This window comes from Mixophyes fleayi, chromosome 3, assembly GCF_038048845.1.
Source record: "Mixophyes fleayi isolate aMixFle1 chromosome 3, aMixFle1.hap1, whole genome shotgun sequence".
NCBI lineage: Eukaryota > Metazoa > Chordata > Amphibia > Anura > Limnodynastidae > Mixophyes > Mixophyes fleayi.
Genome location: NC_134404.1, coordinates 10,222,490 through 10,366,668, shown reverse-complemented (window position 1 = coordinate 10,366,668; position 144,179 = coordinate 10,222,490). Strand labels below are relative to the sequence as shown.

The 144,179-nt window shown below is 41.5% G+C and overlaps 2 protein-coding genes across 2 annotated transcripts; both read left to right on the top strand.

The window, feature by feature from the left end:
• Window positions 1–32,347: 32,347 nt before the first annotated feature.
• LOC142142555 (vomeronasal type-2 receptor 26-like) lies at window positions 32,348–96,052 on the top strand. The gene is made up of 5 exons (XM_075200435.1): window positions 32,348–32,373; window positions 52,404–52,695; window positions 53,415–54,236; window positions 90,044–90,167; window positions 95,154–96,052. Exons 1-5 carry the CDS (start codon window positions 32,348–32,350, stop codon window positions 96,050–96,052), a joined length of 2,163 nt encoding a protein of 720 aa, XP_075056536.1.
• Window positions 96,053–105,634: 9,582 nt separating this feature from the next.
• On the top strand, window positions 105,635–139,438 carry LOC142143336 (BOLA class I histocompatibility antigen, alpha chain BL3-6-like). Its single transcript, XM_075201098.1, has 8 exons — window positions 105,635–105,730; window positions 116,439–116,699; window positions 122,052–122,330; window positions 122,865–123,137; window positions 127,039–127,131; window positions 131,244–131,273; window positions 136,941–136,989; window positions 139,325–139,438. Exons 1-7 carry the CDS (start codon window positions 105,682–105,684, stop codon window positions 136,985–136,987), a joined length of 1,032 nt encoding a protein of 343 aa, XP_075057199.1. The 5' UTR covers window positions 105,635–105,681; the 3' UTR covers window positions 136,988–136,989; window positions 139,325–139,438.
• The last annotated feature ends 4,741 nt before the right edge of the window (window positions 139,439–144,179 follow it).

Sequence of the window (144,179 nt, the reverse complement as noted above, 5' to 3'; positions counted from 1 at the left end):
TGTTTAAATATTTTAGACTTCTTCCACCTATTGTACAAATGTGTAACTCTGCAGCCTTGCTCTGCAGATTGTGAGTTAAATACCAAACTCCTCTCTTAGAAGCCTGTTGCATTGTCACAATATATTATAAATGAAGATAGAATGAAGAAATTCTTAAAAGAGGTTTTTTGGTGATACAATTACAGTTTGACTAGAATTATTCCCAAAATTCTAGATGATGCAAGAGAACACTATTATGGCAACTATATTAGCACCAAGGACTCATACACATAAACATTAAAATCTGCATACAATGCAGGCTCTTAGGCCTAGGGGCCTAAGTCATTAAGGAACACATACTGACCGCAACGTGCGAGCGATCACGTGACTCTTTTTTTTTTTAAATCTGTTTGGACTGACCAAGGAGAAGCAGCGTGCCGGAGAAGAAAGGCAATAGAAAGGTAAGTAAAACAACGGAGGGACAGAGGTGGTGATGGTGATGGGCACAGAGGTGGTGATGGGCACAGAGGTGGTGATGGTGAAGGGGGGGTGCCGCGAGTCGGGGGAGGGGCCGAATTTTTTTTTATATATTTTTTTTTAAAAAAAAATTGCTCCTGTCTCCCCCAGCTGTGCCCCCCGAGAGCCGCTAGGCCCTAGGCAGGTGCCTAGGTTGCCTAGCGGTAAATCCGGCCCTGATTTTTACCCTCACTTTCACTCATTGTCATGTTACCTGTGTGTGTGTGTGTATATATTTTTGCTCATTTTTTGTTCTTTCTGTATCATGTTTTGTCATGGCTCACTGTTTTCTGTATATGTCATGTACGGCGCTGCGGACCCTTTATGGCACCTTATAAATTAAAGATAATAATAATAATAACTGTAGGAACACCCTTTCTCATAAAACTATACATGCTCACAGATTCTCTGCTGCCCCAAGGACTTAAGCACATAGTAGTAGTATCTTATCTACAGTGCAGTCACATGACACAACAGAAGTATAGACGTATGGAGACACAATAAACTTGGTAATAATAAGTAATTCACAATTAGTAATCCAGATGTCCAGAAAGTGATGGTCTTTACAGGAGTTGAAGTCTTGGAGGGAGTTAAAGTAGCATGATCAGGTACAAATATCATGGTCAGTGAAATGGTAGCCATGTGTCACTTGCCGGACACTACAGCTGTGTTGTCTGAGTCCAATATGAAGGCCTGGCCTCCTCCAGCGGGCTCCTACCCGCCCCACTCTTCCGATGGTGGCCACCATCTTGGACTTCCAGAGTGTGCATGTTGTAGGGTAAAAGCGAGAGGAGTATTAACACCCTATCATCATCATCAACAACAACATTTATTTATATAGAGTCTACAGATTCCATAGTGCTTTGCAATTGAGAACAAACAGTATTAAAACAATACTGGATAATACATACAGAGAGGCAAGAGCGATTTACACATTTATTCAGGTAGAATTACAAAGTATTTAGTGGGCTGTGTGATCAATCACACAACTATGTTGGTCAGAGAGTTGTTGTCTTGTGTTAGCTGTGTAGAGGGTGGTAAAAGGGTAACCTAGGGAGATTGAGTGGGTGGTATTATCCTTAGTCATGGTAGAAAAAGAACTTGGGGTGTACAGAGAAGTGGATTAGATGGTGATTCTGGATTGATGGATGTGGGAAAGGAATTTTCTTAATGGATAGTGTTGATTTTGCCTTTTAAAGTGATGGTGATGTTAAAAGCAGTTTGGAAAGAATGATGAGATGGTTTTGGAGAGCAGAAAGGCAATTTAAAAATAACAAAGAGAAAACAAGGATTGAGAGACTGGGTAGATTTTAAACATTTAAAAAGTAGGTTTTACATGATATTAGAGAGGGCACAGGAATAAGAAGAAAAGGTAAATTTGCAGCTTTATGGAACTCAGCATTGGAGCAAGATTTTCTCCACTGTTTGATTCAAGAGAACGTTTGCTTGTGATGGGTCTAAAGATTAGTGTTTGGATCACAGTAGAAAAGGTGAGGTGGCTGGAGATGTCTCTGTTATGACTGCTGTTAATGTAATGTTGTAGAAAGAGACTGCTGCATCAAAGCAGCACAGCATAGTAAAAGGAGAGAGAAGTTGACAAATAAGGCTGAGTGTCACTAGCAGATAAAGTGGATTCACTTTCACCCACCTGGATTAGCGCTGTCAGTAACAGGGGAGAGGAGTTTAATAAACCATCAGTTTTCACCAGGGACACCCGCAAGGAGGTTTGGGCTTTGCTGCAGGTAAGTTTGCAGGTTGCGTCCCTCTGTGCTCTCTCCAGGCGAGACAAGTTGTTATCAAAATACGAGATTGGTCAACGTAGCCGGAACTGTTACACAACGGACTGCAGAATGTCATATCAGGAAACCAAAGAATTGTCAGAACAGGTCAGCAACAATCAGGAATACACAGTACCAAACTACAGGAAGAAGAAAAATCAGGAACAGTCCGCGTCAGGTTACACAGAAATCAGCCACAATATGCACAAACGCTGGAGTAAAGGTATGGAGCCTAATACTCTGGCAAATGCCTGTGCACTAAGCAGGTTTAAATAGCTGAACTGATGAGCAGGGCGGGTGTCTTGACAGAACACATGATCACAGAATAAGAGATCTTAAAGGGCCATGCACCCTCTGTTGTACAATTATTATTATGGCACAAGGTTCTGCACATGGAGCCGAGGGACGAATAGAGGGAACCTGCCAGACAGCTAGTTTGAAAAGTAACTGTTGGACTTCGATGTGTGACACTGAGAAGAGGATCAAGAACATATAGGTGTTACCGTGAACATGTGGATTGCGGTGCGTGTGGTGCAGTAGGCAACGTGAGGCAGTATCTAATTAATTCCTCAATGTTAAAGAACATAGCAATAGCAAAAACAGATATATTTAGTATGGTGCAGACTGTAAACAATGAAAGTAGCCATTTTGGATAATACAAATATTTATTAAAGGATGGCAAACTTGGTAAGGAGGATTTCTCAAAGAATTAGAATAGTAATGTACCCAGAGACATCTGAGATCACCAACAGGCATCTGGAAATATAGATTCTTCCCAAAACAGCTGTCACGTATCGGACCCTCTGGTACACAGTTTAGGTCCCACAAGTTAGCCCGCTAGTCGGACAGAACATCAGTGTCCCCAAGTGACTGCTGGGCACCATCTTGGATTCTCAGGCACATGAGCTCAAAAGATTCGGTCTGCATCAATGACATCTCTTCTTCCCCTCAATTACTGGGCACAATTTAAACCAGCTGGCACAAAAGTATTGTGCCATATCTTACTCAGGCCATTTGTGTCTTGCTCCAGTGTATTCCTGGTATCTTCACCTTCAGTATACCCAGACATTTCTATCTTCTCAGGTATCCTACCGACCAGCTATGTTTGGTACCTATATGGAGTCGATGCGCTAGCAGTAAAGACCATACTTACTTGCTTGGGTCCCTAACAAAGACCTTCTCCATATGAAACTCCACTCTATTTCAGGTAGTATCAAACCAGACAGGTCTCATTGAATACACAGTTCCAGTTCCTTTTCCTAACAATTTCAGAAAGAAAAAGTGAACAACTACATCCATTACTATCCCAGAATGTGTCTATCTGAGGGAGAGAAGAACCTCACAGATGACCATAAAACAATTAACTCAGCAATCAGGTTGTCATTGGGAAAAAATCCTGCATTTAGGGAAAAAATAGAACAAGATAGTAGATATATTATTTGCAAATAACACAAACTATGAGCTATAAGTAAATAAATATATTTCTGTCTTAAATATTTTACTTTTTTCAAGTTTGATGTGCTTGTTAGTTTATCCTGAAAATTCATATAGTTTAATCTTTTAAGTTAATATAAGTACATGTTAGTAATCTCAGTAACCTACAGCTGTTCTGTGTGTTGTTTTCTTCTTCCAGACAGTGAAAACTGCCTAAAATGTGGAGACCATGAATGGGCCAATGAGAAGAAGGATCAGTGTGTTCCAAAAGTGCTGAAATTTCTCTCCTACACAAATGACACAATAGTTGTCCTTATTTTAATAGCATCTATTGTGTTTTGTTTTTTAACTTTTCTGATACTTATAACTTTTATTTTGCACCAAGACACACCTATTGTGAAAGCCAATAACAAGAACCTAAACTTCCTCCTCCTGGTCTCCATCATGCTGAGCTTCCTCTCTGTGTTCTTGTTCCTTGGACGTCCTGTGGATGTCACCTGCATGCTGCGTCAGGTTTCTTTTGGAGTCCTCTTCACAGTAGCCATCTCTTGTGTCTTGGGCAAAACTATCATGGTTTACATTGTTCTTAAAGCCACCAAACCCGGAAGTTCATGGAACCGCTGGGTCAGCACCAAACTGTCTAATTATGTAGTGTTGTTGTGTTCATCAGTACAAGTGTTAATCTGTATGAGTTGGTTGACTATCTCTCCACCCTTCCAGGAGATGGACACTCATTCTTATCAGGGAAAGATCATTGTTCAGTGTAATGAAGGTTCAGTTGCTGGGTTCTACTCTGTTCTGGGTTATATGGGATTTCTGGCAGCTATTAGTTTTATTACAGCGTTTTTGGCCAGGACATTACCTGATAGTTTTAATGAGGCCAAATACATCACCTTCAGCATGTTGGTTTTCTGCAGTGTCTGGATTACAATGATCCCGGGTTATCTGAGCACCAAAGGGAAATACATGGTGGCTGTGGAGATCTTTGCAATACTAACTTCAAGTGCTGGACTTTTAAGCTGTATATTTTTCCCAAAATGTTATATTATCTTATGGAGACCGGAAGTAAACACAAAAAAACATCTTCTTGAGAAATAAAATAATTTTTCTGAACAATAACTCTATAATATTTTCCCAATAACTTTATAATATACCCATGTACTATAAAACATTAAAATAATCCTTTAAAAAACGTACATTGTATAATTCTAATGGTATATTCAGTGAATCTGTACATAAAGGGGCCTGATGCAGAGAGGGGTGTACACCTGTTTGCACAGTGAGAAACACACAAAATTGCACTGTGCATGCCAACATAGAGAACACATGTACATGCGCACATCAGACTTTGTTGCATCTAAATTTTTCACCGCCCTATAATTGGAAAGACAAAATGGGTGAGGGAAGAGACAGTGTAACAAAGGCCAAGCACAGTAAGGGCATGTACTCGGAATTGTTAGTAAGCCAGACCAGCACGGATACACATACATGTCTGTCAGGAGCTGTATCTTTTACGACTGTTTGAGGGTAGGGGCAAATACATGATAATGATGATGACAACTGGCACCATTAGCTAGTGGCTTCTGATTGGATGATTACTGATTCAACTCTCCAGTTAATGACACTTTCTTAATTGCTTAAGGCTAAATTACAGGATTTAGTGGACCTTTGTGTGAAAATTTATATGAAGGGAGAACCCTCTGAGGGTGCTGCTTGCCAAATCATAACAAAAGACTAAACAATTACAAAGTTGGAATAGCTTAAAGTTGAACATTTAGCCATTTTTCTCCATTGCCTGGTTTTCAAAGTGACTCAGTTTCTCTGAGGGAAGGGGGGTTTGAAAATGATAATTGAATGTACAGGGCAATTTACGACTACCATAATTTTCTTAAGAATGTTATTTCTTTAATGATTTATTTTTGGAGAATGAGGTTTTTTTGAGTAATGTTCTGATTTTTTAAAATTTGGTAAAACTTTTGCCCCATTTTGAAGGTCGGGGATTTCATAACATTGTGCATGTCAAGTAGAGGTCTGTGCTGGGTGTACAGTTAGTGGCTTCACAGGAGAAGCACAATATGGCTGACTTTTCTCCGCTTATAGATTTTCTTGGAGATGAATTAGCCATATTTGTGGAATACACGGAGGCTGGTTAGTGTTTTGGAGCTGTGGGGGGCTCACACTAACATTAACACTAGCACTACATTTATTAAAAAGTTCAATCCATCAGTGTGGTCCCAGAGGTGGATGTATTTTAAATTTCCCGTGCTCTCCATGACCTAATTTATTTACTGCTGCTGAGCGTAAGGAATTTAAAAAGTGGTTAGTGACAGGCTCACACACACATCTTTAAATCAGCATTACATTATACTAACAATCATCAGATAGGGAGAGCAGACAATCGCCGACAAATGACTGGCATTACTCGCTCTGCTCATCAAACATCCCACAATAGACACCAATCGGCACCACAATTATTGCCTTTCGAAACCCCATCAGGATAGATCCATTTATGAAAGCAGTACTATTATCCCAGGTTAAGACATGAAATTAACCCCAAACATGCTGTTCTGAGAAGATAACCCCTAAAAAGCTCTGACATCCCTGAGCCTTTCACTGCAGACATCCTTCAGTTCATCTGACATCTCTAGGGCCTACCACTAATCTGTCATCCGTTTGACTTACTGACAACCCTGAGGCCTTCCTCTTAACCATTGTCCCTGTGGCCTAATTGGTACGGACATCCTGAGGTCTACTGCTGTGGCCTACTTACTCCTGATGACCCTAAAGCCTCCTCCATCAATTGACCAGGGACAACCAAGCCTCCCTCCATACTCTGTCTCTGCAGCTTCCTAAAATATTCCAGGAGCTGTCTCCATTGGCCTTAGGACTAGGCTCTACTTCTGCCAAAGCCTGCCCACATCCATCAACGGGTATCAGATGCCTTCTTACAATGGACCTCTTTTTACTCCCATTAATCCCTCTGCACTTGAGTACCACTACAAGATTCAGCGGTCAAGGTCTGTGCGACCTACCCCATGGCAGATGGCGGAAATTCTTGATCATTCCAGTACATCATCTAAATGCAAGGGGTCAGATTACGCTCAGTCTCAGTCTTACTCTTTTACTGCACTCTCACAGCTTGCACTCTGCCTATAATACATTTATCAGTGGCATATATTCTTCCGCTGCACTCTCTCTCCATCTCCACGCTCCCCACACACTACTATCTGGTTCTTCATCTGCCGCCTCCGAATTATCCTGGTAAGCTCCATCAAATTCCCCCTGTCTGTCTAGTAACTGTACCCATGAATGCACAGCACAATCTATTATTGTACCCTGTCTATAGTTCTATTTCATTTTGCAGTATGCTCATTCTGTTATTCTTCTGTATTACCAAGTATAACCACGTACATTACCCACACTACACTGACTGCTTTGATGTCTCTCCGCACTCCCCCAACATCCTTACCTCCCTCCTATCCAACCTTACCTTTCCTGTTCCAATTCTTTCCCATCCTCCTTGCCCAATATCCTTACCCTATTCAATCTGCCCAAACACCTTTTTAACCCAGCCTCCTGCCAATTATATTTTTTAGCCTCCATCTTCTCTGCTGCAAAATAGATTCTTGAATCTAAGTTCATGATTAAAATATGTTGTTATAATATCCTTATATTCAAGTGTAAAGTAGACATGATGAACTTATGTTTGACAGTGTCCCTTTAACAAGTTAAATGTTGGAAATGGTAAGACATATGTTTTTCCTGTTATATATGTATTGTATTGTATTGTATTGTATTGTATGTATTGTATTGTTATATATGTATTGTGATTAACAAATTTACCCTGTTGATGTTGTTCATGTCAAAATAAGTCATAAAAAGGTTTTCACAATATACTGTTATTAGTATCTCCAGATGTTTCATACATTAATGTCTTAATGTAATTAATTTTAGGATTATATAAAACTCACTGTTATATGTATGTATCTTTATGGACAATTGATGAGATAGTGCTCAAGATATGATATTCAAAAATGGTCAACATATTTCCTGCATCCTATGAGAAGGGTTTCTGAATATGCATTAAAAGTCAATTATCTTGTAATGATAGAATTTATATGTTCCTGGTTACATGGTCGCTGTCATGTAGTAATGCATGCTTTGTTCTTTATAGAACTTGCATCTGTTTATTATTAAATCTGGATAAGTGCCAGCACGTGGTCTATATAAACTGTATGTATATTCATTAGAGATGCTCACTGACCCCCGTGTTTTGGTTTTGGATCTGGATTACTGTCGTGTTTTGGTTTCGCCAAACCGCCATTGCGTGTTTTAGTTTTCTTTGGTTTTGTTTTGCTATTTTGTTGAAAAATCAATGTTTTTGGGCATAAAATAACCAAATTTAGTGCTCCAACTGTGTCTTGGATAAGTAATGTAATTATAAAGCTAATAAATTATCCAAAAAACAGTTTAATTCCTGGTAGGCGTTCATTAATTCTACACACAAACCAGATTGTCTCCCTCTCCATCTATGCATATTGGCAATGCAGCCATCGTCTTTGGGTGTATATTACACCCTACACTTATAGTTAAATATGTAAAGAAATGGACAAAGGCAGTTTGGTTTCTATCTCTAGGCCCCCCTCCACTTGTAGAAAATATTTAAAAATTCAGCTGTTGTAGACTGTACAATATTAATTGAAATGGACAAAGCCAGTTTGGGCTCAGTGTGTGTATGACACCCTACCCATAATGAGAAATTGCCAAAACAGCAGCCTTTCAAGACGTTACGTTATATAGAAATGCCCCAAGTCCCTTTCCTCTTTGGGGGTAGATTGCACCCTACACTTAAATAGAAAGTTTTAAAAACATGTTATCATCATCATCTGGAGCTTCATCCTCACCCTCATCAGTGTGTACGTCATCATCACAGACAATCAATTCATCGCCGCTTGAATCCGCCATTAGAGAACAGTCAGTGCTTGGATGTCTTGGATGGTGAAGGCCTTCCTCGTGGAAGATGTAGTTCATTTTTATAAGCATCATTTTCTCCACATTTTTGAGAAGTAACCTTCTACGGCGATCACTGACTAAGTTCCCAGCTGTGCTGAACACTCGTTCAGAGTATACACTGGAGGGTGGGCAGCTTAGGTATTGCAAAGCAAGTTTGTACATGGGTATCCAAATGGCTTGATTTTTCTCCCAGTAAGGAAAGGGACTGTCTGACATTTCCATATTAATTACCTCTTGAAAATAATCCTCCACCATCCTTTGCATGTTAATACTCATATTAGATGGAGTAATGGGCAAGGTCACACATTTTTTTGAAAAATCCTTCAAACCAGCCCAGATGTTAAACTGTTCTGGTCTGCCCTCTGCGTCTTCCCTGCTTCTTTTTGGAAAATTTAATATTTTACGAGCAGCAGCTGCTTGAGAAACTGAAGGCCCAGTTCAGCGGACAACTTGCTGAGCAATAGCTCCTTGCAAAAGTTGACATCTCGTTCATTTTGAAGCAAAGACTCAATGTAGGTTTTAAACCTTGGATCAAGCACAGTGGCCAAAACGTAGTGACTCGAGTTCAAGATCTTATTAACTCGAGGATCATTGTGAAGCGAATTAAGTACTTGATCGACAACTCCAACATACTTTGCGGAATTGCTTGCTTTCATCTCCTCCCTCAGTTTCTCAAGCTGCTTTTCCAATAGTCTAATTAAAGGAATGACTTGGCTCAAAGTAGCAGAATCTGCACTCACTTCACACATCACAACTTCAAATGGTTTCAGCACCTTGCACAGCACTGAAAGGATTCCCCACTGTGCAAAAGTGAAATACATCCCCCCTCCTTTTCCAATGTCATGGCTTGTGCAATATGCTTGGATGGCTTTGCGCTGTTCCTCCATCCTCTGCAGCATGTACAGGGTGGAATTCCACCTAGTTACCACCTCTTGCTTAAGTTGGTGGCAGGGCAAGTTAAACTGCTCTTGGAGCTTCTGCAATCTCCTACATGCTGTAGCAGAATGCCTGCAATGGCCTGAAATTTTACGGTCCACCGAAAGCACCTCCTGCACCTCACGGTTATTTCGTAGGAAGCTCTGCACCACCAAGTTTATGGTGTAAGCAAAACAGGGAATGTGCTGGAAATCACCCAGCTGTAATGCTCGCACTATATTGTTGGCGTTATCAGAAATGACATATCCTGGGGAGAGTCCAAGTGGTATAAGCCATGTATCAATCACATCTTAGTTTGCGTAACAAATTGTCAGCCGTATGCCTGTTAGTGAAGCCGGTGATACAAAGAGTGGCCTGCCTGTGACAAATGTTATGTAGTGGTGTACATGCTGCTGCTGTTCCTGCTGGTGAAGGTGAATGATCAACCCAGTGGCCTGTCACAGTCATATTGTCTTTGGTTTGCCCACTTCCACTTGTCCACATATATGTGGTTAAGTGGACAGTGGGCAGAATGGCATTTTTCAGCGCAATCTCTACTTTGTACACACTTTTTGGTATAGTTGTGGAATAGCTTTACGGGAAAAATGGTGTCGCAATGGAATTCTGTAACACGGACACAACCTCAATTAACTGTGAAAAACCAGCTGCGTTTATTGTGGAGATTGGACGCAGATCTAACACTAACATGGCAGCCATGGCGTCAGTGATTCGCTTGGCGACTGGATGACTGCTGTCATATTTGCTTCCCCTAGCAAATGATTGTTTCACAGTTAATTGTTGAAATGTAGGACTGGTCTTTTTCTTGGCCTTCCTCTGGGCTGACGATTCACCCCCAGCAGCAGCAACAGCAGCAGCAGTAGGACTAACGCTTTCTTCTGTGTGTATTTTGTAGCCGTCGAGATGTCGGTGACCAGAGGGTCTTAGCTGATGATGGAGTGTTTGTATTGTTTTTGGAAGAACTTTCAGCTTTTTCCAACACTTTGCCATGAACTCTCGTTAAATGCCGTAACATAGAAGAGGTTCCAAGATGGTTAAGGTCCCTCCATCGACTGACTGTGGCTTGACATACACTACAAATGGCTATACAATTGTTGTCTGGATTTGGGTAGAAATAATTCCACACATAAGAAGTGGATTTCTTTGTTTTATGCCCAGGCATGGCAATGGCCTTTTTCTAGTCACGTGCCAGAACTGCTGCCACTGGTGCAGGACTTACACAAACAACCTAATCATTATCAACATCCTCATTAGCGCCCTTGTCGCCTACACAAATCTCCCACTCATCCTCTTCTAATTCCAAAGTGGCATCCTCAATTTGTGTATCACCGGCTACACTCGGACTGTTCAGGCACACATCAGCAGAATGCTCACGATTAGACATCCCACTGTTGGATGGACTCTCCACAGGGATTGTCATTGTTGTAATTTCTGAATCAGAGCATGCATTATCCTCTAATGCCTTACTGTTTTCTTGCAGCTCGGCTTTGAGGCGTAACAGTAGTTGTGCACCACTTTTAGACTCTAAATTACTTGGTCATGCTTGGTCACGAGTGACCGTACAAGAAGAAGGCTCGGTAACATTTTTGGATCTGCCACTAATAGAGAAAGGCGAAGGTCTCATTCTTTCTTTACCACTGCGTGTGTAGAATGGCATGTTGGCAATTTTTTTTTTATCGGCATTTAACTTTTCCTCAGTTACACTTCTTTTTCTCTTCAACACGGTAAACTTTTTTTTGGTGTGTGTTTTTTACCTGATTTTACAAGACTATGTACTTTTACATCGCCTTTCCCAGATGACGTACTGGGAACACTACCATCAGGACTGGTGACAGAACCTGGTTGCTGATTCTGCTCATATGTGGACTGCTTTGAATCCAATTTAATGAGCCCAAAGCACTTGTAGTGCCAAAAATTGTCTTATATAGATACTGCTGACAAAGATGACTTTTTTTGACAGCCAGAAAAATTAGTGTAAATTACTGGGGAATATTGGACACCCCAAAAGCACATGGAGTGCAAAATATTGTTTGAGATACTGCTGACAAATATGAGTTTTTTTGACAGCCAGAAAAATTTAGTGTAAAACACTGGGGAATATTGGACACCCCAAAAGCACTTGTAGTGCAAAATATTGTATTAGATAGATATTGCTGACAAAGATTACTTTTTTCGACAGCCAGAAAAATGAGTGTAAAACACTGGGGAATATTGGACACCCCAAATGACTTGTAGTGCAAAATATTGTATTAGATAGATATATTGCTGACAAAGATGACTTTTTTTGACAGCCAGAAAAATTAGTGTAAAACACTGGGGAATATTGGACACCCCAAAAGCACTTGGGGGTAAATGTATCAATGTCCGGATTCTTCAACTCCGGCGAGATCGGCGTCTTCAGCGCTTAAATTTAAAGCGGTGCTGCCTTGTAAAGGGAAGTTTCCCTTTACAAGGCAGCGCCGCTTTAAATTTAAGCGCTGAAGACGCCGATCTCGCCGGAGTTGAAGAATCCGGACATTGATACATTTACCCCTTGGAGTGCAAAATGTTGCTGAAAAATATGAGTTTTTTTGACAGCCAGAAAAATTTAGTGTAAAACACTGGGGAATATAAGACACCCCAAAAGCACTTGGAGTGCCAAAAAAAGAAAAAAAACCCTCCTCTATCCTCCTCTATTACTGCTCTAACAATTGCAAATGGTATTAATATTAGAATTGTATAGATTAGTATAGAAACAGTTATGTGTACAATAATTGCTCTGTCCCTGCGCTAATATAGCCTGTGACCTAACCCTGCTCTCTCCCTCTGTCAAATGGCGATGGATTGCTGTGGAGGCGGGTATTTATGCTTTTCAAATCTCGCGAGAACCGAGTGCAGAAATACGAATACGTCACAATGATGTTTTGCCTCGATATCGATTCTGAATGGGCGGGAGAGCAGGCTCGGTACTCGGATAGGCTAAATTCGGATGGATTCGGATCTCGGGGAACCGAGCCCGCCCATCTCTAATATTCATATGGGTATGTCTAGTCTTGTATAAACTATGTGATGATAAAATATTTTTGTGTCAAAAAAGACAAATGTATTATAGGGTTGATACCCAGAGCACAGAGGCCCCTTCATCAGGCAAGTTTACAAATGAATGACTGAGGAAAGGCACAATGTTTAAGAGCTGTTACATTAAGAAATTTGTACAGGGGAGGGGGGGATACATCATTAGGATAAGCTAAACTAATAATACAAAGCTTTTTGTTTTATTACTTATGGAGCAGCTTTCATCCAGGACACAAAAAGAAGTCCATCATTTGTAGCCAAGCTCTGAGATACATTCTGATTTGTTCAGACAGTGAAGACAGAAAACAACACCTGTTATCACTGAGAAATACATTCCTAGTACAAGGATACCATCCAATAGTTATAGATGAACAGATCCACAGAACCACAAGGATCCCAAAGAGTAGCCTCCTGGATTACAAACAGAAGGAGGTTAACAGCAGGGTGCCCCTAGTGGTCACTTTCAATCCCCACATGATCAGCTTGGCAAAAATTGCTGTTGACCTTCAACCCATATTTTAGAAAGACAATAGACTAAAGGAAATACCCCCAGATTTACCTGTCCTTTCATGCAAACAGCCTTCAAATTTAAGAAATCTCCTTATTAGAAGTGCCCTCTTATCACCATTAGAGACTGGCAACTAGAGATGCTTACTGACCCCTGTGTTTTGGTTTTGGATCTGGATTACCTTCAGGTTTTGGTTTTGGTTTTGCCAAAACCTCCCTTGCGTGTTTTGGTTTTGGTTTTATTTTGCTTTTTTTGACAAAATGCCACTTGTTGGCCGAAAATAACATAATTTAGCTATTACTTTGAACCTACATATTATTAACCTCGAAAACACAAATTTCTAGTCATTTCCAGTCAATTTTTAGCAGCTCACATGTCACAATATGATTTTCATATACTTTTGCCCAAAAGACTGTGCCATTGCTCACCCCCAAATAGTTGCCAGTGTTCAGTGCTTCAACAGAAGTAATCGGGCTTGAATTTATTTTTCAAAGTCTCCACTCACATTGTATTGTGCCATACTATTATTAATAGGCCTGGCAGTGTTCTTTAAAGTGTACTGACATTGTACTGTGCCATCGATATGGATTCACATCGGTCGAGAACAGACCAGGAGCACCAAGCAGCTGCTGGCACCAGTCACGATTATAGGAAGGCCTGTACGTCATCTGCTAAAGTCTATCTTAAAGACTAAGGTGCATAGTGTTTTTAAAGTGAGGGAAACCAAAATATAAAAATACACAATTTTCCTTGGTAAATTAAAAAACACCTGTAATCAAGGCAAAGTTTAATACGGTAAGGACTGATGTGAGCTAACATAACTTATAACTATATGTTGTAACTATCTACATAACTAACATAACTTATAACTATGTCTTGTAACTATCTACATAACTAACATAACGTATAATGGTTTCTGCTTAGTTCTCACCTGCTCTGTACAGCGCAGCACAATTACTTGTGCTATATAATTAGCTGCTGCTGATGAGGATGATGACAGGGAGGTGCGGGAGATGCTGTCTGTGGCTGGAAAATTCTCTGGACTTCACCACCATTCTCCTACAGCAGGTAGGAGATTGCAGCAGCATGTAGCCAAGTACGTCACATTTTTCAGAAATAGGCTACTTTGTGTATCAGCGGCTTCACTAAGAGGCATACAGGTGACAACGTGTTACAAAAAGTAAGGGATGTCATTGCAACATAGCTAATCCTGCTTGGACTCTCCCGAGGATATGTGATTTCTGATAACGACACCACTATTGTTAGAGAATTGCAGCAGGAGGGGGGGGGGGGATTCCATCACATTTCTTGTTTTGCTCACACAATCAACTTGGTGTTACAGAACTTTTAAAAAATTACAATGATATGCATGAGATGCTGTTTGTGTCCTGAAAAATTTAGGGTCATTTTCGGGATTCTGCAAAAGCATGTAGGAGAATGCAGCAGCTGCAAGAAGACTAGCATCTGAGGGGGATGTACTTTAGTCCAGCGAAGTAGTCACCTGTGAAGAGAGTGCAGACACGGTTAGCTTGAGTCAAGTGATTGCCTTAATTATACTTCTGAGAAGCAGCTAGAAAAAGTTTATGGATGAAATAAAAAAAAGTAAATCTGCTAACTGTATTGTAATTGTAGATCTAGGACTTAATTTGCTCCACCAGGATCCAAGAGCTATCAACATCTTGTAATGAAGTCTACTCCTTCAGTTTCTCTGGCAACTGCTTCTCGTAAAAACCTTAGATTTCCCAAGACACCCAGTGGTGATGCAGATGAGTCAGCACAACATTTTGACATTTGCTCTGCTGTAAAAGAATTGCCATAAAATCGTGACAGTTCTGCCATAAAATGAAGTACAAATTCCATGAGGAAGGCCATTATCAGCAATTACATTAAAGCAGAGCCGTAACTAGGGTGGTGCGGGCGGTGCCCTCGCCCAGGGCGCAGGAGCCGCCCGCTACCTAGCTCTGTTGCCAGTGATAAGAACGGCAGACCTGGAGGAGAGTGCAGACACGACGCAGCGGTGCACGGCAGCAGAGCCTTTCATTCAAGATGTGCCTTTGACTTCCGCAGTGGAACGCATGTGCTTTCCACAGACAGGAAGTTAGGTATTTGGAACGCAAATGCCGAACTGTCTGTGGAACGCACATGCGTTCCACTGCGGAAGTCAAAGGCACATCTTGAATGAAAGGCTCCGCTGCCGTGCACCGCTGCGTCGTGTCTGCACTCTCCTCCAGGTCTGCCGTTTGTCCCCTCCCGTCCCTGCAGGTCCTCACATGTAGGAGTATTTACAGTGTGTGAATCCAGCTTCCCTGGTGTAAAAATGCCTTTCTCTACCACACACCAAGGGGAAGAGGTTTATCTGTACTCTGCTTTCGATAAAGATTTAATGTGATGCTAATTATTCATGACAGAAGTAGACATAGTGTCTCTCTTGCTGTTGAACTGATTTGCAAATATAGAATAATAATACATGCTGGGATTTGTAGTTCCATAATAGCATGAGAGCCACAGTGGGCTGCCTCTGTTTTGCAGACTTGCCATTGTGTGTGATAACACCATTAAAATGTTCTTTAGCTACCATAGTACTTGGTCAATTATTAGCCTTAGTATTTAATATTTATTTCCATGTATAATGTTGTTGCAGTAAAATACTTTTCTTGGTGTTCAATTCCCATTGATTAGGTTTTCAAAATTACTTGAAGAAGTGGTGGCAATTTACATATAAATTCATAAGCTCTTATATACAAGACAATTTTGTAAAAAATTTTACACACACAATACCACTGCATAATGCCTATCACTATATATTTTTAGCATGCTTTAAATAGTCATTAGGGCAGAGAACCGGTTGTTAATTTATTGGAATCCCACCACTGTGTGTGTGTATATATATATATATATATATATATATATATATATATATATATATATACAAATTCTTTCAGTAAAGTGCTGGACACACCCACATTAGGTTGGCCACACCCACTTGTCAAATGCCATTCCCACTTAGATGGGGGGCACCGGTGCATTAAAGTACACAGACTTCAATGATGGTGGATTCCAGCGGGGATTAATTAGTATTGTTTGTGGAAGATCTACACAATGATGAGGGTGATTATGATGACAGTGTAGATTGCAGTAGGGGCAAAAATCTAGCTAAGAGAAGGGAGCTACCTGATGCTGGTATGCCTGGTAATATTTTGGGTAGAATGGCATGTTGGCAAATTTATGTTTTTCTACAGTAAACTTTCAACTTTTTTAGAGATTTTTTTTTCTTTAAAAAGGTACAAGATTTTTATTTACATTTTTGTTTCCCTGACTTAAAAACAGTATGCACTTGAACATAGACTTTAGTACATGTGGTAGAAGGATTAGTATCATCATGACTGAGACTGGAGAGTGACAAGAACAATGCCACCCCTACTGTTTCTGTATGAGCTATGGCACAGTACAATGTCACTGGAGACTTTGAAGAACACTGACAGCCCTATTATTACAATTTCTGTTTCAGCACTGAACTCTGCCACCTATCCTGTTTCTCAGTGAGCTATGGTACAATAAAATGTACCTGCAGATTTAGACCAAGCCAGGCAGGCCTATAATTTCTATTTCAGCAATTACAACTAGCAATGGAGCAATGGAGCTCTTCTCTTTGGGTGTTACCTATATAACGCAGTAGAATTGGCCTGAAAATTCTACAAACAAGCCTGCTTGTCTTCCTCTTCATCCATGACTCTTAGCAATTGAGCACTCGTCTTTGGGTGTATATCAGACCCTATACTTATTAGTACAAATTAAGAAAAAAAGCCTGCAAGGACTTGTATTTTAATAAAAATGACCAGGGCACCTCTTCTCTTAGGGTGTATATTAGACCCTACACTTTGTAGTGCAAATTCAGAAAAAAACAGTGCAATGACTGGTATATTTACTATATTAGGATTTCAGCAATGAGCAATGCAGCTCTTCTATAAGGGTGTATATCAGACTCTACACTTTGTAGTGCAAATTCCGAAAAAAACAGTGCAATGACTGGTATATTTACTATTTTAGAATTTCAGCAATGGAGCTTTCTCTAACACTGCTACCACCCTCCTATCTCTATTCTATCACTTTGCCTGCTCTATACTCTGACCTAATCCTTCTCTGTCCCTCTCTCAAATGGTGCTAGATCGCAATCTCGTTTTGGAATCCGACTCGGCTCGGTACTCGGAACCCCTAAGTTCGGATGGGTTCGGTTTTCACGAAACCGAGCCGCCCATCTCTACTGGCACCTTCCCTTGCGAAAACAAAAAATTCAAAACATGCAGCCATGTCCTACCAACAAACACAGTCCACATACCCAACACACAACCGGACTATAAAATAACTCAAACATTCTCATGTACCTCCTCCAATGCGGTGTACATGATACAGTGTACAAGGTGCCCTGAGGGAATATACATTGGAGAGACTATGCAGAAACTGCAATCCAGGATGAATCTACACAGACACACAATAAGGAAGTCTCTGGACACCCCTGTGGGTAAACACTTCTCTGAACCAGAATACAATATCACAGATTTAAAAGTCTTAATACTAAAAGGTCTTTTTAAAAATGACAGGTAGAGAAAAATATGGGAATTCAAACTGATAAGAACATTCCAGTCATTAACTCAAGGACTGGATTTATGACCCACTACATGGACTCACTTCACACCCCACAGCAGAGTAACTCCAGATCTCTGAAGGACTCTTAGGACTTTTACTCTTTGATCCGTAACGAAAACCTTCATATTATTATTTTAGCTTATCTTAATGATGTATTCCCCTAATACAAATTTCTTGAAGTAACAGCTATTAAATGTTGTGCCTTTTCCTCAGTCATTCATTTGTAAACTTGCCTGATGAAGGGGCCTCTGAAAGCTAGCAAATCTAATCATTTTTTGGGGGGTTTGCCAATAAAGGTATCACTCCTATAATGCTTTTGTCTTTTTTTGACACAAAAGTATTTAACATCACATTGATTTTTCTGGCTAACACTGTACTGCAATAATAATAATAAAAAAAATCTTGTATGAACTAGACATCCATGCTTTAGTTGCTTAATATGAGCATGATGACCATGTGAGACATGAAATGAATGTTTGCATAAGACCTCTGTGTGTTACGGCAAATGAGTGTGAAAGATGAGAGTGACAGTAAACTCCAATGTATGACACCAGGAGGAGTTTTGCCTTCACTATTTCAGTGACTGAATCGGAAATAGCTCTCTTGCAGCTCTGTATCTTGGGTGACCAGCACAGCTAGGCGATAGAGTAGGGTCAATCACCATCCCTTATTGATCTTTTAATAGACTATATTAAGCAGAAGTGTGTCTGTTGTGATATTTTTGCGAGACCTTCCAATCAGATTGTGACGCGATGGGTCTGACAGCCATCATTTTCCCCATCTGTCATTTTAAACACTTAGAATGAAAGTTGCTTGTGCTTAGTTGAACATTAGGTTGCTTTAATTTATTAACCTAATTGGTTACATAATCTAAGTGTGTATAAAAACCTTTGAAATGGACTTAAGTTAACCATATTATTCTTAAATAAAGCCAGGTGGGTTACATGTATTCATATGAACATTATATCGGATTACTACATGGTGGATGTACTGTTTCCTGACCAAGGCATCACCCCCCTCTTACAGACAGGAAGCTAAAGGCAGCTGGAGACCCTCTGACATCACAAATGACTGGAAGGGGATAAAACAGGGAGGCTTTCTTACGTAACCAGGATTAAGTCAATCAGCAACTGGTTGGAGCAGCTATTGTTCCCCCTGGAACTGTGTCAGTTTCCTAGGGCTAGATTTACTATCAGGCGGGATGCGCGGCGGCTTCAAGCCGCCATGCATCGCCGCGGTTTTCCGGCGGGCTTGCATTGGAAACAGCCGGATTTACTAATGGGCGCTTTTCATCTTCAATTTGAAGCCGCCGGCGATGTCACGGCGGGATGTAATGCTCAAAGCCACCGGCGGCTTTGAATTGAACATGGCACTTTTGCTTTAAATGACGGCGCTTTCGTGTGATGGCGGTTTTTTAAAAAATTACACCTGTCTCATGGCCTGTTACTATTGGCTATTTTCAAAGTAAGGAGATTTGACATCACAAGCCCTATATAAATCACTGGCCTGCCACTTTTTCTTTGATAGGGTTTTGAGGAGTTTTGAGAGAGGAGTTTGGTGGTTTGTGCTTTGGAGAGAGTTGGTGATAGTTGGAGTATAGTGGTTTGGTGGTGCGATTTCTGCTTGAAGTGTGAGTAGTCCTGAGGTATTTTTCAGTTTTGTGCATTTATTTTCTTTTTTTTTTCGGTCTTGTATTTATTGTATTTGTCTTGTCCTTTGTCTCTGTTACTTGTGTGTGAGTGTTGTGAGTGTTTCTGTAGTTAGTCTAGTTTGTCCTTTGTGTTTGTCAGTCTTTCAGTGTTTAGTGTTTTTCTGATTTGTCTCTGAATATGTCTAGAGATAGGAGGGGAGCAGAGGCTGAGGAGAGGGAGATGGAGGTGGAGGGGGCAGAGGAGGGTGAGGAAGGGTTAGAGGAGTCAGAACAGGGCAAGAAGACCAAGACAGGGAGGAATGTCCGTTTCTCCCATGATGAGAATTGTGTTGGTGCACAATAACATTCCATGCTATGAGGTCATCTTAGGCAACCTGGCAGCCCGGACTCCGCTAAGGCGGCGCCACCAATTGTGGGCGAGAGTGTGTGATGCAGTGAACACGTTGGGCCACTAAATAGTATTAGCTTACCCCAAAGCACGGTCTTGCAGCATTTGGCTGCCTAGCTCATCATATTTGTTTGTAAAAAGATTTTGCTTTTCTATCCCCATCACCCAAACATAGCCCCATTGAGAATGTTTATTCCAAAGATAAAAAGTGCATCCTTAAGCAGGTTGCATATGAGAAGAAATCAAGAATGCAAACATTGTGAAACAATCTGTATTGGAAAAAGATTAATCTTTCCTATCCAGTGTTCAGATTGCAATCTACAAACATATTAGATCATATATACTTACCGTGATATTTCATCCACAGGCACCTCAGCGGGAATCCTTGTCCATGTCACCTGAGCCAGAGGATGAGGCAGTCATCACCCTCTAAACTGTGGATGCCCCTGTGTCTGGCCTCCAACAGCATGCACCTGGCCCTGCAGAACCGACAACACAGCAGGAAGCTGCGCCTGCAACTTTGGACCCAGCCAGAGAAATGGCCCAGTCAATAGGGCAATTTCAACAGCTGCAAACCACATTTATGGACACACAGACGAGGCACATGTCTCACATTGTGGGCCATTTGAGACGGGCACATCACAGCAACAGTCAGATCCCTGCTGCATTAAACCGCATAGCAACTGCTATGGAACAATCCAATGTTTATATGGCCCAAATGACTGGGGCTGTGGAGGCCTTACATTCCACAGTTCGTGAGGTGAATGCTAATGTGAACCGGCTGGCAGGGCAAGTACATTCAGAAATTGTGGCCTGTTTCCCGGCACCTATTTCTTCAGCCACCACCAGTACCGCTAGTACGCCTAGCAGATCTGTGCAGAGTACTCCTCCAAGGAGAGGTGCTCGCACCAGGGGTGGCCGAGGGAGAGGAGAGAGTGGCTTCAGAGGTGGTGATGTGCCTGCAAAAAGGCAGCGCTAGTGTATTTTTTTTTTCTTTATTCTTATGTTTTTTCATGCATGTGTATGCATTCTAATTTATCCTTCATTGTGTTCAACTGCAATAAATGCTGTTTAATTTCAATGCTATCAGTCTTTCTTTTCAACAAATTAAACAAGAGTATACTGGTTTGAAAAAAAATACACTAATTTGTTTTGTTTCTGTTAATGGAAGGAGACAGAAGCCAGACCAGAGAGGGTCAAGAAGAGAGTGGGAAGAGAGAAAGTGGGTCAGACAATTGAAGACAAGTCATTCACGTACATTAGAAGCAAAATAGACCAGAGATATAGGGAGGTAGTTAGAGAGAGAGGATAGGTCAAGGGTGGTGAGAAGATACTGGGTTTATCTGGCCCAACTATACCCACTTTGCACTAGCCGGCTAACTATAGCAGGAAAGTTTATCTAGTATCTCCTAGGTTTCACCAATCAATTAGTCAGTGCTGTTATAGAGTACAATGTTACTTGTATTATTATACAATACACCAGATTAAAAATCCACTTTAAACAAATGCCAGCGAGGTTTAACACACACCTTGTCACCTACCCCTTTCTAGTCCAGAGTACTGTATTCAACATTTCTTCTGCATCCTTGAGTCCCAGTCACTTGGCCCAATTTTCTTCCCCTTTATCAGTATGGAATGAATCTGATACAAAGTCCCCTTGCTCCAGCAGGCACACCAAGCTTCAGAGTCATTGTTACAAATGGATGCTGGATGGTGGCCACTTCCTGATATTTATGCGATTGAACTTGGAGGTGCAGAGTCTAACGGGCCCCTGGTATTCACAAAGGGCCCCTGCAAGGATGTACGTCCTTAGTTTCAAGGGATGTGCAGGTCACAGTTCTCGTGCTTCTGTCAGAGATGATGTCATGTGGACAGCCATCGAAATGGAAGATGTTCTTAATGAATAGCAGAAAGAGTTCAGAGGCAGATGGCAAATCTTTGAGTGGAACGAAGTGGGCTATCTTGGAAAGCGATCCACCATGACCCAGATGGTCTTATAACCATGACTGACGGACAATTCCAAAATAAAGTCCATGGTGATACTACTCCAAAGAGAATCAGGCACAGAAAGATAAATAAGTAACCCAGCAGGAGATTGCCTAGGAACCTTGTTCCAAGCACAAGAGAAGGCCAAAAGTAGTAAGGAGAAAACTAGCCTATGGTTTTCTTTGTACCAGCGTCTCCAGTGAATTTAAATTGTGGACTCATGTCAACATTTTATGGCAGAGAAGTGGGTCAAAAAAAGAGCTGCTAACCGGTGGACTTTGGCAGACGACCAAGTGAGTGCAATGATACTGGCCAGATTAAGGATGAGTTTGGGTTGGGGCAGATAGTGATTCAATCAGAATCTTCGAAAGATCTGGAGAGTGAGTCAGCTCTGAAGTTCTTTGTGTCTGGGGAGTAGGTAAGATTTAATTGAAGTCGGGAGTAGAATGGAGATCATCAGGCTGGTAGGGGATTGAGGCACTGTGCGGATTGCAAACATGCAAGATTGTTATGATCTGTAAAGACCATGATAGGGTGTCCAGTTTTCTGCAAAAGGTGACGCCATTACTCTAAGGCAGTGGTTCCCAAACTTTTGCAGTTCGCGGCACCCTTAGAGTCTCCAAATTTTTTCAAGGCACCCCTCCAAAATAATTACTGAACAGTCCCGTTTTAGAGGTAGTTGGGTCAAAAAGTTGTAATAAGTATTTAGGTCACGACAGAAATACTTAGTTAGTTGTATGCAAAAATGCCCCTCTGCATCCAGGCACACTGCCCCCTCTGCATCCAGGCACACTGCCCCCTCTGCAACCAGGCACACTGCCCCCTCTGCAACCAGGCACACTGCCCCCTCTGCAACCAGGCACACTGCCCTCTCACGTTGCCCCCTCTTCCCTCTGTCACGCTGGCCCCCTCTTCTGCCCTCTGTCATGCTGGCCCCCTCCTCTGCCCTCTGTCCCCCTCCACTGTCCTCCTGATCTGCCCTCTGTCCTCCTCCTCTACCCTCTGTCCTCCTGGTCTGCTCTCTATCCTCCTGGTCTGCCATCTGTCTCCCTCCTCCTCTGCCCTCTGTCCCCCTCCTCCTCTGCCCTCGGTCTGCAATCTGTCCCCCTCCTCCTCTGCCCCCCTCCTCCTCTGCCCTCTGTCCCCCTCCTCCTCTGCCCTCTGTCCCCCCTCCTCTGCCTGCCATCTGTCCCCCTCCTCCTCTGCCCTCTCTCCCCCTCCTCTGCCCTCTGTCCCCCTCTGCCTGCCATCTGTCCCCCTCCTCCTCTGCCCTCGGTCTGCCATCTGTCCCCCTCCTCCTCTGCCCTCTGTCCCCCTCTGCCTGCCATCTGTTCCCCTCCTCCTCTGCCCTCGGTCTGCCATCTGTCCCCCTCCTCCTCTGCCCTCTGTCCCCCTCTGCCTGCCACCTGTCCCCCTCCTCCTCTGCCACCCTCTGCCCTCGGTCTGCCATCTGTCCCCCTCCTCCTCTTCCCTCTGTCCCTCTCTGCCCTCGGTCTGCCATCTGTCCCCCTCCTCTGCCCTCTGTCACCCTTTGCCCTCGGTCTGCCATCTGTCCCCCTCCTCCTCTGCCCTCCGTCCCCCTCTGCCTGCCATCTGTCCCCCTCCTCCTCTGCCCTCGGTCTGCCATCTGTCCCCCTCCTCCTCTGCCCTCTGTCCCCCTCTGCCTGCCATCTGTCCCCCTCCTCCTCTGCCCTCGGTCTGCCATCTGTCCCCCTCCTCCTCTGCCCTCTGTCCCCCTCTGCCTGCCATCTGTCCCCCTCCTCCTCTGCCCTCGGTCTGCCATCTGTCCCCCTCCTCCTCTGCCCCACGCCAGGCAAAAAAGAAAAAAGAAAGAAAACAGAAACTTACCAATCCGCGCGGCGCCAGGACCCAGCAGCCTCCTCTCTCCCGCAGCTGTCACTGAATGACGTCAGTGACAGCTGCGGGAGAGAGGAGTCTGCTGGGTCCCGGCGCCGCGTGGATTGGTAAGTTTTTGTTTTCTTTCTTTTTTTTTTTGGCTGGCCCGCGGCACCCCAGTGACAGCGCCGCGGCACACTTTGGGAACCGCCGCTCTAAGGCCATTTTTTTGCCAGAAGCTCCTTATCACCGATGCAGTAGTTTCTCTCACAGGGGTGAGAATTTTTAGAAAGGAATCCACAAGATTGGAACATATGAGAGGCAGATTTCTGAATACCAACGGAAGAGTCATCAACCTCCAAGAAGAAAGGTTTGCATTGGTCTGTTTGCTGAAGTACTGGGACGACAGAGAAGGCTTTTTTCAAGGTATTAAAAGCAGAGATGCGAGCGGAGGCCAGAGTTTGGGTTGACCCCCAGCACGGGTGAGGGTGGTAATGGGAACGATGAGAGTGAAAACATTTTTAAAAAATTGGTGGTAATAGCAAAGCCAATGAAACGCTGAGTAGCCTTCAATCCAGATGGTTGGGTCCAATTAAGAATTGCCTCCACCTTCTTAGGATCCATCTGAAGATCAAAACCACATACAAGATATCCCAGGAAGGGCATTTGGGGAAGCTCAAAGAGACATTTCTATAATCTGCAAAATAGATGATTTTGCTACAAAAGAGAGATAACCTCTTTGACATGATTTTGATGAGAGGATAGGTCTAGCAAAGATGAGTTTATTGTCAAGAAAAATTACTATAGAGCAGTATGAGCAAGTCTGGGAAGATTTCATTGACAAAATCCTGAAAGACCACTGGGGATAGTGCCCATCCCGTGTATTAAAAGCAGTTTTCCATTTGTTACCCTGGTGAATGCAAATTAGATGCAGATTAGATTGTAGGCTCCCCTAATATAGGGAATTACAGTGCTAGAGGCCCACCAGAGTGGGTGCCAGAGGGGGTGTGGCCAGCCAATAGAGAGGCGTAACCAAATCACCAGAGGGGAAATAGTAAGCCCATGATGGACAGCTAGCACCATAGTGTAATATATAAAGAATGCAGATTACAGTGTGCTTATAAGAGTACACAGTGTTTACCTGCTCCTTAGAATGGACAGTCACCAAAAATCGGGATTGTCCCACAAGAAACCGAACATTTGACAGACTGTTCTGCTCTCTCCTATCTGTTGTTGTCACTTTCACCACTTGTGGCTGCTGGTGTCTTTAGTTGCGGCTTGCCTGGGTCCTGGAATGTTGGGGGCCCTATCTGGAAAAAAAAATGGGTACATTTAGAAAATTCCAACCAGCCCCAGCATTAAATTAATAGCACTGACGATTATTAGTTATGCCTTCCTCGAGCCCCAACATTAAAATAATAGTATTCCCATTTGATAAATAGATCTATATCCCTCCAACCAACCCCAACATTAAAGTATAGTATTCCAATTTAATAAATAAACCTATTTCCCCTGCCTCCAAACAGCCCCAGTAATAAATGAATAGTAATTACATTTCATAAATATACCTATTTCCTACAACCATCACTGCCATTAAATAATTCAGATCTGCATTTATTAAATCGACCTTATTCTCCCCGAACTCACCCCCACATTCAATTAATAGCCCCAAAATGACCCCATCTTAAATTAATAGTCCCCACTATTAAATTGCCCCACAATCACCCAACAAACAAAATAGCACCCATTAATTAGCCACCACCTACCTCACACTACATTGCTACAAGCCCCCTGTGCCATCACACACACTACATTGCCACAAGCCCCCTGTAGCATCATACACATACTACATTGCCACAAGCTTCCTGTGCCATCATATACTTACACACACACACACATTACCACAAGCCCACTCTGCCACCACATACACACATTACCAATAGCCCCCTGTGCCTATGCCATCACACAAAAATTACCACAAGCCCCCTGTGCCATCATACACACACTACCATAAGCCCCCTGTGCTATCAGACACACATTACTGTGCCCCTTCATCATCACCATGCTGTGCCTCCTTATGATCACGCTGTGCCCCTTCAACATCACACTGTGCCCCTTCATCATAATTACGCTGTGCCCCCTTATGATTACACTGCGCCCTCTATGCTGCTTATCCCCCATTTACCTGGCCCTCCTTCATCACACTGTGCGATGCTGCTTCCCCCACCTTCATCACTCAGTGCCATGCTGCTTCCCCCTCCTTCATCACTCAGTGTCATGCTGCTTCCCCCTCCTTCATCACTCTGTGCCATGCTGCTTCCCTCCCACATCACTGTGCCATGCAGCTTCCCCCTTCATCACTCTTTGCCATGCTGCTTCCCTCCTTCATCACTCTGTGCCATGCTGCTTCCCCCCTCTATCACTCTGTGTTATGCTGCTTTCCCCTTCATCACTCAGTGCCATGCTGCTTCCCCTTATCTTTTTACCATTCTGCTCCCTCCCTCTCATCACTCTTTGCCATGCTGCTTCCCTCCTCTATCACTCTGTGCTATGCTGCTTCTCCTCCTTCATCACTGTGCCATGCTGCTTCCCCCCTTCATCATTCTGTGTCATGCTGCTTCCCCCCTTCATCACTCAGTGCCATGCTGCCCCCTCCCTCTCATCACTCTTTGCCATGCTGCTTCCCTCCTTCATCACTCTGTGCTATGCTGCTTCCCCCCTTCATCACTCTGTGCCATGCTGCTTGCCCCCTTCATCACTCTGTGCCATGCTGCTTCCCCCCTTCATCACTGTGCCATGCTGCTTCCCTTTCTTCATCATTCTGTGCCATGCTACTTCCCCACCTTCATCACTCTGTGCCATGCTGCTCCCCCCCCCCTCTTCAGCACTCGGTGCCTTTCTGCCCCCCCCCTCCTTCATCCCTCTGTGACTCTCCGTTGTCTTCAGTACGAACGGAGCAGGGAGGAGGTGGGGTGCCAATGCCCTGATGAGATAAGGTTTTTTTTATTTATTTTTTTAGTATCCTGCTTCTCCCACCAATGAAAAGGGCGAAGCCAGTCTGACCCTATCATCGAGGGACCAACCCCACCCCCCCTCGGAGGCCCTACATATTTGCCCGCAGTTAGATACCCTTGGCAAAGGACCAACAGATTTGAAACTGCTCAGGACACTCAACCAGGCTCATCAAAAACCCTTTTGGAAGTTCTCAATGAAGGAAGTAGCATTATACATAATGACATTTTCCCTCTACCATAGGGGAGAAGCCCATGCAAGAGCTTGGCCAGAGAGGAGGAAGATAATATGTGCTACTTTAGATCTTTCAGATAAAACATTCTCAGGAGCCAGTTCAAACTGAATAGAGCATTGGTTGAGAAACCCACAACATTTCTTAGGGCCGCAATCATACTTCTCAGGGCTTGGAAAACGAAGCCCCCTGGAACTTGAGGTACTGACGGTAGCAGCAGAGGACAACAGGGGGTTGTAGTTACTTGAGTGGCCTGAGAGGGAAATGACCCCTGAAGAGAATCAAGCCAGGAGAAGACTCCCTGAATGAACTGCATTAACTGTGCCTGATTAGTCTCCTGATGGTCAAGTCGGTCCAAATCCAGCAAAAGGTCATGGGCTGATAGTTCCTCTTTCCCATCCATGTAAGTTCAGAGTATACTTTCACAAATGGATGCCGGATGGTGGCCACCTTCCGGTATCTATGCATCTGAATTTGGAGGCGCAGAGTCTAACCCGCCCCTCGTATTCACCAGGGATCCCTGCAAGGGGGTATACTCTTAATTTCAAGGGACGTGTAGTTCGCAGGTCTCCAAGACAGTCACTAGTGAAGCAGAGGTGAACATAGAGTAGTCAGACGTCTAAAATCAACACCTCCCGAGCAATGAAGTACAGAATCGGAATCCAAAAGGGTGGTCTGGTGAGCCAAAGATCTGATACCCGGAAGAAGCGTGGAGGCAAAATCAGAATACTGAGAGGGAGAGGTCAAAGTTGAAGCCGGGTCAGAACCAAGTAGTATGGTCAGAAAGAGAGAAGCGCTGGAGTAGCAGAATGGTCTGATACTCTGGCACTCTAATGGTGCCAGAGTTAGCTTTAAATAGATGTAGGGCAGTCCCGATTGGGTCCCCCCCCCTCCCTGGTGGTCAGTAACATAACAGACCCTCAACAGCTGAGAGAAACATCAGCGCATAGATATATCACCCTCCAGGATTTGGCATCTGCGATCAGAGGCTGTAGCTAGCTTCTAGCTGGTCAGGGCTTCCTTTAGAGAAAGTAGAGGGAAGGACTGCAGCTACAGCCCCCATGTCTGATTCAAGAACCAGACCACCCCTAATCCTTACACATGACTTATCTGGCCACCTTTCCTTTAACAAAAACATATATACATTTAAAAATTGTACCAATGCTATTGCATTATCATAAACAATCACACATTGCAACACATATATTACCACATGATAAACTTGGTGGTAAGGTTACCTCTAAGTAATGGAAGACTGCACTTGCATTCTGCGGATCTGGGAAATACTAAAAGGGCCATAATAGTACATGTTGTTTTAGTCCACATTTTGTGAGAAACGCGGTGCAGGCTGGTTAAGGTGACATCAACACTTTGCTTTGTCACAGGTGGGTTTTTTGAGAATAGAGAAGATGAGAGAATGCTTATAGACAGAGGGAGAGACACCTGTGAAGAGAGGTTAAAGAGGTGAGCAAGGTGATGACAGGCATTGGGTGAGAAGGAGCCAAAAACCTTGGAGAGAGCTGGGTCAAGCGGTCAGAATGTACAAGAAGGGGAATAGAGAACAGTGAGGATTTCAGACACGGTAACGGGAGATTAGCATAGGGAAGGTTAGGGAGGGGGAGGCGAGTAGTTTGGGAACATAACTCGTGGATAGAAACAATTTTGTATTTAAAGTAGGTGACAAAGTCAAGAGCGGTGATAAATAAGGGCAGAGAAGTAGATGGAAGACACAGAAGAGAATTAACATTAGCAAAGGGATTGTTGGACAGGGAGGAGATGAGGAATGTGAATTAGGTATGTTTGGCAAGAGAGAGGGCATAATAGTAGGCGGAAAGTTTGAATTCAAAGTAGATGAAGTTGGAGTCCGAGCATCATTTTCTTCATTGGTGTTCAGAAGTGAGGGAGCACTTATTGAGGTAGAGAATAAGAGGGGAGTGCCAAAGTTGAGGTTCGGATAGACAGAGATGAAGTGAGATTGCTGCGGCTGTAGTATCAATGGCATCAGAGAGTGTAGAGTTGTAAAGTGACATCACAACATTAGGGTAGGGAGGTCGTGAAGAGGATGAGATCAATGCTTTTGGGGGAATGATGTGTACACAAATTTTGGTGGGTGTGGGGGCAGTGGGTAAAAAGGAGGTAAAGAAAAGGACATTATGGCCAGAAAGGTGAAGACATAATTGGAGAAGATGGAGATATCACAAAGATATTAGTCCTTCTACTCCCAGATAATAATAGTGATGGTGGTTGCTCTAGAGTCCTCCTACTCCTAAATAGTGAGGAATAGTGTGGAATCGGGTAAGTGGAGCTCTAGTCTTCGTACTCCCAGATAGTAATTGGGTAGGTGGAGCTCTAGAGTCCTTCTACTCAGAGATACTAATCGGGTAGGTGGAGCTCTAAAGTCTTCGTACTCCCAGATAGTAATTGGGTAGATGGAGCTCTAGAGTCCTTCTACTCAGAGATACTAATCGGGTAGGTGGAGCTCTAAAGTCTTCGTACTCCCAGATAGTAATTGGGTAGGTGGAGCTCTAGAGTCCTTCTACTCAGAGATAATAATCGGGTAGGTGGAGCTCTAAAGTCTTCGTACTCCCAGATAGTAATTGGGTAGATGGAGCTCTAGAGTCCTTCTACTCAGAGATAATAATTGGGTAGGGGGAGCTCCTCATTCTACTCCCTGATAATTATAGCGCAAGTTGCAGTATGTAATTTCTCCAGTAGAGAATAATCTATATTGGGCCCTGTTATCCATGCCCTGTTTACAATTAAATTGATTTCAAATTAACTACAATGAAACAGTATGGAAAATGGTGACAATCAGTTATTGAGAGACATTATGAGGCCTGAATCATCCTACAGCCTCCTTGTCATTGTGTGACATTTGGGGAAACATCTTGGACAACATGAATTTTATTTGCAATTCAGTTTATTTGGCTTCTAGTTAGAAACATGTTTGTGCTGTTCTTTATAGAATGAGACAGTTCTGAAATAGTGACATATTATTATTCTCATCATCCTGTTTGTCTGTCAGGGAAACTAGTGATTAACCTGCTGAAGATATATTATATTTTAAGCACAGAACAGAATAGTCACCGGCACAAACACCTGTAGCTAAGTCCAGAACACAGAAACTTGTATCACATTGTACTGTATAAAAGGAGGGAAGATGATCACTTCTATTACACTGTCATTCAGATACAGCAGATTGCAGGGTCTATGTGATGCTTCATGACACTGACACTGAGCTCTTCAGACACCAGGTGATGTTCTGCGTTATATTGGGGTGCATAGCGCTATCTGGGGGAGCCATGTCCAGACGTACAGTCTCATCTCACTTATGTACAATGCTGTTATGTGTGTTATCCCTGTGTGTGATACCTGTGACCCAGACTCTGTTACCAGCCTGTAATCTGCAACTAACAGGATCATTTGAGGATTATGAATATTTTAAAGATGGCGACATCGTTATCGGAGGAGTTCTCAGTGTCAACTATTTTATGAATTACATAAAGACATATAGAAGTGTCAATCAACACATTTGTTTAAGGTAATTTTATTTTTTTCACAAACAATACAATGTTTAAAAATGTCTCTGTTTATGTGTCAGATATTTTCTCTTCCATGTGTGGTCAGTTAGATGGAGGAAGTCTCAGCTCTTATATCAGACTATTAGAAGGGACGGCAGGAATCAGATTACAGTCACTGACACAATGATCAATGTATGTGCACAGTGTGAGCATAAGATACAATACAAGCTGCTTATCTGACAGATGTGTTATTCTAGTTACTATTACGGTGCTTGTTGATTATCACAGAACAGATATGGTGATGTATATTTTTGTGGTAATCAACAGAAAAAATAGTGATCATCAATCCCTCTACTGCGACCATATCAATGTACCAGTAATACAAGGAATCAGTATTCTTACAGCTATAAACAGCAGATTTGAGTAAAAAGTCTAATAATGTGTTGTAATAGACAAACTGTATAGAATCAAGACCCTCTAAAGTTGAGTCAATGTTACATAGGGAATGTTATATGATGGAAAGTGCAAATGTTTATTAACCCATGTAAACAATCTATTATTTGGTTCTTACGGGCTTGTCAATATTGTAATGTGCTATTTTCAAATTATGTGTGTATTTCTCTATATAAGAAACATCACACTAATGACACATTATGCAACGAGATTTTCTGGAAATCTGTACATTCTAAGCTATTCCTGGCTGTCCTGGCTTTGTTATAAGTTTGTAACTATACATGTAAGAGATGTGGGGTAGGTGGGGTTTCTGGCAGAAGGGAGATGGAGTTGGGCAGATGGGGTGTGTTGAAGCAGGCAGTGAGAGGTTGGCAGAAAGGGTGCTTGGCAGCAGGTTGGGGAGTGTGGCAGATAGGGTGACTGGCAGCATGGAGGGCATATAGTAGGAAGGAGAAAATCCTCTGCAATAGATGTGAATCTCCAATATTATGTGTTGGATATTATATATTTCCTCTATGTCATAGGGCGCTCCCTCAGTAGTATACTTACATTAAGGAAAGGAAAATGAAAAAGAACTACTATTATTGTGGGGCCCTCCTGGGGCACTAATCTCCTGGGTACAATAACATTTACTAATAGGTCCTTGTAAACCAATAAGATGTCCACCCTGGACAAAAGTGTAGTGTAAATAAAATGTAACTTTTATTATATATCCACAAAATCTAAAGTTTAAAAAGCACAATATAAATAAATTTAATTTAAAATAAGTGGGCCGTCTGTGGGTAGATTAAAATCATGGAGGGCATGGCTCCAAACTGTCCCGATTTTGTCAGGACTCCGGAGTTGTGGGCTGAAAAACGGGTGTGGCTTAATAAACGTTGGTGGGGTTTTCACAAATGCTCACATTTGTAAGGCAAAAAGGGTGGGGCTTATTTTGTTCCAATTTTGTTATTCTAAATGTTTGTGGGAGGTGTGATGGAGGGGAAGCGTGGCACATATGGTAACTGGCAGCATGTAGGGGTAATATGGAAGATTAAGTGTTTGGAAGCAGGGTGGAGAAATTAGGCAGGTAGGGTGTCTGGCAGTAGGGTGGGGGCTAGTGACATCACCGGGTGACTGACAGTGGTGAACAGTGCAGTAGCAGGGTGGTGAAGTTTTGGTAAATGGCATGTCTGGACACAGGGAAGGAAAGTGTGAGAGATGGAGTGTCTGGCAGATGGGGTGCTTTGAGCCAGGAAGAGATGCACCAATCCCCACAATATAGTTACCCCATTACATAGAACACACACACACACCAATCCCTACCAGGGGCAGATCAATACATTTCCTTAGGTGAGAGCACCATCACTTTGATGGGCAACTGTCCCCCCTTCCCTCCTAGTAGAGCGAGCTGCCTGCGGCTGCACACCATGTACGGGTGCCTGGCGGTCGAGAGGTAGGTAGAGGATGCTGCCCAGCTACTGCAAGTCCCAATCACCTCCCACCACCTCTGGATCCGCTAGTGGTCCCTACAACATGGTATCCCTTTACATACATACATACACACACACACACACACACACACAGACACCAGTCCCTACAGCATGTTATCCCTTTACATACATACATACATACATACATACACACAGCAGTCCCTACAGCATTATTAACCATTTATATACACATTAGAGATGGGCGGGTCCGGTTCTCCGAGAACCGAACCCACCCGAACTTTGGGTATCCGAGTACCGAGCTGAGCAGCTCGGTACTCTCCCGCCCATTCCGAATCCAAATCGAGGCCGAACGTCATTGTGACGTCGTCGGATCTCGGGGCTCGGTTCTCGCGATACTTCAACTTTATAAATACACGCCTCCACAGCAATCCATCGCCATTTGACAGAGGGAGAGAGCAGGGTGTAGTCATAGGCTAATTAGAGCAGGGACAGAGAATACAATATTGTTCTTGCAATTGCTCTAACCAAAATCGCTAGTGCAGAGAGGAGGATAGAGGTTTATTATTTTGTCTTCATATTTGGCACTCCCCAGCGCTTTTGGGGTGTCCTCCATAATTGTGCATAAATATTTCTGGCTGTCAAAAGTCATATCTGTCAGCAGTATCTACTAAATAATTTTTACCACTCCTCAGTGCTTTTGGGGTGTCCTCCCTAATTGTGCATTAATATTTCTGGCTGTCAAAAGTCATATCTGTCAGCAGTATCTACTAAATAATTTGTAGCACTCCTCAGTGCTTTTGGGGTGTCCTCCCTAATTGTGCATTAATATTTCTGGCTGTCAAAAGTCATTTCTGTCAGCAGTATCTACTAAATAATTTTTAGCACTCCTCAGTGCTTTTGGGGTGTCCTCCCTAATTGTGCATTAATATTTCTGGCTGTCAAAAGTCATAACTGTCAGCAGAATCTACTAAATAATTTCTAGCACTCCTCAGTGCTTTTGGGGTGTCCTCCCTAATTGTGCATTAATATTTCTGGCTGTCAAAAGTCATATCTGTCAGCAGTATCTACTAAATAATTTGTAGCACTCCTCAGTGCTTTTGGGGTGTCCTCCCTAATTGTACATTAATATTTCTGGCTGTCAAAAGTCATAACTGTCAGCAGAATCTACTAAATAATTTTTAGCACTCCTCAGTGCTTTTGGGGTGTCCTCCCTAATTGTGCATTAATATTTCTGGCTGTCAAAAGTCATATCTGTCAGCAGTATCTACTAAATAATTTGTAGCACTCCTCAGTGCTTTTGGGGTGTCCTCCCTAATTGTGCATTAATATTTCTGGCTGTCAAAAGTCATTTCTGTCAGCAGTATCTACTAAATAATTTTTAGCACTCCTCAGTGCTTTTGGGGTGTCCTCCCTAATTGTGCATTAATATTTCTGGCTGTCAAAAGTCATATCTGTCAGCAGTATCTACTAAATAATTTTTAGCACTCCTCAGTGCTTTTGGGGTGTCCTCCCTAATTGTGCATTAATATTTCTGGCTGTCAAAAGTCATAACTGTCAGCAGAATCTACTAAATAATTTTTAGCACTCCTCAGTGCTTTTGGGGTGTCCTCCCTAATTGTGCATTAATATTTCTGGCTGTCAAAAGTCATAACTGTCAGCAGAATCTACTAAATAATTTCTAGCACTCCTCAGTGCTTTTGGGGTGTCCTCCCTAATTGTGCATTAATATTTCTGGCTGTCAAAAGTCATTTCTGTCAGCAGTATCTACTAAATAATTTTTAGCACTCCTCAGTGCTTTTGGGGTGTCCTCCCTAATTGTGCATTAATATTTCTGGCTGTCAAAAGTCATAACTGTCAGCAGAATCTACTAAATAATTTTTAGCACTCCTCAGTGCTTTTGGGGTGTCCTCCCTAATTGTGCATTAATATTTCTGGCTGTCAAAAGTCATAACTGTCAGCAGAATCTACTAAATAATTTCTAGCACTCCTCAGTGCTTTTGGGGTGTCCTCCCTAATTGTGCATTAATATTTCTGGCTGTCAAAAGTCATTTCTGTCAGCAGTATCTACTAAATAATTTCTAGCACTCCTCAGTGCTTTTGGGGTGTCCTCCCTAATTGTGCATTAATATTTCTGGCTGTCAAAAGTCATTTCTATCAGCAGTATCTACTAAATAATTTGTAGCACTCCTCAGTGCTTTTGGGGTGTCCTCCCTAATTGTGCATTAATATTTCTGGCTGTCAAAAGTCATAACTGTCAGCAGAATCTACTAAATAATTTTTAGCACTCCCCAGTGGTTTGCGCTCAGAATGGATTCAAAGCAGTCCACATATGATCTGAATGAGCAACCAGGTTCTGTCAACAGTCCTGATGTTAGTGTTCCCAGTACGTCATCTGGCGAAGGCGATGTCAAACAACAGAGTGTTTTCAAATTAGTGCAAAAAACAAAAACCAAAAAAAAATTTACTGTATTGAAGCGAAAAAGAAGTGTAACTGAGCAAAAGTTAAGTGACGATAAAAAAAAAATTGCAAGCATGCCATTCTACACACGCAGTGGCAAAGAGAGAATGAGGCCTTCACCTTTGGCTATTAGTGGCAGATCCCAAAAAGTTACCCAGCCTACAATTGGTGCACAACTACTGTTACGCGTCAAAGCCGAGCTGCAAGATAACAGTGAGGCATTAAAGGAGAATATTTGCTCTGATTCACAAATGACAACAATCCCTGTGGAGAGTCCATCCAACAGTGGGATGTCTAATCGTGAGCATTCTGCTGATGTGTGCCTTAATAGCCCGAGTGTAGCCGGTGATACCCAAATTGAGGATGCCACTTTGGAATTAGAAGAGGATGAGGGGGAGATTTGTGTAGGCGACGAGGGCGCTAATGAGGATGTTGATGAGGATGAGGTTGTTTGTGTAAGTCCTGCACCAGTGGCAGCAGTTCTGGCACGTGACAAGAAAAAGGCCATTGTCATGCCTGGGCATAAAACAAAAAAATCCACTTCTTATGTGTGGAATTATTTCTACCCAAATCCAGACAACAATTGTATAGCCATTTGTAGTGTATGTGAAGCCACAGTCAGTCGAGGGAGGGACCTTAACCATCTTGGAACCTCGTCTATGTTACGCCATTTAACGAGAGTTCATGGCAAAGTGTTGGGAAAAGCTGAAAGTTCTTCCCAAAAGAATACAAGCACTCCCTCATCAACTAAGACCCACCGCTCACCGACATACCGACAGCTACAAAATACACCCACCACACCATCCTCATCAATATCCTCAGTAGCGCTCGGAGTTAGCCCGGCATCCCACTTAAGGCTGGATGACTCCGGCACTATTATTGATTCCTCTGAAGAAAGCGTTAGTCCTGCTGCTGCTGTTGCTGCTGCTGGGGGTGAATCGTCATCCCAGAGGCAGGTTAATAAAATGAGCAGTCCTACATTTCAGCAATTAACTGTGAAACAATCATTTGCGAGGGGAAGCAAATATGATAGCAGTCACCCAGTCGCCAAGCGAATCACAGACGCCATGGCTGCAATGTTAGTGTTAGATCTGCGTCCAATCTCCACAATAAACGCAGCTGGTTTTTCACAGTTAATTGAGGTTTTGTGTCCGCGTTACAGAATTCCATCGCGACACCATTTCTCCCGTAAAGCTATTCCACAACTATACCAAAAAGTGTGTAAAAATGTAGAGATTGCGCTGAAAAATGCCATTCTGCCCACTGTTCACTTAACCACAGATATGTGGACAAGTGGAAGTGGCCAAACCAAAGACTATATGACTGTGACAGCCCACTGGGTTGGTCATTCACCTTCACCAGCAGGAACAGCAGCAGCATGTACACCACTACGTAACATTTGTCACAGGCAGGCCACTCTTTGTATCACCGGCTTCACTAACAGGCATACGGCTGACAATTTGTTACGCAAACTGAGAGATGTGATTGATGCATGGCTTATACCACTCGGACTCTCCCCAGGGTATGTCATTTCAGATAACGCCAACAATATAGTGCGAGCATTACAGCTAGGTGATTTTCCATATTCCCTGTTTTGCTCACACCATCAACTTGGTGGTGCAGAGCTTCCTACGAAATAACCGTGAGGTGCAGGAGATGCTTTCGGTGGCCCGTAAAATTTCAGGCCATTTCAGGCATTCAGCCACAGCATGTAGGAGATTACAGCAGCTCCAAGAGCAGTTTAACTTGCCCTGCCACCAACTTAAGCAAGAGGTGGTAACTCGGTGGAATTCCACCCTGTACATGCTTCAGAGGATGGAGGAACAGCGCAAAGCCATCCAAGCATATTGCACAAGTCATGACATTGGGAAAGGAGGGGGGATGTATTTCACTCTTGCACCGTGGGGAATCCTTTCAGTGCTGTGCAAGGTGCTGAAACCATTTGAAGTTGTGACATGTGAGGTCAGTGCAGACTCTGCTAGTTTGAGCCAAGTCATTCCTTTAATTAGACTATTGGAAAAGCAGCTTGAGAAAATGAAGGAGGAGCTGAAAGCAAGCAATTCAGCAAAGTATGTTGGCCTTGTCGATCAAGTACTTAATTTGCTTCACAATGATCCTCGAGTTATTAAGATCTTGAACTCGGATCAGTACGTTTTGGCCACTGTGCTTGATCCAAGGTTTAAAACCTACATTGAGTCTTTACTTGTAAATGAGCGAGATGTGAACTTTTGCAAGGAGCTATTGCTCAGCAAGTTGGCCGCTGAACTGGGCCTCGGCTTGACGACGTGTCCTCCTTCACTTTCTCAAGCTGTTGCTCGTAAAAAATTAAATTTCCAAAAAAGAAGCAGGGAAGACACAGGGGGCAGACGAGAACAATTTAACATCTGGGCTGGTTTGAAGGATTTTTCAAAAAAATGTGTCACTTTGCCCATAACTCCATCCAATATGAGTATAAACATGCAAAGGATGGTGGAGGATTACTTTCAAGAGGTAGTTGATATGGAAATGTCAGACAGTCCCTTTCCTTACTGGGAAGAAAAGCAGGCCATTTGGAAACCCATGTACAAACTTGCTTTGCAATACCTAAGCTGCCCACCCTCCAGTGTGTACTCTGAACGAGTGTTCAGCACAGCAGGGAACTTAGTCAGTGATCGCCGTAGAAGGTTACTTCCCAAAAATGTGGAGAAAATGATGTTTATAAAAATGAATTACATCTTCCACGAGGAAGGCCTTCACCATCCAAGACATCCAAGCACTGACTGTTCTCTAATGGCGGATTCAAGCGGCAATGAATTGATAGTCTGTGATGATGACGTACACACTGATGAGGGTGAGGATTAAGCTGAAGATGATGCCGATAACATCTTTTTAAAACTTTCTATGTAAGTGTAGGGTGCAATCTACCCCCAAAGAGGAAAGGGACTTGTGGCATTTCAATATCACATACCATCTTGAAAGGCTGCTGTTAGGGCAATTTATCCTTAAGGGTAGGGTGTCATAGACAGAGTGACCCTAAACTGGCTTTGTCCATTTTTCATAATATTGTACAGTCTATAATGGCTGAATTTTTGGGTATTTTATACAAGTGGAGGGGGGCCTAGAGAGACAGAAACCAAACTGGCTTTTTCCATGTCAATTAATATTGTACAGTCTATAATGGCTGAATTTTTTGGTATTTTATACAAGTGGAGGGGGGCCTAGAGAGACAGAGTGACCCCAAACTGTCTTTCTCCATGTCAATTAATATTGTACAGTCTATAATGGCTGAATTTTTTAGTATTTTATACAAGTGGAGGGGGGCCTAGAGAGACAGAAACCAAACTGGCTTTCTCCATGTCAATTAATATTGTACAGTCTATAATGGCTGAATTTTTTGGTATTTTATACAAGTGGAGGGGGGCCTTGAGAGACAGAAACCAAACTGGCTTTTTCCATTTCTTTACATATTTAACTATAAGTGTAGGGTGTAATATACATTCAAAGACGATGGCTGCATTGCCAATATGCATAGATGGAGAGGAAGACAATCTGTTTTGTGTGTAGAATAGGCCTACCAACGAAGAATTAAACTGTTTTTTTGGATGATTTATTACCTCAACAATTAGATTACTTGTCTCTAAAACAGTTGGAGCACTAAATTGGGTTAATTTAGGCCCAAAAACATGGATTTTCCCAAAAAATAGCAAAACAAAACCAAACAAAACCAAAACCAAAACACGCAATGGCGGTTTTGCAAAACCAAAACCAAAACCAAAACACAACGGTAATCCAGATCCAAAACCGAATCCAAAACCAAAACACGGGGGTCAGTGACCATCTCTAATACACATGCACATATACACACCAGTCTATACAGCATTATAAAAACATACACACAAATATACATACATACACACACACACCAGTATATACAGCATTTTAAACACATACAGGCATACATACATACATACATACATACATACATACATACATATATACATACATACATACATACATACATACATACATACATACATACATACATTAGAGATGCTCACTGAAGTGGTTTTGGTTTTGGATCTGTATTAGCTTCGTGTTTTGGTTTTGGTTTTGGCAAAAACCCCCTCATGTGTTTTAGTTTTGTTTTTGGATCTGTATTTTTTTAGAAACATTGCTAAAATATGCTAAAATCACATAATTTTGCTCTTTTTTTGATCTTACATTATTACTAATCTCACTAACACTAATTTCAAGTCATGTGCAGTCAATTTTGACCACCTCACAGGTCGCATTATTATTTTCATACACTTTCGGGCCCTCTCTCCTCTGAGGCTACCAGCAATGTAGTGGTCCTGAGTCACTGTCACTCCGCTTTTGGTGGACACACAGCTCCCCAAGACCTGGAGAGGTAGATCAGGGCCAAATCAGTACCCCAGGGACCAATTGTCCCTTTCCTGTCAGAGACAAAGATCTATATCTCAACACCAGCCTGACTTCAACTGTCCTCATCAGCTCTCTTTTAAGCCCAAACATTACCTCATCAGCAATTTCAGGAACTGCCTGATTGGTCATTTTCTGTGTTTACCTTTCCACAGGTAAACATACAGACAAAAGGATAGCAGACGAGCCACTCTTGATATAATTAAGGATAGGTATTGTTCTGTCGCTATAGAGCAGAGTTTGTTTAACAGAAGAGATCACAATCCAGACACATTACATTTAAATACATAGTGCAGTCCTCTGTAATTAAACATAGAGCTCTGTCTGTGGACCTTTCCCCTATCTTAATACATGAGACCTCCTGGTGTGATGTACATTCTTACAGGACTGGTGAAAAATAATTATAAATATTTTTCCTAGGCTGAAACAATGGACTAATCTGCAAGATAAGGAAAATATACTGGCAGACATTTTAACTACTTTCAAATAGAATATATAGAAGTTTAAATATGACTGACAAATATGGGGAACCAGAGGACTAGAAAAAGTATATGTTTTTATAGTCCACAGTTTGTGAGAAACGAGGTGCAGACTGGTTGAGGTGATATTACTACCTCGTTTCACCACATCCCCCAACAGCCTCTTCTGTAGGAGCTTTGGGAAGCAACCGTTTCACTTCTGGCGTTTCATCATCCTTGGTAGGATCATGCGATTTCCTTCATAAAAGACCCTCAGGGTCAAATCGTCTATGACCCAGATATGACAATCAAAGAATTTCAAAGCTTTTACTCATCGCTTACCCTAACTTTAATTCTATACTCGATGGGGCCTCCTTGGACCCAGCTACAACCCGTGCCCAGATCACAACTGAAAGAGGGTAAGGACCCCTCTCTCTGTAGTAGTTACCACCCCATTTCATTATTGAATTTCGACCTAAAGATATACGCTAGAGTGCTAGCAAATCACCTTAACACCGTCCTTCTGAAGCTAGTACAGGCCATCAGGCCGCAGACAACACTAGACGAACCATTGATCTAATCCACTATATTATTAAATACAGGTTGCACTCCTTTCTCCTGTCTGTAGATGCTGAGAAAGCTTTTGACTGCATTGGTTGTCCCTTCATGATAAGGACTCTTGCTTCCTATGGATTTCAGGACCACTTTTTCTCCGGGGTCTCAGCCCTATATTACAATCCCACTGCCTCGGTCCAGGTGAACACCTGCCGGTCCCCCTCTTTTCACATCCACAATGGGTCCTCTGCCCTCCCTCCTCTTCGCCTTAGTTATAGAGCCACCAGCCACAAAGATCTGCCCCAACCCGGATATCACTGGTATACAACTGCTCTCTAACACTCATAAATTTGTACTCTATGCGGATGATATTCTGCTCTCCATTACTAACCCCTTAATTTCGCACCCTACCTATTGTAATAACTCGATACCTTTTCTGCCCTCTCGAACTTCAAAATTAATATGGCTAAAGCAGACATTCTAGACTTCCATATCCTTCTTAAACAAAAGCAACTTTTAGAACTAAATTTTCCTTTTCATTGGAACTCAATTAGCGTCAGATATTTAGGTATAGCGCTCACTAGAAAAGTGGACCACCTCAATCATGCTAATTACCCTCCCCTTATATCCTGCATTAAAAACGAACTGGCATCTTGGGATAAACTCATGATATCTTGGTGGGTCGGATCTCCTCAGTAAAAATGAACATGCTCCCCAGATTAATATACCTCTTACAAACATTCCATATTAGGATCCCCCCTCCAACCCTCAAAATGTTACAGGCCTCCCTGATGCACTTCCTTTGGTCCAAAAAGCGACCCAGGGTCCGGGCTCACATTCTCCAATGCTCCCCCATGGCATGTGGTCTCGGCATCCCCAAAGTCCAAAATTATTATTATGCAACTGTCTAGCCCAAAGTGTTCAATGGCTCTCTCCACTTGCGAACAGAGTTTGGGTTGACATAGAATCGTACCTCCTAGGGGGATCACTGATCTGCTCCACCCTCTGGCTCTCTACTACCCTACGCCCGGCCACTGTCCGCACTCACCCCGTGGTGGCCCTCTCCCTTTCTATCTAGTCCCGCTGTAATAAAATGGCCTCTCTCTCCACCACTCCCCCGATAATGATTGCAATCTGTTCCAACCCTGCCTTCAAACCTGACTTCTCCCAGCCAATGTACTCTATATGGGCAGACAGAAAAATACTACTCCTCAACCACATTACCAGGACCGCATCTTTTCTTTAGTTTTCTGAACCGGCAAAGCTCCATAGATTTTCAAAGAGATAGTTCCACCAATAATTGCAGGTCAGACATTTTCATCAAACAGTTAAAAAACAAATATTGGCTACATCACCCACTGAGTTTGAAACCCTGTGTCTACCTCGAAAGGCCTCATATCCACATTGTACAGTGCAGACACACAGACTAGGGTCAATTTGTTAGCAGCCAATTAACCTGCCAGTATGTTTTGGAGTGTGGGAGGAAACCGGAGCACCCAGAGGAAACCCACACAAACACGGGGAGAACATACAAACTCCTCACAGATAAGGCCATAGTCAGGAATTAATTTCATGACCCCAGTGCTGTAAGGCAGAAGTGCTAACCACTTAGCCACCGTGCTGCCCACTTTCATGCATATATGGTGGGACTGTCCAAAACTATGCCCGTTCTGGATCACAGTTCTTTCCTTTGGCTCAACAATCCTTTGTGCCCCTCTACCCCCTGATCCCAAACACGTTCTCCTACCCTTACCTGTCCCAGACCTCCCCTCCCATAACCATCAGTTATTAAGATACATTATCAGTGCGGCGACCTGCCAAATTGCTGCCTCCTGGAAGAATCCCTGACCACCGACGCTTCAAATAGTCTGCAACCGGATTTGGCACACCTCCGTATCCTTCCACAAAATATGGACCCCATGGGCCTCATATCATAAACAACCTCTACTCTGGTTTTGAACCAGTTCTGACCTTGTGTCTGGCTTTCCAATCTAGATTACCTTTACACTCCTGCAATGTTTCCCTTTGCATGAAACTTCCCTTTCTCTTTCCTCCTAATCCTCGTCAGATTCTAGACTAAACTCCTGTCCCTTCCTTTCTCCAACATCCCTTTACTGCAACTTTTTCTCCCCCTTTCCCATACATTCTTTTCTGCTTTCCGTTTGAAATAATGTATGCATTACATCATTGCAGTACACATCCAGCATACAGCGAACATCTCCATGTAAGAGCATCCCTGGGGCATAATCATTGTTGGCTTCACACGTTGCTCTCCGGAACGCTATATGCCACTTATCTACCTCTTTCTATTTCATTGTTGCCGGATCTGTATTGCATTTCTATTTTCATTTCTAAATTATGTTACTAATAAACAGTATTTAAAAAAAAAAACAGTGATTAGTGCACGTGCCATACTCTTTACAGTGAGTGCTGCAGGTCCCCCATCACCTGTGAATTTTCAGGCACCCCTGGCCTCTCTCTAACTGGGGCAAGTCAGCACTTTAGGCTCCAAACACCACCTGCCTTTTGGCCAGAGGATCAGGTGATGGCCCAACGCCTACAGGGGGAGCCTACTGCTTACATGCATTTATAGCTGATCTTTGCCAAAAGGCTCCAATAGTGCTCTTGTACAAGTCCACTACCATTCCAATTCTGAATGCTGCACTAAGGGATAGCAGAGATAGGAGCCATCCTTAAGCCTATATCTATTGCTACAAGAGCTTTTCTTTGACACATCATATGCAGTCTTGGTTCTATAATGAGTGAAGAGGTGAGCAGAGCAACTGATGGAGAGTTGCAAGCAAGTAGGCCCAGATCATATTTCCTAATTTTGGTTGAGCTTATCTGCAAGGCATCCAAATTCCTAGGGATGTGGCTTTGGATGCAGGGTTTACTAGGACTAGGATTTAAACCTTGGCAGTCTCACCATGCTGTGTCCTCTGGCTTAGAGCCTGGAAGGCAGACACAAAGTCTAAAATGACTTATGAGTTCCTATCCTTCTCTGGGAATGTCTATTTTGGTCCAGAATTGTGAGGAAACTAAGAGTCTGGATAATGGATTTTTATTGCCCTGGTCCTGCTCCACCACTAACTTTGCACTTTGATTAAAGAAGTGCCTCTAAGCACAGGACAATTAGCACTACTAGTATCCAAGCCACGTTATCCAACTATTTTTATGTAGTTTAATACTGTACATGTTTTTAAAGTTGTATTGTGAATGTTGCTATATACTGTGAATATAGGATAAGCCAATGTTGTGATATAGTTCTAAGGTAAACTTATGGTATTACTAACTGTGGCTAGATAACATAGAAATAATTTATTGTAGAATTTTTTTGAATTAGTGGTGCAGGCAGCAAGTTATATCATTGCAAATGTACGGAATTTCATACTGTGTAAAATTTCTGTATTAGCAATGTACTGATTTCTGAGGCCATAGGCATATGCCAGGGGAGGAAATGTGTTTTCTGTGATTGAAGGCAGGTAATCTCATGTTAATTAGACCTTTTCATCTCAGTGTCCAACACATCCATTAGCCTAAAGGCACGGGTGGGTAATTAAACTTGTTAGGTCTCGTATGTCTCTAAGAGAGGATGCAGGAAATCAAAAGATTGATGTAAATTTTGTTAAAGCTTAAATCGCTTTAACTCCTAGTCTGAAGGATTTTACATCCTGAGAACTGATGTAATATTTCAGACATTGCAGAGCCATCTAGGATCAGGGGACTGTGTTACCCCCTGCCAGGCTGTGTCCAAAACAGTATAAAAAGCACTGTTTGATCATGAAATGTATTATTCAATCTGTACCTTTCTGGATAGCACTAGTACCTTAAACTAGTGAATGTAACTGTCCTTTTCAGGACTTCCTGAGCTAATAAACATCAACTGCTTAAGGACACTGCTTTGACATCTACTTAACTTCTGCAGTTCCTGTGATCACAGATTAGACCAGTCTAATCCGTTATCCGGCTGTTCTGAGGTTGGGACCCAGCATTTCAGTACCAATACTTTGCTCGCTACCTGCAGCTCTGGTCAGTGTGATAGGCCAAAGGGGAACCATCCACAGCAACCATGATGTGAAGGCCAGAGGTCAGGGGTACCAGTCTAGGTGTACCAGCAAGGGGGTACACTAGCAGCGAGAGTTACCCAGAGATTCTGGATGCCTTAAAGGAGTCAAGTAGTGGAAGCAGCTTAAGCCCCTCCTACTGCGGTTAGATGGCGCAACTTGGATAAAGAAGAGGGGACCGTGGCAAGGCAAGCCCAACTGGTCCCCAGCAACTAAACAGACAGGGTGGTATAGGCGGTCCATCCTATCACAGGATTTCTAACCCATTCTGTATGTGCGTTGCTGTGATCTATTGGTATAGACAGGGAGAGTTGTAATCATTTTTAAATGCTGTGGATGGACTTTTCCTGGCCTATCACACTGGACAGACCCTCAGCAGTCCAATCCCTGTATCTTTTGCAGAATATCAGTCTGTCCCTGATGTTTTTCCTGGAGAGAAGTGGCTTCTTTGCTGACCTTCTTGACACCAGGCCATCCTCCAAAAGTCTTCGCCTCTATGTGCGTGCAGATACACTCACACCTGCCTGCTGCCATTCCTGGCTCTGCACTGGTGGTGCCTCGATCCCGTAGCTGAATCAGCTTTAGGAGACGTCCTGGAAGTTCTTGGGCGCCCTGAAGCCTTCTTCACAACTATTGAACCTCTCTCCTTGAAGTTCTTTATGATCCGATAATTGGTTGATTTTGGTGAAATCTTAGTAGCAGCCTGTGAAGCCCTTTTGATGCAAAATAATGATAACGACACATGTTTCCTTGCAGATAACCATTGTTAACAGAGGAAGAACAATGATTTCAAGCACCACCCTCCTTTTAAAGCTTCCAGTCTGTTATTCTAACTCAATCAGCATGACAGTGTGATCTCCAGCCTTGTCAACACTCTCACTTGTGTTAATGAGAGAATCACTGACCTGATGCCAGCTGGTCTTTTTTTGGCAGGACTGAATGCAGTGGAAATGTTATTTTTGGGATAAAGTTCATTGTCATAGCAAAGAGGGACTTTAATTTCAATTCATCTGATCACTCTTCATGATATTCTGGAGAAAATGCAAATTATCATGATAAAAACTGAGGCAGCAGACTTTCTGAAAAATAATATTTGTGTCCTTCTCAAAACTTTTTGCCATGACTGTATATACAGTACATATTTTGACAAAGTCACTGGATTGGTGCTTGATAACGGGTATATTTTACCTGGGTTCCTAACCTACTGATTTTAAAACCCCAGGAGATTGTTTTTGTCTGTAGTATCTGTGAGCTGCTGAAGGGCTATAGGCTTGTGGAAAAACGGAAAAGGGTCTTGGGGTTAATGGATGGATAGTAAGGGTGGGCCCATTAGACTCAATAACCAGGTTATTGAGTTAACTTTCAGGTTACCAGTGATCCTGCTGGTAATCCGGAATTGCACCTGAGGGTTGCTGGTATAAGGCTGCAGCTCAGTCAGTCTCTCACTGCCTTGGGGAAAGGAGCTGCAGAGTCTTTCTGAGAGAAAGCCTGATAGCTCCCTGTAAGTAATTGTGCTGAAACCTCTTTTGTTTTATCTTAGGAGTGACCAATGTTTAGTTAGGGCTGGGCGGCAAGGTGTTTATTTTGGAGTTTTCTTCTGTTTTCTTACTGAATAAAACTGTCTGAGGCTAATTGCATGAAGCCTTGGGACTTCTGTGAAATCTCTCAGCTGTTGTAAACCATACTTGCCTACTCTCTCGGAGTGTTCCAGAGATTCACGAATTCCAGGTATGTCGCCCGGACTCCCAGGAGAGCAGGCAAGTCTCCCGCATCCGGCCCCGACTAGGCTTAATGATGCAAATGGCAAATCACGTAATTTTGGCCCTGCCCCTGCAACAAAATGCCAAATTTGATGCAAGGTCAGGGGCCAAAATGATGCGATTCACTATGCCCTGACCCCTTCCAACCTCCCACCATATCCCTCTTCAGGAATGCCTTTGAGAGGTGACATGTTTGAGAAATGTTTGTTTTTTTGCAATTTGGTAAAATATGCCGCATTTTTAAGTTATGGGATTTCATAGTGTTGCACATGTCAAATAGAGGTGTGTGCTGATGTGCGCAGGGTGGCTTCACATGAGAGTACAAATATGGCTGACTTCTCTTGCTTAGAGATTTTCATCTCTGTTCTTCAGCCAGGGGGGCCCCATATTTGTAACATCCCCGAATCTTCTTGCTTGATTAAAGGAATATCAAAAAAGTGCAGGACCGTTACAAACAGCTTCTACTAGCTAGAAGCTCCGATACGCAATGAGCTTAGCTCATTCCGTTCGGTCTATTTATATTATTAGGTGATTTTCCCCTAATACTATAAATAGACCTAGCGCAATGAACTAAGCTCATTGCGCATCAGAGCTTCTAGCTAGTATAAGCTGTTTGTGGCAGTCCTGCACTTTTTTGATTTTCCTTCAATCAAGCAAGAAGATTCGGGGATGTTACAAATATGGGGCCCCCTGGCTGAAGAACAGAAGACTGCAATCAACAATGGGCCCGCCCTGGGCAGAAGAACAGAAGACTGCAATCAACAATGCCCCCCCGCCCTTGGGCAGAAGAACAGAAGACATTACAAGCAGGACTTTTGGAATTACTAATTTATTTTGGACATGGTCAAGCATGGACTTGGGATGCAAATTTATTTTGGACTTTGGTGACAGTCATTTTTGGATTGAAAGCTGCTGACAACAGAAGAAAACTTAATTGGTGAGTATGTTGGGGATTTATTGTTTTTAATAAAAATATATGGTGTAAATGAGGGTGTTTACTGTCTTTATTGTGGGTTTATTATTTTTAATACATGTTAGTGGTTGTAATGAGGGTGTTGTGATTTTGTTAGCATTTTGGTTTGTTGAACTACAGTCATGGTTGTCGGGGCATGTTGGCAATTGTGGTTTTTCAAGTGCCAACATGCCCTGTCTGCAGTGGGTATGCTGGTGCTTGTAGTTATACAAGTAGCAGCATGCCCACACTATTTAGGGCTGGCTGGGACTTGTAGTTCCACAAAACAAAATGGCATCTGTTTGTGTTTTTAACACTTTATATCGCCATTATTACCCTACACCCACCGCCCAGGGGTGTAGAAAGAGCTGGGTGACCCTGGGGGGGGCCTGCTCGTTTTTTTCGGCGGACCCCACTCCCTAGGGAATCTAGCCCAGCGCTGAACAGCCTGGGGTTGGTTAGTCATTATGGGAGGGGGATCCCTGCCGCGTGTCCCCCCTGCTATAGTGCCTCCAACCCCAGCTGGTTTGCCTAGTACTGGTTCCGTGGAAATAGGGGGGAACCCACGCAAAATTTTTCCCCGATTTTCACAGAACCAGCAGTAGTCTGGCAGCACTAGGGGTAAGACTGAATAGAGGGGGGACCCCACGCTTTTTATTTTTACACTTTGATGACAGGCAGTGTAACAGTGATGGGTTTGTACAACTCGCTGCTACAATACAGGAGAGTTAGCTAACATGGGAGTGTTTTACATTGCAGCAAAGCAAGATGACCAGTGATTTTGAAGATCAGGGTAAAAATCACAGCTTGATACATTTGAGAAAATTTTGACCAAAATTGTGGGTTATCATCCGCGATTTTCCGCGATTTTAACACGCTGAAAAAATCGGACCTTGATTCACTTACCCCCTGGTCTGACTGGCAACGGCCATAAATGTTCCAGTAGCATCCTCCGTGCTACCACGAACCAAGGGCGACACGGTCACCTTTTCCTTCCTTATTTTTCTGAGTACCTGGGGGATAACTAGAAAGAGAGGAAACACGTACCCCAGCTTGAAGTTCCACTGCATTGACAAGGCATCTATCCCTAAGGCCCTGTTGTCTCTGTGACGGGATTAGAAGAGCGGTAACTTGGTATTGTTCCCTGTGGCCAACGGATCTATTTCTGGCGTTCCAAACCTGTGCCGTATAAACTGAAAGATCTCTGCGTGCAACTCCCATTTTCCTGGATGGACTTGGTGTCTGTTTAAATAGTCCCCCACCACGTTGTCTTTGCCTGCCACGTGAAATGTTGAGAGAGATTCAAGTTCATCTCTGCCCATACCATCAGTGTGGTTATTTCGGTCAGAATTGCTCTGCTCTTGGTACCACCTGCTTGTTTATAAAGGCTACTACAGTCCTGTTGTCTGAGTATACTCGCAGATGTTTGGCTTGCAGATAGGACTGGAAGTACTGGACTGCACATTCATCTCCAAGATGTTCCCCTGGAGAAGTCTCACTTCGTCTCGCTAAATGCCCTGCGTGACCATACTTTGCATGTGAGCACCGCAGCTTATTGAACTGGCGTCTGTGGTAAGAACACACCAGTCTGGTATCGAGAGAGACACCCCTTGCTTTCTCAAGCCTTGGAGCTGTCACCAATCCAGGTTCTGTCTTGCCAACCTTGAGAGGTTGAATTTGGAATCTAGAGACCCCACTGTATGATCCCATTCTACAAAGAGGCTTGATTGAAGATCTCTCATATGCCACCGTGCCTATGGAAAGATTCCTATTGTTGAGGAAAACATTCCTAGAAGGTGAAGACACATTCGAGCTGAAATTCGATGTTGAATCTGGACTTGATGCGCCAGCGACTGGATTTAGGTCTAAATGTTGCATCTTTTTTCTTTACATAAATTAACACTATTTCCTTGAGTTTGAAAGAATTCCTAATAAACGCTACAGAATATACTCTACACATAATTTAAATTTAATAATTGATGCACAGAATAATCTACATTGTTGCAACACAAAATAGACTCAAAGTTTGTGCTAATAGATGCAAATTTATCGGTAGGACACTGGGAGGTTAATAATACTTGGACAATTTTCCATTTAATTCAAATATCTATTACATATCCACTGCCTAGACAATATGATATTTTTCTGGGATGGAGATGACTCCTCCATCTCAGGATTTACTACCTAATTTAAAAATAATTCATGTGTGGTGGTGTTTATCTCAGAAATTCAGGAAAAAATTGATCAATATAAAAGTACAGAGTGTGATTTAACTTACATGTTTGAAGTGGTTTGAAAGTGTCTTTTTCCACAGCAAGCTGACATGGTGTGTCTGTAGCAGCGGTAGTCGGTTCCCAGACTACCACCACACCGACACTACTTACCCCTACAGCGTCACCACGAAAGTGGCATTCACAACATATTTATCTCCCCGATTGATGAAAAAGCTGACTTTGAAGAACTTACCCACTTCCACACACTTTCTTGTGACCATAACGCTAAATTAACAGACACCAGCTCCCTAGACACTGGACAACTTATTTGGCATTGGTCACCCTGAACAATAAGGAAATCAATTTTCATCTTTAAACTACTCCCACAGCACTATCTTGATATACAGGTGATACTCTCACCTTGCTTTATAAGTGATATTAAAGTAATTCTATCGTTTTCAAATAAGCATTGCATAGGCGATTGTATTGTGTTTCTAACGCAGAAAGTGATTTATTTTAGCAGATGTAAATAGTCAACAATTCAATACATTATTATATTATGATACAGTACAGTACAGTCAATACCAAAAGATAAATACATACCGCTGCTATCGCATGCGCTCGCTGCGCACCCACGGGACCCGGTGGACAGTATATCTGTTAGAATACTGTGATCAGTGAAGACTGAAATCTGGGTGCACAGCTATGATCATATATACACAGTCAGTGTTACAGAGAACAATGCAAATGACGTGGCTTGCTTCTATAGGTCCAGACATCACATGGTCATAAACAGGTCATAGGCTGATTCAATCTAAGGAATCCAAAGGTGGGGGTCGTCTCTCCAGGGGATGAGCTCCTTTCTTCCCGCCAATGCTTCAGTTACAATTAGCATTTCATAGCTAACATCATACAAAGGTTTATTCCCTAATATCAATAACTAAAGTATGCAATGTGCGATCTCTTCGCCGACTGCACCGGACAGCTGCTGATGATTAGGGTTTCAATATGATACTAGGCATGATACCTTTCCTATAACCTGAACCTTGACTATCACTGAAGTGTACATATAATCATTATATATCTATATATATATATATATATATATATATATACTAATAATAATAAACCAAATACTATCTGCTCATAAATTACAGTGTAACGGAACCAATATGAATATGATTTATATAAATAACTAAATGTTGTAATGCGAGTGTGTGCGTGCGTATCTTACCGTGCGATCGCACCATGCCACGTGTTACGGGGCGTACGCATCTGTGTTACGTGGCGTTCTTAACAATATTAACCAATATACTTTCGTTCATCCAATTATACGACTTTGACAGTGAGTTCTCATCAGGTGCTCTGCTTGATTAGCCTCACTGCAGACCGGTTGGGTACTAAATTCCTAACGTGATAACACCGACACTAGTTACCCTGGTAAAACCGACAGTTTTGTTAGTGCTACGCCCAGTAGTCTCAGCGATTATCACGTTAGGAATTTAGTACCCAACCCCTCTGTAGTGAGGCTAATCAAGCAGTGCACCTGATGAGAACTCACTTATAAAGACAAGGTGGGAGTGTCACCTGTATATCAATCTAGTGCTGTGGGAGTAGTTTAAAGTATTTAAGATTGATTTACTTATTGTTCAGGGTGACCAATGTCAAATAAGTTGGCCAGTGTCTAGGGAGTTGGTGTCTGTTAATTTAGCATTATAGTCACAAGACAGTGTATGGAACTTTATGTTATGAATTACTTTGCCATCCTGGCAAATAAAGCCAAGTACAATGCAAGAGGTTGTTCGTACATCACCAAAAGTGAGCCCGTGCCACAATATATTTTTCCAACCTTTGTGGCTATATAGCTATACAAAGATTTGTTGCAAGTTGGATATGTTGCATGTGTAAATCCTGTTAGAGATTGGTTTACCTTGATTATCAGGTAACAAGGATACCATGACACTTACAGCTGTTCTTGATTGTCTGTTTTTACTTTAGTAGTAAATTTGAGGTTAATATCAATAGTTATAGCTGTAGTGGATGTCTTTTTTTATTTTTGCTCTTTGTTACTTGATGTACTGTATCTGATCCACAAGGTAGTATGGTTAAATGTTATTGTGCTAGTTAATCCTATTGGAATCTCAGAAAGACCTCATTGCAAATATAGTGGTGGACATTTTTTAATACTAGTGCAAAAAAAAATGATGGTGTTTCCCCGAGCAATAAATGTCATATAATCATTTTTAGCTTTATTTTTTAAAACTAACTAGAAAATGTGGAATCTAAGTGGTAGTTTTGGGCATCACCCGTTTTTCTTATTACAATATGCTCCATAATGTGGATAACGCCCTAATAATCACTGTATCATTGTCACACGCCAGTCCCACAGTCAGGGCCTGGCATACTTACCTGCTCCATGCAGGTCTCTCCTATGGCGCTGGGACCGGGATCCACTGATGCACAGACCCGATCCTTTTTATAATCACTCTCCACGTCTGTTATTGGATACCTCTTCTCCTACAGGAAATTCAAGGCACCAGACCCTGCAGCCAGGTACCTGTTCTTTATGTCTTTACCTGACATATATTCAGACGTGGCTCCCTTCACTCCTGCTGCAGTATCTTCTGTTACATCAGTTTGCTATTCAGTGGACCTCCCCGCAGGCTATCACCCTCTAGTGTTCAGCTTGCTGTTCGGTGGTAAACTCTCTCCAGACTATCACCTTCTGTGCTCAGCTCAATGCTCCAGTGTTACCTCAGTTTGCTGTTCAGTAGAACTTCCCCGCAGCTATCACCTATTCTCTCATTCTCCAAACGGTCTCTAGTACTCTCTCAGAGGACTGCGGCCTGTGGGGCAGAGGACGCAAAGTCCACACCATCCCAGGCGAAAACCACCTGCCTCATTAGACTTCACATCTTTGGGTAGAATATTGTCAAATTAGACAGACCTCGGAATTTGAATCTTACCTTCTGTTCGTGACAATCATTTGGCATTCAAATTTATTTATGTTTTTGGGGTTACCAAAAAAGGAATTTCAATACATGAAAAAAAAGGTATAAATTGACCAGAATACATAAATATTCTCCATTCACCTGGAATTTTTTGTATTGATGTAATTAATGACACACGCATTTCATGATTTTATTTCCATAGACCCGTTCCTCTGTTTTACAAATATCTTCTGACTTTTATTTTCGTCATTGAGGAAATAAATAAAGACCAGACAATTTTACCCAATGTTACTCTGGGATATCATATATATGATTCATGCTCTGATGCACCGAAAGCTGCAAAAAGTGTCCTACAGATTTTATCAGGACCAGGAAAGACAATTCCAAATTATTCCTGTATGCAACATAATAAGTTATCTGGGATAATTGGAGATCAAAGTTCTATAACAACAGTACCCATGGCACAAATATTGGCAGTATACAGATACACACAGGTAAGTTCTGCCATCTATAATTAAAACTAATATTCATGGTTGGTGGGTGGATTGTTGAGTTAAAGGAAAGTCATGTTGGTCGACTAAAGGTAGTGTGGAGAAAAGGGTAAAATATATACAATGGACTGATGCGTTATATTTCATTTAATTATTTTATGTTTGTACTAAATCTAGCTCAGTGGTTGAGTTTATACTGTATGATTAATCATTTTCCAGTCTTTATTTTAATGGATATGTTTCTGGACAACTCCCAGTACAATAGGTCATTAGATTAATTCTCTACTTCACATTTCACAAGATGAGCTTGGGGATAGATAATTTCAATAGCAGCAATGTATGTGCTTTAGACTCAGTGGTAGGGGGTGTATGTATATTTGTGTCATGGAGATTTAGAATGTAAGTTCCAATGGGCAACAAATCATATGAATTAGTACATAGTCTCTTTATAGCTCTATGCAATATATTTGCACAGTGTAGATAAAGAATAACAATAATGTACTGAGTGCAGACAGTAAATTAATAGAGGTATTCAGGGGCTAATATAATTCTAGTTGAATATGGCGCTATGCATATTCGCAATGTTTTGGGGGCAATGGAAAACTCATATATGCTCTGAATGGACACTTTTAAACTTCTCCCTCTATTTCACAATTTTAGATGATTTATAAAACTGTATATATGCATTCCTCTGTTATATAAATTGGTTTTATTTTGAATAGATCAGCTATGGTGAAACCAACTATGCTCTAAGTGACAGAAACCTCTACCCAACTCTTTACCGTATGGTACAAGGTGGCCAGGTCAGTTATTCTCTGCTATCTAATCTGATCAAGTTCTTTGGCTGGACATGGGTTGGCATTTTAGCTTCTGATAATGACAGTGGTAATGATGAAATTAAACTTCTGATACAATATCTGACGACCAACAGCATCTGTGTTGCCTACACAATAAAGATAGCATTTGCTGCATTAACTGTTCTATATGAAATGAACAAAATGAGTATTGATATTATTAGAAAATCATCTGCACAAGTTATAATACTCTGCGGAACGTATTCTTCATATTTTGCCGATTTTTTAACAGCTTTAAAAGATGTACTTAGTGATAAGACACTGGTCTTTGGTCCAACATTTGCCTTTACCCCATTTCTTTTGGAACATGATCGGGAAGCATTTAATGGCAGTTTGGTTCTTCAACCTGATTTTCTGCCTATTCCAGATATGAAAAGTTTCTATAACAGTTACCAGCCCATAAATCACCCGGAAGACAAGTTACTGAGCCATATCTGGTTGGTTAATTTGCATTGTTTGTCAAAGGATGAAAACAGTAATGACATGTATAGCTGGATATATAAGAAATCACTTCACAACTGTTCTGGGACGGAACGTTTAACAGATTTTACTAGCTTTCGATTCCAAGGACTAACTGATCGAGTATATACAGCAGTTTCTGCAATGGCTCATGCTTTATATAATATGCACATGTCAATGAGTGGGCAATCCCATGAAAAGATCCCTACTTACTATGAGTATAAACATCAGGTAAATCATTAATGTATTGTTAGTATTACACTCATTTTCAGTTTCTGTGATGTACTGTTGTAGTTTTCACAAAGGGATATCTCAGGTTATGAGGGGCTTAATCCTGTGCCTGGTCCTATAATTAGAAGCTGTGTAGCTCCTTCTGGCCTGCAACTTCTTTAGCTCCATATTTAAACCGCTTATCGGTGACATCTTTTACCTTTTACCATGGTTACCGCCACAAGAGTTAACTTACCAACATAAAATAAAGACACAGAGACTTGTTTTGGCGAAATGAAAGGTCAGAAATTTATTGAAAGATAAATATGCGGAAAAGAGGTGGCAAATATAAGCAGACCAATCAGCCCCCAGGCCACACCTGTAAGTTGTAATCTCTGTCCAAACTTATTTGGACAAGTCTAGGCGTTAAATGCCAATCTTCCCCATTTGGCACATTAGCTGAGGCCCACCCGCCTAAGCGGAGCCCCATAACCCTGAAGGGTTATTCTGACTAATTTCCCAATCCCATTAGGGGAGAGTGCCTACCACACCTTGAATGTAACCAAATTGGCCGCTGATTGGGCTGCTTATCGCCACTACTAAAACTTTATTTTATAAAAATCACTCAACTGACAAGACAAACAAATACACACTTTAAGAATAAAAATAGGGACTGGGTGGGTGGGTGGCTAAACTCTCCAGATGGCAAGAGGAAGTTAACTGTTCTTCCTATATGTTATAAGCCTTCCTGAAATATAAGTCTTCCCCCTACATCCCTTCTGACTGGCTGACTCACTTCCCACTACACCCAGCTATATTAACTCTTGCTTTACCTTATATTTTGCATCTACATGCACCTTCAGCGTTTATATCACTTCGGGCTAATTCCATCCCTCTGTTAATCGAGTGTACGTATCTCCCTGTGCGACTCTATTACATTAGAAGGGATGAATGGCAAACTATCTGTTGATGTCAGTCACAGTGTATTAGAGGGCAATTAAGCATTTAAGCTTCTAAAAAGCTTCATCCTTCCTCCAGCCAGAGCCCTGGGGGTTATTGTCTCCGGGGTGTAATGTTCATCTTGTCGCTACCAATAAATATTGTCCGATGCGATTAATGTGGTTCCAACACACAAAGAGATTTAATAGCAAACGATAGCAGGATAACAGGATAAATGAGCTAAATGAGCTGAATAAACTAAATTAACTAACTGAACTAACTGAACTATGGGGCATATTTAAGAGGTACCGGAATATATGAAAGTTGATTTTCAATCCTCCTCGCATTTCTAAGGATTGAACTAACTTTCATATTTATAAAGAAAAAACAACAGGGACACCAGTCATGTTAAGCTGCTGTCCCTGTGAAGTGTATCACTTACCTTTTCTTACCCTCTGCACTGTGCGAACTGAAGTGTCTTCACAGCATCTTATTGAAGATCAAAGTGCGCCTGCGCTGACTGAAAATATCGGGCATGCGCACTGAGAACTGCTGCTGCAGTTCAAAGACCATTGACTGACACGAGGATCATGTGACAGGGAGGGATCACATGATCACTCCACTCATGCGTTGTCCAGCTCTGCTCTTTGGAGCAGAGCTGTCAGTAGTGAAACTTTTCAGTTATGTTAATGTACGCCAGCTTCAGTGATAAAAATTTCAATTTGGTCATTGTTAAATAGCGTTCATGAGCACTCACCATACAATGCGATGGGAAGTGCTCAGTAAACCTAAGAGAGATGCAAAGTAGAAGATATCCATGATATCTGCTGCAATTCTACATTGATAAATTACATTTTTGAGGTTAATGATGTTTTCAGGGTTTATTGATTGATAAATAGACCCCTAAATGAGCTAAATTAACTAATCTTTTGAACTAATCTTTTTAGTGAACTAGATCAGAATGAACTAATGTCCAAAATGAACTGGATTTTCCATCACTACGGGGATCGGCAACTGCACTGTTCTGCCCCTGTTTCTTTCTGTTTTTACTATTTACGTTGCAGCCTTCATACCTTCCTGCTGGTCAATTAGTTCTCTAAATGTGTACTCAGGCTATACATATGTATCAGTCTACACCACTTTAGCTAATCCCAAATGTTTTTTTTTCCTTTTATTCCTTTAATGCTTTAACATCATACGCCATACCCACCAGTACTTAAAAAAATCCAACAAAACAAGGATTCAAATCAATCATTGTTCACGTGAACTGAATTCCTCCAGTCTCCAAGCCTCAATCAGTAGTCACTATGGGGCTGATTCATGATTGGATTTAAGTCCATTTGCACAGGATATATGAAGTATGAAATAGCTCTGCGCATGCCCAGAACTGGACCTTAGGCCAATGATCGCAATTACAAACAATTCATATCTGAGCACAAATGACACTTATTACTAGAGATGGGCGGGTCCGGTTCTCCGAGAACCGAACCCACCCGAACTTTGGGTATCCGAGTACCGAGCTGAGCAGCTCGGTACTCTCCCGCCCATTCCGAATCCAAATCGAGGCCGAACGTCATTGTGACGTCGTCGGATCTCGGGGCTCGGTTCTCGCGATACTTCAACATTATAAATACACGCCTCCACAGCAATCCATCGCCATTTGACAGAGGGAGAGAGCAGGGTGTAGTCATAGGCTAATTAGAGCAGGGACAGAGAATACAATATTGTTCTTGCAATTGCTCTAACCAAAATCGCTAGTGCAGAGAGGAGGATAGAGGTTTATTATTTTTTCTTCATATTTGGCACTCCCCAGCGCTTTTGGGGTGTCCCCCATAATTGTGCATAAATATTTCTGGCTGTCAAAAGTCATATCTGTCAGCAGTATCTACTAAATAATTTTTAGCACTCCTCAGTGCTTTTGGGGTGTCCTCCCTAATTGTGCATTAATATTTGTGGCTGTCAAAAGTCATATCTGTCAGCAGTATCTACTAAATAATTTGTAGCACTCCTCAGTGCTTTTGGGGTGTCCTCCCTAATTGTGCATTAATATTTCTGGCTGTCAAAAGTCATATCTGTCAGCAGTATCTACTAAATAATTTTTAGCACTCCTCAGTGCTTTTGGGGTGTCCTCCCTAATTGTGCATTAATATTTCTGGCTGTCAAAAGTCATATCTGTCAGCAGTATCTACTAAATAATTTGTAGCACACCTCAGTGCTTTTGGGGTGTCCTCCCTAATTGTGCATTAATATTTCTGGCTGTCAAAAGTCATATCTGTCAGCAGTATCTACTAAATAATTTGTAGCACTCCTCAGTGCTTTTGGGGTGTCCTCCCTAATTGTGCATTAATATTTCTGGCTGTCAAAAGTCATTTCTGTCAGCAGTATCTACTAAATAATTTGTAGCACTCCTCAGTGCTTTTGGGGTGTCCTCCCTAATTGTGCATTAATATTTCTGGCTGTCAAAAGTTATTTCTGTCAGCAGTATCTACTAAATAATTTTTAGCACTCCTCAGTGCTTTTGGGGTGTCCTCCCTAATTGTGCATTAATATTTCTGGCTGTCAAAAGTCATATCTGTCAGAAGTATCTACTAAATAATTTTTAGCACTCCTCAGGAGCTTTTGGGGTGTCCTCCCTAATTGTGCATTAATATTTCTGGCTGTCAAAAGTCATATCTGTCAGCAGTATCTACTAAATAATTTGTAGCACTCCTCAGTGCTTTTGGGGTGTCCTCCCTAATTGTGCATTAATATTTCTGGCTGTCAAAAGTCATATCTGTCAGCAGTATCTACTAAATAATTTTTAGCACTCCTCAGTGCTTTTGGGGTGTCCTCCCTAATTGTGCATTAATATTTCTGGCTGTCAAAAGTCATATCTGTCAGCAGTATCTACTAAATCATTTGTAGCACTCCTCAGTGCTTTTGGGGTGTCCTCCCTAATTGTGCATTAATATTTCTGGCTGTCAAAAGTCATTTCTGTGAGCAGTATCTACTAAATAATTTTTAGCACTCCTCAGTGCTTTTGGGGTGTCCTCCCTAATTGTGCATTAATATTTCTGGCTGTCAAAAGTCATAACTGTCAGCAGAATCTACTAAATAATTTTTAGCACTCCTCAGTGCTTTTGGGGTGTCCTCCCTAATTGTGCATTAATATTTCTGGCTGTCAAAAGTCATATCTGTCAGCAGTATCTACTAAATAATTTGTAGCACTCCTCAGTGCTTTTGGGGTGTCCTCCCTAATTGTGCATTAATATTTCTGGCTGTCAAAAGTCATATCTGTCAGCAGTATCTACTAAATAATTTTTAGCACTCCTCAGTGCTTTTGGGGTGTCCTCCCTAATTGTGCATTAATATTTCTGGCTGTCAAAAGTCATAACTGTCAGCAGAATCTACTAAATAATTTTTAGCACTCCTCAGTGCTTTTGGGGTGTCCTCCCTAATTGTGCATTAATATTTCTGGCTGTCAAAAGTCATAACTGTCAGCAGAATCTACTAAATAATTTTTAGCACTCCCCAGTGGTTTGCGCTCAGAATGGATTCAAAGCAGTCCACATATGATCTGAATGAGCAACCAGGTTCTGTCACCAGTCCTGATGTTAGTGTTCCCAGTACGTCATCTGGCCAAGGCGATGTCAAACAACAGAGTGTTTTCAAATTAGTGCAAAAAACAAAAACCCAAAAAAAATTTACTGTATTGAAGCGAAAAAGAAGTGTAACTGAGCAAAAGTTAAGTGACGATAAAAAAAAAATTGCAAGCATGCCATTCTACACACGCAGTGGCAAAGAGAGAATGAGGCCTTCACCTTTGGCTATTAGTGGCAGATCCCAAAAAGTTACCCAGCCTACAATTGGTGCACAACTACTGTTACGCGTCAAAGCCGAGCTGCAAGATAACAGTGAGGCATTACAGGAGAATATTTGCTCTGATTCACAAATGACAACAATCCCTGTGGAGAGTCCATCCAACAGTGGGATGTCTAATCGTGAGCATTCTGCTGATGTGTGCCTTAATAGCCCGAGTGTAGCCGGTGATACCCAAATTGAGGATGCCACTTTGGAATTAGAAGAGGATGAGGGGGAGATTTGTGTAGGCGACGAGGGCGCTAATGAGGATGTTGATGAGGATGAGGTTGTTTGTGTAAGTCCTGCACCAGTGGCAGCAGTTCTGGCACGTGACAAGAAAAAGGCCATTGTCATGCCTGGGCATAAAACAAAAAAATCCACTTCTTATGTGTGGAATTATTTCTACCCAAATCCAGACAACAATTGTATAGCCATTTGTAGTGTATGTGAAGCCACAGTCAGTCGAGGGAGGGACCTTAACCATCTTGGAACCTCGTCTATGTTACGCCATTTAACGAGAGTTCATGGCAAAGTGTTGGGAAAAGCTGAAAGTTCTTCCCAAAAGAATACAAGCACTCCCTCATCAGCTAAGACCCTCCGCTCACCGACATACCGACGGCTACAAAATACACCCACCACACCATCCTCATCAATATCCTCAGTAGCGCTCGGAGTTAGCCCGGCATCCCACTTAAGGCTGGATGACTCCGGCACTATTATTGATTCCTCTGAAGAAAACGTTAGTCCTGCTGCTGCTGTTGCTGCTGCTGGGGGTGAATCGTCATCCCAGAGGCAGGTTAATAAAATGAGCAGTCCTACATTTCAGCAATTAACTGTGAAACAATCATTTGCGAGGGGAAGCAAATATGACAGCAGTCACCCAGTCGCCAAGCGAATCACAGACGCCATGGCTGCAATGTTAGTGTTAGATCTGCGTCCAATCTCCACAATAAACGCAGCTGGTTTTTCACAGTTAATTGAGGTTTTGTGTCCGCGTTACAGAATTCCATCGCGACACCATTTCTCCCGTAAAGCTATTCCACAACTATACCAAAAAGTGTGTAAAAATGTAGAGATTGCGCTGAAAAATGCCATTCTGCCCACTGTTCACTTAACCACAGATATGTGGACAAGTGGAAGTGGCCAAACCAAAGACTATATGACTGTGACAGCCCACTGGGTTAGTCATTCACCTTCACCAGCAGGAACAGCAGCAGCATGTACACCACTACGTAACATTTGTCACAGGCAGGCCACTCTTTGTATCACCGGCTTCACTAACAGGCATACGGCTGACAATTTGTTACGCAAACTGAGAAATGTGATTGATGCATGGCTTATACCACTCGGACTCTCCCCAGGGTATGTCATTTCAGATAACGCCAACAATATAGTGCAAGCATTACAGCTGGGTGATTTCCAACATATTCCCTGTTTTGCTCACACCATCAACTTGGTGGTGCAGAGCTTCCTACGAAATAACCGTGAGGTGCAGGAGATGCTTTCGGTGGCCCGTAAAATTTCAGGCCATTTCAGGCATTCAGCCACAGCATGTAGGAGATTACAGCAGCTCCAAGAGCAGTTTAACTTGCCCTGCCACCAACTTAAGCAAGAGGTGTGTCACAGGCACTAGGAGTCTTTACCCAGGGATCACCAGGTGATAGGCTTACCAGAGCAGTATAGGTGGTAATATGGTACTCTGGTAGCAGGGTGATCACGGAACAGGAAATAGCAGATGATGAGATGCTCAGGAAAGTCTATGACTAGCAGCACTGGCAATATGGAAGTAGTAATACACGAGGAACTGTATGGACAAAGGACACGTGAAGGTAGTCAGTGGTCTGCGGTAGCAAGTTGTACCACTGCTATAGTGAGGAGGAATGTCCAACAGAAACGAGGAGGTGATGAGAGTCAGCGGTCTGCGGATAGCAAGTTGTACCGCTGTCTGAGTGAAGGAATGGAATCCAAGTGGAGGTATCCGGGGAGTCAGTGGTCTGCGTTAGCAAGTTGTACCACTGCTATGTGAGAGGATACTGGAACGGGTGAAACTGTAAACAGGAGTCAGTGGTCTGCTACTAGCAAGTTGTACCACTGAATATATATGTGAGGAGGTGCACGGGGAGAGACTGCAACACAATATATACACGGGCACCTTGACTTTGATCCACAGTAATATGCACAATATAAATGTATAAATGACTGAACAACACTGCCAATGTAGAAAGTCTCTTGAAGTAATCCAGCATGAGATAACACAGTCAATGATGGCAATAGAGTCAGCAGATAGTACACTCCAGAGGAGAACCAACACAGTCAATGATGGCAATAGACTCAGCGGATAGTACACTCCAGAGGAGAACCAACACAGTCCAGCAAGGTATGCAATACACAGCACAGTCAATGGGAAGTATGCATACCGTGGTTCAGGAGAAGGCAGTCAGACAGGAGTGCAGAGATACCTGAAGGGCAGGAGGCCGGCAGGATCCAAAGTCCCTGGATGGGTGAAGCGGTGGTCTAGCAGGTGCAGCGCACAGGTAGGTAGACCAGCAGGGAACACAGGAAGGCGTGGAGAGCGGATCAGTAGTAGATGGATGAGTAGCGCTGAGAAGTAACAGCAGCGGGTCTCTGCGGGAACACGGAGGTAGCCAATAGCAACCAGTAGGTGCAGTAACGATGGGACACCGGAGCAGAGTTGAACTGGAACAGTTGATCACGGAGAGTAGCGGGTAGCAATAGTGGCAGCAGACTCAAGGAAACACGGGAGAGTTGACAAGGGCTGAAGACTGTAGTGCACGGAGGCAGCGGATAGGAATCAGCTAGCAGTCACGATGATGAAACACAGACGAGTTGCAGATTGAAGACTGTAGTGCACGGAGGCAGCGGATAGGAATCAGCCAAACAGTCACGATGATGAAACACAGACGAGTTGCAGGTTGAAGCCTGTAGTGCACGGAGGCAGCGGATAGGAATCAGCTGGCAGTCACAATCATGAACAGGTGAGTGGATGTGAATGAAAGACTGTAGTGCACGGAGGCAGCGGATAGGCATCAGCTAACAGTCCCAATGATACATGGTAGAGTTGAAGTGCTTAGAAGACTGTAGTGCACGGAGGCAGCGGATAGGAATCAGCTCACAGTCACGATGAAACACAGTAGATGGTAGAAGTGGTATGGGAACCACAGTAGTAGAAGTGGTTTGGAAACCACAGCGGTAGAAGTGGCTTGGAAACCACAGGAATCAGCTGGGCTGAATAAACGAGGAAACACAGGAACACCTTCAGAGACTCATGGGGAATGAGACTCCAAGATCAGGCCACGTGGTGTTGACCACAGGTGCTTAATATAGGGAGGTTGCCTGATCTGCCAATTTAGTTAAAGGAACATACACTGGAGGTATGGAAAGGGCTGCGCATGCGCAGTCCCTCAGGATGGAGGACGGCCACGGTTCCTAAATGTCCGGGAAGAGGCACTCACGGTCCGGTGAGTGACAGTACCCCCCCTTTTAAAGGTGGGCACAGAACGCCTGGAACCGGGTTTGTCCGGATTTTTGGAATAAAACTTCTTCAAAAGGGCAGGAGCATTAAGATCTTCAGCTTTGATCCAAGAGCGCTCCTCAGGACCAAAGCCCTTCCAATGAACGAGGAAACGGAGGACTCCTCGCGAAATTTTTGCATCCAATACCTCAGTAATCTCGAAATCCTCCTCCTGATGAACTTGAACTGGCTGCGGTGCTGAGGGAGGAGTCGAGAAACGGTTGATGATGAGAGGTTTGAGCAAGGACACATGGAAGGCATTGGAGATCCGAAGATTCTTAGGAAGAAGAAGTTTAACACATACTGGATTGATAACTTGAATGATCCTATATGGACCAATAAAACGAGGGGCGAATTTCATAGATGGAACCTTCAAACGAATATTTTTGGTAGATAACCAGACACGATCTCCAATTTTTAGTGGTGGAATAGCCCGCCTCTTCTTATCTGCGAAAGACTTATATTTGTTAGATGTCTTCTTTAAACAGGTTTTGACCTGAGACCAGATATTTTTGAAGGTCTGACAAGCAGTCTCCACAGCAGGAACTTGGGTGGGCGGGAGGGCAGGAAATTCCGGAAAAGACGGATGGTGACCGTAGACCACAAAGAATGGAGTTTTGGATGATGACTCATGGTACATGTTGTTATGGGCGAATTCAGCCCAAGGGAGCAATTCTACCCAGTTGTCTTGGTTGGCTGAAGAAAACATCCTAATAAAGGTCTCAAGATCTTGATTGACTCGTTCTGTTTGTCCGTTAGATTGCGGATGGTAAGAAGATGAGAGTGCTAATCGTATGCCCAAGGTTTTACAAAGGGCCCGCCAGAATCTGGAAACGAATTGTACTCCTCTATCCGACACAATCTCAGACGGACATCCATGGATGCGGAAGATTTCTTTAATGAAATGTTCAGCCAGAGTAGACGAAGAAGGTAAACCGGACAGAGGGACGAAATGAGCCATCTTCGAAAATCTGTCTACCACTACCCAAATAGTATTGTGATTCTTACTTGGTGGCAAATCAGTAACGAAATCCATACTAATATGGGTCCAAGGCTTGGACGGAATGGGTAGTGGTCGCAGCAACCCTGCTGGAGTTCTGCGGGAGGATTTGAACTGAGAACATAAATCACAGGAAGCAACAAACTCTTTGACGTCTCTCCTCATTGAAGGCCACCAGTAACTACAAGAGAGAATCTCAAAGGTCTTGTGTTCACCGGCGTGTCCAGAAAAACGAGAGGCATGGAACCACGAAAGGATTTTCCTCCTCAGAGTAGGAGGCACAAGGGTCTTCCCAAATGGTAGCATTTTGGTGGATGAAGCAGCCAGAGAAATACATTTGGGGTCTAGAATAGCATGGTTGGGAACCTCTTCTACATCAGAGGACGTCACAAAAGCTCGAGATAGAGCGTCAGCTTTCTTGTTCTTAGCGGCTGGTTTGAAGGTTATAATTAATTCAAAACGGGAAAAGAAAAGAGACCATCTTGCTTGACGAGGGTTCAAGCATTGAGCAGATTGCAAATATGACAAGTTCTTATGATCCGTGAAGATCGTCACCGGATGGCGAGCTCCTTCCAACAAGTATCTCCATTCCTCTAATGCAGCTTTGATGGCCAGCAACTCCTTGTCCCCGATAGTATAATTTTTCTCTGCGGGCAGAAGACCCCGAGAGTAGAAGGCACAAGGATGTAATTTTTGTTGCTCCGAGCGTTGGGAGAGAATAGCTCCTAAGCCCACATTAGAGGCATCTACTTCTAGGAAGAAGGGGAGTGTCACATCAGGCTGTCGCAGAATGGGAGCAGACGAGAAGGACTCTTTGAGGATTTGAAAGGCTTGGAGAGCCTCAGATGACCATTGCTTAGTATTAGCCCCTTTCCGAGTTAGGGCCACAATGGGAGATGCAATGGATGAAAAGTCTTGAATGAAGCGTCTATAGTAATTGGCAAAACCTAAAAAACGCTGGATGGCACGAAGAGTAGTTGGCTGAGGCCAATGTAGTACAGCATTTACTTTGTCTGGATCCATCTTCAGGCCAACTCCGGAAACTATATACCCCAAGAATGGAATCTGGGGTAACTCGAATGAACATTTCTCCAATTTACAGAACAACGAGTTCTTCCGTAGTCTGGAGAGGACCTCTGCCACATGTTGGTGATGAGAAGGCAGGTCCTGTGAGAAGATCAATATGTCGTCCAGGTAGACAACGACACATACATATAATAAGTCCCGAAATATCTCATTGATGAAACCCTGGAAAACCGCGGGGGCATTACACAGCCCGAAGGGCATTACTAAATATTCGTAATGCCCATCTCTGGTGTTAAACGCGGTCTTCCATTCGTCACCGGAACGGATTCTAACTAAATTGTAGGCACCACGAAGATCCAACTTAGTAAATATCCGAGCTCCCTTGATGCGATCAAATAGCTCAGTGATCAGCGGAATGGGATACCGATTCTTGATAGTAATGGCGTTGAGTCCACGAAAATCTATACAAGGGCGTAATGATCCATCCTTCTTTTTGACGAAGAAGAACCCAGCTCCAGCGGGAGAGGTGGAAGGTCGAATGAACCCACGCTGGAGATTCTCCTGTATGTACTCAGATGTGGCTTGAGTTTCAGGTAACGAGAGAGGATAGACCCGACCCCTGGGAGGAGTCTTGCCAGGTAGAAGGTCGATCGGACAATCCCAAGAACGATGAGGAGGAAGACGTTCAGACTGAGCTTTATCAAACACATCGGCATATGAAGCATACTGAGGAGGGAGTCCCGGGGAGGAAGATGAGATGGAAGATTGCTGTACTTTAAGAGGAATAACTTGAGAGAGGCAACGATGGTGACATTCAGACCCCCAAGACGTAACTTGAGGGGTGCGCCAGTCAATCTGGGGAGAGTGACACTGAAGCCATGGAAGGCCTAAGACAATCGGACTTGTCGTAACTGGAAGAATTAAAAACGAAATTTCTTCATGGTGTAGTACACCAATCTGAAGGGTTACTGGAGACGTACTCTGGGTGATGAGACCATTGATGAGGCGTGATCCATCTATAGCCGTCACAGTAATGGGTGTTTTTAAAGTGATCACTGGTAGGGACCATTGATTCACTAGTGATTTAGAAATGAAATTTCCTGCTGCTCCGGAATCAATCAATGCCTGTGACTCAAAGGATTTGGTAGCAAAGGAAATCGTAACATCGAAAGCGCAGACTTTAGATTTCATAGACAATGGAGAGGACTCCAGGGACCCTAACTTCACCTCTCCAGAACTAGTTAGGGCCTGGCATTTCCCGATCTCTTAGGGCAAGAGCTGAGCATATGCGTGGAATCAGCACAATAGATACAGAGTCTATTCTTTACTCTTCGTTTCCTCTCCTCTGAAGATAATTTGGAACGTCCTATCTCCATGGGAATCGCAGAGGATGGAGCTGGACGAAATTGAGGGTTAGAACGAAGAGGTGCTTTGACAGCCGTTGTTTTCTCAGACTCTCTTTCACGAAATCTCATATCTACACGATGGCAAAGAGAGATCAAATCTTCTAGTGACGAAGGAAGTTCTTGGGTAGTCAGTGCATCCTTAATTTTATCGGAGAGCCCCTGCCAGAAGGCGGCAACTAATGCTTCAGAGTTCCACTGAAGTTCAGAGGCTAAGATCCTAAATTGAATGACATACTGTCCTACTGTATGGGAGCCTTGTCGCAAACGAAGAATGCTGGAAGCAGCGGAGGTCACACGACCTGGTTCATCGAACACACTTCGGAACGTGGAAATGAATTTGACACTATCTTGTAGAATTGGATCGTTTCTCTCCCACAGAGGGGAGGCCCAAGCCAGGGCTTGTCCAGAAAACAATGAGATAAGATAGGCCACTCTGGAACGATGGGTAGAAAAATTTTGAGGTTGAAGTTCAAAATGGACTGAACATTGGTTAAGGAAACCTCTACAAGTTTTGGGGTCCCCGTCATATTTTGACGGAGTAGGCAGGTGTAGCGTAGGAACTGTAGACACCTGGGATGGCACTGGGGAAACGGAGGAAAGCACAGGAGCTTCAATATTAGCTGTAACGGTCTGTCCAGATGTTCCTTGGGAGGTTAAAGATTGGTAACATTGAAGTAACAGCTGTTGGCGAGCATCCTGTTGCTCCACAAGGCTGACCAGATGCTGCAGCATCTCCTTAGCGGTAGGTTCCGTATCTGGGTCTGTCATAGCCTGATCTTACTGTCACGGGCACTAGGAGTCTTTACCCAGGGATCACCAGGTGATAGGCTTACCAGAGCAGTATAGGTGGTAATATGGTACTCTGGTAGCAGGGTGATCACGGAACAGGAAATAGCAGATGATGAGATGCTCAGGAAAGTCTATGACTAGCAGCACTGGCAATATGGAAGTAGTAATACACGAGGAACTGTATGGACAAAGGACACGTGAAGGTAGTCAGTGGTCTGCGGTAGCAAGTTGTACCACTGCTATAGTGAGGAGGAATGTCCAACAGAAACGAGGAGGTGATGAGAGTCAGCGGTCTGCGGATAGCAAGTTGTACCGCTGTCTGAGTGAAGGAATGGAATCCAAGTGGAGGTATCCGGGGAGTCAGTGGTCTGCGTTAGCAAGTTGTACCACTGCTATGTGAGAGGATACTGGAACGGGTGAAACTGTAAACAGGAGTCAGTGGTCTGCTACTAGCAAGTTGTACCACTGAATATATATGTGAGGAGGTGCACGGGGAGAGACTGCAACACAATATATACACGGGCACCTTGACTTTGATCCACAGTAATATGCACAATATAAATGTATAAATGACTGAACAACACTGCCAATGTAGAAAGTCTCTTGAAGTAATCCAGCATGAGATAACACAGTCAATGATGGCAATAGAGTCAGCAGATAGTACACTCCAGAGGAGAACCAACACAGTCAATGATGGCAATAGACTCAGCGGATAGTACACTCCAGAGGAGAACCAACACAGTCCAGCAAGGTATGCAATACACAGCACAGTCAATGGGAAGTATGCATACCGTGGTTCAGGAGAAGGCAGTCAGACAGGAGTGCAGAGATACCTGAAGGGCAGGAGGCCGGCAGGATCCAAAGTCCCTGGATGGGTGAAGCGGTGGTCTAGCAGGTGCAGCGCACAGGTAGGTAGACCAGCAGGGAACACAGGAAGGCGTGGAGAGCGGATCAGTAGTAGATGGATGAGTAGCGCTGAGAAGTAACAGCAGCGGGTCTCTGCGGGAACACGGAGGTAGCCAATAGCAACCAGTAGGTGCAGTAACGATGGGACACCGGAGCAGAGTTGAACTGGAACAGTTGATCACGGAGAGTAGCGGGTAGCAATAGTGGCAGCAGACTCAAGGAAACACGGGAGAGTTGACAAGGGCTGAAGACTGTAGTGCACGGAGGCAGCGGATAGGAATCAGCTAGCAGTCACGATGATGAAACACAGACGAGTTGCAGGTTGAAGACTGTAGTGCACGGAGGCAGCGGATAGGAATCAGCCAAACAGTCACGATGATGAAACACAGACGAGTTGCAGGTTGAAGCCTGTAGTGCACGGAGGCAGCGGATAGGAATCAGCTGGCAGTCACAATCATGAACAGGTGAGTGGATGTGAATGAAAGACTGTAGTGCACGGAGGCAGCGGATAGGCATCAGCTAACAGTCCCAATGATACATGGTAGAGTTGAAGTGCTTAGAAGACTGTAGTGCACGGAGGCAGCGGATAGGAATCAGCTCACAGTCACGATGAAACACAGTAGATGGTAGAAGTGGTATGGGAACCACAGTAGTAGAAGTGGTTTGGAAACCACAGCGGTAGAAGTGGCTTGGAAACCACAGGAATCAGCTGGGCTGAATAAACGAGGAAACACAGGAACACCTTCAGAGACTCATGGGGAATGAGACTCCAAGATCAGGCCACGTGGTGTTGACCACAGGTGCTTAATATAGGGAGGTTGCCTGATCTGCCAATTTAGTTAAAGGAACATACACTGGAGGTATGGAAAGGGCTGCGCATGCGCAGTCCCTCAGGATGGAGGACGGCCACGGTTCCTAAATGTCCGGGAAGAGGCACTCACGGTCCGGTGAGTGACAAGGTGGTAACTCGGTGGAATTCCACCCTGTACATGCTTCAGAGGATGGAGGAACAGCGCAAAGCCATCCAAGCATATTGCACAAGTCATGACATTGGGAAAGGAGGGGGGATGTATTTCACTCTTGCACAGTGGGGAATCCTTTCAGTGCTGTGCAAGGTGCTGAAACCATTTGAAGTTGTGACATGTGAGGTCAGTGCAGACTCTGCTAGTTTGAGCCAAGTCATTCCTTTAATTAGACTATTGGAAAAGCAGCTTGAGAAAATGAAGGAGGAGCTGAAAGCAAGCAATTCAGCAAAGTATGTTGGCCTTGTCGATCAAGTACTTAATTCGCTTCACAATGATCCTCGAGTTATTAAGATCTTGAACTCGGATCAGTACGTTTTGGCCACTGTGCTTGATCCAAGGTTTAAAACCTACATTGAGTCTTTACTTGTAAATGAGCGAGATGTGAACTTTTGCAAGGAGCTATTGCTCAGCAAGTTGGCCGCTGAACTGGGCCTCGGCTTGACGACGTGTCCTCCTTCACTTTCTCAAGCTGTTGCTCGTAAAAAATTAAATTTCCAAAAAAGAAGCAGGGAAGACACAGGGGGCAGACCAGAACAATTTAACATCTGGGCTGGTTTGAAGGATTTTTCAAAAAAATGTGTCACTTTGCCCATAACTCCATCCAATATGAGTATAAACATGCAAAGGATGGTGGAGGATTACTTTCAAGAGGTAGTTGATATGGAAATGTCAGACAGTCCCTTTCCTTACTGGGAAGAAAAGCAGGCCATTTGGAAACCCATGTACAAACTTGCTTTGCAATACCTAAGCTGCCCACCCTCCAGTGTGTACTCTGAACGAGTGTTCAGCACAGCAGGGAACTTAGTTAGTGATCGCCGTAGAAGGTTACTTCCCAAAAATGTGGAGAAAATGATGTTTATAAAAATGAACTACATCTTCCACGAGGAAGGCCTTCACCATCCAAGACATCCAAGCACTGACTGTTCTCTAATGGCGGATTCAAGCGGCGATGAATTGATAGTCTGTGATGATGACGTACACACTGATGAGGGTGAGGATTAAGCTGAAGATGATGCCGATAACATCTTTTTAAAACTTTCTATGTAAGTGTAGGGTGCAATTTACCCCCAAAGAGGAAAGGGACTTGTGGCATTTCCATATCACATACCATCTTGAAAGGCTGCTGTTAGGGCAATTTATCCTTAAGGGTAGGGTGTCATAGACAGAGTGACCCTAAACTGGCTTTGTCCATTTTTCATAATATTGTACAGTCTATAATGGCTGAATTTTTGGGTATTTTATACAAGTGGAGGGGGGCCTAGAGAGACAGAAACCAAACTGGCTTTTTCCATGTCAATTAATATTGTACAGTCTATAATGGCTGAATTTTTTGGTATTTTATACAAGTGGAGGGGGGCCTAGAGAGACAGAGTGACCCCAAACTGTCTTTCTCCATGTCAATTAATATTGTACAGTCTATAATGGCTGAATTTTTTAGTATTTTATACAAGTGGAGGGGGGCCTAGAGAGACAGAAACCAAACTGGCTGTCAAAAGTCATATCTGTCAGCAGTATCTACTAAATAATTTGTAGCACACCTCAGTGCTTTTGGGGTGTCCTCCCTAATTGTGCATTAATATTTCTGGCTGTCAAAAGTCATATCTGTCAGCAGTATCTACTATATAATTTTTAGCACTCCTCAGTGCTTTTGGGGTGTCCTCCCTAATTGTGCATTAATATTTCTGGCTGTCAAAAGTCATATCTGTCAGCAGTATCTACTAAATAATTTGTAGCACTCCTCGGTGCTTTTGGGGTGTCCTCCCTAATTGTGCATTAATATTTCTGGCTGTCAAAAGTCATTTCTGTGAGCAGTATCTACTAAATAATTTTTAGCACTCCTCAGTGCTTTTGGGGTGTCCTCCCTAATTGTGCATTAATATTTCTGGCTGTCAAAAGTCATAACTGTCAGCAGAATCTACTAAATAATTTTTAGCACTCCTCAGTGCTTTTGGGGTGTCCTCCCTAATTGTGCATTAATATTTCTGGCTGTCAAAAGTCATATCTGTCAGCAGTATCTACTAAATAATTTGTAGCACTCCTCAGTGCTTTTGGGGTGTCCTCCCTAATTGTGCATTAATATTTCTGGCTGTCAAAAGTCATATCTGTCAGCAGTATCTACTAAATAATTTTTAGCACTCCTCAGTGCTTTTGGGGTGTCCTCCCTAATTGTGCATTAATATTTCTGGCTGTCAAAAGTCATAACTGTCAGCAGAATCTACTAAATAATTTTTAGCACTCCTCAGTGCTTTTGGGGTGTCCTCCCTAATTGTGCATTAATATTTCTGGCTGTCAAAAGTCATAACTGTCAGCAGAATCTACTAAATAATTTTTAGCACTCCCCAGTGGTTTGCGCTCAGAATGGATTCAAAGCAGTCCACATATGATCTGAATGAGCAACCAGGTTCTGTCACCAGTCCTGATGTTAGTGTTCCCAGTACGTCATCTGGCCAAGGCGATGTCAAACAGAGTGTTTTCAAATTAGTGCAAAAAACAAAAACCCAAAAAAAATTTACTGTATTGAAGCGAAAAAGAAGTGTAACTGAGCAAAAGTTAAGTGACGATAAAAAAAAAATTGCAAGCATGCCATTCTACACACGCAGTGGCAAAGAGAGAATGAGGCCTTCACCTTTGGCTATTAGTGGCAGATCCCAAAAAGTTACCCAGCCTACAATTGGTGCACAACTACTGTTACGCGTCAAAGCCGAGCTGCAAGATAACAGTGAGGCATTACAGGAGAATATTTGCTCTGATTCACAAATGACAACAATCCCTGTGGAGAGTCCATCCAACAGTGGGATGTCTAATCGTGAGCATTCTGCTGATGTGTGCCTTAATAGCCCGAGTGTAGCCGGTGATACCCAAATTGAGGATGCCACTTTGGAATTAGAAGAGGATGAGGGGGAGATTTGTGTAGGCGACGAGGGCGCTAATGAGGATGTTGATGAGGATGAGGTTGTTTGTGTAAGTCCTGCACCAGTGGCAGCAGTTCTGGCACGTGACAAGAAAAAGGCCATTGTCATGCCTGGGCATAAAACAAAAAAATCCACTTCTTATGTGTGGAATTATTTCTACCCAAATCCAGACAACAATTGTATAGCCATTTGTAGTGTATGTGAAGCCACAGTCAGTCGAGGGAGGGACCTTAACCATCTTGGAACCTCGTCTATGTTACGCCATTTAACGAGAGTTCATGGCAAAGTGTTGGGAAAAGCTGAAAGTTCTTCCCAAAAGAATACAAGCACTCCCTCATCAGCTAAGACCCTCCGCTCACCGACATACCGACGGCTACAAAATACACCCACCACACCATCCTCATCAATATCCTCAGTAGCGCTCGGAGTTAGCCCGGCATCCCACTTAAGGCTGGATGACTCCGGCACTATTATTGATTCCTCTGAAGAAAGCGTTAGTCCTGCTGCTGCTGTTGCTGCTGCTGGGGGTGAATCGTCATCCCAGAGGCAGGTTAATAAAATGAGCAGTCCTACATTTCAGCAATTAACTGTGAAACAATCATTTGCGAGGGGAAGCAAATATGACAGCAGTCACCCAGTCGCCAAGCGAATCACAGACGCCATGGCTGCAATGTTAGTGTTAGATCTGCGTCCAATCTCCACAATAAACGCAGCTGGTTTTTCACAGTTAATTGAGGTTTTGTGTCCGCGTTACAGAATTCCATCGCGACACCATTTCTCCCGTAAAGCTATTCCACAACTATACCAAAAAGTGTGTAAAAATGTAGAGATTGCGCTGAAAAATGCCATTCTGCCCACTGTTCACTTAACCACAGATATGTGGACAAGTGGAAGTGGCCAAACCAAAGACTATATGACTGTGACAGCCCACTGGGTTGGTCATTCACCTTCACCAGCAGGAACAGCAGCAGCATGTACACCACTACGTAACATTTGTCACAGGCAGGCCACTCTTTGTATCACCGGCTTCACTAACAGGCATACGGCTGACAATTTGTTACGCAAACTGAGAAATGTGATTGATGCATGGCTTATACCACTCGGACTCTCCCCAGGGTATGTCATTTCAGATAACGCCAACAATATAGTGCAAGCATTACAGCTGGGTGATTTCCAACATATTCCCTGTTTTGCTCACACCATCAACTTGGTGGTGCAGAGCTTCCTACGAAATAACCGTGAGGTGCAGGAGATGCTTTCGGTGGCCCGTAAAATTTCAGGCCATTTCAGGCATTCAGCCACAGCATGTAGGAGATTACAGCAGCTCCAAGAGCAGTTTAACTTGCCCTGCCACCAACTTAAGCAAGAGGTGGTAACTCGGTGGAATTCCACCCTGTACATGCTTCAGAGGATGGAGGAACAGCGCAAAGCCATCCAAGCATATTGCACAAGTCATGACATTGGGAAAGGAGGGGGGATGTATTTCACTCTTGCACAGTGGGGAATCCTTTCAGTGCTGTGCAAGGTGCTGAAACCATTTGAAGTTGTGACATGTGAGGTCAGTGCAGACTCTGCTAGTTTGAGCCAAGTCATTCCTTTAATTAGACTATTGGAAAAGCAGCTTGAGAAAATGAAGGAGGAGCTGAAAGCAAGCAATTCAGCAAAGTATGTTGGCCTTGTCGATCAAGTACTTAATTCGCTTCACAATGATCCTCGAGTTATTAAGATCTTGAACTCGGATCAGTACGTTTTGGCCACTGTGCTTGATCCAAGGTTTAAAACCTACATTGAGTCTTTACTTGTAAATGAGCGAGATGTGAACTTTTGCAAGGAGCTATTGCTCAGCAAGTTGGCCGCTGAACTGGGCCTCGGCTTGACGACGTGTCCTCCTTCACTTTCTCAAGCTGTTGCTCGTAAAAAATTAAATTTCCAAAAAAGAAGCAGGGAAGACACAGGGGGCAGACCAGAACAATTTAACATCTGGGCTGGTTTGAAGGATTTTTCAAAAAAATGTGTCACTTTGCCCATAACTCCATCCAATATGAGTATAAACATGCAAAGGATGGTGGAGGATTACTTTCAAGAGGTAGTTGATATGGAAATGTCAGACAGTCCCTTTCCTTACTGGGAAGAAATGCAGGCCATTTGGAAACCCATGTACAAACTTGCTTTGCAATACCTAAGCTGCCCACCCTCCAGTGTGTACTCTGAACGAGTGTTCAGCACAGCAGGGAACTTAGTTAGTGATCGCCGTAGAAGGTTACTTCCCAAAAATGTGGAGAAAATGATGTTTATAAAAATGAACTACATCTTCCACGAGGAAGGCCTTCACCATCCAAGACATCCAAGCACTGACTGTTCTCTAATGGCGGATTCAAGCGGCGATGAATTGATAGTCTGTGATGATGACGTACACACTGATGAGGGTGAGGATTAAGCTGAAGATGATGCCGATAACATCTTTTTAAAACTTTCTATGTAAGTGTAGGGTGCAATCTACCCCCAAAGAGGAAAGGGACTTGTGGCATTTCCATATCACATACCATCTTGAAAGGCTGCTGTTAGGGCAATTTATCCTTAAGGGTAGGGTGTCATAGACAGAGTGACCCTAAACTGGCTTTGTCCATTTTTCATAATATTGTACAGTCTATAATGGCTGAATTTTTGGGTATTTTATACAAGTGGAGGGGGGCCTAGAGAGACAGAAACCAAACTGCCTTTTTTTTTATGTCAATTAATATTGTACAGTCTATAATGGCTGAATTTTTTGGTATTTTATACAAGTGGAGGGGGGCCTAGAGAGACAGAGTGACCCCAAACTGTCTTTCTCCATGTCAATTAATATTGTACAGTCTATAATGGCTGAATTTTTTAGTATTTTATACAAGTGGAGGGGGGCCTAGAGAGACAGAAACCAAACTGGCTGTCAAAAGTCATATCTGTCAGCAGTATCTACTAAATAATTTGTAGCACACCTCAGTGCTTTTGGGGTGTCCTCCCTAATTGTGCATTAATATTTCTGGCTGTCAAAAGTCATATCTGTCAGCAGTATCTACTAAATAATTTTTAGCACTCCTCAGTGCTTTTGGGGTGTCCTCCCTAATTGTGCATTAATATTTCTGGCTGTCAAAAGTCATATCTGTCAGCAGTATCTACTAAATAATTTGTAGCACTCCTCGGTGCTTTTGGGGTGTCCTCCCTAATTGTGCATTAATATTTCTGGCTGTCAAAAGTCATTTCTGTGAGCAGTATCTACTAAATAATTTTTAGCACTCCTCAGTGCTTTTGGGGTGTCCTCCCTAATTGTGCATTAATATTTCTGGCTGTCAAAAGTCATAACTGTCAGCAGAATCTACTAAATAATTTTTAGCACTCCTCAGTGCTTTTGGGGTGTCCTCCCTAATTGTGCATTAATATTTCTGGCTGTCAAAAGTCATATCTGTCAGCAGTATCTACTAAATAATTTGTAGCACTCCTCAGTGCTTTTGGAGTGTCCTCCCTAATTGTGCATTAATATTTCTGGCTGTCAAAAGTCATATCTGTCAGCAGTATCTACTAAATAATTTTTAGCACTCCTCAGTGCTTTTGGGGTGTCCTCCCTAATTGTGCATTAATATTTCTGGCTGTCAAAAGTCATTTCTGTCAGCAGTATCTACTAAATAATTTGTAGCACTCCTCAGTGCTTTTGGGGTGTCCTCCCTAATTGTGCATTAATATTTCTGGCTGTCAAAAGTTATTTCTGTCAGCATTATCTACTAAATAATTTTTAGCACTCCTCAGTGCTTTTGGGGTGTCCTCCCTAATTGTGCATTAATATTTCTGGCTGTCAAAAGTCATATCTGTCAGAAGTATCTACTAAATAATTTTTAGCACTCCTCAGGAGCTTTTGGGGTGTCCTCCCTAATTGTGCATTAATATTTCTGGCTGTCAAAAGTCATATCTGTCAGCAGTATCTACTAAATAATTTGTAGCACTCCTCAGTGCTTTTGGGGTGTCCTCCCTAATTGTGCATTAATATTTCTGGCTGTCAAAAGTCATATCTGTCAGCAGTATCTACTAAATAATTTGTAGCACTCCTCAGTGCTTTTGGGGTGTCCTCCCTAATTGTGCATTAATATTTCTGGCTGTCAAAAGTCATATCTGTCAGCAGTATCTACTAAATAATTTTTAGCACTCCTCAGTGCTTTTGGGGTGTCCTCCCTAATTGTGCATTAATATTTCTGGCTGTCAAAAGTCATATCTGTCAGCAGTATCTACTAAATCATTTGTAGCACTCCTCTGTGCTTTTGGGGTGTCCTCCCTAATTGTGCATTAATATTTCTGGCTGTCAAAAGTCATTTCTGTGAGCAGTATCTACTAAATAATTTTTAGCACTCCTCAGTGCTTTTGGGGTGTCCTCCCTAATTGTGCATTAATATTTCTGGCTGTCAAAAGTCATAACTGTCAGCAGAATCTACTAAATAATTTTTAGCACTCCTCAGTGCTTTTGGGGTGTCCTCCCTAATTGTGCATTAATATTTCTGGCTGTCAAAAGTCATATCTGTCAGCAGTATCTACTAAATAATTTGTAGCACTCCTCAGTGCTTTTGGGGTGTCCTCCCTAATTGTGCATTAATATTTCTGGCTGTCAAAAGTCATAACTGTCAGCAGAATCTACTAAATAATTTTTAGCACTCCTCAGTGCTTTTGGGGTGTCCTCCCTAATTGTGCATTAATATTTCTGGCTGTCAAAAGTCATAACTGTCAGCAGAATCTACTAAATAATTTTTAGCACTCCCCAGTGGTTTGCGCTCAGAATGGATTCAAAGCAGTCCACATATGATCTGAATGAGCAACCAGGTTCTGTCACCAGTCCTGATGTTAGTGTTCCCAGTACGTCATCTGGCCAAGGCGATGTCAAACAACAGAGTGTTTTCAAATTAGTGCAAAAAACAAAAACCCAAAAAAAATTTACTGTATTGAAGCGAAAAAGAAGTGTAACTGAGCAAAAGTTAAGTGACGATAAAAAAAAAATTGCAAGCATGCCATTCTACACACGCAGTGGCAAAGAGAGAATGAGGCCTTCACCTTTGGCTATTAGTGGCAGATCCCAAAAAGTTACCCAGCCTACAATTGGTGCACAACTACTGTTACGCGTCAAAGCCGAGCTGCAAGATAACAGTGAGGCATTACAGGAGAATATTTGCTCTGATTCACAAATGACAACAATCCCTGTGGAGAGTCCATCCAACAGTGGGATGTCTAATCGTGAGCATTCTGCTGATGTGTGCCTTAATAGCCCGAGTGTAGCCGGTGATACCCAAATTGAGGATGCCACTTTGGAATTAGAAGAGGATGAGGGGGAGATTTGTGTAGGCGACGAGGGCGCTAATGAGGATGTTGATGAGGATGAGGTTGTTTGTGTAAGTCCTGCACCAGTGGCAGCAGTTCTGGCACGTGACAAGAAAAAGGCCATTGTCATGCCTGGGCATAAAACAAAAAAATCCACTTCTTATGTGTGGAATTATTTCTACCCAAATCCAGACAACAATTGTATAGCCATTTGTAGTGTATGTGAAGCCACAGTCAGTCGAGGGAGGGACCTTAACCATCTTGGAACCTCGTCTATGTTACGCCATTTAACGAGAGTTCATGGCAAAGTGTTGGGAAAAGCTGAAAGTTCTTCCCAAAAGAATACAAGCACTCCCTCATCAGCTAAGACCCTCCGCTCACCGACATACCGACGGCTACAAAATACACCCACCACACCATCCTCATCAATATCCTCAGTAGCGCTCGGAGTTAGCCCGGCATCCCACTTAAGGCTGGATGACTCCGGCACTATTATTGATTCCTCTGAAGAAAGCGTTAGTCCTGCTGCTGCTGTTGCTGCTGCTGGGGGTGAATCGTCATCCCAGAGGCAGGTTAATAAAATGAGCAGTCCTACATTTCAGCAATTAACTGTGAAACAATCATTTGCGAGGGGAAGCAAATATGACAGCAGTCACCCAGTCGCCAAGCGAATCACAGACGCCATGGCTGCAATGTTAGTGTTAGATCTGCGTCCAATCTCCACAATAAACGCAGCTGGTTTTTCACAGTTAATTGAGGTTTTGTGTCCGCGTTACAGAATTCCATCGCGACACCATTTCTCCCGTAAAGCTATTCCACAACTATACCAAAAAGTGTGTAAAAATGTAGAGATTGCGCTGAAAAATGCCATTCTGCCCACTGTTCACTTAACCACAGATATGTGGACAAGTGGAAGTGGCCAAACCAAAGACTATATGACTGTGACAGCCCACTGGGTTGGTCATTCACCTTCACCAGCAGGAACAGCAGCAGCATGTACACCACTACGTAACATTTGTCACAGGCAGGCCACTCTTTGTATCACCGGCTTCACTAACAGGCATACGGCTGACAATTTGTTACGCAAACTGAGAAATGTGATTGATGCATGGCTTATACCACTCGGACTCTCCCCAGGGTATGTCATTTCAGATAACGCCAACAATATAGTGCAAGCATTACAGCTGGGTGATTTCCAACATATTCCCTGTTTTGCTCACACCATCAACTTGGTGGTGCAGAGCTTCCTACGAAATAACCGTGAGGTGCAGGAGATGCTTTCGGTGGCCCGTAAAATTTCAGGCCATTTCAGGCATTCAGCCACAGCATGTAGGAGATTACAGCAGCTCCAAGAGCAGTTTAACTTGCCCTGCCACCAACTTAAGCAAGAGGTGGTAACTCGGTGGAATTCCACCCTGTACATGCTTCAGAGGATGGAGGAACAGCGCAAAGCCATCCAAGCATATTGCACAAGTCATGACATTGGGAAAGGAGGGGGGATGTATTTCACTCTTGCACAGTGGGGAATCCTTTCAGTGCTGTGCAAGGTGCTGAAACCATTTGAAGTTGTGACATGTGAGGTCAGTGCAGACTCTGCTAGTTTGAGCCAAGTCATTCCTTTAATTAGACTATTGGAAAAGCAGCTTGAGAAAATGAAGGAGGAGCTGAAAGCAAGCAATTCAGCAAAGTATGTTGGCCTTGTCGATCAAGTACTTAATTCGCTTCACAATGATCCTCGAGTTATTAAGATCTTGAACTCGGATCAGTACGTTTTGGCCACTGTGCTTGATCCAAGGTTTAAAACCTACATTGAGTCTTTACTTGTAAATGAGCGAGATGTGAACTTTTGCAAGGAGCTATTGCTCAGCAAGTTGGCCGCTGAACTGGGCCTCGGCTTGACGACGTGTCCTCCTTCACTTTCTCAAGCTGTTGCTCGTAAAAAATTAAATTTCCAAAAAAGAAGCAGGGAAGACACAGGGGGCAGACCAGAACAATTTAACATCTGGGCTGGTTTGAAGGATTTTTCAAAAAAATGTGTCACTTTGCCCATAACTCCATCCAATATGAGTATAAACATGCAAAGGATGGTGGAGGATTACTTTCAAGAGGTAGTTGATATGGAATTGTCAGACAGTCCCTTTCCTTACTGGGAAGAAAAGCAGGCCCTTTGGAAACCCATGTACAAACTTGCTTTGCAATACCTAAGCTGCCCACCCTCCAGTGTGTACTCTGAACGAGTGTTCAGCACAGCAGGGAACTTAGTTAGTGATCGCCGTAGAAGGTTACTTCCCAAAAATGTGGAGAAAATGATGTTTATAAAAATGAACTACATCTTCCACGAGGAAGGCCTTCACCATCCAAGACATCCAAGCACTGACTGTTCTCTAATGGCGGATTCAAGCGGCGATGAATTGATAGTCTGTGATGATGACGTACACACTGATGAGGGTGAGGATTAAGCTGAAGATGATGCCGATAACATCTTTTTAAAACTTTCTATGTAAGTGTAGGGTGCAATCTACCCCCAAAGAGGAAAGGGACTTGTGGCATTTCCATATCACATACCATCTTGAAAGGCTGCTGTTAGGGCAATTTATCCTTAAGGGTAGGGTGTCATAGACAGAGTGACCCTAAACTGGCTTTGTCCATTTTTCATAATATTGTACAGTCTATAATGGCTGAATTTTTGGGTATTTTATACAAGTGGAGGGGGGCCTAGAGAGACAGAAACCAAACTGGCTTTTTCCATGTCAATTAATATTGTACAGTCTATAATGGCTGAATTTTTTGGTATTTTATACAAGTGGAGGGGGGCCTAGAGAGACAGAGTGACCCCAAACTGTCTTTCTCCATGTCAATTAATATTGTACAGTCTATAATGGCTGAATTTTTTAGTATTTTATACAAGTGGAGGGGGGCCTAGAGAGACAGAAACCAAACTGGCTTTCTCCATGTCAATTAATATTGTACAGTCTATAATGGCTGAATTTTTTGGTATTTTATACAAGTGGAGGGGGGCCTTGAGAGACAGAAACCAAACTGGCTTTTTCCATTTCTTTACATATTTAACTATAAGTGTAGGGTGTAATATACATTCAAAGATGATGGCTGCATTGCCAATATGCATAGATGGAGAGGAAAACAATCTGTTTTGTGTGTAGAATAGGCCTACCAACGAAGAATTAAACTGTTTTTTTGGATGACTTATTACCTCAACAATTAGATTACTTGTCTCTAAAACAGTTGGAGCACTAAATTGGGTTAATTTAGGCCCAAAAACATGGATTTTCCCAAAAAATAGCAAAACAAAACCAAACAAAACCAAAACCAAAACACGCAATGGCGGTTTTGCAAAACCAAAACCAAAACCAAAACACGACGGTAATCCAGATCCAAAACCGAATCCAAAACCAAAACACGGGGGTCAGTGACCATCTCTACTTATTACTGTCTATGACTTCATAGCAGAATGTGGGAGGGAAGGGAGCACTAATCACTAATGTAGCCTATGTACAGTAAGGGGATTTCAATGCAGATGTAGTGGACTGAAATCCTGGCTTTGTAGTAAGTACCCTTGTTTTCAGACGTATGGTTTGCACACTCTCCAGAGAAGGTGTAACTGATGGATGATAGTGATGACCAAACACGGCACTGCCTCTGACAATCTAATGGAATGATTGTCAATTCACTTGCACACCTGACACCACTCACCTCATCAAACAACACTACATAATCCCATTGGAGGAGGAGCCTATAGTGCTGTATAATTCCATAATAAAGACACTTACATTCCTTCTTAAAGAGGTAGGCGCAACTTTCACATAAGCATCTCAGTAGCTGCAAACAAAAAAAATTTCTTTTCTTTAGCATTTGCATAGTAAGCATTTGTGGATTAAAAAATGTTTCTGGTCCTTTATAAGCATATACATATACTATTGTTGCTGTTATATTTTGTTTCATGTTTTAGGATCCTTTATAAGTAGTTTAATACAGTAACATTGCTGGGGGGAGGGTATGTATTTGGATTTTGTTTATAAGTTTCATATTTTTACCAAACCATTTATAAAACTGCACTCTTGATTAAACTGAATGAAAATTAAATATTAATTTGGTTTTTGCACAGGAAACATGAAATTGTTGATACAAAACTATGGAAGTTGTGCTAGCTCTAAGTATTTTTTTTTGTATGTAATGTGAAATTTCAAAGAGATCCAAAAAATCATCAACAGGTGATTCTGGAAGACAACAGACATCATCCCCCCAAATACCAGCAACTGGTACAATGTCGCCACCCAGGGAGCGTATCTTCAGGCCATGTGCCAGCCTTTTTGGGCTGTAAGACGTGGAGGTGATCCTTCGCTATCGGCTTAGAAGCTCATGTCATCATGGACACCCTTCACATTGTGCAAAGTGATCTTGAGCCTCTGCATAACGTGTTGGGTACAAAACTCCAACGAAAGAAATCCTGACACGAAAATCCCTACGAGGACTAAATGTATACAGCCAGATATCCAACATGAAAATGTAGACGCAAAATATGTTGACGTGCAATATTCTGACATGGAGACATTTTCTGACAATGTTTAAATGTTGGCATAATAAATTCCGACGAGGATTATTTCCCGACAATAATAAAACTGTGTAATTAAATCAATCTTTAAAATATTCAAAATCACTGGCTTTTAAGCTGTTTTAAATAATAAAATATAGATTATCAAGTAAAGCATCCAAAATGTATTATTTGGTTATTTATCCATTCCCGTTTATATCTTAGAAAATCAATCAAATGAATGTTATTATCCTGTCTAATTTTTGTATTAATTGTGAACACATGTTTTCTTTAAGTTAATGTTATACACACTAATAATGTATGGACATATAACTATAATATAGCCATTAAACACAAACATTTAATTGTCTGTTTTCAAATTTATCATATAATAGTTTAAAGTATAAAAATGCATTATTAAATGAATGAAATATACAATGCATTCATATCAATATTAAATCGATGTAGTGTGAAGTTCAATTGTGTCTTAAAAATGTATTCATTTTGACTAATAAGGAAGAGAAAAAGAGAAACCGTTAGTATTTAAAAAATAAATCATATTCAATACCTGTAAAATATGTCAAACACTTTTCAAAACAAATTAACAGCATTATTATAATTAACTATTAGAAAAATGGAATTTGTTACTAAATGTCAGTCATATAAGTTATAAAATGATAAACACTTACATCTTTCTTGTAGGGTCCTATGTCATCACTCCAAAAAATACAAAATCTATTGTTGAATTCTTGTGATGGACCCCGTGTTATGCCATGATGACGTATTAGCATCTGTTTTCTGTAGAAAAAATATTTTACAATAATTACATTTTTTTGTAGTCAGTAATCATTAACAAGTACATATAAAACATGTAGTCATGAAAATCTTACGCTACAGTGTAGAATTGTCCTTACCATTTTTAATACATTTCTTATTTAAAAACTAAACTACTAACAAATTGCTACAAAAAAGTACCATACAGACATTTGCCAGAGCTTAATTCAGATTAAGGCTATAGTGTTTTTGTTCAGAAGTTTTGGAGACCACTTTACTAAATAGACTTGTAACATCAACTGCAAGTGGGAGATGCAAGCGGTCCATCCTGATTGATGCCCCAGCCAGGTAAATAAGACCTATCTTAGCGTGTGGGGCTAAATGGTGAATTGTCCCAATTGCGCGTTGTATATAGAGTCTCTCCTTTATGAATATATTCTCCACACTGAGGTCACATACAAAAGTTATTATATTAGTAGAATTGGTCCTATATTTTCTTATTACCTTTGGGATCGACTTGAGAGTTTTGGACTACAGTCAGTTCTTATTTGTTCTGAATATTTCTGTGAGTCATTTTACAGACTGGAGTGTTTTGTGCATTGAAGCTATGTGTGCAGACCGCACTTAGCAGGAATATACTATCAAGGACTCAGTCCCTGCCCGGGCAGACTTCCGAGTACTCCTTTGATTGTACCGTCATTCATCCACAAACAGACAACTACAAGTAGATGAGCATCGGAGAGCTGAAAAACGGCAAACCAGAGGGTAATCGTGAGTACAAGTGGGGTTGATTAACCACCTACATCCTTCGTGATAACAAATAGGCTCGTTATCCGGACCAATTCCACTAATATAACAACTTTTGAATGAGATCTCAGTGTGGAGAATATATTCATAAAGGAGAGACTCTATATACAACGCGCAATTGGGACAATTCACCATTTAGCCCCACACCCACACGCTAAGATAGGTCTAATTTTTCCACTGAAGGTGATCCAAGATCCATATCGATTTTCATAGGTTTTTGTCTTTTTGAGCTCATTATATTAATGTTGATTTTATCAAGCAATAAGTATAAATTTGTGCAATAAATTGTGTTTTCTTTTATACATTGGTATTTTCTGCCCTGGGTTTTCACCATACCAATTTATTAATTGATGATTATCTCAGCGCTGTGTTTTGTTTGAAGCTTGTTTGGTGTCTTTGTGGGGATTAACAATTAACCCCTTTTTTCACAGCTGCTTTGATACACATATACATTATATATTTGTATACAGCCCAGCGCATGATATTTTATTCCTTTTTTCCTTTGTAAGTTGTAGATTCCTCAATCTGTCTGGATCTCGGTGTTTCTGAAAATATGAAGATATGTTCAATTATATACTTACTAAGAAAACTATTTTGGTTTGAATATACATAATTATGTAAAATACCTTCAATTGATTTTTTTCTTAGGTGCTTTCTTGAATTGTTCGGCTGCAGATGATTAAGTAAAAAGACAGGCTTTATTAGAAAACTCTTTTTATGATTTATTACATAATTATATAGATCATGAATTCTGAACTATAGGACTCTAGCAACACAAACAAGTCATGTTTGATGGAATTCATGATGTCCAGGTTAAGCTGGGAAGCCTGTGAGCTGCATAGTAGGGAGAAAGCAAGAATAAAGTTACAACAAAGCCGGGTCTGGGTCATAAGATGAGGTGCAAGCAGAGGGACAAGCAGGAGTCAATACCAGGAAGTCAGTCAGGATCAGAACACAGGAGTTACAGTGAGAATCCAGTAGCAGCAAAGACAATTGATGAACTGCTGGGAGAGGCAGTCTTTTAAAGGCCAAAGACAGGCGAGCATTTTCTGCATCCAACGATGAGAGATTAACCTTTAGAAGACACGATCAGGGAAAGGCAAAGCAGCAACCACAGGGGAGATGTTGCTGGAAACAGAGGCAGATCATGACAAATAACCTGTTAATTTAATTCATGAGTGGAGTTTAACAAACATGCTATAGATCAGGATAGTGTTTAGTTAGATGTTATGTGTTACTTCATTTTAGAGAATGGAATTTTTAAAATTACCTGTTATACCTGTATTGTATGAATACATAAGTAATTTCAAATCTCACCATGAGACTTGGAAGGTTCTTTCTGGGTTTTGACAGGCAACGTATTTATATCAGATGTGTTCAGACAATACCTCAGCTTCTCCTGCCGTCCCTTTAATTGGATCTTGCGTCACGTCTTATGGCTGGACATTCTTGCTGTCTCGGTTATCTTCTGATTGGTGCTCTTCCTGCAGTCCCAGAATCTCTTCTTACATGTCTCCTCACTCCTAGGGGTGCCATGTACCGCGGTAACCGATTTTGAAATCGATTTGCGTATCTTCATCCTCACTTGGTGGCTTCTTTTGAGACATGTTCGAAAGAGGATCTGGTTGTGAACTCACAATACCTTAAATAGGAAATATGGATATTATACAAAACAACTAATATGTAAATGAGAATACATGTAGAAATCAACATTAAGAGAAAAAAAATTAAATACATTACATTTCATTATACGTTTAATTGGTTGATAAATTAAACAAAGTAAAAGACCATCACATTAGTTCACCAATTACAAGTAAACATAAAAAAAACGTAAAACAAATAGGTGCCACCTTGGGAAAATACAAAAAAATTACCATGTACAATGAAAAGAAAAGGATCTAAACCAAAATATAATGAACTATTTAAAAAGTAGATGTAAAATAAAATTGGATAAGTCACATGAAGATTTTATTTTCTCTTGGAATAGGGACATTTCACTATGTATTGAACTTTATTACACTTCATTGGTTCATGATATTTAATTGGTATATCAAATATTAGATGTAGCGCCCATGATGTGTAATATCCTTCTGCAATCTGTAATACCTTTAGGGGAGAGTGAAAACCCCTCTACATATTTTAGGCTGCAACATCTTTTATAGAGCGCTCTAAAAAAAATTTCTCTTGCACGGTTTCTATATTTTGTTTCATTTAAACAAAAAAAACGTTTTAGTTGAAATATAATTTCTACATATAACATGCAAAATAATATAATTGCAATTGATTTATAAATAACATAAAAAAGCATAATCTACATGCATATATAGAAATAAAATATATCCGCACCTTCATAATGTTACTCTATTTATACCAACAACATAAATGCATGTAGTTAGAAACTTTTAAATATTATTAATATTTGATGTATTTAACAGCAGTTATCCAATCATGACAACCAACATAGTTGTGTGACCTAAGAATAAAAGATATATATATAGCAATAAATACAGAAAGGGATAAAAAGGCAAATAGTTAATTTATGCCCCCTTACTTCCCCATACATAGACATAAAGTCTACCAAAATAGTAATAGTAATATTCAAACTTTCATACCCTAAGTTTCTCCACTGCCATATATTGGGAGAATATTATATTTTATCTATATTTTGTTTTTTTTAAAAAATAAGCACTTATAAATCAAATCAATGTGTGGCTCTATTCTTATTTAATATAGAGAACAACTATCTACTGATAACAATAGAAGTCACATAATTCTACATATAAAAACTACTCCAGTAATAGACAGACCATTGGGAACCCCATCATATAGAATGTCTAGAGACACTGTGTTTCATGTACCTATTGAGGATATTGAGTCTATGGGCTAGATTTACTAAGCTGCGGGTTTGAAAAAGTGGAGATGTTGCCTATAGCAACCAATCAGATTCTAGCTTTCATTTATTTAGTACTTTCTACAAAATGACAGATAAAATCTGATTGGTTGCTATAGGCAACATCCCCACTTTTTCAAACCCGCAGATTAGTAAATCTAGCCCTATGTTCTCTAAATTTGAATATGAGAGTCCTAGTTGTTCTACCCACGTACTATAGGCCACATGGGCCCCTTAGCACATATATTTAACAGAGGTTGTATCACAGTTAATAAACTCTTTAAGTTGAAGGTAGACACTGGTACTTTTAATCACTCTTTATTGTTTCTCTAATCAAGCATTACTTTATTTTCTACCTCACTGGAATTTTTAAACAATTATAACAAATATTTTAATATTGGTTTTCCTCCTTAATACATAATACAATAAAGGCTAAATCTTAATTATTCTCCAAATGCATCAAAGCATAAGACAGTCTTTTCTTGTACAAGTTAATATGATATCTGTTAGTCACAATGATGACACCTCCCGGTGGGATTAAAGAGAAACAATAACCTCCAATATGTAGAAGGGGAGATGAGAGTATACCTAGGGTTGTAAATATCAGTGCAGTGGTTATTTTGTCTTTTTGAAACACAGTAAAATTCCTAGAAACATTGTTTGTATTCCACAGCTACATCGTTATATGAATAATGAGAGACGTCCTAATGGGGAATCGTTTTTTGATAAAAATGGAGATTTTGATGTACCGTACAAAATTGTGAATTGGAAAGTTATAGAAAATGGATCCTTGGTTTTTCATCATGTTGGTTTTACAAGGAAAGATCACCATAACTTTTCAATCAAATTGCATAATATTGCGTGGAAGAATAAAAACAATGAGGTTAGAGAAGAATATATTTATTTTATTTGGAAAATGTTCTTTTATTTCTTTGGAAATGTCAGTCATGTTTTGTAGGTATGTAATGGAGACGTCTATAATCATTTTACTTTGACGGATAAAACTGGGAAGCTCTTTGTGTGGTTTGTCTCTTCCTGTTGCTTCCAATGAATGTCCCAATGCCTGGCCCAAGATGTAGAGAACCTTACATATTCAATTAGCAACCAATTCCTGTAGGCACCATGAGTCTGACTGTTGTCTCTTTTCCTCAAAAAAAGAATAAAACAAAAACTAATGAATAAAAGATGCTGATTAACATCTAGAGCTTTTCCTGGGTCTGTAGTCAAGCTTGTAGTCACCAGCTGAACCTCCTGGAGAACTTGGCCATTAATATGGTAGATTCAAACTGCTAAAAAGCTGTCTTTTGTTACACTAGTTGTGTCCTTTTCATCAACTATCCTAAGTGCAGTGAGGGTTTCTGATTGTATGTGATGTAAACAGCAACTGGTAATCTAACCACAGATATTGTTTTGTGCATATGTACTCTTGCCAAGAATTCTTGGCATGACAAGATCTGCTGCTTACAAGGCCAACATCCTAGGGAGTAGACTAACCTGGGGACGATAAGAGGATTGATCAGGTATTAGATGCTGCCTAAATAGATGAGTTTTCATGGAACGCTTGAAGGTTGAGGAAAGTCTTGTTGTATGAGGGACGGAATTCCGCAAAGTGGGTGTAGCATAAAAAATGTCCAGTAACTGGGAATGGGGGCTGGTAATGAGTGTGACGGAAAGACATAGATCTTGTGCAGAGCAAAGAGGAAGAGTTTGGAGATATTTTGTGACAAAATAACAGATGTATGGTGGTGCAGTCTTGTTTATGGCCTTGTATATTATTATAAATATTTTATGCTGGATTCTGTAAAATGCAGGCAACCAATATAGGTCCTGATAGAGTGGAGCCGGCATAGAAGAACTTTTTACATGGAAAATTAGTCTTATCATTGCATTCAAAAGAGATTATTTGAGTAAAAATTCTGTTAGGGGAAGACCAGTAAGAAGGGAATTGCAATTGTCAATCCGGAGATAATGAGTGCACGTATTAATGTTCTTGCAGTGACTTGTGTGAGATATATACATATTCTGGTAACGTTTCTTAGACTATGTAAGAGAATTTACATACAGATTGGATTTGGAGAACAAAGGACATTTCAGAGCTCGGTTTTTGAAACATTGAGTTGGAGGTGGCTGAAGATATGGTCTAGTTCAAGAAATATTTAGCTTAAATTAGACTGTATGCACAACTGTGTGTAAATATGTCTCACTCTCTTTTATGGTTGAGTAACTTATGCATCTAAGAAGGTTAGTGAATTCTACAAGGAGCGTCATAATTTGTAGAGTGCTGAGTTATGGAAGCTAATCTTACAGAGCTGACTGTTAAAAATACAGTAGATGACTTATCTGAAATTATTAAAAATATTCCCAGCAAAAAGTTACCAGGCACAGAGGTGTTGCCAAGTACACTTTATATGACAATTAAAGTTGATTTACTTAAAATTTTTGTGGTTTTTCCAGAAGGACACATTCCAAATATCAGGGTTTCTCAAAGAAGACTAAGATCCTCAGCAATGCCACTACCCTAAGTTACCTATGTGTCTTTTTAATTCTGACTTTAAACTGCCAAAGCATTGTGACTAATTGGCTTTGCTTGATTATATCCAAGTGGATTGATGGTCAGGTGACTGGGTAAAGTTTATTAGGCCTCATCATTAGTTAATAACACCAGCACAACAACTATAGATAGTATTGAATTAATCACACTGAAAAACACATGTTTATTAAGCCTAGATACAGAAATGGTGCTCAGGTGTGTACAGATTAGGAACTTTGTCATGGAACACAAGAGCAGAAAGAAAATCCTGACATCACTAGTCGGTATATTATTATATAGCATAAGGAGAGATAAGACAGTGCTGGAGGACAGGGGAGAGTAGACAATATAATGATGGTGTCTCCCCATTACCTCTTTCCTCATGCACAAATGCCATGAAGTTAAAATTGGCCAAGAGGGTAAAGATTTTTAGCCTATGAATGGATACATTTAATATGTAAGATCTAAACAAAATGTGAAATATATGGATATAATGAGTCACCTCAGAGTTCTGTGAACATACAGGCTGAGTTCATGGAACACTGAGGATAATTCTATCATTCTTATATTTCACAGTAGGGGGTGCTTTATTTCTTATATTACACATTAAAACAGGATTCAAACATTGAAACATATCCGTAAAATGACACTAAGAAAGAGGAGACTGACAATGACTCTGATGTTCATACAAATTCATACAGTCCATTAGAAAATGATATCACAGGGATAACTGAGATGAGGGAATGACATAGGGATACTAGGGGACAGAAAGTTTTAAATCCTAAAATACATAAAGAGAGAAAAATGCAAGTTATATAAACATAGTATTACCATTGTATAAGTCACTAGTTAGACCACATACTACATATGGGGAACAGTTTTGGGTACCTCACTGCAACATAAACACAGGAGATTTATACTTCAGCGGCAGGAAACCTGATTATTACAGATGGAAAGATAATATGGATAAATATATTTGTATAATAAACTTTTCTTACCTTACCAAGGACTATACAGAGGACGAAGGGTCATTATTTGCAAATGGAAAAAATATCACCATGAGTATAGGAAGGAGTCCTTTGCTTAAGTTATTGATTTCCTTATCACATGGGGACAAATTTACAAATCAAATTAAGAAATCATTTGGATGCCTTTCTTACAAGAAATGGTATCTGTAGCTATAACTAGCAGAAGACATTATGAGACTGATTTATTCAGTAAATTTATATTATTAAAATATGTGGGGCCAAAAAGGGACAGACCACCCCCTTCTGGATAAATTGGTAACTGTCCCATTAGATGAATTGTTTGTTCTACCTCTGTATTGATGCAATTAGAACTTATGAAAGGTTGAACTAGATGGACCTGTGTGTAGATGATGATGTCTTAGTGTTCCTTTGCTACAGTACTCAGTGTCGGAGCAGTGACAGGACATAAGAGGGGCAGCGTGTCTGCATAGCAGAGTAAGACGCTCTCTCTTTTCTAGACATAGGTGGATTATATAATGTATAATACATAACATATTAAAAATCACATGAAATAAGATTACATGGATATTTTATTTATTTTTAGATTCCAAAGTCTCAGTGTTCAGAGAACTGTATCCCAGGCACCAGAAAAGTCCCGAGTTCTTCTATACATTCCTGCTGTTATAACTGTGTCCAGTGTTCAGAGGGGGAAATATCCAATGTGACTGGTATGATATATAAATACATATGTTTTATCTTGTTAAATGACACATAGACATACATGTCTCTAACATTCAACTGTATGGAATATCCATTGAAAATAAATATTTTATTAAAAGAACTAATATGGGCAGGCCGATGGTAGTCAGTTCACCAACTACATAAACACCTATAGCAATTTGCCCTACATGAGAAGAGCGATGGAGTGCTTACCAATAGTGGTTTCCCCCAACAGCTTGGAAAACAGACTTATCACAAATACGGCACATCAACAGGCCTTCCAGCCAAAATTACGTCACTATAGTGAATGACATTCTCAATCTCATTCCTGGTAATAAGGTGGTCATTTAAGACACTCCGGGAGTATCGGCGGTACAATGTAGAATGGAAAAAAAACAAACATTGTACCTGCGGTGCACCCGGTGCGTCCTTTAATTACCACCTTAATACCAGGAATGAAAGTGTCGCTCACTATAGTGAAGTTATTTTGGCTGGACGACCTGGTCAGGCGTCATATTTTTGTGAATTCTGTTTTCCAACCTGTCGGGGGGGAAAACACTATCGGTAAGCACTCCATTGCTCTTTTCATGTAGAGCAAATCGCTGTTGGGGTTTCTGAAGAGGTTCTGATCTGGTGGGATAGGGATTTTCTTAATAGAGGAGAATAATGGAAGAAACCTTTGAGGTGGTAGTGAGGTGTTATCAGAGAGGAGGTGAGACACCAATCAGAGGGAGACCTAAAAAGCAGTGAAAAAGAATATATCATAATGAGGGTGGGGAGTAAAGCCAGGGGTGGTCTATGCTGAGATAAAATACTAGAACCCGCTAATTGTAATGTTCACCTGTAGGAACACCCTTTCTCATAAAACTATACATGCTTACTGATACTCAGCTGCCCCAAGGACTTAAGCACATAGTAATTGTAGTATCTTATCTACAGTCACATGACACAACAGAAGTATAGCATGGAGACACAATAAACTTGGTAATAGGTCATTCACAATTAGTAATCCAGATGTCCAGAAAGTGATGGTCTTACTCTTTGCAGGAGTTGAAGTCTTGGAAGGAGTTGAAGTACAATGATCAGGTCCAAATATATGTCAGTGAAATGGTAGGCATGTGTGACATGCCGGACCCTACAGCTGTCTTATTTGGGTCTGATGCGAAGGCCTGGCTTCCTACAGCGGCCTCCCCCCCCACCCCACTCTTCCGATGGTGACCACCATCTTGAACTTCCAGAGTGTGCATGCTGTAGATGAAAAGAGAGAGGAATATGAACACCCTATCATCATCATTATCAACATTTATTTATATAGCACCAGCAGATTCCGTAGCGCTTTACAATTGGGAACAAACAGTAATAAAACAATACTGGGTAATACATAGACAGAGAGGTAAGAGGGCCCTGCTCGCAAGCTTACAATCTATGGGACAATGGTTTGATACACAAGGGTAAGTGCTTCATCCTATTGAATATTTGTCCAGCTAGAATGCAAAGGTTACAAAGTATTTAGTGGGCTGTATGCTCAGTCACACAACTATGTTGGTCAGAGGGCTGTTGTCTTGTGTGTAGAGGGTGGTAATACGGTAACCTAGGGAGATTAAGTGGGTGAAATTATCTTTAGTAATGGTAGAAAAAGAACTTGGAGTGTACAGAGAAGTGGACGAGATGGTGATTCTGGGTTGATGGATTTGGGAAAGGAGATTTCTTAATGGATAGTGTTAATTTTGCCTTTTAAATTGATGATGATGTTAAAAACAGTGTGGAAATAATGAGGAGATGGTTTTGGAGAGCAGAATGGTAAGATAAAAATAACAAAGAAACAACAGGATTGAGATACTGGGTATATTTTTAAACATTTAAAGTAGGTTTTACATGATATTAGAGAGGGCACAGGAATAAGAAGAAAATGTAAATTGGTAGTTTTATGGAACTCATCATTGGAGAAAGATTTTCTCCGCTGTTTGATTCAAGAGAACTTTTGCTTGTGGTGGGTCTAAAGATTAGTGTTTGGATCACAGTAGAAAAGATGAGGTGGCTGGAGATGTCTCTGTTATGACTGCTGTTAATGTAATGTTGTAGAAAGAGACTGCTGCATCAAAGCAGAACAGCATAGTAAAAGGAGAGAGAAGTGGACAAATAAGGCTGAGTGTCACTAGCAGATAAAGTGGATTCACTTTTACCCATCTGAATTAGCGCTGTCAGTAACAGGGGAGAGGAGTTTAATAAACCATCAGTTTTCTCCAGTGACCGCCGCAAGGAGGTTTGGGCTTTGCTGCAGGTAAGTTTGCAGGTTGCGGTCCTCTATGCTCCCTCCAGGCGAGACGAGTTGTTATCAAAGATTGGTCAACGCAGCCGGGACTTTTACACAACAGACTGCAGAATGCCAAATCAGGAAATCGCAGAATTGTCAGAACAAGCCAGGTCAGCAACAATCAGGAATACACAGTACCAAACAATAGGCAGAAGAAAAGTCAGGAACAGTCCAGGTCAGGATACACAGGAATCAGCCATATTATGCACAGGACGGCTGGAGTAAAGGTGTGGAGCCTAATACTCTGGCACATGCCTGTGCACTGAGCAGGTTTAAATAGCTGAGCAGGGCGGGTCTCAGGATAGAACACATGATCGCAGGTTCAGAGCTCTTAAAGGGTGTGAGGATACCACCCTTAGCTGGGATGGAAGTTACCCTCTGTGGGATTCAACTCACTCGGGTAGACCAGGATATATCCAGCGGCACCACAATGCCTGGCCCAGAGTCCTTTTCACTGATGTCTTCTACACCAGGATCCTCCAAACTAGCATCGCTCTCCTGGCATTCTCCTCGCCCTATCTTATTTTCTGTATCCACAGGAAGTAGGGTCAAATGTCTCAAACCTCTCCTTTACAGAAGGGGTCTCCCAGTCAACAATTTAGCTGCTAGACATACTGTCCCTGTTATCTTGATTAGACAATAGAATGGCTTGACTCAATTAGCTGTTTTGGCTGGATACACTACACATGGGGTTACAATAGTACATCAAGGAATGACACTGCACGCTTACATGGAACAATAAGACTTTTGACATATTATATCAGCAGAGTTACACAATATAAGTCTGTGATACCTTTTGATACAATTACATTTATATTGATACATTTCCCCATGCTATTTCAACCAATATATTACTGTGGAGGCACATTGCATATAATTAGAAGTTCTAACCTCATTACCTCTCAGGTTATCTGTTGACCTTGCTAATTAACATGGGCTGCCAACTAGTTAACTCAGACATTGTTCTGATTACAAACCAAGTCTCAGCTGCCCCCCATAACAATGGACATTGGAGACAAATGGTAATTACATTAGCTAACACAAGCAAAATGACTGCTGCTGGTCTGATATTTTCACACAGTATGGCAATATTCTTATATTTATACTACATACAATATCAGAGGTAATAGCAAGGGCAAAATGTACCTAATAACATGAAATAATAATACACATAATACACTGATGCTCTGGTGTATATATTTAGACTGGGCCAAGGATTAAAAAGTACATTAAACCGTGAGAAACGGGTGATGAATACAAAGTTATCAGTCCAGTAGCACCCCGTTTCCTCACAAAGGGCCATGCACCTTCTGTTGTACAATGTATTATTATTATGGCACAAGGTTCTGCGCATGGAGCAGTGGGACAAATAGAAGGAGCGTGCCGGACAGCAGGTTTTAAAAGTAACTGCCAAACTTCAATGTGCGATACTGAGTAGAAGACCAAGAGCATTTAAGAGTTACAGTGAACATGTGGGTGCAGAAGGCAAGGTGATAAAGTATCTAATTAAATACTCAATGTTAAAAAACATAGCAATAGCAAAAGCAGATATATTTAGTATGGAGCTGACTGTAAACAATGAAAGTAGCCATTTTGGATAATACACATATTTAGTAAAGGATGGCAAACTTGGCAAAGAGGATTCCTCAAAGTATTGAAATAGAATTGTACCTCCAGAGACATCTGAGATCGCCAACAGGCATCTATAAATATAGTTTCTTCCCAAAACAGCTGTTGCACATTGGACCCTCTGACACACAGTTTTAGGTCCCACAAGTTAGTCCACCAGGCAGACAGAATATCAGTGTCCCAAGTGTCAGCTGGGCACCATCTTGATTTCTCAGGCACATGAGCTCACGCCCTTCTGTTAAAGATGTAGTCTGCATCAATGACAGCTCTTCGTTCCCACAATTATCGGGCACAATTTAAACCAGCTGACACAACAGTATGGTGCCATATCTTACTCAGACCATTCATCTCCTTGTCACAAGTGTATTCCTGGTATCTTCAGCTCCAGTGTATTCAGACATTTCTATCTTCAGGGGTATCCTACCTGCCAGTCTTGATTGGTACCTATATGGAGACGATGCACTAGCAGCAAAAAACACACTTGCTTGGGTCCCCAACAAAGACCTACTCCATGTTAAAGTTCCGCTATTCCATTACAGGTATTGTTAAACCAGACAGGTCGCATTGAATTCACAGTTCTAGTGCCTTTTCCTAACAATAGAATTCCAGAAAGAGAAAATGAACAACTACATCCATCACGATCCCAGAATGTGTGCATCTGAGGGAGAGAAGAACCTCACAGATGACCATAAAACAATTAACTCAGAATTCAGATAGTCAATGGGAAAAAGTCCTGCATTTAGGGAAATAATAGAACAAGATAGTAGATGTATTATTTGCAAATGGCTCAAACTATGAGCTATAAACCACTTACAAGTTGCCTCTCATAGGATGTTCCTGGCTGTAATCAGTGACACATCAGAAACAACTATAAGTAAATAAATATATTTCTCTCTTAAATATATGAATTGTTTTTATTTTTTTCAACAGTTTGATGTGTTTGTTAGTTTGTCCTGATAATTCATGTAGTTTAATATTGTAAGTTAATATAAGTACATGTTAGTAGTCTCAGTAACCTACAGCTGTTCTGTGTGTTGTTTTATTCTTACAGACAGTGAAAACTGCCTAAAATGTGGAGACCATGAATGGCCCAATGAGAAGAAGGATCAGTGTGTTCCAAAAGTGCTGGAATTTCTGTCCTACACAAATGACACAATAGTTGTCTTTATTTTAATAGCGTCTATTGTGTTTTGTTTTTTAACTTTTCTGATACTTATAACTTTTATTTTGCACCAAGACACACCAATTGTGAAAGCCAATAACAAGAACCTGAGCTTCCTCCTCCTTGTCTCCATCATGCTGAGCTTCCTCTCTGTGTTCTTGTTCCTTGGACGTCCTGTGGATGTCACCTGCATGCTGCGTCAGGTTTCTTTTGGAGTCCTCTTCACAGTAGCCATCTCTTGTGTCTTGGGTAAAACTATCATGGTTTACATTGCTTTTAAAGCCACCAAACCTGGAAGTTCATGGAACCGCTGGGTCAGCACCAAACTGTCTAATTATGTAGTGTTGTTGTGTTCATCAGTTCAAGTGTTAATCTGTATGAGTTGGTTGAATATCTCGCCACCCTTCCAGGAGATGGACACTCATTCTTATCAGGGAAAGATCATTGTACAGTGTAATGAAGGTTCAGTTGTTGGGTTCTACTCTGTTCTGGGTTATATGGGAGTCCTCTCAGCCAGTAGCTTTATTACAGCTTTTTTGGCCAGGACCTTACCTGATAGTTTTAATGAAGCCAAATACATCACCTTCAGCATGTTGGTCTTCTGCAGTGTCTGGATTACAATGATCCCGGCTTATCTGAGCACCAAAGGGAAATACATGGTGGCTGTGGAGATCTTTGCAATACTAACTTCAAGTGCTGGACTTTTAAGCTGTATATTTTTCCCAAAATGTTATATAATCTTATGGAGACAAGAACTAAACACAAAAAGACATCTGCTTGAGAAATAAAGTAGTTTCACTGTTAAATAATAATATCTTTACAATATGTACCATAAAACATTAAAATAATCCTTTAAAAATGTACATCGTATAATTCTAATGGTATATTCAGCGAATCTGTACATAAAGGGCACCGTGCATGCCAACATAGAGAACACATGTACATGTGCACATTCAGACTTTGTTACATCTAAAACTTTCACCTCCCTATAATTGGAGAGGCAAAACAGGATGAGGGAAGGTACAGTCTAATAAAGGCCAAGCACAGTAAGGGCATGTACGCAGAATTACTAGTAAGCCAGACCAGCACGGATACACATACATGCTATCTGGAGCTGTATCTTTACGACTGCTAGAGGGTAGGGGCAAATACATGATAATGATGATGATAACTGGCACCATTAGCTACTGGCTTCTGATTGGATGATTACTGATTCAACTCTCCAGTTGATGACACTTTCTTAATTGCTTAAGGCTATATTACAGAATTCAGAGGATGTTTGTATGAAAACTGACATATTAAGGGTGAACCCTCTGAGGGTGCTGCTTGCCAAATCAGAACAAAAGATTAAAAATTTAGGAGTAGTCTAAAGTTGAAAATTTTGCAATTTTTTTCCACTTGCTAGTTTTCAAAATGACAGTTTCTTTGGGATTTTTGGGAAATGATAATTGAATGTCCAAAAAATTTTGCAACATAATTTTCTTAGAATGTTATTGCTTCAATGCATTATTTTGGGTGCTGAATTTTTTGAGTAATGTTTTGTTTTTTTAGGATTTGGTTAAACAAAATTGTCCTATTTTAAAGATAGGGGATTTCGCTGTGGAACGTTGTGCATGTCAAGTAGAGGTTGGTGCTGGGTGTACAGTTAGTGGCTTCACAGGAGAAGCACAATATGGCTGACTTTTCTACACTTACAGATCTTCTGTGAGCTGGAGGTGAATTTGTTATATTTGTGGGATACACAGGGGCTGGTTAGTCTTTTGGGCCTGTGCGGGCTCACACTAGCATTATTAGTTCTGACAGTATACTCATTAAAAAGTTAAATCCATCCATGTGGTGTCAGAGGTGGCTCTTAGAGAGTGCATTTTGAAATTTCCCACTCTCTCTATGACCACATTTATTAAGTACACTGAGCTGGGAGTGCAGAATTTAAAAAGTGGTTTGTGACTGGCTCGCACACATCTGTAAATCAGCATTACATTTGTTGAAATCAGATAATTGGATGAAGTCGTTTAAAATTAATAAATACTGATTGTACTGTTTTCCTGTAAGATTGCGATTAGTACGCAACGGACTACTGTGGTTAATTATGCAGTCGCATAGGAAAACAAAGTAAATACACTTACATTTGCACCTTTATTTGTAAATAAAGTTTCCAACTCACATTCTTTTATTATTAATATAATATATTATTATAATATTTACTGCGGGTTTGGAGATGTTGCCTACAGCATCCAATTAGATTCTCCACTTTTTCAAACCTGCAGTTTAGTAAATATACCCCTTAGATATTTTATTACACAACGATAAACCTACATTAAAGATATTTAGGGTTTTGGTTATAAGAAATGTATTATGTTTGGTTTTATATTAATCCACATTTCACCAACAGGCATCCGGTATCATCAGCTAATTGATCACACATTGCGATGGCTAATTATGATTAGTATCAGATTAATACTCAAAATGCTCTGTACTGAATATGTTAATAGGTTAATTTAAATTGGATTATGGTGGTTCCCTGAAGCAAGACACGTACACAGCTGTTGGAGTGAGTTGCCCCCACCTTTGGAGACGAATCGTTAGAATTGACCTATGACCATTGTACTGGACTATTCTGAACTCTGAACCAATGAAGAATGATCTTAGTGTTACATTGTGACATCATCATTGTTTTCTTTCAACTCAAACTGTATTTAAACAGGCTTTGATGAGCCGTTACTGGATCCAGTGCGTACGCGTATGTATCGGTTATACTTTTTTATATTTTCCCATGAAATCTCTTTGTGCGTTGGAACCACATTTATCGCATCAGACAATATTTATTGGTGACAATACTTACGAACATTACACATTATACTAACAATCATCAGATAGGGAGAGCAGATAATCAGCGACAAATGACTGCCATCACTGACTCTGCTAGTCATACATCCCACAATAGACACCAGACATTCAGCTATCTAGGGCAGCAATTATACTTCCACTGCAAATATTCAGACAGGCCCCTTCTGCAACCTTTGGTGGTACTGACTCCCCAGTCCAGTAGTACCAAGTTGGGCTTTTCATTATTATTATTAGTAGTAGTAGTAGTATTATAACTATAATTATTTGGGTCATTCTTAGCTGCAGAAGATGCACCATCATTATTTCCATCCGAAAACCCCATCAGGTAGGATCCATTTATAACAGCAGTATTTTTATCCTAGGTTAAGACATGAAATTGACCCCAAACATGCATTTCTAAGAAGATAACCCCTGAAAAGGAATATGTAGCTTTATGGACAATTGATGAGATAGTGCTCAAGATATGATACTCAAAAAAAGTCAACAGATTTCCTGCATTCTGTGAGAACGATTTCTGAAAAACCACTAAAACTCAATTCTCTTGTAATGATAGGATTTATGTGTTCCTGGTTATATATTTATTGTCTTTTAGTGATGCACGCTTTGTTCATTGTAGATCATGCTTCTGTTTATTATTACATTTGGATAAGTGTCAGCCCATGGGCTATATAAACTATATTTATATAAATATTGGTATATCTGTTCTTGTATGAATTAGACATCCATGCTGCATGTAATAAAGGTTTGCCTTTCATTTGACTCTGCATCCAGAAATATTACTTTTCCTTATTACTTTGATGTTTCTGCTGGTTGGACAAAGCTCTGAGAAACCAGGATACAGAAACCTACTGGAACTTCCCTTGCAGAATAACTGTGAGGCCACAGATGTAAACAAGTATTACCTTTCATTTTCTGTATAGTGGAATAGTACTATAGTCATTCCTGGCCCTTCAGAGCGAGCTTCAGAAAAGGGGTCAGTGTCAGATGATGCAAATCCATTTTTCGCTTCTGATGTAACAAGCTTTTGATTTTATGCCATTACATGAATAAGATAAGCTTATATATTCATTTTAATTGTATTAATTTATGTAATGCATTAATTATACTGATTTTAATTGTAATGATTCATGTGCTGCATTGATTATATTGATTTATTTGAATTTTTGGGGGGTTGTTTTGTCCTGTGTTGTCTCATTCTGTGGTTGTTTAATATGAGCATGATGAGCATGTGAGATATGAAAGGAATGTTTGCATAAGACCTCTGTGTGTGACGCCAAATGAATGTGAAAGATGAGTGACATTAAACTCCAATGTATGACACTAGGAGGGTTTTTTAACTGTCACTGTTTCAGCGACTGAGTAGGGAATATGGGCCTGATTCATTAAGGATCTTAACTTGAGAAACTTCTTATTTCAGTCTCCTGGACAAAACCATGTTACAATGCAAGGGGTGCAAATTAGTATTCTGTCTTGCACATAAGTTAAATACTGACTGTTTTTTCATGTAGCACACAAATACTTGATAGCTTATTTGTACACTGAAATTTAAAGTTGATATTTGTGTGCTACATGATATTTTGTGAGACCTTCCAATTGGACGTGGTTGCAAGGGTCTTTCTGGAATACAGTATTCTTACAATACAGGGTAAGAACTTCGCCATCTGATAGCCGGGTGATTGTGTGGCCAGATAGTTGGACAAGAGTCAGTCTCTGCTGATATTTGGTATACCAGAAGGTGAAACACGGGCAGATATCACTGGTATAGCAAGAACAGTACACTAATTGAATGTGCTTAGTTTTATGTTTTGCTATCCTCCAACCAAATATAGAGATCAGGAAACACCCAATTACATTGTGATATGATTCTGTCACCGTGCTACAAATGTGCCAAGTGAGGCAGGGAACAGAACTAATCCTTGGTGGACATTCCTCATGGAACTCCCTCAAGTATCACAAACATGGTTTGATTGCTGTAAGATATTTGAAAAAATAGAATGGGAAAAGACAGGCTAAACTAGCCTTCCCTATTATAGGTAACTTTGATAAACATGTTTTAGATGAATTAAGGAGTGTTACATGTAAAGATGTTAGAGAATGGAAATCTTATTGTTTATCTGTTTCAGGATCAGTAAACATGTCCACTAAAACTGGATGTCCGCCACCTTATTTGGCAAAAACAATGGTTGTTAAAAGAGCCCTAGAGGAATGAGAGCCTAGGGAGAATTGTTTAAATCTTTTTTAAACACAACTATCTACCACAGCATCTATTTCCCAAACAACACCACCAGGTGGCTCTACCCTCATCCAATACATAGGTTGCCTTGTTCACCTTCCCTCATGATATTTGAGCAGAACACAAAGAAAGTTGGAACTTTGTTGCAATAGAGTTGAATACATAGGACATTGTATATCCGTAGGATATAGGCATTTGACAACCAAAAGGGTTAAGGCCATTGAACAGGTAACCAAAAGGTAAGAAACAGGTTTGTGTCATTCTAGGTATGACAGTTGTAGGCAATATAAATAAACAGAAAAAAAGCACATAATATATCCATCCTAAGTTACCTTATAACCATCCAAATTATCACCATCACTCACATAATTTATATAAATGTATTTAATAACTAGATAAAATATATAAAAATATATTAAACAAATTATATTAAACATAGCCCAATAAAAAAATAACAATAAGAAAAATCACCAAATTATATCAATTAAAATGAAATTAAATAAAAGATAATTTTGTAGCGAGGGTGCTCACGTCAAAACCCAATATATCTTATTATCACATTTTATAATAATTCAAGAATCACTGTCTATAGATACATTTGCATAAATTGTCCTCCAGGTCCTATAACTGTGTATAATTATAGGTTAATGTTTAATAGGTTCACCACCAGGTGGAGATATTTCATCCCAACTCACAGTCACCAGGTCTATGAAGAACTGTTAGTGTCTTAATAGAAATACAGTGGATTTAAACTTGTAGAGCTGCCAAGAACATATACTCGCAGGTATCAGCTTCTTCTGGGATTTAATTACTGGTCACTACTTCCTGTCATTAGTTCCCGTGTAACCACACAAACCCACCAAGGTGTCGATCTCTAACCTTGTTTGTGTAGTCAATGGATCGCAGCTGTTATGACCCTTCATATTGGCAGCCGTTATTACTTTCCACTGAAGACTTTGATCCTTAGGTATCATAATATGGTGATCAAATTCCCATTTCCCAAAATGAACTTTTTACGTGTTTCACTGCTTAATCTTAATGTGGTTTCCAAAGAGATTAGAAGTCACTGAGCAATGCTGTCCTTTTAAACAGAGAAGATCCAAACGAATTTCACATAGTTAATTGGCTACAGGTATTAACTAAGCACATTAATTAAAACAGTCTAAACCTCAAAAATAACATATAACATTATTTTGTAGAGTGGATGTGGCAACTTGGATGGTAACAGTAAGTCAATAATTTATCTAGTGAAATAAATCCTTGTTCAAAATAATATCATTAATAAAACATAAACTAAATAAAACAAACCAAAAATGTATCAAAAAATAAACTCAAAATGTATAATACTCCTATTCCGAGAACAGAACCCACAATCTAAATTCTATAAAGGTGTCATCTTATCAATTAAACCACAGTTCGAGTATACATATTCAATGGTTCAAGTAAAATTTAATACAATAATATTAGTACTTCTATAAACTACGGGCCTGATTCATTAAGGATCTTAACTTAAGAAACTTCTTATTTCAGTCTTCTGGACAAAACCATGTTACAATGCAAGGGGTGCAAATTAGTATTCTGTTTTGCACATAAGTTAAATACTGACTGTTTTTTCATGTAACCCACAAATACTTGATAGCTTATTTGTACACTGAAATTTAAAGTTTATATTTGTGTGCTACATGAAAAAACAGTGTGTGTGTATGAGGGGCCAGTGTATATATATATTGTGTGTGTGTATGAGGGGCCAGTGTGTATATATATATATATATATATATTATGTGGGGGGAAGTGTGTTAATATTATGTGTGTGTGAGGGGCCATTCTTTTTATATTACGTGTGAGGGAAGGGGGGTCTTAATATAATGTGGGAGGTATGCTATTAATTTAATGATAGAGTGCAGGTGGGGGCTAATTATTGGGTGCTATTTTATTTGTGGGGTGATGGTGGGGCAATTAAATTTAATAGCGGGGCCTATCATTTTAAGATGGGGTGATTGGACCTTTAATTTAATGCTGTGGTGGTTTGGGAGCTATTAATTGAAAGTGGGGCTGTTTGGGGAAAATGAGGTGTATCCATTAAATGTGATTATGAATTTTTTAATGCCTGGGATGGTTGTGGGAAATGGTTATATTTATTAGACGTAAATGATATTTAATTTATTACTGGGAGTGTTTGGAGGGAGGGAAATAGGTTTATTTTTTAAATGGGAAATGGGAATATATTAATTTAATGTTGGAGCTGGTTGGAGGGAAATAGGTCTATTTATTAAATGCAGTATAACGATAAAGGAGGGCACAGTGTGATGAGGGACAGTAATGAGGGGCCGCAGTGTGATGCAGGGGGAGCAGCATGATGTGCGGCGGCACATAGCTTAACCTTCTACTTAACTATAGGAGTATATGCTATGCTAAAAAAATATAGTGCTATGGATTGTTTCAGGAAGGAGGGAGGAGGGGGGGGGGGCGAAACCAGTATCTTGCCTAAGGCCCCATGAGGTCTAAATCCGGCTCTGTCTGGAATAGGTCACCATAGTCTCCAGTATATCTTAGGACCGTGATCTGTACATCTTGTGGCATGCAGTTCCTCTGTTCCACCAGAGGTGCTGCTGTTGTCAGTTTTGTGAACTTTACCTGTGAGGCGTTAATCTCTGCTCTCACCTGATTACCTGCACCTGCCTCTCTGGCTTCATATCCCTGCCCTGTGCACTGTTCATGTTTGTTCTTGTGTAGAAGCTGCTGTGCTGAATTCCAGCTGTATTCAGTCTTTTGTTTCAGTTAGCTTTCTGCCATCCTGCATCCCTTCAGATTCCTGATCCCGGCTGCTTCCTGTATCACTGGACAGTTACGATGTTACACCTTTCAGCTTTCCATCTTCATGCAGACCTCCCAAGCTGTTATCCTGTAAGTGCTACTTCTTATTATTACTTCACGTTTGTGTTCTCCTGCACTTCTGTGACTTTGGCTCCTATAATATTGTGGCTGTTATTATTTTTGCTCCATATCCTGCACTGTTCTCTTTCCAGCACGTGTTACTCTCCAGCTTAAAAGGGCTCCAGTAACTTCCCATCAAGTGTGTTAACCATAATGGGCCTGATTCATTAAAGAAAGTAAGGCAAACAAATGAGTAAGTTTTCTCCTGGACAAAACCATGTTACAATGCAAGGGGTGCATACTAGTTTTTTTTATTTTGCACATAACCTATATACTGTCTGTTTTTTCATGTAGCACACAAATACTTGATAGCTTATTTGTACACTGAAATTTAAAGCTGATCTAGGTTTGCTTTACTTTCCGGTGGTAATCGTATTAACGATCCTGAAAATTCAGACAGGCCTTAGTTCTACAAAAAAAAAAAAAGCAATTCTGACAAAATGAATACAATATAAGTAAACTTACCTGAACACCGAAGCTGCAGATCTCCGATGGATGCGGCATGCTGACAGGCAGTCATTCTGAAGACACAGGACTCCGGCACTTCAGTTTGACGTCAACGCGACTTACGTCAATGTTAAAGTGGCAATGTCTGGGCCCCACAGGTTAAGTGTTTAAACACTTAGTGCAGACCTGCTGGGGTAATACTGTTATCCTATAGCAATAGGGAGCTCATCATCCACTGTGTCTGACCCTCTTCTGCTACTTACACCGAGGGGTGCAGGGAGGTGATCCCTGGTCTGCAGTACTACTGTGCTGGAGTCCTGCATATAATCCCTGCACACATAGGACAAGGTGGTAGAGGGTGCAGGGGTGGGTTACTTATGCTGATGGGAGGGTTACAGTGTTATTATAGTATTTATGTAGAGGTCAGTGGCCCATTACAGGTTGCTGCACACTGACCTATGTATAAGCAGCAGGTGTTCTGGTTCTCTGCTGGAGTTAGGGCACAATGGTGCTGCAATGCTACGTTTGTGTTAGAGGTTAGCAACATTTGAAGTGTTCAGAGGAATATTCCCCTTGTTACACAGCAGAATGACTTCACCATACAAGCCACACCCCATTCCACACAAACACGCCTAATCCGCCCAACTTCACCCACTTTATGTTTAAGCCCAACTCACTTCTCCAAAGGCCCGAACCTTCCTGGTCTGCTAATTTGCGCCACAGAACAAGTTTGATTTCTGAGAAATTTTGCAGCAAGTTCACTCACCTCTCGTCTGTATGTACTAAGAATGTGATATCTCCCTTATACGTTGCTCAGGATGTGTCCTCTCAGTGTCTGATTTCTAGAAACTACAAAGTGTTGAGATCACCTTTTCATTGCACCCAAACCTCCTTCACATGTTCAGACTTACTATTACTGTAATTGAATAAATAAATAACCACACGGACACCGATGTAAATGTGGCAAAAGGTCAATGTTTTTATTAAACAAAAATGGTGTTGGACAGAGCAATGCGAGTCAGCTAACAACTAATGGCAAAACCAAACAATGGAAAATCAAATTGCCATTACACCACTGGTCCCAGGATATAATCCTTTATAACTGGCCGGTGCTAAACCGGACGTCAGAGTGACTACACCGCTTCTGGACTCACAAGGACGTGTCCACATGAGGCAGGTCCAGGATCCTCCACACGAAAAAACCAAGGGGGGAATTCAATTGGCCGCGTTAGTTGAAAAAATAATGCAGCACGCGCACTATTACCATTATTATGGTAATAGTGCGCGTAAATACCAATATTACAGTTGCTTTAACACCGGCTTTTTGCTCGCAGCTCCCCGATCTGCAAGCAGAAAGCCGGGTTACTATTACCGTAATAGCGGTAATACAAGTAACGGCAACGGTACTTCGCTCCCCCCCCCCCCCAATAGTCAGGTTACTTCAAAGGGAGCAGTGACCTGTGGCCAATCAGCGGTAGAGCCCTATGAATTAGTCACTGACTGCAAATGCTCTCCCACCTATTGTGCCTTCTCTGTGATCGGGAAAAAAACAGTCGGTTAACACAGACAAGAATACGATAAAACAGTTGCAAAGAGACTCAGCATCCACTGGGCGAGAAAATATATACAGAAGCCTAAGACCCTCCCTGCGGATATTACTGTCTGAGAATGCAAAAGACTTAAACCCGACGAGTAAGTGAATGACGCTCCCAAAAACACATGAGTTTGGCTTATTTCCTGAAATATCTCACTTTCACTTTCTCATTGCTTCTATCCCTTCCACTCACACTCTGCCTGGCAACTGCCGATCATCTATCTGATCATTTTCCTATTGGACAAAGGTGCAATACTGACACTTGTTCTCTGAGTTACGGCGCTGTTAGAAGTGAACTTCTCTCTGCAAAGTTTGTGCTGTTATTGTTCCAGGTCCCCTAATATATCACACACAGGAGGAGGATGCACCCCCTCTTCCTGCTTATCCTGGGGGTCTCAGGGGTGTATTCTGGTGAGTATTTTTAACATTTATTCTGTTTGTCTTTTTATGTATTGTCTGTGTTTCCATCTAGAGTTTAATCAACTTTACATTCTAAATAGTGAAAAAGATAAAATAGCACAAAGTAATCATGGAAGTTATTATAATTGATTATTCTAAGCCCAGCGAGCCAGTATTAGTGTATATATATTTATATAACCAGTGACAGAGGTCGTAGTGGTGTACATAGTAAAATACAATTACTGGGGGACATTTTAAAACTTTGCACAAAAATTACCAGGGAATTTTTTGTTACTACTTTCATCATCAATGTTTATATAGTGCCTCAGACTCCACAGCACCTGACAAATCGCACAGATGACATACATACAACAGTATAATTAATAAACGGGACAAGGATTGAGCAGAGTATTGAATGCATGGATGTAAATAACAGAACAAATCACATGCAATACAGAAACAATTCAGCATAAGACATGATAATGACAACAAGGATGATAGAGAGGACTCACATGAAACATAGGTGTTAGAGGGCCCTGCTCGTAAGACCTCACATTCTAAATGAGGGAGTAAGGAGCAAAGTGGACTTTAAGTTTAGAAAACCAGACGGGTAGCTAACCGGGTAAAACTGCAGAAGGGTGGGTTTAGTAGTATTAGGGTAGGTAGAAGTGTAAATTGGGATGGGAAGAAGGGAGAACAGGGGCGTTAAGGGATAAAAGGATGAGGGGGTAGTGTGGGGACATATCGAAATCAGTCAATGTAACGCAGGTAGATATACATGGTGCTACAGATGAGTAATACAGTGAACATACTACAAATGGAGTGGTGTATAACATTGTGGCAGATGGTGGTTAGTCTGATAATTCAGACAATGTACAAGTTGGAGAGTGGGCCCTAGTCCTGTACATATTGGGTTCAAATGCCACGCAAAATTCTTCATGCTTGAAATGACATGCTTTACGATGCAGGGTCGCAGATCGCTTTTTACACCTTGATTTGGATATATCTACAGAGTGGCATAATTACTTTAATTCACAAAAGGGTCTTGTATGTTACACCCCTTGGCTATCTGTCTTTTGTTGGTATTAATGGGTAATAAATATACTCCTCTCACTTCACTCATCACACGGTGCTTCCACCTGAGTCTACTTTACAAGCTTGCGGGCAGTGGAAGGGATTCCCACCACCAGGGGTTGACTCGGGACACTCGTCGCACCTCACACCAGGTTCTGCAATAATAAATACTCTCTGACACAGATTTAAGTCGTTGCAAAGATCTTAAGTATATTTATTGCAGTTGAATAAAATTAGTAATTGTAAGACAAGGAGGCGAACGAAAGATACAACAGTGTCTTTACTTCTCGTACAGTAAAACAACAGGATATAAAACTACACACTTTAAACACTAGGTCAACGCATCTCCATTGTTGGTAGGAGTCACAGCAAGGTTTCCCACCCACCTTAGCCATGAAAAATTTCCACAGGCAAAAGAGTCTTTCAACACAAGGTCCAGAGAGTCTTGATATCTGGCTGCTCTTGGCCACTTGGCCAACTCTCCACCAGTTTAGTGGGGCTCCAGATATCAGTCTCCCCAGTCCTCTGGGTGCACCAATATACCCAGAACCTGGCAAGTATCTCCCAATGGAGTGTGGTGCTGACAGGTCACAAAATGGAGCAACAGTCTGCTTCCCCAGGTACAAGACAACGATGATCACTGGGTCTGCTGGTAGAGAACAGAAACTCCACACCAGTCAGCCCCACACCTTCCAAGAATCAATCCTCAGACTGAATACCACCCTGAAGTGGCTCCTTTAGTCCATGGTCAAATTCCCACAGGTAAAAAACACCTCGGTCTCTCCTTTTTGATCATTGGTGGGTGCTGGGCCAGGGAGTTGGAGTGGGAGCGGAGATGATCTGGCCTTCCACAGTGGCTCCCCTGCTGTGTCCCTGCCACAATGTCTGCGCCAATCAGGTGGAAGACAGTGGGCAATACTTATCTTTCCTCACCTCCAGATCTTAGATAACGCATAGTCCCTCCTGAAATTTACCTCTTCCACACTTGTTACATGTCAGGGCTTCCAACTTTCCCTCATTTCCTGTACTTTCCTTCTTACTCCCCCATATGTCTGCAATAAGTTCTACCCCTGTCCTCCAGGCACAATTTAAGAACCGGTCATGGAATAGCAGTCCATGTAATCCCTGTGGATTGACGGGCTGTTGGGAAATGTTCTCTTGACAGTGTGGCCCAGTCCCATCACATCTTGTATCAGTCTAATATAGTGGCAATTATTTATAGCTCATTAACTTTCTTAGATGTCTTAATTGCTGCTAATATAGCTGTTATGACTCCTTTGCTCTCCCTTTTTCTATTAATGAGCTATGACTCCTGCTTAGTGACTAGTCTCTCTTTATCTCTATAACATTGTGGCGGGTACCTTTTCCTATCCATTGCTTGTAATGTGTTAACCCATTCACCACTTATGTAGAGTAGTCCAGTTTCTTCTATTCTCTCTTCTTAGATGGCCTTTCCTTTCTCACTCAGCCTCAAGCCCGTCCATTTTTTCAGAGTGGTCAATCAGCCGCCATAACTATCACCAGCATCTCTTCACTTTCAACTGTTTCCCCTGTCTCTCGCCCCTTTATGAGACCTTTAAACCCCATCTTGCATGTATGTCTAATGAATATAAATAAATATGGGAGGAAAAAAATAACCATGACTGATTCCCAGGACCTATAGAAAATATAAACATTAAATAATACCCTTTTTAACTACTGGACATAGGGACCTATTTATTAATCATTATTTTACTGTAAATTCCCCATGTTTTCAGGGAATACATGCAAATCTAACTAACCTTCAAATTTATTATTAGTGCATCACAGCCTTCGTTTTTTTTTCGAAATACAGAGCAGTCCTTATAGATGTCTGTGTGGACTGCTACTTACCGCTATTTAAGAAGCAATGAAAAGCCTTTTACACATACGGTAATGTACACCAGCTCAGGCACATACAGGCATGTACAGCTCAGGCTGGCATACATTAGCGTATATGCAATTTTTCAGATCTGCTCTATGGGGTTGCGATAGAGGGATCTTCAGATCCCTCACCGCATATTACTGCTCTCCCCTCTGGTCACTATCGCAAATGTGGTCACTTTGCGATAGTGACTATAGGAAACCTGGTAGAAGGGTCTTCCAAGAAAACAGCAGTCACAAAAGACTCACAGGGGTCTCGGACCACACCAGCAAGCGCACCTAGCAAGCCTACCAAGATCTTGGGACTAATAGGTCGCCTGTCATCAGAAACAACGGGCGCTTTCATGTCCAGCCACGCAACGCCCTAGAGATCAATAATTCTTTGGTTACATCAAGCAAACTGTACAATCTGGAGATAAAGGAGATCCCAGCCAGCATGACGGACATCGCCGCTGTGAGGGAATGGTGTCTCCTGTCCGATGCCTGTTCTTCGAGTTCATTCACTCTCTGGAAGGACCTGGCTCCTTTCGGTCTGACTCTCCTGCTGTGCTCTGAGTTACCATCTCCGGATCAGCTTAGTTCTACTCCGCTACTGTCTCTGTTGAACTGCCGATGTACCAGTGACTCACCTGCTGTTATGCTGAGTTACCATCTCCGGATCAGCTATAGTTCCATTCCTCTATTGCCTTCAGTGAACTACTGCCGCAGTACCAATACTCTCCTGCTGTTGCTCTAAACTCACTATCATCGATTCAGCCATCATTCTATTATTGAACTGTCGCTGTCCCAGACACTCCTGCTGCTACTCTGCACTACAATTGGGCCAGCTTTAATGCTACTTCTCCAGTACTCTTCTGAGTTGCCGTCATCTTTCCTCCATGTCAGGCTCTGCCTACCCACCCTGCCAAACACTCATCCAGGGGACTGTGACCTGCGGAATAGGGGCAACAAAGTCCATACCCCCTTGCGGGGGTCACTGGTGAACACCACCTACCCGTTAGATTCCGCGCCCCTGAATGAGCAATATCACCTGGCAGTTACAAGGGACCCACTAAATATCCACGGGATTCGTGACAGTAAGAACTGGCCAGAATGTCTAATCCCCCGGTGGAGCCTTCTGCTAAAGATATGTTACAACACCTTATTGCACGGGTCGAAGAGCAGGACAATATTCAACGTCAGCTTCTACAGTATTTCCAAACCCTGGCTGGTCGTCTGGACACGCTTCAAGCAGCCCAATCTGTTGTCTCTGTTTCTCCACCTGAGCAACCTCTTGGTCACCTGGCTTCCCCTGCAACTACCTCTACGCTCAGGCTACCTACTCCAGCTAAATTCGACGGTGACCCAAAATTTTGTCGTGGCTTTCTAAATCAGTGGTCAATCCAATTTGAACTCCAGTCTCAAAACTTTCCCACTGACAGGACTAAAGTGGCTTATATTGTCTCTTTGTTAACCGGTCAAGCACTGACTTGGGCCTCCCCACTCTGGGAGATGGATGATCCTCTTCTTAGCAACTATGCCTCCTTCCTGGTTACGTTTCACCGGATTTTCAATGAACTCGGTCGAGTCTCCTCTGCTTCCGCTGGCATCCTCAGAATGCGCCAAAGGAACCACTCTGTAGTGCAATATGTTATTGAGTTCTGCACATTATCTTCTGAGTTATCTTGGAACAATGGCGCCTTAGTAGCTGCCTTCTGGCAAGGCTTGTCGGATCGCATTAAGGATGTGTTGGCATCGCATCAGCTACCCACCACCTTCGGCGCCATTATCTCTCTCTGTAATAGAGTGGATCTGCAGTTCCGGGAAAGGTTGGCAGAAAAGGATCAGTCCCGACGCTCTACCTTTAGACCAGTCCCGCGCCATGTGCTGCAGCTCTCTGCTGCTAATGAGCCTATGCAAATCGGAAGGACCCGTTTGACTTCTGAGGAGCGCGACAGGAGACGCCGAGACAAGCTGTGCATATATTGTGGCAATTCCGGTCACTTTCTTTATACATTACTGTACCTGTTCTTACCATCATCATATACTGTACATGTATTATATATCTGTCACTGTCTGTATACTAGTATACATTACTGTACCTGTTATTACCATCATCATATACTGTACATGTATTATACACCTGTCACTCTCTGTATACTAGTATACATTACTGTACCTGTTATTACCATCATCATATACTGTACATGTATTATACACCTGTCACTCTCTGTATACTAGTATACATTACTGTACCTGTTATTACCATCATCATATACTGTACATGTATTATACACCTGTCACTCTCTGTATACTAGTATACATTACTGTACCTGTTATTACCATCATCATATACTGTACATGTATTATACACCTGTCACTCTCTGTATACTAGTATACATTACTGTACCTGTTATTACCATCATCATATACTGTACATGTATTATACACCTGTCACTCTCTGTATATTAGTATACATTACTGTACCTGTTATTACCATCATCATATACTGTACATGTATTATACACCTGTCACTCTCTGTATACTAGTATACATTACTGTACCTGTTATTACCATCATCATATACTGTACATGTATTATACACCTGTCACTCTCTGTATACTAGTATACATTACTGTACCTGTTATTACCATCATCATATACTGTACATGTATTATACACCTGTCACTCTCTGTATACTAGTATACATTACTGTACCTGTTCTTACCATCATCATATACTGTACATGTATTATACACCTGTCACTCTCTGTATACTAGTATACATTACTGTACCTGTTATTACCATCATATAGTGTACATGTATTATACACCTGTCACTCTCTGTATACTAGTATACATTACTGTACCTGTTATTACCATCATATAGTGTACATGTATTATATACCTGTCACTCTCTGTATACTAGTATACATTATTGTAACTGTTCTTACAATCATCATATACTGTACATGTATTATACACCTGTCACTCTCTGTATACTAGTATACATTACTGTACCTGTTATTACCATCATCATATACTGTACATGTATTATACACCTGTCACTCTCTGTATACTAGTATACATTACTGTACCTGTTATTATCATAATCATATACTGTACATGTATTATACACCTGTCACTCTCTGTATACTAGTATACATTACTGTACCTGTTATTACCATCATTATATACTGTACGTGTATTATACACCTGTCACTCTCTGTATACTAGTATACATTACTGTACCTGTTATTACCATCATCATATACTGTACATGTATTATACACCTGTCACTCTCTGTATACTAGTATACATTACTGTACCTGTTATTACCATCATCATATACTGTGCATGTATTATACACCTGTCACACTCTGTATACTAGTATACATTACTGTACCTGTTATTACCATCATTATATACTGTACATGTATTATACACCTGTCACTCTCTGTATACTAGTATACATTACTGTACCTGTTATTACCATCATCATATACTGTACATGTATTATACACCTGTCACTCTCTGTATACTAGTATACATTACTGTACCTGTTATTATCATAATCATATACTGTACATGTATTATACACCTGTCACTCTCTGTATACTAGTATACATTACTGTACCTGTTATTACCATCATTATATACTGTACGTGTATTATACACCTGTCACTCTCTGTATACTAGTATACATTACTGTACCTGTTATTACCATCATCATATACTGTACATGTATTATACACCTGTCACTCTCTGTATACTAGTATACATTACTGTACCTGTTATTACCATCATCATATACTGTACATGTATTATACACCTGTCACTCTCTGTATACTAGTATACATTACTGTACCTGTTATTACCATCATCATATACTGTACATGTGTTATACACCTGTCACTCTCTGTATACTAGTATACATTACTGTACCTGTTATTACCATCATCATATACTGTACATGTGTTATACACCTGTCACTCTCTGTATACTAGTATACATTACTGTACCTGTTATTACCATCATCATATACTGTACATGTATTATACACCTGTCACTCTCTGTATACTAGTATACATTACTGTACCTGTTATTACCATCATCATATACTGTACATGTATTATATACCTGTCACTCTCTGTATACTAGTATACATTACTGTACCTGTTATTACCATCATCATATACTGTACATGTATCATACACCTGTCACTCTCTGTATACTAGTCTACATTACTGTACCTGTTATTACCATCATCATATACTGTACATGTATTATACACCTGTCACTCTCTGTATACTAGTATACATTACTGTACCTGTTATTACCATCATCATATACTGTACATGTATTATACACCTGTCACTCTCTGTATACTAGTATACATTACTGTACCTGTTATTACCATCATCATATACTGTACATGTATTATACACCTGTCACTCTCTGTATACTAGTATACATTACTGTACCTGTTCTTACCATCATCATATACTGTACATGTGTTATACACCTGTCACTCTCTGTATACTAGTATACATTACTGTACCTGTTATTACCATCATCATATACTGTACATGTATTATACACCTGTCACTCTCTGTATACTAGTATACATTACTGTACCTGTTATTACCATCATCATATACTGTACATGTATTATATACCTGTCACTCTCTGTATACTAGTATACATTACTGTACCTGTTATTACCATCATCATATACTGTACATGTATCATACACCTGTCACTCTCTGTATACTAGTCTACATTACTGTACCTGTTATTACCATCATCATATACTGTACATGTATTATACACCTGTCACTCTCTGTATACTAGTATACATTACTGTACCTGTTATTACCATCATCATATACTGTACATGTATTATACACCTGTCACTCTCTGTATACTAGTATACATTACTGTACCTGTTATTACCATCATCATATACTGTACATGTATTATACACCTGTCACTCTCTGTATACTAGTATACATTACTGTACCTGTTCTTACCATCATCATATACTGTACATGTATTATACACCTGTCACTCTCTGTATACTAGTATACATTACTGTACCTGTTATTACCATCATATAGTGTACATGTATTATACACCTGTCACTCTCTGTATACTAGTATACATTACTGTACCTGTTATTACCATCATATAGTGTACATGTATTATATACCTGTCACTCTCTGTATACTAGTATACATTATTGTAACTGTTCTTACCATCATCATATACTGTACATGTATTATACACCTGTCACTCTCTGTATACTAGTATACATTACTGTACCTGTTATTACCATCATCATATACTGTACATGTATTATACACCTGTCACTCTCTGTATACTAGTATACATTACTGTACCTGTTATTATCATAATCATATACTGTACATGTATTATACACCTGTCACTCTCTGTATACTAGTATACATTACTGTACCTGTTATTACCATCATTATATACTGTACGTGTATTATACACCTGTCACTCTCTGTATACTAGTATACATTACTGTACCTGTTATTACCATCATCATATACTGTACATGTATTATACACCTGTCACTCTCTGTATACTAGTATACATTACTGTACCTGTTATTACCATCATCATATACTGTGCATGTATTATACACCTGTCACACTCTGTATACTAGTATACATTACTGTACCTGTTATTACCATCATTATATACTGTACATGTATTATACACCTGTCACTCTCTGTATACTAGTATACATTACTGTACCTGTTATTACCATCATCATATACTGTACATGTATTATACACCTGTCACTCTCTGTATCCTAGTATACATTACTGTACCTGTTATTATCATAATCATATACTGTACATGTATTATACACCTGTCACTCTCTGTATACTAGTATACATTACTGTACCTGTTATTACCATCATTATATACTGTACGTGTATTATACACCTGTCACTCTCTGTATACTAGTATACATTACTGTACCTGTTATTACCATCATCATATACTGTACATGTATTATACACCTGTCACTCTCTGTATACTAGTATACATTACTGTACCTGTTATTACCATCATCATATACTGTGCATGTATTATACACCTGTCACACTCTGTATACTAGTATACATTACTGTACCTGTTATTACCATCATTATATACTGTACATGTATTATACACCTGTCACTCTCTGTATACTAGTATACATTACTGTACCTGTTATTACCATCATCATATACTGTACATGTATTATACACCTGTCACTCTCTGTATACTAGTATACATTACTGTACCTGTTATTACCATCATCATATACTGTACATGTATTATATACCTGTCACTCTCTGTATACTAGTATACATTACTGTACCTGTTATTACCATCATCATATACTGTACATGTATCATACACCTGTCACTCTCTGTATACTAGTCTACATTACTGTACCTGTTATTACCATCATCATATACTGTACATGTATTATACACCTGTCACTCTCTGTATACTAGTATACATTACTGTACCTGTTATTACCATCATCATATACTGTGCATGTATTATACACCTGTCACACTCTGTATACTAGTATACATTACTGTACCTGTTATTACCATCATTATATACTGTACATGTATTATACACCTGTCACTCTCTGTATACTAGTATACATTACTGTACCTGTTATTACCATCATTATATACTGTACATGTATTATACACCTGTCACTCTCTGTATACTAGTATACATTACTGTACCTGTTATTACCATCATCATATACTGTACATGTATTATACACCTTTCACTCTCTGTATACTAGTATACATTACTGTACCTGTTATTACCATCATCATATACTGTACATGTGTTATACACCTGTCACTCTCTGTATACTAGTATACATTACTGTACCTGTTATTACCATCATATACTGTGCATGTATTATACACCTGTCACTCTCTGTATACTAGTATACATTACTGTACCTGTTATTACCATCATCATATACTGTACATGTGTTATACACCTGTCACTCTCTGTATACTAGTATACATTACTGTACCTGTTATTACCATCATCATATACTGTACATGTATTATACACCTGTCACTCTCTGTATACTAGTATACATTACTGTACCTGTTATTACCATCATCATATACTGTACATGTATTATATACCTGTCACTCTCTGTATACTAGTATACATTACTGTACCTGTTATTACCATCATCATATACTGTACATGTATCATACACCTGTCACTCTCTGTATACTAGTCTACATTACTGTACCTGTTATTACCATCATCATATACTGTACATGTATTATACACCTGTCACTCTCTGTATACTAGTATACATTACTGTACCTGTTATTACCATCATCATATACTGTACATGTACTATACACCTGTCACTCTCTGTATACTAGTATACATTACTGTACCTGTTATTACCATCATCATATACTGTACATGTATTATACACCTGTCACTCTCTGTATACTAGTATACATTATTTTACCTGGTATTATTATTATACTGTCAGATGTTTGTATACAAGTAATAGCAAATTTATTATTATATATTATAATATATATATATATATATATATATATATATATATATATATATATATATATATATATATATATATATATATATATATTATTGATGTGATCAGTTCTCCTGTGAATAATATATGTGATATGTGACAGTCTATATGTCTCTCACAGCCAGTCACTCCCTGCAGTTTCTCAGCACATTTGTCTCTGGTAAAGGATGGGGGCTGCCAGAGTACTCTACAGTTGGATATGTGGATGATCAGCAGATTATGAATTATAACAGTGACTTACGTCTTGCACGTCCAGTGGCTCAGTGGATGAATCAACTGGGACCAGAGATCTGGAATGTTCAGACAATGAGATGTAAAAGTCACGATGTTGCATTGAAACACACTGTGATAACACCAATGAGTCGTGTCAACCAGACTGAAGGTGAGACACATTACAGTTTATATACACACAACATACACTCACTGTGTACACAGCTAACATGCACCCTACACTGTAAATACACACACTACGCTGACAGAACATACCTACTGCACTACATAGAGCAGAAGTTGCGCAGATCCAGTGTTTGGTATATAGTTTTTTTATATGCACATTTTTGTTGCTTTACAGTGGAATGTGTTTTATATGCGGAACTTTGTATATTTACAGAAAGATATGGGGCTCATTTAGAGTGAATGCAAGCCCACCAAAACTCAGTGTTTAGTACGGTTTTCTTATTTAAAGTTAGAGGAATTTGCAACCTCCGCCAAACTCTCTCAGCTGCAACAGTGACCAAGCAGCTAGTGTGTGAGAGACCCAGGGCTAGACTTACTAAAGGGCGGTTTGCTCAAACCGACGCTTTTTGGCTACTTTTGAAACCGAAGATTTACTAAGGCTCCAACCGCTGTTAAAACGGCGAGAATTGACATTTTTTAAAACCATTACATTATTGGTACATTTCCAGTTATATTATATAAATTATTAAGCCTGGTGTTCAGTCACTGTATTCTCTTTGTGACTGATATTGAGTACTGACTTATTTAGCCTTGTGATTGATCACTGTACTCTCTCTGGTTGTTAATATTGAGTACTGACGTTAATTCCCTTTGTGTTTGGTCATCATACTCTCTCCTGTTATGGCTATTGAGTACTAACTTATCTAGCCAGCATTATTTAACAAAAATAGAAGTTGGCCTAAATCTGTTTCCCCAGAGCGTAATCTGAGTTCCCAACTCTGCTGAACATTTGCCTTTTTTTCTACATTAATGGACCAAAAGTTAATTCTTGACAAAATCAAGATATAGTTCTTTACATACAAAGACATCACTGATGTCATAGTAAAAAAAAAGTACAAACTTCCAGTGAAAGACTTTGCAAACCCGAAGTTTATGATCAGATTTTCAACAACAGTACCTCCTAGTCACAGTACTCTCTCTCTTGTTATGATATTATGTGCTGACTTATTTACCCTCGTGTTCGGTCACCGTACTTTTTCTGTTAGTGACATTGTGTACCGACTTATTGGACTAGGTTATTCTGTCACTGTACTTGCCCCTAATAAGATTAGTTTCTTGTGGTTATACAAGTATCAGCATGCCCACACTGTTTATGGCATCCTGACATGGCTGGGACTTGTAGTTCCACAAAACAAAATGGCATCTGTTTATTTTTTTACTCTCATCGCCGTTTATTAACCTACACCCACCACCTAGGGGTGTAGGAAGAGGCCTATTGCACTTGGCTGGTTGTCCCTAGGGGGGGCCGTTCATTTTTTTTGGCTAACCCTGCTCCCTAGGGAATCCAGGCCAGCGCTGAGCAGCCTGGGGTTGGTTGTCATTATGGCAGGAGGACCACTGCCGCGTATCCCCCTGCTATAGTGCCGCCAACCCCGGCTGGTTTGCCTAGTGCTGGTTCCGTGAAAATCGGGACGACCCCACGCAATTTTTTTCCCAGATTTTCACGGAACCAGCAGTAGTCTGGCAGCAGTAGGGTTTATAGTGAATAGAGGGGAAACCCCACGCTTTTTTTTTTACTTTTATCTATTTTATTACAGTTTTGACAGCTGCCGGACCACCGGTTGTATAGGCAGAACAGTGTAACAGTGATGGGTTTACAAAACATGCTGCTAGGATGCAGCGTGTTGTATCTGGCATGTTTTAAAGCAAACTCAGGAGAGTTTGCTTAATCGCAGCTTCATACATTTGATACTTGTATAGCTAGAGTGGCAAATAGTCAGGAGTTTGACCTCTGTCAATTTTGGAAATAGCGATTTTGACAGAAACAAAACTCTGGCGATTTTACATGAAATCTCAGCTTCATATATCTGCGAGTTTCAATTCTCCCGAGAAAATCGCTGGATTTGCAAAATCGCAACCTTGATACATTTACCCCCTGATCTGGTCTAAAAGAATTGCCCAAAAATCGTGACAGCTTTTCCGTAAAATGAACTACAAATTCTATGAGGAAGGACATTTCCAGCAATTACAGAGACTTGGTGGATTCCAGCGGAGATGAATTAATATTGTGTGAGGATGGTGTACACTTTGATGAGGATGAGGGTGAGGATGATAACTGTGTAGATTGCAGGTGCTGGGATCTAGCTGAGAGCAGGGAGCTAGCTGATGCTGGTATGCTTGTTAATATTTTGGGTAGAATGGCATGTTGGCAATCTTATGTTTTTCTACAGTAAACTTCCCCTTTCTTTGAGAGGTGTTTTTTTCTTTACCAATGTAAAAGCTTGTTTATTGGATGTCCGTTTCCCTGACTTAAACCCACTATGCCTTTGAGCATAGGCTTTAGTAGATGACGTAAAAGGACTAGTATCATCATGACTGGTGCCAGCAGCTGGTTGTCATATCAATGGCAACCAGCTGGCAAGAACACTTTCAGCTACCCCCTGTTTCTGTGTGAGCAATGGCACTGAGACTGGAGAGTGACAAGAACACTGCCACCCCTTCTGTATACTTTCTGTATGAGCACTGGCACTGGAGACTGACAAGGACACTGACACCCCTGTTTCTCTGTTAGCAATGGCACTCAGCAATGTGACTGGAGAGTGACCAGAACACTGCCACTCCTTCTGTTTGTGTGTGAGCAATGGCTCTGAGCAATGTGACTGGAGACTGTAAAGTGACGAGAACACTGCTACCCCTGTTTCTGTGTGAACAATGGCACTCAGCAATGTCACTGGAGAGTGACCAGAACATTGCCACTCCTTCTGTTTGTGTGTGTGCAATGGCACTCGGCAATGTCACTGGAGACTGATAAGAACACTACCAACTCTCCTGTTTCTGTGTGAGCAGTGACACTATGCAATGTCACTGGAGACTGATAAGAACACTACCAACTCTCCTGTTTCTGTATGAGCAGTGACACTATGCAATGTCACTGGAGACTGATAAGAACACTACCAACTCTCCTGTTTCTGTATGAGCAGTGACACTATGCAATGGCATTGGAGACTGCCAAGAACGCTGCTACCCCTCCTGTGTCTGTCTGAGAAATGGCGGAGGTATTTATGTAATCCAAAACTTGCGAGATCCGACTAACTAATGACATTTTGCCTCAATTTCAGTTCCGAAGACGCAGGAAAGTGCCGATCCTGAGCATCCCTACTGATTACAACATAAATGATCAGTAGTGATTTAACGGTTTTGACAGCTGCCGGACCACCGGCTGTATAGGCAGAACAGTGTAACAGTGATGGGTTTACAAAACACGCTGCTAGGAAGGTTACATTTTCCATGATGGAATATGAATACTGAGTGAATATTTACCATATAAATAAAATGCTTATTATAATACCTTGGCCCTACTGATGGGTTTTGTTGGGAACCATGGGGTTAAAACCATAGTTATCTAGGTACCCGGCCTCTAGATTATTATTATCGTAGATTGTAAGGCGCCACAGTGCTCTGCAGCCCCATACAGTAAGTAAAACAGTACATACATAAAACAGGGACATACAAGGTAAACAAAATAAATGCAGACATGAAAACAAAAGGTATGAAGGACCCTGCTCATTAGATAGCTTACATTCTAAATGGAAGAGGGCACAGCTGAAACGAGAGGAGCGAATGTGGTTCAGAGTGGAGATTGAGACAGTTGTGAGGGTGTATTAGTGTGAATAGTGTTATAGGGGATAAGGTCACCTCTAAAAAAAGAGATGGGTTTTTAGAGAAGATTTGTATGCTGTGGGAAAGTCTGATTGAGCGTGGTAGGGAATTCCATATGTCGGGAGAAGCACGGGAGAAGTTTTGTAGGTGGGAGTGAGAGGTGGTTGCCAGAGATGAGAGAAGCCGCAGGTCAGAGGTAGGGCGGGGCAGAGATTATTTTGATATGAGACTTGAGATGTATGCAGGGGTGGTGTTGAGGACTTTGTAGTTAAGGGTGACTAATTTGAATTGGATTCTGGAGGACACAGGGAGCCAGTGTAGGGATTTGCAAAGTGGTGCAGCAGATGTGGAGCGGTGAGAGAGGATCATCAGTCTTTCAGCAGCATTTAGAATGGATTGAAGTGTGGATATATGGGTGTCAGGGATGCCAGATAGCAGGAGGTTGCAATAGTCAAGATGGGAGATAAGAGAATGGAAAAGTTTTGATGGTATGTTGAGTAAGAAAAGGGCATATTCTGGCAATGTTTTTAAGGTGGGGTCGAAAAGACTGAGAGAGAGCCTGGATGTGAGGAATAAAGCAGAGAACGGATTGAAGTGTGACACTAAGTCAGGTGTTAGTGACAGTGAGGGGGATTTGAGGGTAGGTGTGACTCTGGCAGGAGGGAAGATAATAAGCTCTGTTTTGGACATGTTGAGCTTTAGGTAGCGTTGGGACATCCATGTGGAGATAACAGAAAGACAATTGGTTACATGAGATAGTACAGAAGGAGAGAGGTCAGGGGAAGAGATATAGATTTGGGTGTCATCAGCATAGAGCTGGTATTGGAGGCTGAATGAGTGAATTAGTGCCCCAAGAGAAGAGGTGTACAATGAAAAAAGTAAAGGGCCAAGCACAGACCCTTGTGGGACCCCAACAGATAGTGGGAGTGGAGGGGAGGACGTGCCAGAGGGAGAAACACTAAAGGAGCCGTTTGATAGGTAGGAAGTGAACCAGTAAAGAACTGGGTACGCTGGGTACGTTATAGCGATGTTCTAAAAACCGACAACACATACCGCGACATGATGACACCAATGCTGTCATGCCCGACAGACTGTTCATACTTACTGCTTGAAAAACAGACTTGAAAGAATTCCGATCATTAAATTTCCCGGCCAGCAACGATGACATCACTTTAAAGGGTGACACAATTATTTGTGCTGTTAAGGTAGTAATTTAAGGAGGCGCCGGCTGTACAATGTGCTTTGCAAAGCCTTGTACATTGTATAGCCGGTGCCTCTTTACATTACTTCCTTATCAGCACAAACAATTGTGTCGCCCTTCAAAGTGACGTCATTGTAGCTGGCCGGGATCTTTATTCATCAGAAATTCTTTCAAGTCTCTTTTTCAGTCAGTATGACCAGTCTGTCGGGAAGCCGTCATCTTGTCAGGGCAGTCGGGCCTTCTCCAGCTGCCACTTGGCTGTCAGGGCATGCTTGGAGTTGTAGTTCACCAACAGCTGGAGAGGCACAGGTTGTCTACACCTGGTTACTGAACACCAATAGTGACTGAATATTTCATAGCTGTGTGTAACATGTTACACACTTGATGTCACACACATTATATATTACATGTGACACAGATTGCTGCATACATCACACCACACGGCTCTCGTGTAACTTGTTTCTGTGCTGTGTGCAGGTTTCCATTCTTACCAGTGGATGTCCGGCTGTGAACTGAGAGATGACGGCAGCACTGCAGACTTTTATCGGTACGGATATGATGGGGTTGATCTCATGTACCTGGATACACAAAAATGGGTTTATGTACCCAACATGCCTGAGGCGGACATCATTACACAGCGATGGAACAGTCCAGATGAACGAGTGTGGGAGGGAAACAAGAATTATCTGCAGATTGAATGCATTGAGTTGCTTATGAAATACATCAAACATGGGAGAGATGATCTGGAGAAGAGAGGTGAGACCACACCATAAACACAGTGGGCCTGATTCATGTATAGACTTAAGTCTGTTTGGGTGCCATATCTTGCGTGAAATATCTCTGTGCATTTAAAAATGCCAGAATAGACCTGGTATAAAAAAAACGAGATAGATCAAACTGCATGCTGGTTGAGCTATCTTGCCTGTCTGTATGTAAAATAAATAATTCAAAGAAAAATGCTCACCTTTGTCTTCTGTAACTTACAGTTTGACGCTGCATATAATGTGTGGCGATTTAAACACCCCTCCCTAGAAAATGTACCCCAGAATCTTTATACTTGCTTTACATTTATATTAAACCTCATCCTACATTCATTTCAGTTTTAACGTCATGTATTCAGTGGTGTATCAATGGGAAATATGATATGAAGCTCATACACACCAAACATCAGTACTGGGTAATCCTTTGTGTATGATACTGTGTGTACATTGTCAGCAAACACCACACATCAGTACAGTGTAACTCATTGTGGAGTCAGCAGATTTTAATCTTACTCTTTCTCCTGTTCAGTTACCCCAGAGGTGAAGGTCATAGGTCACCAGTTAGACAAGGTCACCAAGCTTTCCTGTTGGGTGTACGGGTTTTACCCACGAGCTGTGGATGTAAAGTGGATACAGAATGAGCAAGATGAGGTTCCCTTAGATGAGGCCCAACAGATCCTCCCCAATCCTGATGGCACCTACCAGATCAGAGTCACCGTGGAAGTGGCGGCCGGGGAGGAGGAGCGTTACTCCTGTCATGTGGATCACAGCAGCCTGGAGAAGACACGCATTGTGAAATGGGGTGAGTGTTACCTACACTGCGGGTTTGAAATAGGAAAGACTGGGAAAACGTACTTTGTCTATGAATTTAGATGATGACGTGTCCCTTGTAGTTCTACAAGTGCTTGGATTCCTTTTGCTGTATGGGAACTAGTCATACAACTCCTCATTATACATGACCCCCAAAATATATTATTACAACAGTCCCTCAGAAGTAGGGATATAAAGTCTTTACACAGGATGAGATTACTTCCCGGGTGTCATGGCACAGTGGTGGAGATCTGGCTATCCACATGTGCACCAACTAGGGGGGCCCTAGGCCTCCAAATTACAGGCTCTTAGTCAACTGCTGCACGTGCCCCTATTATTTCTGCGCTATTCAGAATAAGTATCACACTGAGGCAGGTATACCAGAAATCAAAGACTATTTTTATTTTAGGGTTATACAAAGCATCTATTTAAATAACATTTATCTACATTACACAAAAATGGCAAAGAAATCTTATAGTCTCTTGCCACGTTTGTATAAACACTAAATTCCTAGATACCATAACACCCCAGTGGCAACTATATCCTTGTCTCTTTGCTGTCAGCGAGCAGATACGGTATAGCAGTCACAGACACCAGCCCAAGAAAGGTTGGCTCTCTGCATCTGGATTGGATAGAGCCCTCCTAGTCCAAGTCTACATTCAATTCACTCTCTTTTCTGCAAGCTGCTATGACTAGAGACCACTCTTGATCCTCCCTGTGATGCTTCTTTCTGGGAATAAAAGGAATTTAAGCCATAAGATCGAACAGTGCCATCTTGGATATTTCCCAGGGATCCTTGCATCCTATCCTCACTCTCTATGGGTAGCTTACAAGTACATCACAGCTTCTACCTTTTGGAATTCCTGTAGATAGCAACTTTTCAGGTTCAAATTCTCTAGTTACACATAAAATCTGGGCAAAAAATAAGCATATGTCAACAAAAGGGAGGCGTTGGTGTGTGGCTGCACTAATGCTTCCAGCATGCCCTTAAAGCAGACTACCAATGCAGTTATTCTAAATAGAGGATTAAATAGTGTTCATCAATTTCACTTGATAACCATAAACATCATATCTAGGCCAAGTCATATAACCAGGGTAACATCTAGGCGAAACAGAGGTCCACCTGGTGTTTGAGAATCTAGGACAGTGACAGACAAGAAATCTGGTTCCATCAGCTAAGTCCTTGTGGCAAGTTGCCTCAATCCCATTTTATTACACACCTCTCCATTATAAAAAAAAAACCTTCAGGAGGATGATTGCCTTACTTTGGGCAGTCAGCTGAGCTCAGGCCAGATGTCCTTCGAGCCTGAGGGTCTGGATCCTATTCTCCCTGTCGAGAGAGAGCACCTCCATTACCATGCTCTCTCCCCTCTATGTAAAAGACAGAGAAGTTAAATTCCTGTCCGTTTCCAGCATCCCACTGTCCCCAGTCATCCGGCGCAACCAACTCAGGGGATTGGGGTGAGTTGCTACTGTAAACTTTATCCATTCAGGTAGGGCGTTAGCCACCGTGTGGTAGAGCCCACATGGTGGCTAAACATTCCTGTTCAATGGTGGCATAGGCTCTCTCTGTCCCCAATATGTCCTGGATATCTAGGGTACAGTGTGCTTTTCCCCATCATCCAACAGCTCCCAGCCCAACCATTTCCAGAAGGCATGAGATGCTAGTACCCATTCTGCAGCCAGAGCATCCTTTATCTGTCTGAAAGCCTCCACACAGTGGAGTCCAATCCAAGGCACGGGCAAATTTTTCAGTGGTCAAATCATTCAAGGGATTAGCTATGGTGCTGTACTTGGGCATGAACTTCCTGTAGTACCACACTGTGCCCAGGAAGCCTCACACCTGTCATTGGTTTCTTGTGTGGGGCCAGATTAGGATGGCATCTAGCATTGCAGCTTCAGACCGAACCTAACCAACACCAAACCTGCAAATCAAATGCTGTACCTCTGCCATCCCCTTCTGGCATTTTGTCAGGTCTTATGATGACCTTGACCTGTCGCATGCAGTTAAGGATCTCGGTGATATGTCTTAAGTGCTGTTCCCAGGAGCTACTGAAGATGACAATGTCATTCAAGTAGGCCTGGACAAACTTCTGTCACCCCAACAGTATCCGGTCCACTATCTGCTGAAAGGTGGCCAGTGTATTCTTCATCTCATGGTCATTATGATAAATTCAAAGAGCCCAAATGGGGTGATGAAGGCTGACTTAGCTTGTGCTTCCCTGGTGAGGAGCTTTTATTATTATTATCCTTTATTTATTATGCGCCACAAGTTTACCACAGCACCGTACACAATTCAGACAGTAGACTATACGACTATACAGGGTGAAACAGTGCAGAACAATAAACGAATAATACCAGGACTTCAGAAACTCCAGGCATGGCTATAGTAGTGAAGTTTGAGCAGAAGAATAGGTATAGACACATGAGGGAAGAAGGCCCTGCTCATAAGAGCTTACATCCTAAGGGAGGGTAAACTGACATCGGGCACAGAGGGGAGTCAGTTGAGGGGATACAGTGATGGAGGAATGAAAAAAGAGGTCGAGAGGAGATAAGAGGTGATGGCATTTGCCAGTTTCTTGCTTAAATTCAACTAGGGTATATAGCGTCCCCTTCCCAGTTGATCGAGCAGATCAGCTAAATGCTGCAGTTGTTAAGCATCTGTCACTTCCTTGATTTGTAGGTAGTCCACACAGAATTGTGTGCTCTTGTCCTTTTTGGGGACAAGTATAGTGTTGGTGGCCCACAACTGTTTGCAGGGTATAATGTCTCCAAGAGCCAGCATCTCTTCTACCTACTTGTTCATCATGGCCTGCACCTTGGGACACCCAATTGGGGCACCTCTAATGGGTTAAGTCTTTCCAATGTCTACTAGGGTGGTCAAAAGGTTGTTCTCACAAGCAGACTGGGCCCCCAGACTGCACTCATCTGTTTGCCGCTTGACATGTTCCACCCCCAAGTTATTTCGTAACATATATTAAGTCAGGGATCAGATCCTGCCCATGGCACTAAGGGGAACGTGTCACCTACTTGACTTGAATCGTAAGAATGTATTCGTTCTCGGTACAGCTGCACCCTTTCTATTATATTACTGCACCAGCCATAATTCTGAACAGTCCCAACAGACCAACCAGATCTTAACAGTAACAGTCTTTATTGGCCAATAGGGAAGGATCCTTGTGTGCATGTGACTAAACTCACCAATGAGGTATGATTTGATCCCTGCACATAACACATTCATAGAAAAGATAAACATATGAGTAGATTTGTATCTGTCGGTGTCTGTCTCATATTACTGAGGACATTTGATTTTCTGAGACCGTATATGTACAATGTTATTTTATTCCCTATTTCCCATCCCCAGTTACACTGAGGGTCTGTAGCTAACAGTGAGCAAGGAGAAAATCTGCAGTAATGCCATAGGGAGCAATTAGCAATTAGCTGTCATCTGTATAGTGCCATTTACACAATAGAAGCAGATATCTGATTTGTGGCTATTGTGTTACTTCAGATATCTGTAAATAACACTCAGTGAGTATATCCCTTGACAGAGATGGGACAGGAAGAATCAGGGAGTACTCACTCGGGTAGCTGTAATATCCAAGCTTTTCTTCTTTATTTTACCATGCAGCAATATGGATCAGCCGTTACCCTGAGAAGGAAGGAGAGGGACTTATTATACAGAACATGGTTTATAATGAGATTTCTCAGACTCGGTTTTGCAGATTATTTATATAATAATCGAGAAACATCCGATGTGCAGACTGTTCTGTACAATGCAGGAATATTGTGTTATTATGTAGCTGTCCTCTTTATCTTCATGTACATCTCTGATAGATGGATTCTCAGTATCACCAATATCTCATATTTCCCTTTGTGTTTATCTTTCTCAGAGCCTAAAAGTGGCCACACAATCGGTGTGATCATTGGTGCCGTCTTCGGTTGTCTTGTTGTTCTTGGCATTGCCGGATTTCTCATATACAAAAGTAAGTGTCAGTATTACTGCAGTTTTATTAGGATAATTAAAATCAAATGGGGGTAAATGTGTATAAATAGGTTTGAACACCATTACAAATTATAACTCATGTTATCTCCTTGGCAAACAGTTGTGACTGTTACATTCAATGAATGAAATCACAAAACTTCCCCATTCCAGCTTCAGTACCTCTGAGCAGTATTCTAATATTCTATGAACCAAGGCTGTAAATAATTCAGCTAAGACATTCAGCTGTACTACATTTAGTATATGAAGATTAATGAACGTTAATAGACCCCTGTAAAATGGTCGTAGATATCCTGAAACAGAAAGAACAGTGCTGTGGGGTGAATGGAAGCTGGTAACCCTCTAAACCTTAAGTCTTATCATCAAATAATCACTTTTTATAATTAAAGTTTAAAAGTATATGGGATCAAATCCCAAACAACTCGTCTCATTGGAAAGCAGTATGTGTCAGTTGAAATATTTTAAATGTGTTGATCGAGCTCAATCTCAATAGTAATATTATCTGCAGAGCTATTAAGTTGACATCACTTATAGGTCATACAGAATTAGATCAGTGTTTATTTTGTTTCAACATATCAGCAGATGAGAATGAATAACCGCTAATACCGCTGTTATCATACAAAACATTCTGTTCATAGATATTATTGCGAAAACCTGATACTCTTGCTACAAAGAGATATTGAGGCAGATAGAATATCCATTAAAAAAGGAACCTCACACGATGTGAAGCTGCTCGCAGTACTGGTAATTAAGGTACAGAAATCTTCAGTCATGAGCAAAGATTATAACCAAGATCATCCCGCGGAGGAACCTAGCATGAAGATCCTATGGGATGTCGCTTTCAATTGAGTCTGCCCCATACAGTTGAAACTGTTGTATTGTTGGCTACTGAACTGTCAATAGAAGATCCAAACAAAAATTAGTTTATAGCACTGGCTTAATTACGAAATAGAGTGATTTTGCTAACTACTAATACTTAAGACTAACTGTAAGCTATGGACGCAGTGCTGACTGAGATGTGGAGTTAGCGGTGATAATATAAAATGGAATCTTTTGTGTGATATTGTAACGCCTCCAAAGTTACCATGTTAACACTCATGCCCCTGGTGATGGCAGATGAGGTCACTACAGAAGCGAGGTGCTGTTACACAGACAGCCACATCATCGTGAGGGGGCATGGGCAAGTGGCATGGCACGAAAGCAACAAGCACTGCTATCAGCAAGTGCTGCTGGAACCTCAATCTGTAAGATTCCGGTTTCCCAAACTTAAGCTGTACATGCTGGGAACCAGAAAAAGGAAAGAGGCCGGTCTAGTAGCACCTAGAGGAGCACCAGATAGGGCGTGGCCCTGGTGCATGGTGGCTGCCTCAAGAGAAACATTTATGATGAAGCAGGTGGAGCCCCAATAACTTGGAACCCCTATATAAGAAGGAAGCCTCTATCCTCAGGGCAAGAGTCAGCACCCTGGGAATGGGAACGTAGCTACTTAAGAGGAAAGAACCCTATAGTGGAACTGCGGTTAGAGACTGTTAGATTGCAGGAAGAGATTTCTTGGATACTGGGATGGATATAGCGGAAGCAGTCTGATAACCTTCTACACCAAGGAGAGAGTGAACAATTCCATAATAGTCACTACAATGGTGCCTGGAGTATGTGAGGGGCAGTGTCCCTGGGTATTGGACATTATTAGTAAATCTGCTCGGACAAAGCACTTTATAAAGGAGAGCTATGAAACAGCAGTGTGGTGAAAGGAGAAGAGGGTCCCTGGTGTAGGGGATGGTGGGCACTGGAAGAGTCTGGTGTAAGGGATGGTGTGCACTGGAAGAGTCTGGTGTAGGGGATGGTGGGCACTGGAAGAGAGTCTCTGGTGTAAGGGATAGTGTGCACAGGAAGAGTCCGGTGTAAGGGATGGTGTGCACAGGAAGAGTCTGGTGTAAGGGATGGTGTGCATGGGAAGAGTCTGGTGTAAGGGATGGTGTGCACAGGAAGAGTCCGGTGTAAGGGATGGTGTGCACAGGAAGAGTCTGGTGTAAGGGATGGTGTGCACAGGAAGAGTCTGGTGTAAGGGATGGTGTGCACAGGAAGAGTCTGGTGTAAGGGATGGTGTGCACAGGAAGAGTCTGGTGTAAGGGATGGTGTGCACAGGAAGAGTCTGGTGTAAGGGATGGTGTGCACAGGAAGAGTCCGGTGTAAGGGATGGTGTGCACAGGAAGAGTCTGGTGTAGGGGATGGTGGGCACGGGAAGAGTCTGGTGTAAGGGATGGTGTGCACTGGAAGAGAGTCCCTGGTGTAAGGGATGGTGTGCACTGGAAGAGAGTCCCTGGTGTAAGGGATGGTGTGCACAGGAAGAGTCTGGTGTAAGGGATGGTGTGCACAGGAAGAGTCCGGTGTAAGGGATGGTGTGCACAGGAAGAGTCCGGTGTAAGGGATGGTGTGCACGGGAAGAGTCCGGTGTAAGGGATGATGTGCACGGGAAGAGTCTGGTGTAAGGGATGGTGTGCACAGGAAGAGTCTGGTGTAAGGGATGGTGTGCACAGGAAGAGTCCGGTGTAAGGGATGGTGTGCACAGGAAGAGTCCGGTGTAAGGGATGGTGTGCACGGGAAGAGTCTGGTGTAAGGGATGGTGTGCACAGGAAGAGTCCGGTGTAAGGGATGGTGTGCACAGGAAGAGTCTGGTGTAAGGGATGGTGTGCACAGGAAGAGTCTGGTGTAAGGGATGGTGTGCACAGGAAGAGTCTGGTGTAAGGGATGGTGTGCACAGGAAGAGTCTGGTGTAAGGGATGGTGTGCACAGGAAGAGTCTGGTGTAAGGGATGGTGTGCACAGGAAGAGTCTGGTGTAAGGGATGGTGTGCACTGGATAAAAGTCCCTGGTGTAAGGGATGCTGTGCACGGGAAGAGTCTGGTGTAAGGGATGGTGTCCATGGGAAGAGGGTCCCTGGTGTAAGGGACGGTGTGCACTGGACGAGAGTCCCTGGTGTAAGGGATGGTGTGCACTGGAAGAGGGTCTCTGGTGTAAGGGATGGTGTGTACAGCAGAGGGTCCCTAGTGTAAGGGATGGTTTGCACGGGAAGAGGGTCTCTGGTGTAAGGGATGGTGTGCACTGGAAGAGAGTCCCTGGTGTAAGGGATGGTGTGCACTGGAAGAGAGTCCCTGGTGTAAGGGATGGTGTGCACGGTAATATGTGCTGGAACCCAGTACTCCTGGTGTTTCTGGCGATTCTGAGGGGGCTGAGTGTTGGTCTGTAGTCAGCCCTGGGAAAAGACAGAGGTGTACAGCCTCTAACCTACGGACTTATGACAGTGGCAGCTTACTGTTTTATAGCACCAAATGACTGTGTAAATCTGCTCATTATTGTCCATGCAATAATCAGACACCATCCTCAGCCTTCGACCCCCCCATTATCAGGTGCACGTACAAGACAAGGTCCTACTTCTACACACAACACTGTCCCTGAAGACCACTCGGAGCGGAGCTAATCCCCCATATTGGGCAGAGAGAAGAAGGGGTGGTCAGCAGGGTGTAATGGGCCTGGAAATTGGTCCTATAACAGATTGAGCACTGAGCTACTGACCGCCTCACACTGCATCGGGAAGCAAATATCTGCTTGGTTGCTGTGGTTATCACATATCAGATATTTACACCATAGTTAGTAAGGACTTGAGAGAGATTAATCACACCAAACACAAGTGCTGTTCAATACAGGAACATACTCCCAGTTTTATACTATTTCATCATCATCATCATCTTCATCATCATTTATTTATATAGCACCAGCATATTCCATAGTGCTTTACAATTCGGGACAAACGCAGTAATAAACAATACTGGGTAATACAGAGAGATAAGAGGACTCTGCTCACAAGCTTACAATCTATAGTTTACAATCTACAATCTTCATGTCTTCCGTACCCCATAACACACTATACTGTAACCTGTGTAGTCCTCCTCCTCCCCCACATCACATAAGCAACATGTCCTATTTATTATCATCATCAGAGTCTGATTTACAAAACAACTGTTTAATCTGGAAGTTTATAGAATAAAATTATTCGGTTGGTTATTGTTCCTTATTCCATCTCCTCTGTTTATTTCAGAAAAGACGTCTGACTATAAAACCACCAGTAGTAAGTATTATGTTATGTGTTGATGTGTTCGGCCAACACTGTGTTATCATGATGTTTATATAGTGTAATCATTGTACAATGTGTGTGAGGTGGCTGCTCTGTCTCTGTGGTGTATGTAGTGTAATCATTGTACTATGTGTGTGAGGAGGCTGCTCTGTCTCTGTGGTGTATATAGTGTAATCATTGTACAATGTGTGTAAGGAGGCTGCTCTGTCTCTGTGGTGTATATAGTGTAATCATTGTACAATGTGTGTGAGGAGGCTGCTCTGTCTCTGTGGTGTATATAGTGTAATCATTGTACAATGTGTGTGAGGTGGCTGCTCTGTCTCTGTGGTGTATATAGTGTAATCATTGTACAATGTGTGTGAGGGGGCTGCTCTGTCTCTGTGGTGTATATAGTGTAATCATTGTACAATGTGTGTGAGGAGGCTGCTCTGTCTCTGTGGTGTATATAGTGTAATCATTGTACAATGTGTGTGAGGAGGCTGCTCTGTCTCTGTGGCGTATATAGTGTAATCATTGTACAATGTGTGTGAGGAGGCTGCTCTGTCTCTGTGGTGTATATAGTGTAATCATTGTACAATGTGTGTGAGGAGGCTGCTCTGTCTCTGTGGTGTATATAGTGTAATCATTGTACAATGTGTGTGAGGAGGCTGCTCTGTCTCTGTGGTGTATATAGTGTAATCATTGTAAATGTGTGTGAGGAGGCTGCTCTGTCTCTGTGGTGTATATAGTGTAATCATTGTACAATGTGTGTGAGGAGGCTGCTCTGTCTGTGTGGTGTATATAGTGTAATCATTGTACAATGTGTGTGAGGAGGCTGCTCTGTCTCTGTGATGCATATAGTGTAATCATTGTACAATGTGTTTGAGGTGGCTGCTCTGTCTCTGTGGTGTATATAGTGTAATCATTGTACAATGTGTGTGAGGGGGCTGCTCTGTCTCTGTGGTGTATATAGTGTAATCATTGTACAATGTGTGTGAGGAGGCTGCTCTGTCTCTGTGGTGTATATAGTGTAATCATTGTACAATGTGTGTGAGGAGGCTGCTCTGTCTCTGTGGCGTATATAGTGTAATCATTGTACAATGTGTGTGAGGAGGCTGCTCTGTCTCTGTGGCGTATATAGTGTAATCATTGTACAATGTGTGTGAGGAGGCTGCTCTGTCTCTGTGGTGTATATAGTGTAATCATTGTACAATATGTGTGAGGAGGCTGCTCTGTCTCTGTGGTGTATATAGTGTAATCATTGTACAATGTGTGTGAGGGGGCTGCTCTGTCTCTGTGGTGTATATAGTGTAATCATTGTAAATGTGTGTGAGGAGGCTGCTCTGTCTCTGTGGTGTATATAGTGTAATCATTGTACAATGTGTGTGAGGAGGCTGCTCTGTCTGTGGTGTATATAGTGTAATCATTGTACAATGTGTGTGAGGGGGCTGCTCTGTCTCTGTGGTGTATATAGTGTAATCATTGTACAATGTGTGTGAGGGGGCTGCTCTGTCTCTGTGGTGTATATAGTGTAATCATTGTACAATGTGTGTGAGGGGGCTGCTCTGTCTGTGGTGTATATAGTGTAATCATTGTACAATGTGTGTGAGGGGGCTGCTCTGTCTGTGTGGTGTATATAGTGTAATCATTGTACCATGTGTGTGAGGAGGCTGCTCTGTCTCTGTGGTGTATATAGTGTAATCATTGTACAATGTGTGTGAGGAGGCTGCTTTGTCTCTGTGGTGTATATAGTGTAATCATTGTACAATGTGTGTGAGGGCGCTGCTCTGTGTCTGTGGTGTATATAGTGTAATCATTGTACAATGTGTGTGAGGGGGCTGCTCTGTCTGTGGTGTATATAGTGTAATCATTGTACAATGTGTGTGAGGGGTCTGCTCTGTCTCTGTGGTGTATATAGTGTAATCATTGTACAATGTGTGTGAGGGGGCTGCTCTGTCTCTGGTGTATATAGTGTAATCATTGTACAATTTGTGTGAGGGGGCTGCTCTGTGTCTGTGGTGTATATAGTGTAATCATTGTACAATGTGTGTGAGGGGGCTGCTCTGTCTCTGTGGTGTATATAGTGTAATCATTGTACAATGTGTGTGAGGAGGCTGCTCTGTCTCTGTGGTGTATATAGTGTAATCATTGTACAATGTGTGTGAGGAGGCTGCTCTGTCTCTGTGGTGTATATAGTGTAATCATTGTACAATGTGTGTGAGGAGGCTGCTCTGTCTCTGTGGTGTATATAGTGTAATCATTGTACAATGTGTGTGAGGAGGCTGCTCTGTCTCTGTGGTGTATATAGTGTAATCATTGTACAATGTGTGTGAGGGGGCTGCTCTGTCTCTGTGGTGTATATAGTGTAATCATTGTACAATGTGTGTGAGGAGGCTGCTCTGTCTCTGTGGTGTATATAGTGTAATCATTGTACAATGTGTGTGAGGAGGCTGCTCTGTCTCTGTGGTGTATATAGTGTAATCATTGTACAATGTGTGTGAGGAGACTGCTCTGTCTCTGTGGTGTATATAGTGTAATCATTGTACAATGTGTGTGAGGAGGCTGCTCTGTCTCTGTGGTGTATATAATGTAATCATTGTACAATGTGTGTGAGGAGGCTGCTCTGTCTCTGTGGTGTATATAGTGTAATCATTGTACAATGTGTGTGAGGAGGCTACTCTGTCTCTGTGGTGTATATAGTGTAATCTTTGTACAATGTGTGTGAGGGGGCTGCTCTGTCTCTGTGGTGTATATAATGTAATCATTGTACAATGTGTGTGAGGGCGCTGCTCTGTGTCTGTGCTGTATATAGTGTAATCATTGTACAATGTGTGTGAGGGGGCTGCTCTGTCTGTGGTGTATATAGTGTAATCATTGTACAATGTGTGTGAGGGGTCTGCTCTGTCTCTGTGGTGTATATAGTGTAATCATTGTACAATGTGTGTGAGGGGGCTGCTCTGTCTCTGGTGTATATAGTGTAATCATTGTACAATTTGTGTGAGGGGGCTGCTCTGTGTCTGTGGTGTATATAGTGTAATCATTGTACAATGTGTGTGAGGGGGCTGCTCTGTCTCTGTGGTGTATATAGTGTAATCATTGTACAATGTGTGTGAGGAGGCTGCTCTGTCTCTGTGGTGTATATAGTGTAATCATTGTACAATGTGTGTGAGGAGGCTGCTCTGTCTCTGTGGTGTATATAGTGTAATCATTGTACAATGTGTGTGAGGAGGCTGCTCTGTCTCTGTGGTGTATATAGTGTAATCATTGTACAATGTGTGTGAGGAGGCTGCTCTGTCTCTGTGGTGTATATAGTGTAATCATTGTACAATGTGTGTGAGGGGGCTGCTCTGTCTCTGTGGTGTATATAGTGTAATCATTGTACAATGTGTGTGAGGAGGCTGCTCTGTCTCTGTGGTGTATATAGTGTAATCATTGTACAATGTGTGTGAGGAGGCTGCTCTGTCTCTGTGGTGTATATAGTGTAATCATTGTACAATGTGTGTGAGGAGACTGCTCTGTCTCTGTGGTGTATATAGTGTAATCATTGTACAATGTGTGTGAGGAGGCTGCTCTGTCTCTGTGGTGTATATAATGTAATCATTGTACAATGTGTGTGAGGAGGCTACTCTGTCTCTGTGGTGTATATAGTGTAATCTTTGTACAATGTGTGTGAGGGGGCTGCTCTGTCTCTGTGGTGTATATAATGTAATCATTGTACAATGTGTGTGAGGGCGCTGCTCTGTGTCTGTGCTGTATATAGTGTAATCATTGTACAATGTGTGTGAGGAGGCTGCTCTGTCTCTGTGGTGTATATAGTGTAATCATTGTACAATGTGTGTGAGGAGGCTGCTCTGTCTCTGTGGTGTATATAGTGTAATCATTGTACAATGTGTGTGAGGAGGCTGCTCTGTCTGTGTGGTGTATATAGTGTAATCATTGTACAATGTGTGTGAGGGGGCTGCTCTGTCTCTGTGGTGTATATAGTGTAATCATTGTACAATGTGTGTGAGGAGGCTGCTCTGTCTCTGTGGTGTATATAGTGTAATTATTGTACAATGTGTGTGAGGAGGCTGCTCTGTCTCTGTGGTGTATATACTGTAATCATTGTACAATGTGTGTGAGGAGGCTGCTCTGTCTCTGTGGTGTATATACTGTAATCATTGTACAATGTGTGTGAGGAGGCTGCTCTGTCTCTGTGGTGTATATACTGTAATCATTGTACAATGTGTGTGAGGAGGCTGCTCTCTCTCTGTGGTGTATATAGTGTAATCATTGTACAATGTGTGTGAGGGGGCTGCTCTGTCTCTGTGGTGTATATACTGTAATCATTGTACAATGTGTGTGAGGAGGCTGCTCTGTCTCTGTGGTGTATATACTGTAATCATTGTACAATGTGTGTGAGGAGGCTGCTCTGTCTCTGTGGTGTATATAGTGTAATCATTGTACAATGTGTGTGAGGAGGCTGCTCTGTCTGTGTGGTGTATATAGTGTAATCATTGTACAATGTGTGTGAGGGGGCTGCTCTGTCTCTGTGGTGTATATAGTGTAATCATTGTACAATGTGTGTGAGGAGGCTGCTCTGTCTCTGTGGTGTATATAAGGTAATTATTGTACAATGTGTGTGAGGAGGCTGCTCTGTCTCTGTGGTGTATATACTGTAATCATTGTACAATGTGTGTGAGGAGGCTGCTCTGTCTGTGTGGTGTATATACTGTAATCATTGTACAATGTGTGTGAGGAGGCTGCTCTGTCTCTGTGGTGTATATAGTGTAATCATTGTACAATGTGTGTGAGGGGGCTGCTCTGTCTCTGGTGTATATACTGTAATCATTGTACAATGTGTGTGATGGGGCTGCTCTGTCTGTGGTGTATATAGTGTAATCATTGTACAATGTGTGTGAGGGGGCTGCTCTGTCTCTGTGGTGTATATAGTGTAATCATTGTACAATGTGTGTGAGGGGGCTGCTCTGTCTCTGTGGTGTATATAGTGTAATCATTGTACAATGTGGGTGAGGAGGCTGCTCTGTCTCTGTGGTGTATATAGTGTAATCATTGTACAATGTGTGTGAGGGGGCTGCTCTGTCTCTGTGGTGTATATAGTGTAATCATTGTACAATGTGTGTGAGGGGGCTGCTCTGTCTCTGTGGTGTATATAGTGTAATCATTGTACAATGTGTGTGAGGGGGCTGCTCTGTCTCTGTGGTGTATATAGTGTAATCATTGTACAATGTGTGTGAGGTGGCTGCTCTGTCTCTGTGGTGTATATAGTGTAATCATTGTACAATGTGTGTGAGGAGGCTGCTCTGTCTCTGTGGTGTATATAGTGTAATCATTGTACAATGTGTGTGAGGGGGCTGCTCTGTGTCTGTAGTGTATATAGTATAATCATTGTACAATGTGTGTGAGGGGGCTGCTCTGTCTCTGTGGTGTATATAGTGTAATCATTGTACAATGTGTGTGAGGGGGCTGCTCTGTCTCTGTGGTGTATATAGTGTAATCATTGTACTATGTGTGTGAGGAGGCTGCTCTGTCTCTGTGGTGTATATAGTGTAATCATTGTACTATGTGTGTGAGGAGGCTGCTCTGTCTCTGTGGTGTATATGGTGTAATCATTGGACAGGGCTGTGAGTATATAGTGTAATGCTTATTATACATGATAAACATACTTTGATCTTCTCACAGCATCAGAAGCCTCCTCTGACTCCTCCAACATCACAGTAACAGCCTGAGTGTAAGTTGCTGAATAATATGTAAGATTCTCATCACTGAGAATGACAGAAAGTAATTAAATACTGTATGAGTGTAATGTATTAGGGTAGAGATGTGTGGTTAGTAAAGGGAGTAATATAATACTGTGTGAGTGTAATGTATTAGGGTAGAGATGTGTGGTTAGTAAAGGGAGTAATATAATACTGTGTGAGTGTAATGTATTAGGGTAGAGATGTGTAGTTAGTACAGGGAGTAATATAATACTGTATGAGTGTAATGTATTAGGGTAGAGATGTGTGGTTAGTACAGGGAGTAATATAATACTGTGTGAGTGTAATGTATTAGTGTAGAGATGTGTGGTTAGTACAGGGAGTAATATAATACTGTATGAGTGTAATGTATTAGGGTAGAGATGTGTGGTTAGTACAGGGAGTAATATAATACTGTGAGTGTAATGTATTAGGGTAGAGATGTGTGGTTAGTACAGGGAGTAATATAATACTGTGAGTGTAATGTATTAGGGTAGAGATGTGTGGTTAGTACAGGGAGTAATATAATACTGTGTGAGTGTAATGTATTAGTGTAGAGATGTGTGGTTAGTACAGGGAGTAATATAATACTGTATGAGTGTAATGTATTAGGGTAGAGATGTGTGGTTAGTACAGGGAGTAATATAATACTGTATGAGTGTAATGTATTAGGGTAGAGATGTGTGGTTAGTACAGGGAGTAATATAATACTGTATGAGTGTAATGTATTAGGGTAGAGATGTGTGGTTAGTACAGGGAGTAATATAATACTGTGTGAGTGTAATGTATTAGGGTAGAGATGTGTGGTTAGTACAGGGAGTAATATAATACTGTATGAGTGTAATGTATTAGTGTAGAGATGTGTGGTTAGTAAAGGGAGTAATATAATACTGTATGAGTGTAATGTATTAGGGTAGAGATGTGTGGTTAGTACAGAGAGTAATATAATACTGTATGAGTGTAATGTATTAGGGTAGAGATGTGTGGTTAGTACAGAGAGTAATATAATACTGTATGAGTGTAATGTATTAGAGTAGAGATGTATGATTAGTACAGGGAGTAATATAATACTGTATGAGTGTAATGTATTAGGGTAGAGATGTGTGGTTAGTACAGGGAGTAATATAATACTGTGTGAGTGTAATGTATTAGTGTAGAGATGTGTGGTTAGTACAGGGAGTAATATAATACTGTGTGGGTGTAATGTATTAGGGAAGAGATGTGTGGTTAGTAAACGGAGTAATATAATACTGTGTGAGTGTAATGTATTAGGGTAGAGATGTGTGGTTAGTACAGGGAGTAATATAATACTGTGTGAGTGTAATGTATTAGGGTAGAGATGTGTGGTTAGTAAAGGGAGTAATATAATACTGTGTGAGTGTAATGTATTAGGGTAGAGATGTGTGGTTAGTAAAGGGAGTAATATAATACTGTGTGAGTGTAATGTATTAGGGTAGAGATGTGTGGTTAGTAAAGGGAGTAATATAATACTGTGTGAGTGTAATGTATTAGGGTAGAGATGTGTGGTTAGTACAGGGAGTAATATAATACTGTGTGAGTGTAATGTATTAGTGTAGAGATGTGTGGTTAGTACAGGGAGTAATATAATACTGTGTGGGTGTAATGTATTAGTGTAGATACGTGTGGTTAGTAAAGGGAGTAATATAATACTGTGTGAGTGTAATGTATTAGGGTAGAGATGTGTGGTTAGTACAGGGAGTAATATAATACTGTATGAGTGTAATGTATTAGTGTAGATACGTGTGGTTAGTACAGGGAGTAATATAATACTGTATGAGTGTAATGTATTAGGGTAGAGATGTATGGTTAGTACAGGGAGTAATATAATACTGTGTGGGTGTAATATATTAGGGTAGAGATGTGTGGTTAGTAAAGGGAGTAATATAATACTGTATGAGTGTATTGTATTAGGGTAGAGATGTGTGGTTAGTACAGGGAGTAATATAATACTGTGTGAGTGTAATGTATTAGGGTAGAGATGTGTGGTTAGTACAGGGAGTAATATAATACTGTGTGAGTGTAATGTATTAGGGTAGAGATGTGTGGTTAGTACAGGGAGTAATATAATACTGTGTGAGTGTAATGTATTAGGGTAGAGATGTGTGGTTAGTACAGGGTGTAATATAATACTGTGTGAGTGTAATGTATTAGGGTAGAGATGTGTGTTTAGTACAGGGAGTAATATAATACTTTGTGAGTGTAAATATATTGGGGTATGTGGTAATTCCAATAATTTTTTAGACAAATATTTAAATTGCTAGTACAAAGTCTTTTGTGAGTTTGTGTTTTTAATCTTTATCATTGCAGAACCACAAGTCATAAAGAGGAGAAGCTCTAAGATCTTCCGCTGTTACAGATGGTGCAGATCTCCGTTCCTTCGCCCTGATGGCCTTGTGCTTGTAGTTACTAATATATAATACCATATAATGTCAATGGAACCTATCATATACAGTACATCAGGTTTATATGCAGCAAATGGCCTGAACTTGACATGAAAACCTGGACACCCTGTGATATGATGTCTACTCAGCCCTATAATGGATAACTCCACCTAAAGAAAGCTCCTTCCTTACAGTATTAGGGAGCAGGGCTTCCCCACTTGTGCTCTCACCGTTACCTCAATGATGCTGGTGAGTCCTCCAGGTGCAGAGGACACTGGGTATTATAGAAGTTGTCATAAAAATGTTCAGTATAGGTGGCAGCTGATTGGATGGGTCTTGTGGTCATCCAGTCAGATGACATCCAAACTTACATATTCATGTCACTGTTGACCAGCAGTATTTGTGCTCTATTATCCACATGATTCTCTGCACCTGGGGGCTATGCAGCTGTGTTACTGAGGTAACAGTGGGATTCCCATGTGTGACACCCTCACGCTTCTAATATTTGGTTGGGGGGGACATATTTGGGGTATGTTTATTTCTGTGGGTGTAGTTATCCTGTAATGGGGCAGATAGACAAATTACACATAAACTGAGCCAAATATACCACTACAAAACAAAGTGGTGAATTACTATAATAGTTGTGTACTTAAACTTGTTTTGTGACTGGTTTCCTTTGCTTAAGATTTACACTAACACAATATCTGCATTATGGTTTGGAGTTTTCCGTTTTACACTTTTCATAATGATTTAATTAATTAATTTGATTTAATTTGTTTGATTTTAATCATGATTTGTTAAGTGATATTCTACCTTCATGTAAGCCTTATATCATCCAGGTCACAACTTTCTGCTGCCATGTGTCCTACTTATATTCCATGTAACATAATCTGGGCTGGACTGACTAATCAATAATATGCCCAGTCATAAACTAATTTTACTGATCAGTCGTCCTCTGTGCAGCTACCCCTATAGTTCAGCACTACTCCCAGTGCCAGCACTGTACCGGATCCTCTCCCCATCCTACCACCAAGGATGGAACACAGCTACGTACCGGATCCTTTCCCCATCCTACCAACAAGGACGGGACACAGCGACGTACCGGATCCTCTCCCCATCCTACCAACATGAATGGGACACAGCGCTGTACCGGATCCTCTCCCCATCCTACCAACAAGGATGGGACACAGCGACGTACCAGATCCTCTCCCCATCCTACCAACAAGGATGGGAAACAGCGCTGTACTGGATCCTCTCCCCATCCTACCAACAAGGATGGGACACAGCGACATACCGGATCCTCTCCCCATCCTACCAACAAGGATGGGACACAGCGACGTACCGGATCCTCTCCCCATCCTACCAACAAGGATGGGACACAGCGCTGTACCGGATCCTCTCCCCATCCTACCAACAAGGATGGGACACAGCGCTGTACCGGATCCTCTCCCCATCCTACCAACAAGGATGGGACACAGCGACATACCGGATCCTCTCCCCATCCTACCAACAAGGATGGGAAACAGCGCTGTACCGGATCCTCTCCCCATCCTACCAACAAGGATGGGACACAGCGACGTACCGGATCCTCTCCCCATCCTACCACCGAGGATGGGACACAGCGCTGTTTCCTTATCTTAACATGGGGAGACTTCTTATAAGAAAATAAGTGAGGTGACTATTGTGTCCTGGATGAAATAGGTAACGATGCACCGGAGGACAATTCTCAGGAGGTCAGAAGGAGACCTTTATCTATGAGTGGTAAGCAAGTGAAAACAAATGATGTGATTGTGTTCTATGGGTTATAGCACCTTATCAGATGCACCAGTTTTCTTCAATGTAACCCCAATATGTTTTTCGAAGGTCATACAAAATTTCCCTTCATCCACTGATAATGTTTCCCTGTTATGTAGTAAGGTCTTAATCTTGACTCTGCTGCATATTGCTCAAGCTGCAGCTTTCTATGATAACAAATGATGGTACGATCACACAGACAGTTTAATATCTGTATATGAAGCATATCCTGTGCCTCAAGTACACTACACAAACCACACTTCTAGAAGAATCCCACCCAAATATAGGGGGTTGGAATCTCTCCGCCGTATGACGACATTTACATTGAGGCAGATGATCTGTTCACATCCTACCTTGGGACAACTTCTTTGGCCGGGTATGTCCCCCAGTTATCCAGTTCTTGACCATATTGTGTTAAATGTTACAGGGTCTTCCCACCTATTTAAACATAGTTTTTGTTTTGTTTTGTGTATGCTAAAATGAATATTTTGTTATGTTCGTTTTGTTACCAATAAATATTGTCTGATGCGATCTATGTGGTTCCAAAGCACAAAATAAATTGAATAGCAAAGCTTTAGCAAATACAATTATCAGGCAAAGCTAGATCATCAATATAATTTGCAATAATATCAAAATGAGGTACAACGATACATACGCAGCACACTGGATCCAACTAACAGTCATTCAGTCCTGAAGCCTGTGGTCACAGTAGACTGAATGATGGTCACTGTCACGAACACCCTCCCAGCTGCCGTGACTTTGGGTGTTTGCTGTATGAGGTTGCACACGATTCCAGTCCGCAGTCTCTCTCTACCTATCACACAGGTTATAGGCCTACTGATTCGCCCCCTAACAGAACTCACTCCCCCACACAATCTTTCAGGTATGCCACCACCTGTTGAATATGGGCAATAGGACCCCACTATACTGCCCAACCCTGGCACACAAGGCTTCTAGCTACCACAGGCTAACAAGACACACACCAGCAAACAAAGAGTTAAGTCTTCACACTTCCAGACTGTTACACAAATGTAAATGCAAACACACTCTAAGCTTGTTAATCAAATGTATCAACAAATCACACACTGGCATTCAAAGGGTTAACTTGGTCGAGCTATTTCTTCTTAACAAGCTAATGGATTCATTAGAGTATCAACAACGCAACATATTAACTTATAGATTTAATATACTAAAGTACAGGGCATTCAGATATTAAAAAAAACAATTAATAAAAGTAATAAATTGACATAACATACTCAAGCAAAACAATTTAAAATAAAAAGGATTTGATTCAGAGTATAACATACATGGAAGTAGTATATTCTGGCCAAGCGAAATTGGCTTATCAATGCGAATTGATTTCCCAAAAGTCTGACAATTTGCTGTACCTGGTCTCAGCTTTTTAAAGACACTTCCATACCTCTTCCTACCCCCAGGGTTTGTGGCCTGTAACACTTTTTTCAATCACTATTTGCAGGCTGCCTGATTTACTAACCAATTCTACTATGTGACCTAACTTTTCTGTGGACCGTCACACAGATCCAATTTTATTATTAATAAATCCCCTATGAATTGGTTCATCTTTTGATATCAAACACACCCAGATACAGTGTAATCGTAGAGCTTATACTCATTTCCTTAACTTCTCTGTGGGGCAGAATTCTGAATTTGACATATGAGGTGCTCTTCATGCTATGGAGGAATATGTGGTTGATTACTACTTTTATTAATTTTAAGTGGCATATTTTAAAACTGAATTCTATTTGTCTATATAAAGTATAGCCAAGTTATCAAATGGGCTCTGTGATCCAGACACCATGCTGATCGGTTCCTAAAAGTCTATTCAGGTGTCAAACTCCATCCCAGGCCAGGCTATATCTCACAGCAGGGGCTCTTTGAAGCTGTCACAGGTGACACTCCTATCTTCTCACACTGGAATGTGCAAAGCCATTAAATCAGACTTTCTCTCTTCACATTTTACACTTTAGTAGTTCAACTTATCAATGGACTCATTTGATATAACATATTTACACTGCAGTTATGATTTATCCCTTATTCCCCATAATTATGTGATGGGTTAACCCTTATAAATAACTTTACTTTTTGTTCACGATAGTCACAGTGCCTGGTTTATATTCAGTTTGTGGTATATTAAAAAACAGTGGTGATGTCATAGTGTATTTTTCCATTGGTTCAGGATTTAGGACAGTCCAGGATAATGCAGGTCATAGGTCGGTTCAAACAATGCTCTCCAAGGGTGAGGGGGAAATTCTCCATCTGTTACGTGTCCTCCCGCAGGACCCCGCCGAAATACTGGTTCAAACCAGTCTATTATCATTTCAAGCATTAATCTTTTATCATCCATATAACTAGCATACGCAGGGTGCGATCGCTTAGCCGATTGTAGCGGATGTCTAATGGTAGAAAGTGGATTAGTATGACACTAAACATGATACTTTTCCTATATCCTGAACCTTAGATATCAAAGTGATTTTAACATTATTATATTAAACTATTAAATCTATTACATTTGATTATAAAAGACTATGTGCTGGAACTTTATTAAGGTGAACTATTTACAAATGAATGTTGAGTGTGAATGTATTTAGAAGTGTTCGCTAGTGTTATTGCGTAATACTCGCTTCCATGCTGTAGCGTGCTATTCGCATATTTTCACATAAAGGCAATTAAATCAATGTTTATTAATTTGAAACGACTTCATCCAATTATTTGACTTTCGTAATTTCTATATACCTAAAGTCTGCCACCCCCGGAAGGCTTGAAAGGTCCAGTGAAGCACTCATGTCGCCTACTATAGCTTGAGTACATCAAACTGACACCAATGCTGTTATTGCACTTATCTGTGTCTCTGTGAATTTACAAATCACTCAAATGGGAATTTCACATGAGAGGGGCCTGAGAATATCCCTGTGTGTGTAAAACAATTCTGCCTTAGTAGGACAGAGGACTGTGGTGCTGGAGGGATA

What these genes read in the sequence shown, in the direction of transcription:
- LOC142142555 (XM_075200435.1), top strand. Translation starts at nt 32,348, where the DNA reads ATGTACGGGTGCCTGGCGGTCGAGAG. An exon ending in CAGTATACAGATACACACAG is followed by an intron (nt 52,696 to 53,414) that starts GTAAGTTCTGCC and finishes TATTTTGAATAG; the next exon opens with ATCAGCTATGGTGAAACCAA. An exon ending in ACTATGAGTATAAACATCAG is followed by an intron (nt 54,237 to 90,043) that starts GTAAATCATTAA and finishes ATTTATTTTTAG; the next exon opens with ATTCCAAAGTCTCAGTGTTC.
- LOC142143336 (XM_075201098.1), top strand. Translation starts at nt 105,682, where the DNA reads ATGCACCCCCTCTTCCTGCTTATCCTGGGGGTCTCAGGGGTGTATTCT. An exon ending in TCGTGTCAACCAGACTGAAG is followed by an intron (nt 116,700 to 122,051) that starts GTGAGACACATT and finishes TGCTGTGTGCAG; the next exon opens with GTTTCCATTCTTACCAGTGG. An exon ending in AGATGATCTGGAGAAGAGAG is followed by an intron (nt 122,331 to 122,864) that starts GTGAGACCACAC and finishes TCTCCTGTTCAG; the next exon opens with TTACCCCAGAGGTGAAGGTC.